This window comes from Mesoplodon mirus (genome assembly GCF_964341445.2).
Source record: "Mesoplodon mirus genome assembly, chromosome: 4".
In the NCBI taxonomy this organism is placed as follows: Eukaryota; Metazoa; Chordata; class Mammalia; order Artiodactyla; family Ziphiidae; genus Mesoplodon; species Mesoplodon mirus.
In genome coordinates this window covers 138,892,812-139,036,990 of record NC_138979.1, presented here as the reverse complement: position 1 = coordinate 139,036,990, position 144,179 = coordinate 138,892,812, and the positions used below count along the sequence as shown (strand labels likewise).

Sequence of the window (144,179 nt, the reverse complement as noted above, 5' to 3'; positions counted from 1 at the left end):
CTTTCTGCAAAAGGTAGCAGCCTCTTAATCTATTCAGGATGGAAGGCATTTTCCAAATTCCACCCATGGCAACATGATATTCTTTATGGCCCTAGTTTCTATGAAGCAAGAAGCAACTCAGATAAACTACATAAATGAACCAGAAGCAGGAAGAACTGGTGCTTAATACAAACCCACAGAGGCAGCCTAGTCCACATCAAAATGGGGATCCAATCTCTCCACTGAAGACAAAGGTACCAGGTGAGCACAAGGAGGTTGCACTTTGATGTATGTTTGTTTGAGCCCTGTATCAGAAATTATCTCACATCGGAGACTCTTTATGCAAACTTTCCATCATCCTGAATATAGGATTTCTATTGAACGCTATAAAATAAATCTAATGCACATTAATAAATAAATCATGTGGTTTCTCTGGAAGGGGGTATCCTTAGTAGGACTTATATTGCTAATATAATCATAAACACTCCCTCTAAGGATTAAATTTATCCCTTCAGCAAAGGCACAATGAATTAAAAAACAGAGAGAGAGAGACTATATAATGATGTCTTCCAAAATAAAAGACTTGTTGGAAACTCACCTGGGTTTTACAGCTCTCACTAACAAGCTAGAACATTGCTTTAATTCTGTACCGTTTATCGTCATGGGATCAAACCGACTGGTGGAGGGTTTCCACCATGTACTTGCAGAACAGAAAATTGTGTTGTGATGTTTAGATAAGACACGAGGGGGCAGCAGTGAGCTGATGAGGAGACATAGCAATGGTGATACTTTTGAACCACAAAATTTGACTCTAGACATTGAGATGCTGCCAAGCTCTATTTAAAATCATTTAAACCAAACAGAAACTTTTTAAAAAAAACTTTAAAATTAAATATTAGGGCTTCCCTGGTGGCGCAGTGGTTGAGAGGCCGCCTGCCGATGCAGGGGACACGGGTTCGTGCCCCGGTCTGGGAGGATCCCACATGCCGCGGAGTGGCTGGGCCCGTGAGCCATGGCCGCTGGGCCTGCGCGTCCGGAGCCTGCGCGTCCGGAGGCTGCGTGTCTGGAGCCTGTGCTCCGCAACGGGAGAGACCGCAGCAGTGAGAGGCCCGCGTACCACAAAAAAAAAAAAAAAAAAAAATTAAATATTAGAAGAATTTACTCTCCTGGCATATGTTTTCTGCTTCCCACGAGTGCTTAATATTTGTCCTTACTTCCCAAACGTTTTTGCTTTTTCAATTGACAATGATCTTTTTCAATCCATTTAGGAGTTTGATCATTTTAAAGCTGAGAAACTTCCTCCTGACCAGTCCAAGTTGAAGCCCGGGGGGCGGAGCAAGGTATCCCAACGTCGGGGCCACAGAAAGCAAGCCCTGGGTGGTGCGGAAGGTCACGAGGCCCCCCTGCGTGGAGAGCCCACCGTGGCCTGGCGCTGACGTCGCAGAGCAAGCCGGTGGCAAGGGCTCCTTTTTAAGTAGGGGGACGCGGCGGCACTTCCTCTTCTCCAAGGACAGGTTCATTTCATCCCCGCCTATCTGAAACCAGAAGAACATGGATCAGTACCGGGTTCGCTTTCACTGCTGGAAGGAGATTTTGTAAACAAAGGTACCCCAGCCAATCCACCATCACACCCCAAAACGGGGTGGCAGTGAGACAGGCCTATAAGCAAAGCCGGAGATTGCAAGGGTGTTTACTGAAGGCAGGCTGGTCCTCCCGAAGGCGGAGTTGGGGAATGGTGGGGGGAGGGGGTGGAGGGAGGAGGGTCTGGGCTCTTCCCCACGTGGCCCCAGAACAGCCTGGCCAGGAGCCGCCAGGACAGCCCCTCTCGCTGTGCCCGACAGGAGGCCTTTGGCAGGCTGTCAGGCCGGGTTTTATTTTTAGGCTCAGCCTGGGCTGCCCTCCTGCTCCGGGGCTTCCCCCTCGCACAGCTGTTGCTTCTGCTTTCCAAAGCCCAAGCCTACAGGTGTTGTGCTTCCCCTTGCCTTTGGCCGTCACAAGTTGGAAGAGTGATGGTAGCTTTAAAGGGGGGGCGGGGGAAGAGGTTGCAGGGGGCCGAGATTCCTGCTCCCCAGCCCGGCCTTGCAGCAGTCAGCCCTCCACCCTCCCCTGAGGATCTCCAATCCAGGCATTTCTAAACCAAACCATGGGGACTTCCCTAGTGGTCCCGTGGTAAAGAATCTGCCTTGCAATGCAGGGAGGGGATGCCAGTCCGATCCCTGGTCAGGGAACTAAGATCCCACATGCCTGCAGGGCAACTAAGATGGCGGGCCACAACTACTGAGCCCACATGCACTGGAGCCTGCTTGCCACAACTACAGAAGAGAAAACCTGCAAGCCACAACTAGAGAGAAGCCCATGCCACAATGAAAGATTCCCACATACTGCAACTAAGACCCAACGCAGCCAAAAATAAATAAAATAGTAATAATAAAATAAATAATAAACCAAACGATCTCAGGCCCAGGCAAGGCGGCCTCATTTTCTTGAGCATCCTGAGATGCCAGGCCCTTCTCACTACTCTGAGTATGGGGCATTTCACCTGGTTCTCACCTGCTGAGAAGCCAACAGGAAGAGCAGAACCTGGACTCAAACCCCAAAGCCTGCTTCCCCTCTGCTCCCACACCACAAGCCGCCTCAGATAAAAAGGGTTCCTTGTATGTGTTCTATTTTCAATAGTTTCTTTCTTCCACTATTAGAAGGGGGGGGGAAGCATGTTTATTGCAGTATTTCCATCCAGTATCTCTCTGGGCAAATCTAGACCTATTTTATGATTCTGCTTTTTAGAGCATGGTTGCAGCCCTAGAGGCATGTGACTGCCTGTGACCCTGTGTGTATTTTAAAATCTGCACGGAAGCAGAGGTTACCTATGGGGAGTAGGACTGGGGGATGAGGCTGTTTTGCGTTCTTATTTTCTACCCTTCTGTATTGTCTAATCTTTTCCCAAGAAGTGAATTATTTTGTAATGCTCAAAAAGAAAAGAATGAGGACAGCTCTAACTACAGTCAGGGCTGCTGCCTTGTTGGCCATGCCCTCAGGCAGGACTCCACCCAGTAGGGTTTTCTCTTCTGTTCTTAAAAATATGCTTAAATTCTTGCTCCTCCTGTTGAAGTCCCCTTTGTTAAGAGTGTTAAAGGGCTCTGGTGTCCCTAGACACCCATTTCCTGAGAGCAGGCTGAGGGCTTCCTTCCTCCACCCAGCATTCCACACACCCCTCCCACCCATACACTACTTTTTCCCTTTCTTTTTCAGAAACTCGATGCTATCAGGCCCAAGAATTGGCCAGGAAAGGTCTCAACACAGACAGGATCACTCAGAAAAACAGTAAGTCTGTGTGTTGTACAATACTTTGAAAAGCAAATTGTCAGGAGAGAGGAAGAGAGCCAGCTCTTCTTTAACTCTTTGTCCTTTGATTAGTATTTGCTCTTTAATCTATTCAGCCTCCAAATGCTTGCTAAACAGCTGCCCTGTGCCTGGCTCTAGACAGTTCCTGGGTTAGAAGGGAAGGAGCCACAGTCCCTGCAGGGAGGACCACACATTCTCAAGCAGAACAAAGGCAAGTGGTGAGTTTTGGTGAGACATGCAGGTGGGGGGCGGGGGGCGCCATAGAGCCCAGGGCCCAGCACTGCCCAGCTCTGGTCGTGAAACTTTCCAGGACCAGGAAATGGTCGGGAAATGCCCGAGCTGAGTGTTAAAGGACCAGCAGGAGAAGCAGAGAACAGGAGGAAGGATGTTCCCCATGAAGGAAAAGTGAAATAATAACAAGGTCCCTCTGCTATTGAGCTTTTAGGTACACCGTGGCCCTGCTCTGAACCTTTCACATGTATATCACTTAGGTCTCACAACCCTGTGGGGCAAGTACTCCTGTGGCTCCATTTTAAAGCTGAGCTCCCTGAGACACAGAAGGGTGGAGGGATTTTTCAAAAGCCATGCTGTGAGGGGGGGTGGAGCCAGGATTTGAACTGAGGCTCCAGAGCCCTCGCCTCTAAACCTTGGTAACCTTGGGTAACTCAAGAAATGAGGCGGATGAAAGAATGCTCAACATCATTAATCATTAGAGAAATGTAAATCAAAACTACAATGAGATATCATCTCACACCAGTCAGAATGGCCATCATCAAAAAATCTAGAAACAATAAATGCTGGAGAGGGTGTGGAGAAAAGGGAACACTCTTGCACTGCTGGTGGGAATGTGAATTGGTACAGCCACTATGGAGAACAGTATGGAGGTTCCTTAAAAAACTAAAAATAGAACTACCATATGACCCAGCAATCCCACTACTGGGCATATACCCTGAGAAAACCATAATTCAAAAAGAGACTCGTACCAAAATGTTCATTGCAGCTCTATTTACAATAGCCAGGACATGGAAGCAACCTAAGTGTCCATCGACAGATGAATGGATAAAGAAGATGTGTCACATATATACAATGGAATATCACTCAGCCATTAAAAGGAACGAAACAGTTATTTGTAGTGAGGTGGATGGACCTAGAGTCTGTCATACAGAGTGAAGTAAGTCAGAAAGAGAAAAAGAAATACCGTATGCTAACACATATATATGGAATCTAAAAAAAAAATTGTTCTGATGAACCTAGGGGCAGGATAGGAATAAAGACACAGACATAGAGAATGGGCTTGAAGACCTGGGGAGGGGGAAGGGTAAGCTGGGACCATGTAAGAGAGAGGCATTGACATATATACACTACCAAATGTAAAATAGATAGCTAGTGGGAAGCAGCTGCATAGCACAGAGAGATCAGCCTGGTGCTTTGGACCATCTAGAGGGGTGGGATAATGAGTGTGGGAGGGAGACACAAGAGGGAGGGAATATGGGGATATACAAATGCATATGGATGATTCACTTTGGTATACAGCAGAAACTAACAACACTGTGAAGCAATTATACTTCAATAAAGATGTTAAGAAGAAAATAAAAAAGAGAAGCGAGGTGGGGCTGGAAGACAGAGTTGCAGGAGCTGTGTTGGCAAGATGGGCTGAAGTTTCACAATGCTAAGGATCAGATCAGATTTGGGTTCTAGATAGATCTATGCTCCTGGAAGAAGGATTGAGGAGGCCAGGCTCTGTTTGCAGTGAGGTGGCTGTTGTATTAATCTGAAGGAGGAAGGAGAATGTCGAGGCTGGTAGACAGGGCAGCCAAGCTGAGCTCTACTGAGGAGATGATGCCAGGTCCACGATGGAGTGTGGAGGGGGGAGCCGTGATGCTGGGCACCCAGCTTAGGTGGCTGGGTGGAGGCGGGCTCTTCTTGAGTATGCAGCGCACATGGCAGGAAGAACAGACTTGGAAGGGGAGGAGTCAGGTCGGGTGCCTGTGGGGTTCCATGTGGACACAGTTGGGTCAGTGGTAGGAGGAATGGAAAAGAGGAGGCTAGAGCCAGACATCATTTTTTTTTTTTTTTTTTTTTTTTTGTGGTACATGGGCCTCTCACTGTTGTGGACTCTCCTGTTGCGGAGCACAGGCTCTGGACGCGCAGGCTCAGCGGCCATGGCTCACGGGCCCAGCCACTCCGCGGCATGTGGGATCTTCCCGGACCGCGGCACGAACCTGGGTCCCCTGCATCGGCAGGCAGACTCTTAATCACTGCGCCACCAGGGAAGCCTCAGACATCATTTTAAAGCAGGTGTTCATCAACCAGGGTGGAACTCAGGGGTCTGTAACCTTTTATGGGAAAAACATTACATCTTTATTTTCACTTTTCTCTTACTAAAATTTATCATATTATTCAATTATTTTTTGTGTGTGTGGTTTTGTTTTGTTTTGTTTTGTTTTTGCGGTATGCGGACCTCTCACTGTTGTGGCCTCTCCCGTTGCGGAGCACAGGCTCCGGACACGCAGGCTCAGCGGCCATGGCTCACGGTCCCAGCCGCTCCGCGGCATGTGGGATCTTCCCAGACCAGGGCACAAACCTGTGTCCCCTGCATCGGCAGGTGGACTCTCAACCACTGTGCCACCAGGGAAGCCCTCTTCAATTTTTAATGTGAGAAAATTGCTCTGGTAACGTTAGCATAATCTATGGCTTTGTCCCCAGTAGAAATCACAGATTTTTGCATCACATTTCAGTTATTACAGATTTCTCCAAGTATTAAATCTATGACTACTTTAAAATGATGGTAATTAGACCTGACACTGGAATGAATAGTTAATACTATATTAGTCTTATTACATATATTATTATATCAAAACTTTTTATAATTTTGGAAACTGTATTTCAAATACATGATGTCCTTTGCATTAAAATATTTTTTTCAGGGGCTTCCCTGGTGGCGCAGTGGTTGAGAGTCTGTCTGCCGATGCAGGGGACACGGATTCATGCCCCGGTCCGGGAGGATCCCACATGCCGCAGAGCGGCTGGGCCCATGAGCCATGGCTGCTGAGCCTGCGCATCCGGAGCCTGTGCTCTGCAACGGGAGAGGCCACAGTGGTGAGAGGCCCGCTACCGCAAAAAAAAAAAAATATATATATATATATATTTTTTCAGTTTATTTTCCATTATAGGTTATTATAAGATATTGAATATAATTACCTGTGCTATACAGTAAATCCTTGTTGCTTATCTATTTCATGCATAGTAGTTGGTATCTGTTAATTCCATACTCCTAATTTATCCCTCCCCTCTCCCTTTCCCCTTTGGTAATGATAAGTTTGTTTTCGATGTCTGTGCGTCTGTTTTGGTTTTGTATATAGATTCATTTGTATTGTTTTTTAGATTCCACATTTAAGTGATATCATATAATATGTGTCTTTGACTTACTTCACTAAGTATAATATTCTCTATGTCCATGCATGTTGCTGCAAATGGCAAAACTTCACCCTTGTAAGGGTGGAATAATATTCCACTGTGTATATATACCATATTTTCTTAAGTCAGTTGTCCATTGATGGGCACTTGAGTTGTTTCTATGTCTTGGCTATTGTAAATAGTGCTGCTATGAATATCGGGATGCAGGTATCTTTTTGAATTAGAGTTTTCATCTTTTCTGGATATGTACCCAGTAGTGGGATTGCTGGATCATATGGTAGTTCTATTTTTAGCTTCTTAAGGAACCTCTATACTATTTTCCATAGTGGTTGCACCAGTTTACATTCTACCAACAGCGCAGGAGGGTTCCCTTTTGTCCACACCCTCTCCAGCATTTATTGTTTGTAGATTTTTTGATGATAGCCATTCTGACCTGTGTGAGGTGATGCCTCATTGTAGTTTTGATTTGCATTTCTCTAATAATTAGTGATGTTGAGTATCTTTCATGTGCCTCTTAGCCATCTGTATGTCTTCTTTGGAAAGATGTCTATTTAGGTCTTCTGCCCATTTTTTGATTGGGTTGTGTTTTCAATATTGAGTTGTATGAGCTGTTTGTATATTTTGGATATTAACCCCTTGTCAGTCACATCATTTGTAAGTATTTCTCATAGGTTGTCTTTTCATTTTGTTTCTGATTTCCTTTGCTGTGCAAAAGCAATTAAGTGTGAATAGGTCCCATTTGTCTATTTTTGCTTTTATTTCTTCTGATAAAAGAATAGTAAGAGAGACTGATCTAAGAAAATATTGCTGTGATTATATCAGGGAACGTTTTGCCCATGTTCTCTTCTAGGAGTTTTATGGTGTCATGTCTTATATTTAGATCTTTAAACCATTTGGAGTTTATTTTTGTATATGGTGTGAGGGAGTGTTCTAATTCCATTGAGTTACATGTAGTTGTCTAGCATCCCCAAAACCACTTACTGAAGAAACTATCTTTTCTCCATTGTATATTCTTGCCTCCTTTGCCATAGATTAATTGATGGTAGATACATGGGTTTATTTCTGGGTTCTCTATTCTCTTCCACTAATCTATATGTCTGTTTTTGTGCCAATACCACACTGTTTTGATTACTGTAACTTTGTACTATAGCCTGAAGTCTGGAAGGGTTATACCTCCAGCTTTGTTTTTTTCCTCACTTTGCATTTTGGTTATGCATTAAAAGCATTACTCTGAGGAGCAATCCAAAGTCTTTACCATATTGCCAAGAGGTTTAATGATGAAAAAGTTTTAAGAACACCTGACTTAAAGCTAAAATAAATAATGCTTGCTAATAATCAGAGAGGAGGAGTGAGGGGGAAGGAGGAAAACAAGGAGACTCCAAGAATACCTGGCTTGGGCTTCCCTGGTGGCGCAGTGGTTGAGAGTCTGCCTGCCGATGCAGGGGACATGGGTTCATGCCCCGGTCCGGGAAGATCCCACATGCCACGGAGCAGCTGGGCCGGTGAGCCATGGCCGCTGAGCCTGTGCGTCCGGAGCCTGTGCTCCAGAACGGGAGAGGCCACAACAGTGAGAGGCCCACGTACCACACACACAAAAAAAGAATACCTGGCTGAGTGACTGCGTGATTGACGGTGACACCTCCCACCACAAAGAACAAGGAGGGAGGAGACGTTTGGAGAGGATGATGATGAAAGTTTTCATTTGTGAAGATGCTGGGTATGAGAAGCCCATAGTACAAGCAGTTGGAGCTGTCAGGTGGAGAGTGAGAAATATGGCTACAGAGTTCAGGAGTAACCATGGGAACAGACTCATTTCAGAGTCAATGGCATAGACTCATTACAAAATAAGCAAGCATATCCCTCTCAACTACTATGACTGAGTAGCCAAAAGAAGAGAAAGAACTCAACATAAAAAAAAAGAAAAGAATAAACAAGCATATCCAGGCAGAATATGTGTAAGATGGTATCTAAGGGAACTGAGGAGGGAGAGAGGGTGGCAAAAGAGAACAAGATCAAGTGGTCAGAATGGAGGGAGGAGAACTGACTTGGGGAGCCAGGGCAGAAAGGATGCAGGAGAGAGTGGTGTCAACATTGTCAGACGCAGCAAGAGGCCAAATCGCACTCAGACTATTCAGAGGCCACAGAGTCAGGCAGTGGTGACTCTATGGGACAGTACCCAAAAGCTGCGAGGAACCAGATCTCAGAGAATTGAGGAATGAGGATGTAGGAGCCATATATATGGGCTTCTCTTTCAAGACATTTAGTGGGGGGTGGGGAATAGGGGGAGGAGTTGGGAAGCCTCTGAGAAAGAGGTAGGCAGGGAGTGGTGTGGCCAGAATCAAGGGATGACATTTTTGAGCATGTCTGTGGTCTGACAGGGAAGACCCAGTGGAGAGGAAGAGCTTGGCCATCCAAGGGTGGGGAGGTCAGTGGAGAGACAGAATCCCAAGGTGGGTGGGTGGGGTGGGGGAGGAGACCAGGGGCCACGAGGGCACAGGTGGATGGAAGGAGTAGGGCCATCTGTTCCTCTTCCATGAGAGGAGGTATTGACTATAACAGAACGTACAGCTGAGTCTGGATGAGATGAGAAGAAACAAAGGCATTCCCTCATTCCTGTTTCCTCCAGACAGAAGTGGATCCACGGCTTGTGGACCTGAAATGTGTGCAGTTTGTGGGGAGGGCCTGTTTACGAAGAAGAACACAAAATTCACCAAATCAAAAGTAGGGACAAAGTAAACATTTATTTAGAATGAGAAAAGAAATCACACAAATTGTACATTTTTTAAAAACAGACAAATACCACAAACCCTATAAAATTCAGAAAACAATATGGTTTATAGTTATCAACTGGCACACTTCTGCAATACTTTTTTCCCCTATATAGTTGGCTATAAACTCTGATCATCTCTATGACAATACTTGTGTAATATTTCCTAAAGAGAGAGTAGAAGGATAGTTCAATATTTCTTCTAATGTGGTTGGTTGAATTTGTTTTTTTAATATTGACGGGTGGGATACGTAAAGCTTGCATCTTCACACACAGACTTACCTGCTGTTTGTAGTACTGCTACAGGATTCTGCTCTGCAAATTCAGGAATTATAATTCTATCTAACCGAATTCCCATTAAAAAAGAAAAAAAAAACACCTGCATAATGTATGTTTTAGCTGACTCAGGCTACTATAACAAAATACCATAGACCTAGTGGCTTAAAGAATAGATGTTTATTTCTCACAGTTCTGGAGGCTGGGAATTCTGAGATCAGGGTACTAGCATAGTTGAGTTCTGGTGAGAGGCCTCTCCCTGGTTTGCAGATAACTGCCTACTTGCTGTGTCCTCACATGGCTGAGAGAAAGAAAGCAAGCTCCCTGGTATCTTCTTATAAGGTCACTAATTCCATCATGAGGACCCCATCCTCATGACCTCATCTAGATCTAACGACCTCCCAGAGGCCCCATCTCCAAATATGATCACATTGTGGGTTAGGGCTTCAGCATATGAATTGAGGGGGGACAAGTATTCAGTTCATAACAGTGCATTACTAATTAATTAATGCCACATTATCTAGTATGTTCCCGACAGGGAAAAACTTCTGTTTTGACTATGTCCTGAGAACCAAATCCTCTACTTATTTTATATATAAGAGGATTACAAGAACTTTCCACAGACTAACTTCTGGCTTTCTACATTTCAAACCCTGTTTCCCCCTCTATCCCCACACCCCTGCTGCCAGCCTCTAATGGGACACATTCCTATCACCATGTCCTGCTTGCACGGATGGCACAGCGGGTGGTAGGAATCCTGGGAGCTTCTTCTACACCAGGATGACCAGCAATAACTGAGATCAATATGGAAGCGACCAAATCATATAGATGTTCCCCACTAAACCCAAACTAATGTCTTCAACTTCCTCTCCACTGGATTCCCAAATGCCGACAGCTGCTTCCAGGCTACCTGACACAAGGGGAACATATGGAAACAGACAGCATCTTAACCAATTGCTACTAAAATATCTTACTTTTGCAAACTTGACAAAAGCACCACATGAACACATTGCTAGGGCCTCTCTCAGGGCTCAGGAAGTGACGGGCTTTCCCTTCATGGTGAACCTATTTCCGCCTCTAGTGCACGGGCTGTGAATGTGAGGGTAGGGGCAGTGGTGAGACAACTATATAACATAAAATCATTGACAATTATGTAGTGCTTACCAGGGGAAATGCTATGTGTGTATTAAGTCCTTTAATCCTCATAACAACCCTATGATGTTCGCACTATGAAATTCTTCATTTTATGGGCTGGGAAACTTGAGTCACAGAGAGGTTAGGTAACTTGCCCTGGGTCACACATGTAGTGAGTGCCAGACCTCGGATTTGAAGCCAGGCAGTCTGGCTCATGCTTGCACCTCGTGCACAGAGCAGCCTCTCCGCAGCGCACCTCCCAGCCTGCACAACCACTCCAGGACTCTGCAGTTCCACCTGTCACTTTCTGACATAGTATAATTTTACTGATTTGCTTATTTTCTGTCCCTTGCTACTAAAATATAGACTCTATGAGGACAGAGTTGTTTATTTTGTTCACTGCTGCATCCCCAGCACCTAAAAAACACTGTTTGGCACACAGTAGCTCTGTAGTAAATATTTTGTGATCATCTTAAACTCTTTAATACTCCTCTAAACTCTTTAATCACTCCAAGAGGTGATTTGTAAAATGCAAAAGAAAACAAAAATAAGAGGAAACACAAACAAATGGGGAAATTTTGGCTCACATGAAATCCATGGGGAGAAAATGAACTTTATATATTTTGAATAAGAAGTTGGCACCATTCTAAGTGTCTGTAATTCATGTTATCCAGTCCTACACGTCTCAGATCAGGTAGATTATACAGGGAACCACCTAGGAATGATCAAAGAACTCCAGATGGTCTTGTGCACTCAGTTGAGGTTTGAAATCGAAATTTGTGTTAGCACCTGACTGCATAATTATGCATCATGTGATCTTCTCTTGTAATGCTCACGGGCCAAAGAAAACAGACGGATGGGTGGATGCAAGACTGAGTATTTGTTGATTGGCTGTGCCAGCACATCAGAGGAGTAGAGGGATTGTGTCTGATGAAGAGAGTACCCTTAAAGTGTCCTTAAATCCAAGAGGGCTGGGGGCTGTTATACAGGCAGATTGAAGGCCGATGCCTTGGTAAGACTGAAGATGGGGGGCATGAAGGTGGAGGGGAAGGAAGGGTATAGGGTTGAGGTCAGAGTGGAATTTCAAAGTTCAAGATTTCAGAGGTGAAGCAGTTCTAAGTGATGACAAGGTCTTGTAACAGGATAGGAGATATTGATGGCAACTGAGTAGAGCTCTCAGATGAGTCATAGGACATGAGAAAATTTGATATTATGTGGGTTAGGCACTGATGCATACATTTCTCATCGTGGGCGATGATTTGGAAACTGCAAAGCCAGCTTTAAATATCACATGATGTTTAAGTATCACTTTCTCCAATAGTCACCTTTTGCTTGAAAATACTTTACTTATAATAACTCTAAAATAACAATCCTCCCCAGATTAACAAACCAGGATTTTAGCATCATTCAAATTCATTAGGTTCATAATGTTGGGGGCTGTGAGTTTTGCTTGCAGAAGGTTTGATTCTCTTTTTTCCTTAATATTTATTTATTTGTTTGTTTATCTATCTATTTATTTATTTATTTGGCTGCGCTGGGTCTTAGTTGCGGCACACAGAATCTCCTTTGCGGCATGAGGGCTCTTTAGCTGCAGCGTGTGGGATCTAGTTCCTTGACCTGGGATGGAACCCGGGCCCCCTGCATTGGGAGGGCGGAGTCTTAACCACTGTGCCATCAGGGAAGTCCCTGAAGGTTTGATTCTGTTCAAAGAATAATTTGCAGATAAACACACACCAAAGGAGTGCCACTTTATAGCTCCAGATTAAAGTCCGTTTTGAGATGATACTGAAGAATCCATATTTTATTTGGTGCTACACACATCATAAAAGATCTTGAGTCTCCAGAAATCCACATTCTAAGGCTACAAGACACTCAGCAAACACATAAATATCATGTTAAACAATGGTAGGATGGATAAAAGCACTTAGATCTCCCAGACACCCAATCCATGAAGTGCTCCAATTACAAATATAACAGGCTGACCTTCAGAGAAACAAAATCTTATACTAAGTATTCTCTAATAGCTTTTAAAAAAGATAATAGAAACTTGAAATTGGATGTAATGTCCAGTGAGGAGTAAGATTTCAGCTTCTTTCACTGTCAGGTGCAGCTGGGGATAGGCAAAGAAACGTTCTGTTTTGTTTTGTTTTCCAAAGTTTTTCATCCAGTACTAAGCCTGAAACATTAAAGAAAGATATCAGAAATCCCAGATCAACTGTAGCCAACAAGTAAATTGATTATATTCTTTTTTAAGGATATTCATAATAAAAGAATCAATCCACATGTTTAATTGAATTCACCTAAAATGGTAAGAAATCTTACTGAAGTTGTATGAAGTAGAGGTTGTGCAAAAGGCATTCAACCTTGCAAACTTTCTAACCAGGGAGTAACTAAACAATTTCTCCTTTCCTCGCTTGGGAAGGTTGAGTGCCAGGCACCTGGGTAGTGTGGGAAAGTTCTAACTGAAGGAATCCATGCTCTAGATTTTACATGTGAAGTCATTTTTAGACATTTTGTAGAGCTAGGGAAACAGTTTTGCCCTTTCCATTTTTCCCCTACCAAGTTTTCCATATCTTCAAGACAGATGGAGCACATGTAACAAAACCAACCCGATGCAGAGGATGCAATCTGGGATATTAAAAATAAAATCTTTTCCAAATCTTCACAAGCTCCTTTAAAAACACTTCCAACCAAGTGTTAAAGCAGCTAACAGAGGTGTCTAAAAATGGAAAAAAGAAGAGGTGCTCCAAAGGGTTCTTTTTTCAAAACCAGTCAGCATTAATATTTACTTCTCAGAAAGAGCTCTTTACACAATCAGCAGATATGACCAAATTTAGTCATATGTGAATTGAAAATGATTATATCCCAGAGGGCTCTCCATTGACAGTCTTTAAATATAAAAATGTTGAATCAAATCCAGAAATAAGACAAATAGTCAAATGCAATTAATACACAAGATAATGTTAATATTATATTTTACTTTATTTATTTTTGGCTGTGTTGGGTCTTCATTGCTATGCGTGGGCTTTCTCTATTTGCTGTGATCAGGGGCTACTCTTCGTTGAAGTACGCGCGCTTCTCATTGCAGTGGCTCCTCTTGTTGTGGAGCACGGGCTCTAGGTACGTGGGCTTCAGTAGTTGTGGCACGCAGGCTCAGTAGTTGTGGCTCATGGGCTCAGTAGTTGTGGCTCACAGGCTCTAGAGCGCAGGCTCAGTAGTTGTGGCATATGGGCTTAGTTGCTCTGCGGCATCTGGGGTCTTCCTGGACTAGGGATTGAACCCGTGTCCCCTGCATTGGCAGGCGAATTCTTAACCACTGAGCCACCAGGGAAGTCCCAATATTATATTTTAACAGACTCCAAATAAACATTCAGCACCACTGCATTATTCAAAGAAATCAGTAAAGAAAATATGGTTAGGTAGATTTTGACATTGTATTCTTACCCTTACTAACTCTAAGCCCTTTATTATAGAAACATTGTAGCTTATATTTTACATTTTCGTAATATTTAAATTTTATATTTTCATAATATTTAAAAATAGGAACCCTCAATCGTGGCTCCTGGATTTTTAATTTTCTATGTAAAACTAATTTATTCTGAGCCATATGTAATTTCAGATTTTCTAGCAAGAGATTATCCCCACAAAATTGTGTTCAAATGTTACTATCCCATTGCCATCGTCCAAAGAATGCATCAATATTCAATTAAATGTAAATAAAATTAATCTTTCTTCTTTTTTCCACCGGGACATATAAGTAAATTGTTTGAAATGTATTACTGATGGAAATTAAATGTAAATTACTTCTTAATTTATGGAGCCTCAGTGCACTGGGAACTGATCTAGGTGCTGAGAATACAGCCATGAATGAGGCAAACAAGGCCAATTCAGGCTAATAGGGGAGACTGGCAACAGCCCTATAAACAAGCAAAAGCACAAACAAGACCATTTTGGATAGTGATGAGTTTTGTGAAGGAGAGGGAATCTGCCAGTGGCATGGAGGGTGGCTGAGAGAGCATGAGGGCCAGGGAACAGGGCAGTCGGGAAATCAGAGAAGGCGATGTTTCGATCAAGACCAGAGCAGCCGAAGGAGCCAGCTGTGCAAAGAACAGGGGGGAAAGCATTGCAGGCAAAGCGAACAGCTAATGCAGGAAGGAGCTTGGTGTGTTTGTATATCAGAAATGCGGCCAGTGGGGGTGGACTGGGGCGCTGGAGGTGGTGGTGAGAGATGAAGTCCAGGTGTTAGGCAGGGCCAGATTATGGAGTCAAGATTTGGGGTTTATTCTGAGAGTGAAAAGAAGCCACAGTAATTGATTGCATTTTTAAAAAGATCACTCTGTCTCCTGTGAGGTCTCCATTCAGGGACCGGAATGGAGGCAGGGAGCCCAGGTAGACTGCCAGGAGTCTGGGGGAGGCACAACTAGAGGCCCTTACCAGGCTGCTGGCAGTGGCCACAGTGGGGATGGTGAGAAGTGCTCAAATTTGCAATATATTTTAGAGATACAACCTAAGGGACTTTCTGGTAGTGACTTGCAACTCCTCAAACTAAGTTCTCTCTCTTGAGCTACATTTCCAAAGCTTTTCTGATACAATTTTAGATCCCAGCCCCTTGTCCTCACTTCCCTACTCCTCTGCACATCTGTGCGCCCCTTTCAGACCTCAGAAAAATACCCCCTCAAACCTCTTAAATCACAGTTGGTCCCAATGGCTTATCCAGCCACCCATTCCAGTGCGATGGGTACATCTCAGCTGCTGTTGGGCCTGCAGATCCCAGAAATGACTCTCCAGACAGCCTTTCCCAGGTCCTATCACTTTACAATCCATACCTTCCAAAGGACTCCTAGAGAAATCCCCAAACAGTCATTTCCCATTCTTACGTGACTCCCCAGATACACAAGACTTCTGCGCCCTCTGGGGATCTGTCCTAGAATGTTACAGCAGCCCTAATCACATTCAGCGGGTGGTTTTGCAGGCAAGCTCAATACTAGGGTCTTTGCATGCCTCAGTTACCTTGCAGGGGACAGAGCTACCAGCAGCGCCTTCTTACAGTTGAGGAAACCAGGATGTAGATGTGTTTTGCAAATTGCAAAACAACACCCCGCTAGGATTTAAGTCAGGTGAGGCTCAGCTAGGCTCTTTACCTCGTGCTTCTCTAAGAACTGCTTCCCCCAAAACAACACCCCTCCCCACCCACTCTTGGTGAAGCATCATGGTTAGAACACTTTTAGGAGTGTTAGGAGCCAGATTGCCTGGACTAGAACCCGAGTGTCATTACTTTTTAGTTGCATGACCTTGGATAAGACACTTAACTTCTCTGTGCCTGTTTCCTGCTCTGTAAAGGAGCGATAACGATAATACCTACCTCATAAGGTGAGGATTAAGTGAGTTACTATATATAAAGTGCTTAGAATGACATCTGGTTTAGAACAAGTGCTACATAAGTATGAATTATCATTGTCATCATTCTCCTGTCCCCCACTGACACGTCACCTTCACTTCATATTTGTGCCACAGAACTTCAGCTACATGATTATCAAGCTATTACCAAAAGACTCCTAGGTAGGTGTCTAGGTAAGGAGGTGGTTAGTGGAGTGCACAGTGAGGTCATTAGAAAAAAAAAAACTTGATGGGCAAAGTGATAGGCAAGTGTCAGGGAGGCTAAAGAGACACTTAATAAGTTGTGATTAATTTACTCTGAATAATGCATTGAAATGAGACATTTTTAAAGCATTATTTAGATTAAATGACTTACCATTCTGAGGCTCATCTCACTAACAAGGAAGTGTGTGGAGCGGGCAGCGGGGAGCCTGTTCTTTCCAGTCTTGAATTACCTGGGGTTAAGGGCCTGCATCTCAAGCTCTTGCTTCCACTTTATTGTTTTTAGTCGCTACAATGTTTAGGATGTTTACCAGTCTAAGTAGACTGGGTTTATCTGTGGGAACAACAATAACAACACATTTCATCAGCTCAGTGATAAGGTTTATTTCTTGTTCATGCCACAAGTCTGTCACAGAAGGCCTACTTATTGTAGTCATTGAGGAACTAGGCTGGCAGAGGCTCCATCTCAACATGCTTCCCTGATTATGGGGGCAGGGGAAAGGGAGCATGGCAAGCCACACACATGGCTCTTGAAGCTTCTGCCCAGAAATGCCCCATCATGCTGCTCATATTAACTCCACAAGGAGTTAACTGAAAGTGAACACAAAACCCATCTAAAAGTAGCTGGAACAATTAAAAGGGGGGGAGGGTATTTTCTCACCCAACAAGAAGTCTGGAGGTGGATCAAGGCCCAAGTCTGTAAATCCAGCAATGCAAGGAGGGCTTCAGGGGCCCACTTTATTTCCATATTTCTACTTTGCCATCCTTAGGGTGTCAACAATATCCCCCATCAAGGTCACAAAATGGCTGCAGCAATACCAGCCATCACATGCATACCAACAACGTCTGCAGAAGAATAGTGATGCTTCCTCCCATTAGCCTCATATTATTGAGAAAATGTTTCCCAGAACCCCCAGCTTCCTTGGGTCCCATTGGCCAGAATTAAATCATATGGCCGTGTCTTAGCCAGTCACTGGCGAAAAGAATTAGACCACTTCCTGGTGTGAGAAAAGGCCTACTTTCCCTTTGCCCAAACAACTCTGACTTCTATAAGAAATATGCCACTGAACATAAGAAATCAGGAAAACGTAACCTAGTTTCACCAACTATGGTAAGCTCCTTTATTCAGAGTGTAAATAAAGAGGGACCACGATGACCCCTCATGAAAAGCCTTCATTTGTGCTTACGTAATTATCCACAGTGGAATAACTATGGGCAAATAAAGCAAGCAAAACAGGCATTTAATAGGGAGGGATCATTTACCTAAGGGTCAGGGAAATAAGAAACTACTTTGGGTTGATATTACATCTGTCTCAAAAGACTTGACCAAAAGAATTCCCCACTCCCTTCTTTGTGATCTCCCACCATAGCCTAAACATACCTTCTTCATCATTTCACTCACTACACGTTATTGCCTTTATCTGTGTACCTGTCTGTCTCCACCTGCAAGACTGTAAGCTCTTTGAAAGATATGGTCTGTTTCATCTATTTTTTTCCTGTGTGTGCTAAAAACAACAATGGGTAACATCAGTGGATTGCTCCCTGTGTATCAGAGCCCATTCTAAGTTCTAAATGAATTAATTCTTGTAATGTTCACAACTGTCTTGTGAGGTCTGTGCTGTTATTATCTATATTTTATAGATGAAGAAGAGACAGAGGTTAAAAAGGTTAAGTCACTTGACCAAATGTACACAACTATTAAGTGAGAGAGTTGAATTTCAAATGGAGGCAGCCTAGCTGGGTCATGCCTCACAAATGGGTCAACCTAATGTGCTTGAATATGCAATGTGAAGGTGAGAGAGAACAGGAGTGAAGAGCAAGTGAAGTTATCTTTTATTGACATGTGGAATCTGAAATCAAGTATGATAGACCTAAATTCCCTAAGGGTAGAGATCATGTATGTATGTTTCCCCTGACTTCTAGTAGTCCTGGCACACAGTAGGTCCTCAAGTATTCCTGGAAGTGGGGGAGGGAGGAAGGGAGGGACTGAGCCAGGGAGGAAGAGAGGGAGGGAGGAAGAGAGATTAAATGAATAAACACAACTAATGTCCTCCTTCCTCTATATTTTCTACCTTCTCTTCCTCTTACTTCCATGGGTAACTTGGCTTCTGTTCCCTAACATCCTACCTAGGAGAGGAGGAAGTATTGTTTCTAAGTGTTGTGTTCTCAAAGAGAAGAGTTTAAGTGTAACATTGTTACAGAGTACTGAGGCCTCTCTGCTGCCCTAAAATTCATTTGGGTTTTGAAACAATGTATCTTGTATAGAGTAGACTTTTCCTCAAACTGAAACATTTTTAAAGAATTTGGACTTGTGCTTTTTTTCTAATTGTGTGCTGCTTGAAATGTCAGTGCAAGGCAGGGATGCCAGTTTCCACGTGGACACATTGATTTATTTTTAAAAAGTCAATGCAAGTCCATAAGCAAATGAACAGCAATAATTAAGGGCCAGGAAATGGCCACTCTCCGTTGATGGAACTAGTACTCCAGCAGTCCCTGCACCAGCAATGTGTCACATTAGGTAATAGGCTGCGAATGCTAAAGGCACTGTTTTTCTTCTTTCAGCACCATTGTCATAGGACTCTGTTTTCATGGTCCATAGAATTTCACAGTCCATAGAAACAACCATACAAATGTAACATATCAGATCTAATCTTTAAATCATATATACTCCCCATTCTAGTTTTAATCGTCAAAGTAAAATCATACTGAAACTGAAGCATTGCACTATTGTCGCAAGTGAATTTTAAGTGTTCTTATTCCTAAAGGGTGTCCAAGTTTCTGTTGTTGATTTTCTTGTTTTGATTCTTATCCAGAGAGCTAATTTTTAAAAGTGTCTCTTTGGTCTAACCTTGAACTGGAATTTCATGAGTCTTTGAATATCCCCAAATTTGATTGTTCTTTATTCTCAGGTTACTTTCCAATTTCATTCAAATGTCTTTGAGTTATTAGGGATTTTTTCTGGTGTCTCCTTCAATTTCAACACATCCAAAAATGAGCTCATTGATTTCTTCCCCATCTGGCTTTTTCCTCTGTGTTCTGTCTCTTGGCTGATGGCACCGTCCTTCACCCTCTGATCTAACCCAATTCTTTGGCCACTTTTGATCACTCTGATTTTCCCACCTAGAGCCAGTTAGTTGACAAGTCCATTCGTCTAGTCTCTAGATCCATCCTTTCCTTTTCATTCTCACACCCACTGCCCTAAGTCAGTCCCTCATCATTGTCACGTGGAATACTGACCCCCCAAAGTGGTTTCCATTGTTTATCTCTTATCCCTCCAACCCATCCTTTATATTTGCATTCAATTCTTTTCTAAAAGAGAAGTGTATCATTTCTCCCCTGCTTGGAAATCTAAAATGGCTCACCCTTACCAATTTTTAAAAAGCCCAAACTCTTTAATGGCATTGAAGGCTCTTCTTCAGTTACTCCCAGACTGCTTTGTCAGCCTCATCACCTTTCACTCCCCACCATTACTTTCATTATCCCTGCATGTGGGTGTATTTTCCCCAGATTTACCATGACATTCCTCAATTCCATCTGCCTGGCAAAATCCAAATAACCCTTCAAGGCCTAGTTCAAATACCCCTCCTTTTATGGAAAGGTCCTTGATCACCAGGCAGAATGAATCCCTCCTTCCTGCTCTCATAGCATTTTGTTTAGATCATTATGCCCTTTGTCTGAGGTCAGGTTCCCAGAAGAAGATCCTGAGGGGAGCATTGGTAGGGAGGGGTTTTACTAAGGTGATGTTCCCGGAAGAGACTGGCAAGGGTATGAGGGAAGTAGGACAGGGAAGGAAAAGAGACAGAGCAAATGTAAGACCAGGCCAAGTCCTGGGAGTAGTAGCTCAGCCTGATCTGGTAGGGAAAGCCTGGACATGAACTTAAGTCCTGCTCTGAGGCAAAGGGAGCTGGGCTTTTTTTTATTCCCACGTTGAGCAGTCCCTGCTAGGAATGAAGCTCCCCAGCACTTGCTGCTCTCTACATTGGTACATAGTACCCTGGGGCAGCCACTGAAGAAGAGCCACTGGTTCAGCCCAGTGGAAGCAAAAGCACATCAGCTGATGGAGGGGCACAGAACTGGTAACAGGGATCCCCGAACATCCGGGAGGAGGCAGACAGTATCGGCTCTGCTCCGTAGTATAGGCTGACTTGGTTCCGTCTAAGCATCCCCAGCCCCTGGATCCCCAGCCAGTTGGGAGCAGAGACCCCTTCTTAGTCATCCTTACGTCCCCACAGCATGGAGGGTATCACTTTGCACCTCGAAAGTGCTTAAATAACATGTGTTGGTTCAAATTGAATACTCCTTTCCTAGGTCTTGTGCAACATTTTGCCGCTACTAATCATACTGCTGAGATGGGTTTTTCTCCCCCCTAGCTGGTTTTAGCTCAATAATAGAAGATAGGGCTTCTGGGGTTTCAAAACCTATGGTTCAACTTTTCACATTGCGCTTTTCTTCCTGGGGCAACAACTTGCTGAGCACATCTCTTCCTAAATTCCAAGACAGGCTGCTTGCTCTGCTCAGTCAAGACTGCCAACTCAAGAAACATTTTTGAAAGATCACAGTCAGCATCACTGCCAAGAGAAGAAGTTCTTGGCACAGAAAGGACCTGGTTCAATATGAGATGCCAGATGGTGATTTCAACTTCAGCTAAATTCCTGCTGAAAAAAAGTGTTTGAGCTGCAGATGAGAAAAGCTTCTATGACAAATTTCCAAGTGTTAGAAGCTTCAGAAGGAAATGGCAAGTGTTGATATACTCCCCTCCCAACCACATGCACACACACCATAGAACTACTACCTGCATCTGGTAGCTAAGATTCCTACAAAGACGCCTTTGCTTTTTAAGAAGACTTTCAGCCCTGATATGATTTTTACTAATATGAAAGTATATTATCCAAATCCATTAAAATAAAATACTATTTGTTTTTGTGCAGTGTTTTTTCAAAGTATGTGTCCCTTTAGCACCTACTGTGAGCTTTTTTTGTTTTGTTTTGCGGTACGCGGGCCTCTCACTGTTGTGGCCTCTCCCGCTGCGGAGCACAGGCTCCGGACGCGCAGGCTCAGCGGCCATGGCTCACGGGCCCAGCCGCTCCGCGGCATGTGGGATCTTCCTGGACCCGGGCATGAACCTGTGTCCCTTGCATCGGCAGGCGGTCTCTCAACCACTGCAGCACCAGGTAAGCCCTGCTGTGAGCTTTTTTGGTATCTGGAGGCAATGCTTTCCTCCCCACCAATAACTCCATTATTAAGCCAATTAATAAACAGTGTGTCTCCCCTCTCTAAATACTTTCATGTTACAAGGGATGTACATGAAGTATACATTGATGGTGCTCTGCCTGGATGCCCTTGGGTCCCTGACTTACTGGTGCAGGAAATAGAAAGCCCAGCTCCTCTAACTCAAGTCAGGGCAAACTCTGAGGTGCAATTTATGCTCCAGAGCTCCACTCAAGATTAGGCTGAGGTTGGGACTTTGCCTGAAGTTTTGCCCTTGGCCGGCTTCTGCTCTTCTGCTCTCTGTGTCTTCCCCCTCCCCCCCCCACCACCACCCTCCCCTATGGGTTTCTGCTGGAGCATTTCTTTAATAAAACTCATGCACACAAATCCTCATCTCAGGGTCTAGTTTTGGGGAACCAACCTAAAATTTTGGACAATAGAAAAACTAAAGGCATTTTATGCTAACAGAGAGAAGACAGTTTTTTCTGGAGCAAGGAATGTATGCATACCTCCTTTATCAACCAAGGTCTCAGAAGGAAACAGTGGATAAGCTCAAATTAGGTATTTGGAGAATAGTTAATAAAGGGACTACTTACAAAAGGGTAGGTCGGGTGCAAAGAGACAAGGATAGTGCCTGCCTGGGAGCTGATAACAGGGGGTGCCATTACCAAGCCCAGGCCTGACTGGCGGAACTGATAACTGAGAGTTGTGTAGCAAAGGCTGTGCCACAGAAGCTGTGATCTTAAGGGATGCAGCCGGCCTACAGAGACCCTACAGGGGGCAGCTGGCTGAATAAATACCCCAACCTCATGCTCTTTCCACCTTCCAATCTTTTGCCAGTGACCCTGTCAGCCGAACCTAACGGGATGAGAGGTGCAAAGGAGTCCCTTAATGCAATACATTTTGGTGGCCTCTTAGGGAATTGAGCAGTAGAGAAGGGTAGAGGGGGCATCTGGAAGGACAAACAAGCACACCTACCTATTTTCACACACACACACACGTTTGGCCCATTCTTGACTTTGCTTTGTGACCAGATTCACAGAAGTAGCCACTCATTTTTCTCTCTGCTGATTTCCCCCCTTCCCCTTTTATCTTATTTGTACTTCAGGGGATCCAGAAATAGCCTGCATGATGTTGGTGAAGAGACCTCAATAATAAAAAAAATCAGACAAAATGCTTTTTCTGTTAAAGTCTGAGCATGGCATCTGGGCATCTCAGCATAGCCCCCTAACCTCATCTCCAAGATGGCTTTTTTTTTTTTTTTTTTTTGCAGATTGAAATATGACTCACAGAGCTCACTGCCATAAGATTTATCATCACTTTGACCTCAGTATTTTGGTGCAAAGAGGTCTAGATTATATCCTTAGAGAACCATGCCCATTCTGTCCAAATTGAAAACAAAATGCAAATCAAAGATGTATGTCGCTCTTGGTAATGAAGGATCTAATTGCTTTCTCATCAATCCAGATGCAAAGATGCCCTCATTATTCAGTTTACCCCCAAATGTCCTCATTATTGGAAACGATTGTCTCTTCTTATTAGTTTCATTTTCTGTTTTTGAAATGGTCATTTCCCCTGCATTCACCTTTGGCTTGGTTCCGAATATAAAACACTGCAAAATGTGCAGAGTGGAAGACAAAAGGTCACCCAGTTATTTCAAGGCCTTTGAGATTAATCATGGAAAACAACACAGCTCCTTAGGATGCCAGCAGTAACTGATGTGGGCGGGACAAAGGATAGAGGACGGAGCAACACCCCTCCCACTCATCCCTAGAGGACAGGCACACACAGCAGTGACTGCCTTCTGGGCCGCCAGCCCTCCCTCTCTGGGTCCCCTGCAGGTGCAGATACAGCTGAGCAGAAACCAGGTAGGCTGTGGGACAGGTATTAACAAATGGCCTGCAGGGTTGTCATGTCTAAGTATTAAAATAGGGTACACTGGGCTATTGTCTCCTGAAATTTTATTTTTTTAAATACTTCTGGGGGGTCCAAAGGTTTTAGAGGGTGGTGGCTTTTAAGAATATTTAAAAACTCTGTGTTTCATTCCAAGAAGCCTGTTTGCATCACCCATGAACCTGCATGGGAGGCGAGTGCAGGCGTAGATGAGCCCAGCCCAGGGGACTGATATGTGATCTTGAGCAAAGCACCAGACCCTCCTGAACCCAGGCTCATTGTCACAACAAGGAATTGGGTGGGATGAAGTAACAACCCTCTTCTTGTTCTAACATTACACTCCCTGAAACATGAGCCAGCAGCCATAGGCAGCTAGTCTGAGGCGAGATGAGCTGCAAAATACACACCCGATTTCAGACTTAGTACAACCACTCATGTAAATCATATCATTAATAATTTTTATATTGATTACATGTTGAAGTGATAATATTTGGGGTATATTGAGTTAAATAAAATATAAACATTTTACTTGTTTGCTTTTACTTTTAAAAATGTGACTACTAGAAATTTTTGAATTGCACATGTAGCTCACTTTATATTTCTTTCAGACAGAACTGTTTATTTATTTATAGGACTATTTTAAAATATGTTTCTGGGTTCCTATTTTACGTGTGCATCAAATTCTAGAAAACTTAAAGTAGTCTTGCTTGGGGAAAAATGTTGCGTCATTTTCCATTCAAAAGTCTTTTTTCTTTTTTTAATGTAAAGATTTCATGTCATGTTGGCTAAGTGTTTAAGAGAGTGCGAGGTGAAGGAATACCAATGCTTCTTAAACTAGAATTTTATTTTCTTCTACTTTGAAGTAAGGTATAAGTGTCAGTCTTTAGGCAATTAAGTCTTCAGAACAGTAGAACATTTCCAGATTCCAGACACATGAAAAAGGGTATTTCCAAAAGTGAAGACCAGCCTCCCTGTGCTGCCGTGCACACACATGCGACATCTCTTCTCCATGTAAGGGCCAAATATTTGGAAAGCACCTCAATGCTCAATCCGTGAGCTCCAAAAGGCTCATGTTCAGTAACCACTTCCTGCTGTGCAATAACTGCTGGGTCAAATAAAGAGCAGTGGACAGAGACAGGGCATCGGATATACCTTCAGACTGATGATCTGGGCAGAAAGAGCAGCAGAGGGAAGCTGCAGAGGCAGTTATGAGCACAGTGGAGGGAGGGTAGGTTGTCTGCAGACAGTGAGGATACATATATCTGCACGGATCAAGAAGGGTCTTGAATGTCAAGAAGGAGATCTAGGACCTGATATGAAAGGCAATGGGCTGAATGACTTGATAAAAGCCATGTTTTCAGGAAATCACACCTCTCTTCTCTGTCATGCTATGTATGCGTGTGTCTCCCAACTGGAGGACCTGACTAGAATCCAATGCCACCTCACAGTGTTCCCTCACTCTCTCATGTGTGCATATTTTTGCTTCCCCAAAGGAGAGTAACACATTCCTCAAGGGCAAGGACCCAGGTTGATGTTTCTTTTGAACATCTCATGACTCCCAGGATAGTAATGGGCACAGAGTAGGTGTTTAATGCTTATGTTAAAAAAAAAAAAAAGTGCTGAATCCCTGTTTCTTCTTCATTCATATATTTCACGAGGGAAGATGGAGAATCCTAATTCCTAATAGAGGTCCTTCAGGGCAAAAGTGTAAATCTGTTTGCTTTCTATCTCTTTCCCATCCCTCTTCTGTGTTTTTCTCATTTCCTGCTGGCATCTTCTTGGGTTCTTACCATAAATATTTTGTCACTGAAACTCCTAGTCTTTGACTTGCATGTCTGGAACCCAGATTTCCCCCTTCCTCCTTTCACCGTTTCCTTAGGGCCTTGGGGAGACTGTGATGTCCTTTTCACCCAGACAGTCCCTGGGTTGGATTATTCCTGATAATCTGCTTTATCTACTTTGTCCTCCCTGATACAGCTCTACAGCTCACATGAACACTGTTCTGATTAGTTCAAATCACCAGAGAAATAAGAAAGACACTTATTAAAGAAGTGTAGAAGGAGCTGGGAGTTACTACATAGTGATAGAAGAATTTTTTTTGACTATTCTGTGATTAAGAAATAATGTATACCCAACTTTGAGGGAGAGTACACTGAGTTTGGTTAGAGGTCTAGCCTTTCTTTAACCAGAAAAAGATAACTGCAGATCCCAGGAAATTCAGGAAGCCTGAATTTCCCTCTCTCTCCTCACCCCCCACCCTTTAAAAAAAAATAAGTTTATTTATTTATTTTTGGCTGCGTTGGGTCTTCGTTGCTGTGTGTGGACTTTCTCTAGGTGCGGTGAGCAGGGGCTACTCTTTGTTGTGGTGCGCGGGCATCTCATTGCGGTGGCTTCTCTTGTTGGGGAGCACTGGCTCTAGGCGCACGGGCTTCAGTAGTCGTGGCTCGCGGGCTCAGTAGTTGTGGAACACAGGCTTAGTTGCTCTGCGGCATGTGGGATCTTCCCAGACCAGGGATCGAACCCGTGTCCCCTGCATTGGCAGGCGGATTCTTAACCACTGTGCTACCAGGGAAACAAAGAATAACTTTCTTTTCCCTGGATGATGATGATGATGATTATTATTTGTTAACTTTTTACAGCTTTTTACCAATCTAAGAAAGCCAATCCAGTACTGAAAAATGTAGCAGAAAGCCATTCAAAAATTTCGGCTATAAACACCGTAAGGATACTGGGTCCCTGAACAAGTCTGTTTTTAAAGTGAGAGCTGATATCAGAGGCAGATAAACTGCAACAGATAAGAAATGTGGCTTCTAAAGGGTATTAACTCTGGGTATTTACATTTCTTTTCATTTTTTTCTTATATTGCATATAATGTAGTATTGGAGCTTGGTTACTATTTCTGCTGTCATCTTTACTTTTTGTTTAACAGAGAAAAGCTCAATTGATAGCTTCTGAGGTAAATTCCTGCTTTCTTCCAGTGGCTCAGTCTGGACTAAGACAAACCTTTCACCCTGTGCAACCTAAATTGCAGGCACACTGTGTCAAATTATCTGAGCTGGCAGGATTGTTCTTGCAAAGCTACGCTGTGAAGTAGCCATGCTGCACACTTTCCCCTCCTTTGTAGGGAAGCTGGAAGTTATGTGTAATTTCCAGCATTAACTCCACCCCATTAACTTCCCTCATGAAAGAGTATCTTGTGTTTTTGAAATTACACAATCCCCACCAATTCTGATCTTTCTCTATAGGGAATATCTCCTGGCCCCCTGCTTGAAACTAATGACAGCCTCATCCTTAAGGATTCTTGCAGGTTAAAAAGGGATGCTTGGAGAGAGAACTTGTAGGATGAGGCTCCCATGGCAGAGACTAGCTGAAACAAGAAAAAAATCTATAGCATATATAAATCTAAATATATATATTCTTTTTCATGTTCTTTTCCATTATGGTTTATTACAGGATATTGAATATAGTTCCCTGTGCTATACAGTAGGATCTTGTTATTTATCCATCCTATATACACTAGTTTGCATCTGCTAATCCCAAACTTCCAATCCTTCCCTTCCCTACCCCCCTCGCCCTTGGCAACCACACGTCTGTTCTCTATGTCTGTGAGCCTGTTTCCGTTTCATATATATGTTCGTTTGTGTTGTATTTTAGATTCTACATATAAGTGATATCATATGGTATTTGTTTTTCTCTTTCTGACTTCACTTAGTATGATAATCTCTAGGTCCATCCATGCTGCTGCAAATGGCATTATTTCATTCTGAAAAAAACCCTCTTCATTCTTACCTTCTAAGACTGTTGGCTGTTTTAGTCCCCAATGAACATATTCTCTTATTTATAAGATGACACCTATGTAAGGATTCTGGTAACAGGTTAGCTATTCCCATAACAAAGAGTGTGTATGTGTGTTGTGTAATTATTACTAGACCGAACAACCACGCATAAAGTACATGAGTGTGTGTGTGTGTGTGCATGCTTGCCCAAGATTGTTAAAAAGCGGGAGAGAAGAGCATGAATCTCTCTTTTCTTATTCTCCAGGTGCATTGTGTTGAAGGAATAGAATTTGGGTTCTAAAAGAAGACTGACCTGCTTGGGGCTTCCCTGGTGGTGCAGTGGTTGAGAATCCACCTGCCAATGCAGGGGACACGGGTTCCAGGGAAGATCCCACATGCCGCAGAGCAACTAAGCCTGTGCACCACAACTACTGAGCCTGTGCTCTAGAGCCCGTGAGCCACAATTATGAGCCCACATGCTGCAACTACTGAAGCCCGCATGCCTAGAGCCCGTGCTCTGCAACGAGAAGCCACCACATGAGAAGCCCACGCATCACAACGAAGAGTAGCCCCCGCTTGCCGCAATTAGAGAAAGCCCCTGTGCAGCAACAACCAAGACCCGACACAGCCAAAAATAAATTTATTTAAAAAAAAATAAAATAAGACTGATCTGCTTGAAAAAAAAAAGAGCAAACAAACCCCCCCCAAACTGAGTTAACTGTAGATTCACACTGTTATAATAATACAAAGAGATCCCTTATAGACCTTTTACCCAATTTTTCCCAATGATAACATTTTGCATAATTGTAGTACAATATCACAACCAGGAAATTGATGTCAATACAATCTTAGGGCTTTATTCAAATGACACCAGTTTTATGCTCACTCATTTTTGTGACTGTATATTTTGTTCTATGCAGTTTTGTCACATATGTCATCTGGTTTTGAATCTCAGCTCTGCCAACTAGCTGTGTGGTCCTGAGGAAGCTCCTTAACTTCTCTAAGGCCCTCATTTGCAAAATGGGTATAATAAAGTCTGCCTCCCAAAGGTGGTGTGAGGATTAGGTAAGATTATTCCTGTCAAGTTTCCAGCACACTGGATTCTCAATAAATGCTAGTTTCCTTCCCGTCTATCCCTTGTTCTTTCAGTAGCAAGGGAGAGTTCTCCAGGTTCCTGCTGAAATAACCAGACTTGTGTAGAAATGTAGAGATGGGGGAGTGAGAAGCGGAGACTCTGGGGGAGCCCGTGGAGTAGGGGTGGGGGGGAGGAGGCGGTAAACACCGAGCAATCATTGGCCTGAGCGGTACCGACTCCAAGGAGTATCCGTCCCGCGTGGCTAGTGAAGGAGGGTTGGATGCACCCACAGAAGCCTGGATGGGGGTGGGAGCCTAAAAAGACATGGTGGGCAGGTGCGGAAGTCAGTCTAGACCTGGTAGGAGGGACGCACTTGCTCCATAGGGTTCAGAGTCAAGTCTGGAGCTCTTCAGCCTCCTGGACCCCTCTTCTAATGACCGCCAATGGGCGCTCGAGGGCTGAGAAATCCAAGGCCGCCTGGGGGAAAAAGAGGCACCTGGATTCCCCACCTTCAGTCCCACGGGCTGGAGGCGGGGACTTTTCCCCGACCCGGAGACGTTGCCGGCGGGTGTCCTAGGCACAGAGGGGTTTGTGCAGGTGCCTTTGGAAGGAAGGAGAAGCTATCCGGCAGGGGGTCGACCTCTGTTGACCTCCTCCAGCTGCGCCCCGTCAAGCCCCGGAGCTTCCAAGTTCAAATCTCCGAGGCGACCGCCCCAGGGTCACAGCCAAGCCGGGACCGGACTTCTCCGTGCTCCGGCCAACAGAGGCGCAGTCCCCGTGGAAGGGGTGGAGTGGGGGGAGAGGGACCCCACGAGGGCCCGGGCGGCGCCCAGCGCTCCTCCCTCAGCGGCCCCAGCTGCGCGGGCCGCGGAGGAGGAGCCGCGCCCGGGCCGGCGTCGCCCTGGCTCCTCCTCCCCGCGCGGGCCTGGCCCTTCCTCCCCTGCGTCCAAAGCTTCGGGTGGCCGCGGCCGAGCCGGGAGCCGAGCGCGCTGGGCGCGGCCGTCCCGCTGCCACTGCCGCCGCCGCCGCCGCCGCCTCCGAGCCCCGAGTGCGCCCGCGGCCATGGCACCCGCGGCAGCGCCAGGCGCCTGAGCCCCGGGACGCGGTAAGCACGGAGCCCGCTCCCGCGGACCCCCGCCCCGCGGCCTGGGGGTGCGCGGAGGCCTCTCGCTGCCCCCGCGCTGTGGGCGAGGCCCTGCGCGCCCTGGCGGCCCAGGCACCGGAACAGGCTGGGGCTTCCCCTGCCGGGCTGGGGCCGGGCGGTGGTTGTCCCCGTGGGCCGGGAGCAGGGTGCGGCAGCGAGGAAGCGGGTAGCCCGGAGGCCAGCTCGGGCCGGGGCGCTCCAGGCTTACCAGGAGGGGAGGGGGCGGTGTGGGAGGCGGAGGAGGGGTCGGTCCGGGAGAGCGGGCCAGCGGGCGGGGAGGATGCGCGCTGCAGCCCCCAGGAGCCGCGCTTTTGTGAGCGCTGGCCCCTTACAAATGGAAATGACGCTCGCGCGGGTCCCCATTCGCGTCCTTTTGAAGGACGCCCGCCCTGAACCCCGGCGCTGACTGCGAAGTATTGTCCCGCTTCTGGAGCCCTAACAAAGCGTCCTCCCCCGCTTTGCAGAGCATTGGAGGCAGGCGACCGGCTGTTCGGGCGCAACGGAGAGGCCGACAGAAGGTAAGCGAGGACGGCGGGGGCCGAGAGAGCTGCTGCCCGGGGACACAATGGGGTGTCTGGAGTTTCCGGGGGTGGCGATGGGCGGGCGGGTCGGGGGCGCATCTGCATCACGCGTTGCCGGGCACCTGGGCGGCGCACCCGCGCTCCGGCCGCACCTCGCCTCCCGGCTTTGCAGCGCAGCCGGGTCTGGGCACCTCCGCCACCCGCGTTGTCCCCGCCCGCACTGCCAGCTGAAGGCGGCTACTGTGTGCTGGTCCAGGAGAGGACTTGAGTCCCGGGGTGGTGGTGGGGGAGCAGAAAGGGTGGTTGTTCTGTTGCCTTGTGCCACCCAGGCACCCCTGTGACTGGGAAACTGAAGAGAAACCTGTCTGGGGAAACCCGAGGTGTTAGTCTGGGCTGTGTAAGTAGCGGAGAGCTGTTTGGACCCATTGTAGAAGGTGTCAAGGATCAAGGCACAGAGAAAGACTTTACCCAGGTGCGACTACTAAGAAAGGAGAAAAATGACGCTCGGCTATTGCCTGAAACCCTTGACCGCCAGACCCACGGAATGGAAGTGTGGAGTGTCGCGGCAGAAGCTTCCAGGGTTCCAGGGGCTGGGCTTCTGCAGCTACCAAACCGGTCTCTGACAAAAGGACAAAGCTGATGGAAACAGTTTACTGCTGAAAGCTCTTTCTGTGAAGCTGAAAGAGATAGAGATAGGAAGAGGCGATTTCCCAGCCTCAGCCCTGACAAACCGGGGCTAAGTTGGTGCAAGTAAAATGGGAGCTGGAAAGATTGCCCTACCATGCACCTTGTTTCTAGACAACTTAGCTCTTATGAGATCTTCTGCTTTCTTTACTTGACTGGGGCAGATCCCCTCCTGGTGTTGAGGAGTTCCTGAGATGAGCTTGCCATAGAACTTAACTCCTGAATTTGTGAAATCAAAACGGATCGCATGATTGTCTTTTGTGACTGAGGTGGAAGCATTTTTTAGGATTAGAATCCTAATAAAGTCAACCGAGGCACATGGGCTAAGCTTCTGAGACCATGGAAGGTTCTCAATCCCGCTCCCTTAAATACATTAACATAAATTTATATCTGTTTACTTGTTTCCTGAGGATTGACAATCTGCAAGGATATGTATTTTTTTTCTGTGTCAGCTTAATTCTGAGTCTTCCCTAGTGGCTAACGTATTGGTAGCTGACCTGAAATATTGGCAGGTCTTGCTGTGGAGTTGAAGAGGGATGTGGAAATTCTCAGACTGTGTGTAACAGTGACATGATAAAACAGTTTGCTGTGGTCTCATCAGCTGTTGTCAGTGTCCTTAGAGTGGTGAAGTGAACCGCTGGGGAGTTTCTTTGCAGATGTGTTTATTTTCCCCTGGTCTCTGGTGATTCCTTAGAGGAAAGCATTCTGAACTGCAGTATAGATAAAATGTAGGACTTAACGGATGTTCCAAATGGGTTGGACATCAGCAAAGATATTGCCAAGGCAGGAAAAGGCTTTACAGGGGGCAATGGAAAGGCAGCCATCGCAGGCACGGTCTTTGCAGTAAAATGTCAAGGATCAGTCATCTTAATAGACACTTACTCAGAGTGGCATGGGTGTCTTTTTTCTTGTTCTTTTTTCATTTAGATATGTGGTGACCCTTAATATCAAAAGATGTTAACTGTCAGAGGGGGAGAATAGGGCTCCAGGGAATTTTGAACAGCCAATCTTAATAGACAACGTTCTTATCATAAGTCAAATGTTGTTCAAATAAATTGTTTTAAGTGTCACTGCAAATGACTTTGTACACTACCATTTCACCAATCTTGGTGCTTCTATTTTATGTTGATAATGAAAATATATTTTATCAGTCTTACATTGATAAAGGGTTGGCACATTTAGCCAGATCATTTTAGAGGGATTCAAACATCCTAAAGCTTTTTCAGGAGGTTTATTTTTATAGGTGCCAATTCATTTGTAAGCCAATAAATTATGTGGTTTGAATTCTGGCTATTGAACTTACATCTGTTGGGCAGGGTCTTGAGAGATTTACTGAAGCTTGCAAAAAGATATTTTTATCCTATTCACAAATAAAATAGAATTTTTAAAAGATTATGGGAATATGCAAGTGAGCAACTTTATTTGAAATCAGGACACTTTATTGCAATTTATATCAGCAATTAACCATTTATTCAAGCTTTTAGATGCAAAAATGACAAACTATTTATGATCTAATCCTCCCTTAAAAAGCAAAGTTGGGAAAATACTGTTTATAGATATGAGAAGTGCTTCATTTTTATACCCCAGGGAACGGTAGTCAGAGCTGCAGGCATTCTAAATTAATTTGAGTAAATATGGCTCAAGAAGTGAAAGTTGTTACAAGCTGTCTCTTTTAAGAAAGTAGCAAAAATACAGCTGTTTTCTGCTTCCCTGATTTTACTTAGTAACTGATTACAGGTTATTGAATCTACCATGTGCTAACCTAATGATTTTATTCCTCCAGCCATCCTGAGTTAATGACTTGATTGGGTAATCCACCTAGCTATTAGGTTTAACAAAAGCTTGGGTTTGCTACATCATTCAGGATAGTAAAATACTAAAGCTTATTTATGTTTTAGAATAAATGCTAGTGGGATACCCTTAGTTAAGTTAATTTTTTTTGTAGTTAGCAAAGGTTGTTATTTTCTTTCAAATTTAATATGATTGTTTTCCGGTGTGGTGACATTTAAGCTTTTGTGTTATATTTTTACACTCTGATTTTATTCTTGCTGATACTCTTGTGCTTTTAGTATCCAGCTAGAAGTGAGGTGCTATCTGAGCAGAGAGGAGGCTATCTGACAGTAATCGGTTTGATGAGCAGCAGCTTTTGGCAGAAATATTCTATTATCAACACATAAATGGGGACAATTGCTTTTTCTATTAAGCTTTTGCTAAACTTGAATTTATTCTCGTCACTATTTCACTTTGTGCTGAAGTTAGTCCAAAATGGTAAGCCTGGAAATCTTCGCAGCAAATTAAAGTGTTTGCAAAAAAGAGAAGAACAAGAAACATTTTATTTTGACCATTAGCATTATGAGGCTCTGACTTGCCAAACAGTGAAAGCTAAAGCCGTGAATGAAAAGCTTTGCCAAAGCAGAGTTTGTCCATGTTCATCTCTTTAGTTATAAAGTAAATTAGTCACTTGGTGGTCACTGCCTGGACTGTGGACCCTCAACAGCTATGTCTGAACACAGATCCAAAAGCATCTATTATGATACCCAGGGAAAGCTGCTGAGCCAAGAGGGGCATCCAGACATTCCTTGTAGCTGTTCAGCTGCTAGACCATCTGGAGGGGAAATAAAAGGCCTGGGCTAGGGCTCTGGCATTGTGCTCATTTATTACTTGGTTTTTCCTTACCAGACTTTGTCCCCTTTTCACTCCCTTTGGCCCAGAGCAGACATCCCCTTTGGCTGGTCTGCCATTCTTACAAGCTCCTTTCTATACCTTGGATGCTGGAAAGTTCACAAGTTCATGGATCCACTTCATGTGGACCTTATGTTGGGGACTTCATTATCCCAGCAGCACCTCCACCTTGCTCTTTTCTGATCCCAGTTGGCACTGTGATTTCATCAGCCAGGGCTGCCAGAGGGAGCACAGTGACACCAGTCTCTGATGGACTTCCCTGTCAGGGTCTGCACATTCTGGCAGCCTTGTTTTGAGTTATTTGGAAGGAAAATACTCTGAATAGTTCTTATTATGGGCGGTTGTTGGGTAGTAATTGTTATGATTAATGGCTCTTTGCATCTGCCTCTTATTTAACCATCCCTTGTTAGAACTCCAAAATATTGCCCACACTGGCCCTTTTATTCCAAAGGAGTCATGAAGGCTTCTGGCAGTTTGATTGGGAAGGTAGATGGTGATGAGAGGCCCAGGTTTGTGGCAGGCTTTATAAAACTGGAATTGTCCTTGGCAATTTGAAGGATGATTTATCATTCAAAACCCAACTTCCTTCATCTCTAAGGAAGATTCCTGTCACTGGTGAGTGTCAGCTAGGCTCTGACTCTGGAAAGCATTGAATTGCACAGATTAGACACGCTTAAGTATTTGTGGGGGGAAGTACTTTAACAATTATCAGTTTCTGGACTATGCCCATTATCGAAGACACAGGACTCTTCATGATCATATTTAGGTAAAAATTCATGTCTTCTTTGCCTTTAAATACCAAAGCTACTTTAGAAAAAAGAGAATGCTTATTCTGTGTATCCCTAGTGTTTCATAGGCTATAATTAGTCAATAAATGAATCAAGGCACGTAGGGAGGAAGGAACCCCACCCCTCCTCCTTCCATTTTGGAGGAGTTTATGGCCACCAAGTGTTCCATGGTCATTTCTAGTTCTTGTTACCGTTCAGCTGGTTAACACATAAAAGTGGAGATAAGTGATTTGTCAATGGTACCATTCCAGTGGTCCCATTCACGTGTTCTGTGTGCATGTGTAGGACTGAGAGATAGTATAGAGTCAGACCAGAGTTCAAATCGCGGGTCCATGACCATTATTAGCATTGTATCATTGGACAAGTAGCTTAACTTTGCCAAGCTCCAGTTTCTACATATTAAATGGGAATATGAGATCTACTTTAAAGAATTAGGAGGATTAAATGAAATCATTTATGCTAAGTACTCAGCATAGGCCAGACTTAGAGTAAATGCTCAGAAGTTTAAAAAAAAAAGTGTCTTCTGAACTTCCAACTACATTTCAGCCTTTCTGCTTTAGTTTGACATTAAATTTATCAATAATCTGCCTTTGAAGATTGAGGAAGCACTGAACATTACCTACTACTGTTAACATTTAGTAATATGATATTGTTTATATTTATAATATGTCCCTCGCCCATTCTTGCTTTCTGGGATATGGCATTCCACAGCTCCTGTTTTGCTTCTTGGAAGTCAGATCTATGACCTGTTGATGTATGTAAGTTAACCCCTCTTCAGTTTACCCCTCCTTTGCAAATCGCAGGTATTTTCTTAGTTGTTTTCTCAATTCCCCTCTTGTATCAACTTTCTCTGGGATTAGCTACTCTTGCTTGCCATATTTAACCCTCAGAACAACCTTCCAGATGGGTATTATTATTCTCATTCTATAAACAAGGGGACTTTGGAAAGTATTTTAATACAGATTCTCCTCCAAAGTCATATCCCATAACAACAACAACCAAAATGCAGCTGAAAATTGAATCCACTGGCTTAATTACTAAATCATAGAATCAAACTTCAGATGGCTCTGCGTGGTACAGTTTGGCAGTGGGTGCTCACTTTCTACTTATGCTTGGACATGTCTAAGACTGAAAATGCCTTTGAAAAAGGGGTTGGATGGGGAAAGTAGAGGTATGCTTGTGTTTCAAAGTCTTCATATGCTCATTTCTGTAGCGTTCATTCAGGGTAAGTTTCCTTGTAAGGAATCTCCATATCCTAAGTCAGTCCATGATGTTTACTGAGTCCCTGGTGTGAAGAACAGACTGTACTATGCATTTGGGGGAAGCTATAAAAGAAATTGAAATTGTGAACCTTGCCCTTAAAGAAATTTCTGCCAAGTGGGGAGAAAAATAATTCTTGCACATGAAATTACTGGTGAACGTTTGGGGAATAATATCAGCCAGTAAAAATGCCTTCTGTGCTAGAAGAGTACTGACAACTTGTCACCATATGTAACATCTTTTGGATGTTTCCATATGATCATTTCTTCTCCAGGGGTGGGGCTGTTTTCCCTGTTAAGTCAAAAGAATGTTTTACTAAGCACAGTTCTTGAGAAGCAGGGAGATGAAATAAAGAGATAAAAAAGGAAAGTTGCTGTGAAATGAAAGAGGTTTGATTTAGTGAAAATCCAATGACCTCCCAAAGAGCAGGGCATGATAGCGTATCAGATTCAAAGCTGTGGATAAGATTGGGACTTCTCAGTACGTTGTGAGACTTTTTTTTTTTTTTTTTTTTGGTACGCGGGCCACTCACTGTTGTGGCCTCTCCCGTTGCGGAGCACAGGCTCCGGACGCGCAGGCTCAGCGGCCATGGCTCACGGGCCCAGCCGCTCCATGGCATGTGGGATCTTCCCAGACCGGGGCACGAACCCGTGTCCCCTGTATCGGCAGGCGGACTCTCAACCACTGCGCCACCAGGGAAGCCCGAGACTTTTTTTTTTTATATTGAATTATAAATGAACTTATTTACAGAACAGAAATAGACTCACAGACATAGAAAACAAACTTATGGTTACAGTTACCAATGGGCAGATAAATTAGGAAGATGGGATTAACAGATACACATTACCATTGTGAGTTTTATGGTCTTCTTTCATTGGTTTAGATGGACAAATCCCCACCCCAAGTGTTAGAATTCTTTCACTTTTGAGGTTTTTTCTTTCTTTCTTTCTTTTTTTTAAATGTAAAGTCAAGCAGAAGCAGAATAGTCTTACTTTTATGACGTTGGTCAGATTCCAGCCCAGGGGACTGTAGAACTCAGAGAGTGAGTCTGAGAGCTGTGGCAGCCCTGAAAATCCCAGAGCATCTTGGGGATTCTCAGCAGATCTTAGCTGATGATGAACTGGGTGGATGTTAAGTGAATCTCATTAGCTAAGCCTTGGCCCTGTCTAAATTCCTAACTTTTGAGGCTTTGCTTAACACCTTGGCTATTCATTTCTGATGCTTTGATGTTTATTTAGCACTCTCAGATCATTTTGTAAACATTTACATGGTGATTAGTTAACCCAACAGACCAACCCTGGGAAGGCAGCCAGAGCTAGCAGCACCGTAATAGAAAAACTGATAATTAGGAGAAGAGACCTTTGAGACCAGGAGCCCGGACCAGAACATCACCTCTTTGCTTTAATGAGTGGCCCAGCTGTTTGGATCCATCTTCTGACTTCACCTCGTTCTGCAGAAACCCTTGGGATAGTCGTTGGCTCTGTTTTAGCTTGTCATGTTTTGAACAGTTGTCGCTGAAAAGAAAGCAACCCAGCTTAGAGCAACACTGATGTGTTACAAAAGGCTCGCTTATTTTCAGGTCTGGCTGCGTTCAGCATCTTAACGTGTGTGGTTCCCATGTCGTAATGATCTTCCCTATAACATCACCTCTAGGTTAGAGTTTTCTGACCCAGGACTTGGTTTAGTTAAAGGTGTGCTTTTAAAAGTAGAATGTTGGTTGCCAGGGACTAGGGGAGGGGAAATGGGAGTTGTTGGGCAGTGGGTATAGAGTTTCAGTCATGCAAGATGGGAAAGTTCTAGAGATCTGCTGTACAGCAGTGCGTGTGTAGTGAACAGATGCGGTACTGCATACTTAAACTGTTGTTAATAGGCTGGATTCCATGTTATGTGTTTTTTATCACAATAAAAAATTATATTGGCAAGATAAATACTTTTTTAAAAAGGTGCTGCTTTTTATAGTCAAGGGGCTGGTTCTGCGAGCCTTGTTTGAGATGGCTGAGGTCACCCTCTCAAGGGTATATGTTCTGTTTGGCTTCCATTGCATCATTGTGAAGGTACCTTCCCATGCGAAGGTTTCAGGCTTCCATTGGAAAACCCAACACATTAAAAGTGAATTATTATGCAAGCAGAAAACCAGATTTCATTCGTCAAGTATTGAGGGACCTAGAATTTTATGATATATATTTTTAGCAAAAAAGATTCTGAGAGATATTGATGACTCTGTGTTTTCACAAATCCCATGAAATGTGGAAAAATGGAAAGTCTGGGGTTAGGGTGGATCAGAGAGATGGAAGACCTATTAACCAGGAGTACAGAGGGGAGACTGTCTAGGTAGTGGAGGGTCCTGAGATTCTGTGTGATTCACATGTGGTCTGTGGCTCCTTCGAACCTCATTGTCTGAAAGACTGGAGTTGTGTTTTCCCTTTTCTCTAGGCAACTAAGCATTACCTAAAACTCCCTGGGGCTGAAGCGAGCTTCAGGGAATACTCTTCCTGTCACACCTCATGTAATTGCAGTGAAGTTAATTGAGTTGCTTTTTGAGGAACTCGTGTAAGAAGTGTTTGGTCTTATGTAAACAGGGAGTGGTTTTGTATCAGACGTGTTCATGCAGTGCCTCTTTGCTGCAGCCCTCCAGTCTGACTACAGTGGGGGGCAGTAGGCTGAAGGAAGAGAAAGGAAACGGCTTGGCAAGTTGCAACATCTGGCAGGTCCTCTGGAGCCCGCTGAGTTGCGTGGAAGCTCTGGCCCTGCAGTCTGTTGTGGCTAACAGTCACTTCATTTGGAAAGACTGGATGTCAGAAGTGGCTTTTCACCTTCTCTGAGTCCTGAGAGGTCTCTTAAGACGGCTTTCAGTCTTGAGTTTGACAGACTGGCTGCCTGCCTGAGCGCCGGCCAGGAGAGTAGGGCACCTTTCTGCCCATGGGACTCCCTCGTTCTGGTAACATTACCCCACCAGGACCCGACCCTGTGGATGTGCACCTGGTGTGAGTGCGTGTGGGAGCTCCCCTGGCCTGGACCAGGTTCTGGAGGGACCTGTGGTCTCGCTGGGAGGTGTACAGTGTTACCTCCCCTGCTGACCCTCACAAGGTCCCGATGGACCAGCATGAGGGGACCGGGACAAGCAGAGTGTTCTTCCCAAGGGGCTGGCAGGGGTAGGGGCGGCTAGTGGAGGGGCGGTGGCAGGACTCCAGCGCTGCCACCACCCATCCCCCTCTCTGTCCCGCACAGGTGAGCGCTGTGGGCGATGGGATGGATGAGGCGGAGCAGGACCAGCATGAGGCCCGACTCAAGGAGCTGTTTGACAGTTTTGACACGACGGGCACCGGGTCCCTGGGGCTGGAGGAACTCACCGACCTTTGCCACATGTTGAGCTTGGAAGAGGTGGCCCCGGTGCTGCAAGAGACGCTGCTTCAGGACAACCTCCTGGGCAGGGTAAGGCCTGGGAAGAGGCGGGGTGGGGTGGGGTGGGAAGTGGGTGCGGTTTCTGCCCGGGCGCTGGGGGTGGAGCAAATCGCAGGTGTTGCGACTTGTTTCCAACATCCTGGACGTGTGTGCTCTTAGCTGTTAACCTGATAAACAGAAAAAAGAAAAAGAAAAACAAGTACTGGGTGTGACTTAGCAGTGCAGTTTGCTCCGGCGATGAGGGCCTGGAAGGAAGGTGTACTCTGAGCCTCTTAGAGGAAAAGAGAAAAAGGTAACAAGAGGATGTTCTCCAGTGCTTTCCTTGTTCTTTGTGGATCATTTCATGGACTCCACACTCATCACGAGAGGGGGCTGAGATTTCCATGGAAGTGAAGGAAAGTGCAGTAAGAAAACTACCATTGCCAGGAAGAGCAGCTTGCTGTTACGACTTTTACTCCCCATAAAGCTATTTCTCGTGAGGATTGTGCCTAGGGTAAAGTATTAATTAAACCTTTCACCCAGGAAATAAGACAGGAGGGTAAGTGCAGTTTCACTTAAAACCCAGCACGACTTGCTTCCAACAGGGGTGTGCGTGTGTGCTGATATTAGCTTTTACATACGAAAACAAATAGTCATGTTCTCCCCGTAGATCAAGTCACAGGTGAGTAAGAGGTGAGAAGGGGTCCTTTTTTCCCTCTTGCTGTTAGTGGGAAGGATGTCTTGACCTGACAGTGTCTTCAGTTCTCATCATTAAAATTGAGAGCATCACTTGTATGGCTTTGAGTTGAATCTTGCTGCTGGTTTTTTGCATGATGAGAAGGAAAAATGGGCAGTACTTTTTGAGCTCTGTTGCTGCCATTGCTGACACTTTGTAGACGTTCGTTTTTATCACGTGGTATAAATTGAGGAAGCAGCTGTGAAACTCAACTTTATTCCAGTGACCAAACTTCCTTTTCTTCGTTTCATTTTCACTGTCTCTTAGCTGAAGCTTTGGGCAGGTGACCTCAGATACAGTGCAGTGTATTGGCTCTCTGTGACGTGAGCTGGATGGGAGTGGCGATCATCCTGAAGTTAATGTACAGGGGATGATGTTCTTGGGGGCCTGGCACCGTGGAGGTGGCATTTAACAGGGCTCACACTTAAAGAAAGTGTGAGTTTTTGTAAAATTAGAACCATTTTTGGTAACTGTGGGGGGATTAGCTGCTTGTGGATACATGTGATCCCTAAAAAAATGCTAAAAATCTTGCTTTGAAAGCAATAGAAATGGGAGCGTTGAGACTTAAACTACTTGCTCCTCATCATGTAAGGCACTCAAGTGTTTTCTAGCCCTGCCTCGATCTCAGAGACTTCAGGGAGCCGACAGAGTAGCGTTTCTCACTGTCGTCCTTGCGGATCTCAGTCCTTTGGGTATCTGAGGACTAGTATCAAAGTGGGGATCTGTTTTCACACCTATTAAAACCGGAGAAGACATAATACAACTTCAGGTTTCCTTGAGAGCCAGTGTAAATATGGAACCCTCTGCTGTAAACAGATTGCTCCCCGGCAGCAGATTGACAGCTTGCTCTCCAGATGCTACACATCTTTGCCCTCGTTTGGCAAACTAAAACAGGGGACCAGTTATCGATTGATTCGTTAATGACTTGACACTACCAGCCCGCCTTTACGTTTGCTCTTCGCCTGCAAATAATGAATACCTAAGTGGTCTGTAGCCTGATATTTACTTAGTGAGCCAGTGATAAAAGTTAAATAGATGTATGCATATAGATTTCATGGGGGAGGTCCCTGGTGGTTGTCTTGAGAGCAGAGTTGGCATGAATTAATGCACTACTGTTCGATTTGCATTTTCTATGAAACTGAATTATTCTCCTCAGATGATCACATAAACTGGGCCATATGCTGTTAAGATACTCTATATGGTCTACAATTTTAAATTCTAAAGAAAATAAAATTCCTTAGACTTCACTGGAGAATTCTAAGTTCTACCATCTTGATATATGGAATAGGAATCATAAGTTGTAAAATTATAAAATTGTAAGCTGTTTCTAATACCAGCCGTCTTTCTTCTCTTTAGATGGTATTTATAGAAAAATACGTAAGAGTTAGCAGTTCGGTTTAATAAAAAAGGAGAAAGAAATAACAGCATGACAAACCTAAATATATTCATCTATTTGTTAATTCAAAAAATATGTATTGTGTATATCCGGGATGTCAGCATTTTAATGGTCTTATGGTATGAGTGCAACTTATGTTTATTGTAAACTAAAGTTTTCCATTAAATTGGCTTTTGGAACGCATTAGTACCCATCAACCTCCTGGATGCTTGTGGTTTTAATTTTGTCTTGTATATCATAACAAGTATGATTTTTAAATAAAAGAAAACATCTAAGTTTTACTTCCTTTGGTATTAAGCTGAATTAATCTTTTTTGTTGAAAAAGAAATAAGGTGAAAAGCATTTTCTCCCTCAACTAAGAATATGAATATAATCTGTTTATTTTTTATCTTAAGATCCATCTTTCATAACTTCTTGTCCTTTTTGTTTTTTTTTTAAGTCTAATGTTTCTTATGACGGTTGTCAAGGAAAGTAACTTAAATCGACTTGCCATTTTCATGCATTTTACTAATGGGCCATTTACCCTCAAATTAATCTGTCTGATCTTGCTTTATAACTTGAAACCATATTCCCCTGAGCATGGTGGTTACCCTATAAATGTTTGAAATGCCCAAAGATTGTGGATCACTGATTTAAAGGAAAGGGGACATTGCTGGTAGGTGTTTCCTACTAGGTTATCAAAAGAGCTCCATTCATATCTTTGTCATCAGTTAAGCACCTGTCAGGTGGGTCAGACCCCCAAGACAAGGGATTCCTTGAAACACTGAGGAACTTATAGTCTGGTCAGGTAACATTCCTGGCAGGTGAATAGTACTGGGAGTAAATACTACAAACATTTAAGAAAGGGAACCATGTTAGCTCACTTACTGAACGAAGTTTCCATCCAAGCAATTGATTCCAATTGTAGTTGCTTCCTGTTTATTGTGCCTTTTAAAGGAAGTGTTTCCACATGCCTCTCTATTTCCTTTATTAGAAATCAGAACCTAAAGATGATAATTTACCTTGGTTTTGCTGAAGCCTTTAGTTAGGTCCAGCTTTAGAAATACATTTTCCTTTCCTTATTGAATATACTAACTTTGAGACAAAGCTGCCCCCCCATCCCCTGAGCTTCCCTGCTCTACTCTTTAATATGAATCTAGATGCTGACATACTTCATGTTCTTGACACTCTTTAGAATCAAAACAAGCCTTGTGGTAGCAGAACTTACCATTGGCTTCCAAAGAGTCCCATAGGTGTGTGGACTTTGGTCATCAAAGGCACTTTGGAATTTTTTGTATTAAAATTTGATAACTGAACAAATATATAATTCCACTCGGCTTTTGCAGTTTTCATTTTCAAGTGCTTGTGTTCTTTTATAAACATCATGATTAATTGTATATGGTGATTTGCTGGTTTGTTTCCACATCATTCAGCTTTTTAAGACTTCTTTCACTTATATACATCTTAACTGTTTGAAAAGTGAATCAGAAGTAGAACAGTACTTTCTGGTGGTGATTATTTGTGCTTGTTCTCTATGTGCAAAATTACCCTTGATCATCAAACAGTGCTTATTTATAACCACCCCATGTTCATGCTCCTGTTTCATATTACTGATCTGGGCTTTTTGAATGAGTTGGAGGGAAAGGTGGGAACATTTCTCATTACATCTCTTAAATGTCTGAACCTTTGCCATCTATCTTACTGTTTAACCTGAAACAGTGAGGGATATTTTCTAATCCATTTTGGTCTTGTGACTCTGTGGGGTTGATTTGAACTCCTAAGGGTCTATAGTTCACATTTATAAACAAAAAGACCTTCTGATTAAGAGGCTGCAAGACTTGCTTCTTTTCTTTTTTTTTTTTTTTTTTTTTTTTTCCGTACGCGGGCCTCTCACTGTTGTGGCTTTTCCCGTTGCGGAGCACAGGCTCCGGATGCGCAGGCTCAGCGGCCATGGCTCACGGGCCCAGCCGCTCCGCGGCATATGGGATCCTCCCAGACCGGGGCACGAACCCGTATCCCCTGCATCGGCAGGCGGACTCTCAACCACTGCACCACCAGGGAGGCCCTTGCTTCTTTTCTTTATTAACACTTTCTTGTCAACCTCACTGCAAAATTGACTTTGGTGTTGTATACTGTGAACCTCGCAAGGTATTTAGTTTGACATAAAGCAAGGGCAAAGGGGGAGAGCTGGCCTTCCAGCAGCCTGTTGGGAAGGCCTTCTACTCTCAACAAGAGGTATGAGCAAGTGCTAAATGGCTGTTCTTCTCTACCTACTTTATTTCAGTAATGACTGTCACTCTCACCAGAGAAAGTATGATCAGGAATGCTCATTAGATTTCTGCAGTATTCCATTTTATACTTTTATGAGTAGCTTCTTGTTTGGATGGAGGGGACTTAAAGTTCTTCAGTGTCCAGCACAGATTTTAGACTTCAGTGTTCATCTGTATGACAGAGAAACCTAGAACCCAGAACTTGGAAAAAGATGGTGACTTGTCTGGGGTCAGGCAACTCATTTGAAGCACCATCAGGATGGGAACCCAGATTTCCCAGTCCCAGCCTCCTCAGACTCCACATATGCAAATATGGATCTCATTCTCCATGCCTTGCAACCCACCCCCATCCTCAAACTCCCTCCCCCACCACATGGATGCCATATGCTATGGGAACAGTCTTTGAATCAGACCTGGATTCAAGTACTGACTCCTGCCACTTTTTAGCCATGTATCTACATTATCTTAAATACTCTGAGCCTCAGTTTCTTCATCTCTATAATGGGAAAAATAATACCCTCCCTATAAGATTGGGATGAGGTTGACTTAGAGCATGTGTATCAAAGGCCCATCTAGGAGCCAGGAACACAGTTAACTATTGTGTCCTGTGTCTCCCTGTACACTGCCCCCCTCCATCTCTTACACACTGAGAGTGGGTTTTCGATAAATGGTGACTTCCCAGGAATGATTTTCTGAGAAAGCTCGTTAGAGTAGGGAATGGATTTGCTAGCAAGTCTCTTGTGTGGCGGTGGTTTGCATCTGTTTCTATCTGTAGGCAGGGCTCCTTGGATCCATCTTGGAGTACAACTGCACACAGTCGCTTTAGGTTTTACAAACCCACCTCTTAAAATGGCCTTTGCCTCTCTCCACATTGTCTGCAGTAAATGACTACTAAGCTGCAATAACCCAAATGCTGTATTTAGGAGAAAACATTTGGAACTGTATCTTTCATTATGAAACCATGTCTCTTTGTTCTTCTGTGTCATTTCTCTTTGCATAATGCTGTCAATGTTATTTTCTTCTACACTGACCTTCTGGTGAGTCCATATTTCTATACCCATTTTAGCTAACACTTAATGTTCTGAATGTCCTTTCTTTGATTTCCCTGTGTATTAATAGCTGCAAACCTCCTAAGTGTGTTGAGAGTTACGTGGGCCTTTGTCTGGTCTAATAAGCGTACTTTGTTGAACGCTGCCTTGAGCCCTCTCATCTCAGGTCTGTTTGAAGTGCTGCCTGCACACATGGGGAAACCGTATGCATCTGATCTCCATGATTGCACGAGATGATTTTATGCAACGTTAAGTTCCTCATTCTACTTCCTGTTACAGGGTCTTTTGTGTGTGGTTTGAAATAGAATTTGTTTCTTACGCTGCGCTTAAATTATTTTTTCAGAAAGGCAAATTATGTTTTCAAAAAGCATTCCTATGAAATTTGGAGAGGAAAAGTGATGAGGTAAATTTCTATTAAGCAGTGGTGACACATGACAAAAAATATCAGACTTAACTAGTCTTCCTGTTAATTTAGTTTAAATGTCATGTGTGTTTTTAGTCAGTCATGTAATTTTCCCATTGCTGCAAACTGCCCTTTGAGGCATACAAGGTATAGGAATGCTTGTAAAATGAATGGCGGCAATTATTATTCAAATGAGGGGCTACCAACCAAGGTATGCGTGGCTCTCGAAAGCTGGTTACCATGTGAGATTTAATCGCATTGTATATTTCTGAAGATTTCTAAATTTTAACAGAATACAATAGTAAAGCTCCCTTGGAGGAGAAAAAATGGTACTTAAAAATGACAGGGACTGAACTGAGTGAGCCCACTGATGTTCATTTCTTCACAGTAGAGGGCGTTTATTCACGTTTTGGTTCTGGGTTGTGCCCTGAGGGGCTTTTCTTCCCCATCTGTATTCATGAGCATTGATGGAAAATAGTGGTCACCTGCCTCTATTAGAGAACTCTCTTGAAAGATGTGGAATTTACTGCTATTGAAAGCAGAGGGTCCGGTGTCTCTGCCCTCCCAAGAAGGAAAATAAAGGTCAGTTTAAGACGTCAAGCTGCTCCAATTGTTTTTTGATCAGCTTGCCAGGTTTTTTGTTTTGGATTTTTAGATTCTTTTTGTGGGAGAAGAAGGGTGTCACCCAGATAGACATTGCTGGATTATGAAGAACCCCTGAGTTAATAATCATGTTCAGTTTTTTATAGACTTTTTTCCTTCTAAAATGTGGCTGATTTAATACATCCTAAGTCCATTTTGGAAACCTCTAAGCTCTGCCTGTGAATATCTTGGAGAAGTCGAATGTCACGAAACTGTCCCTCTTTTCCTCCCTGCTGGCCTACTAGGACATGCTCGTTTATCAGAGGCCCCTACCAGCTTTTTTTGTCTCTCTCAAAGTATTTGCCAGATTCTGCCTTGTATTATAGTTACTAATCTACTTTCTTCTCTTCTTCCCCATTCCACCCTCCCACACTCTAGAATCTTATATATATTCTCTTGCTCTTGTGCCCTCTGAGTCCCCAGTGTCCTACTTTGTACCTGGTGACATTGTGTAAAGTTGAGGATTTGACCTGGAGCAACAGAGGGATTTCCCTGAGAGGTCAGACCAGGAGTGAAGAGGGCCTGGGGCAGGCAGGGTGGCTGGACTTTGATGAGTCCATTCAGAAGGCCTCAGTTCTCCTGGTAACTATCACTTCAAGACAGGTGGCCTTGGGCAAGGCACATGCTTTCTCTGAGCCTCTCTCCCCTCAGTTCAAAGGAGGGATGCCTGCCTTGACCGTCTCTCATGGATGTTGTGAGATTCAACTGGCCAAATGTCTAGGAAAGAATGAGCCTACAATCATGCTCCCAGAACTCGCATTAATATAATTTTCTAATAACTGGATCTCTTACCCCATTTAGTGGCAAACTTTAAAAAAAATAAAAAAGGGGTTAACCATTGGGGATTGAGAAAATTTTATTAAAGTTTTATGCTACCAAATAGTATAATAAACATCATGAGGTTATTCTTGATCATTTAAAATCTTCTTGGTCTGTCAGTTATTCTTCCGTATTATAAGAACAATACCCTCAGGATTTATTTAGCAGCACGTAGATTCTTGCCTCAATACTAAATGCCCCCAGCCTATTAGGTTTTGAGTGTGTATGTCTTTTAAAAATTTTTAACTTTTTTTAAGTCTAAAAAACTATACTTTACTTTTGTTCGAGGGGGGATAGTTAATGTCTTCTCTCAATCCCAGTATGTCAGTAGCTACTTCTTGTACTTACCTTGAAGTGTCCCTGTCTTTTAGTTGCTGTATCTAATCTGTAGGGGGTTGGGAAGCAGGAAAATGAAGCTGATAATAAATCATGTAGAGCGAGAAGAAATAGCTTCTGAGTCGGTTGCAGGGCATATTCTACAAGAAGAGCGAGTGGGCTTTATGACACCTTCCTCAGCTTTGGACACCACTTGTTTGCTTCCCGATTGTCTGCCATGCTCTAGAGGACTGAGGCTGAGAGAGAAGCAACCTCTATGTCAGTGAGGTACATACTGTCTCAGAAGTGGGTGTGTTTGTATGAGGCCTAAGTGTCCCTTGAATCTGGTATAATAAAGTCTTAGAAGTTGGTTAGAATTAACTTCCAGGTTATTGACGTCTTTGTCATGTTTGGAGGTTGGGGGAAGTAAACTTGAGATACAGAAACCCCTGAGTTACCTGCATGGCTAATCCTCACCGAATTGAACTATGTTAGGACTAAATTCCGAGGGGCTCTTTCCAATGACCTCTATCAAAACTGACATGTTGAGGAGACCCAGCAGAGACCCACAGAGTCAGATATAAAGGATGTGAAAGTCTCAAGGCAACCACATCCCTTTTGAAATAGGAGCCTCCTTCTGTTCAACTCATTAACTGTGGCAGTGAGGGACTCTGGTCTCATTCGGGTCATGTCCACTGATACCCTATGGGAGAGGAGAATCTCGGAGTTGGGGTCCCTAAACACAGCAGACCGGATCCATTTCTCTGATGCTGGCCAGCTGCACAGGTCCTGGGGGGAGGCAGGTTCCTGGGCCTCCTGCTGTCACCCCCACCCTACCACTTGGCTGCTTGGGTCACTCTCATGGCCAGTTGCTTTGCTTGAAATATGGCCCTGTTTCTCTGTGAAAGTGGTGAGAACAGTCACCCCCATTACTTGTCCTATTGGTAGTGTTAACTACCACTTGCTGACTACCTAGCAAGTCCCAGGAAGTTCTAGACACTTTACATAACTCTCATTTTACCTCCCTAAAGCCACTATGAGGGAGTATAAATAACATAAAATACATGCAGTGCCCTTAGCAGTACCTGCCTGATTCCCTGTGACCGTTCCTGAGACTATGCGCTCCATGGTGGCTCTATCACCGGGGCCTAGGATAGGGCCTGGCCCATAGCAGTGGCCCAATAAATATCTGTTGAATGAATCATAACGATGAGTTGTTAGATATCCCATTTTTCAAGTGGAACAAACTAAAACTTGGAGAGGTTTGGTAATTGAGCCAACTTACAGTGGCTGAGCCAGAGTCAGGACCTAGACCCAGCTGCCCCAGCTTAGAGCTTTCACTCCTCCCCCTTCTCCTGCCCACCCTAAGAGGAAAGCATGATTCTGGTGGGAAATAGTAGATGCCAGGGTGGGAGATGCCCCTGAGTGGGAGAGGCTTGGGTATGTGCTCTTTGTGGGCTGGCTGGTTGGGAAGATGGCCTTGCCCCCAGTAACTGAAGCTGGATGCCACGGTGCCTGAAGCCCATCTCTGACTCTGGCAGAACCTAGTTCTCCTTCCTCCCCCAGGCTTTTCTGTAATTCGTCAGCTATGAAACCTAATTAGCACAGTTTATAATTCTGTAATCTTTTAGTCCTTCATTGATTGTACCACCCTGGCTCTTTAGCAGATGCCCTCCCTTCCTGAACAGACTTCTGCTCTAGCTGCACAAATATGCTGATTTTTAGTCTGTGTGATCTAAAGGAATATGATTTTAGAAAGCAATTTCAAGTAATCAAAATGAATGTGGTAGAGAAATCACATATTCTTTGGGAGAGAGTGGTAAATTGCAAGCATATGCTATTTTATGACATATGAATCTCAGTGGATTCCTCTCCTTTGTACTGATTTGCATGAATAAGACATATGATTGGTTTCCTTCGTTGTTTAGATAACTAACAAGGTTTGCTGCTTTTCCACATTTAATTCAGAAGTGGTTTTTATCTGTCACTATATTTAATCTCCTAGGCAACGTTTTGTAATGATGTCTGAAGAGACCCATAGCAGCACAAGTTATAAATTTACCAACTTTGTATTTACATACAGGGTTCTGTATAAATAGGCACCACGTTATTAAACTATAATTATGATGAGAAGAAATACCGTCTCTCCCTTCTCCCGCATGGTGAGATCATGTAAATTTAAGTTATAGAAGAATGTACTTGACCATAAAGAAAACTATTTTATCCCTTTAACCAAACTAATATCCCAATTCTGAGTCTTCACTTAAGTGAAACTCAGGTTCTTTCCTACTTCAGTCAAGGTAGTTGTATTTTTAAGAATTCGGGAGAATGCTTCCCAAGGTTCTTTTATTCTTTGTGTTTGCTATTGATTTCTATTTGCTTATAGAATTACAGGGGCCTTGGGAGATAAATATATAACATATTCCTGCCTCAATCAAGACTGTATTTCAAGTCATCTTCGAAAGGTAGTTTACCCTCTTCTACAATATTTTAAGAGATGAAAGCATCTTTGGGACATTGTTACAGAAGATCATTTACTTGGAAGGTTTTTTCTAGTAACTAACCTAACATCTTTCTCTTCCGGTCTTGTTTAGAAAAATTAAAGGAGCTAAGAATTCAAAACCTATCTTTTTCTGAGTTTATAAAGAGGGCTTTGCTGTGTAGTTTTCCCCCTCAGGGTTGAATAAATATTGATATTAGTGTTGGTGACACTGGCGTGTAAAATGATCGGCCTATTTTCCCTTTAGTGCTTTAGAGAAATGAAGAAAAAAGGGAACAAAAACAGGTTATATGACTCACTTTAAGGCTGTCAGATGCTAACAAATGGTTCTGGAACCTTGTAGATGGATTTGCTTCCTTAAGGCTGTGGAAACTATTTTGAATTTCTTTTGAATTGTTTATTTTTAGGTGCATTTTGACCAATTTAAAGAAGCATTAATACTTATCTTGTCTAGAACTCTATCAAATGAAGAACACTTTCAAGAACCAGGTAAGGACACTAACTTTTCCTCTCTTCCTTCTGCTTTAAAATTTGTCCAGGGAAGAATTTGGGGACCTTGAAGCATGTCTGTGAAAGCTTTGGGGCATCCGCCTCCCACAGATTGAGTGGTTATTTTGGTCTTTTGACATGGTCATAAAAGCCTTGCAGCTGTTGCACACTAAGATGAGCCTTCTCTACCACAGCAGCGAATTGTGGACAAAATCACTGGATTGTTCCTAGGAGATGTGTCAGATGGTGTGGCCAAAACTCATTCTAGGAATGAGCAGAGTGGGGCTGAATGGTACTTCCTCCCTCCTCATTTCCTGTGAATGAGGAACAGTATGAACTGCGGGGGAGTTTTGTCTGAAAGAAGAAGGTTGGCCAATGAAGAGATAATTTTATTCAGTCCTACTGAGTGGATAGCCCTCTGTTACAGACCTTATCACATTATATTATAATTGTTTTTCTATCTCCTCTCGAGTGATAGTTCCTTATGGTCCACGTTTGTTTGTTGTTGTATTTTTAGTGCCTAATAGGATGTTTAGCACATAGTAAGTATCCAATGAATGTTATGAAATGAAAAACTTAATATTATACTTCACTGATTTTTTTCAAGGCACCATAGATTATGACACATCATTATTTTATGTACCTCTAAAAAGAAAAATTATTCTCAATTATAATGGTAAAATGCCATTGTTTGTAAGACACATAATAATTTCAGAATATTCTAATCTAGGGGGGTATGTGGGGAGGTTATGTCTTAAAATCAATGAAATATGGTAAATATTTAAGGGGAAGTCTAAAACAGTGCTGAAATTTATATTATAATACAGTCTGGTTTTATAAAAAAAATCAGTAGTTATTAGGGGCTAGGATTAGAGGTTGACTATAAAGGGGCACAAGGGAATTTTGGGGGTGATGAAACTGTTTTATATCTTGATTGTGGTGGTGGCTACAGATTTTGTAACCCATAGAGTTGCTCACTAAAAAAGAGAACACTAAAAACATAGTCCAGTTCTGAGACTGAGGAGAAATCATTGACATTTTGTCACTATAAGGAGTCACTCAGTGTGACCTATTTAGAAGCAGCACAGGTGGGAACTCATGTCTTATCCTCACTGGTGATCTAGTTCTTCATCGTATCTTCTGAAATGCTCCAGATTTGTGTCATATGTATGAACTCTGCGTTTAGCAGTGTTTTGGATTCCAGATTGAGTCTCCCCCTTTTTGCTAAGGTTATTGCCAACTATGAGGCTTTCCAGAGCTCTCTGCAAGCCCCCAGTGGGCCTAGGAGGGAGGTTATTGCATTCTAGAGATTTTCCAGACAAAAAGTAGAATTTCTGTAGGTGACCACTGCTGGACCATGGACTTTTGTTCCTTTGGGGTCTCACATTTTATTGGCAGTTTTACTTTTTTAAAGTTGTCATCTTGGGAATTCCCTGGCAGTCCAGTGATTAGGACTTGGCGCTTTCACTGCTGGGGCCCAGGTTCAATCCCTGGTCAGGGAACTAAGATCCCGTGGCCAAAAATAAATAAATAAATAAAAATTTAAAATCAAGGTTGTCATCTTTTTTTTTTTAATTAACTTATTTAATTTATTTGTTTTTGGCTATGTTGGGTCTTCGTTGCTGTGCGCAGGCTTTTTCTAGTTGCAGCAAGCAGGGGCTACTCTTTGCTGTGGTGCGCAGGCTTCTCATTGCGGTGGCTTCTCTTGTTGTGGAACATGGGCTCTAGGCACACGGGCTTCAGTAGCTGTGGCACACGGGTTCAGTAGTTGTGGCTCGCGGGCTCTAGAGCGCAGGCTCAGTAGTTGCGGCGCATGGGCTTAGTTGCTCCGCGGCATGTGGGATCTTCCCGAACCAGGGCTCGAACCCACGTCCCCTGCATTGGCAGGCGGATTCTTAACCACTGCGCCACCAGGGAAGCCCCAAGGTTGTCATCTTGATGACAGTAGTGCAAGATCTAGGGACCCTGACTAGAGCTATGGTGACATTACCACATCTATTTTATTCCATATGAGCATAGGTAACATAAGCTTAAGTTCAGTGTTCTTCTGTATTCCCATAATATGGGTTTGGAATAGGCAGTGCTACCACTAGTCCACGTGGTCCTTTTGCTGCTCTTTCTTCAAAACCTCTCCTGTCACCTGCCAGAAAAGTGTCATAATAAATGTACAGATTGATGTGACCACAAATGTGAAGGGTGCCCCATAGAGGGCTCTGAATAATGGGGAGGTAGACAAATGGCTGGCTGAGCTTGGTAACAGCTCGGAAGTAAGGTTTATGAATTCAGCTCCAGGCGGTAGTTTCAGAGTTATGTATATGCCTCAGTGCTGTGCAGGCTGAGGCCATCATTTGGACAAATCTTCCAGGGGGACACGCAGAGGGACTTCTGTAGGTCACCGTGTGCTCCATCCTTTGGGTGGGCTGCAGCAAACCTTTGTTACAGAGCTGCCCCAAATCGGTGTAATGAAGCAGCAAAGTAATAATAGCATTTCATCCAGCGTGTATGCGACTTCCTAACGTTTGGCCTGGCAGCATAAGATCCAGGATTGAGCCTGTGCCTTAAGAGTGTTTTGTCTCTATGAGGCTGGGAGTCATTCCTTCTTTGTTCCTGAGAATCTCTGCTTTTTCTATCTTTTGCCCATCGCTCCCTGGCCCTTCCAGTTGTTTTGGGGGATCATGCATTGCTTTCCACTCAAATGTTCTCCCACTCACTTGAAAATGTGACTCCACCCCCATAGGCTGCCTGGCTTGGCTGGCAAGAGACAGAGAAAGAAGGATCAGGACTCAAATGCCGTATATCAGGAGGCCACTTAAGTTCTCCCCCTCCTTCCCCTTTATGAAAATAACTATCCCTTAAATCATAGACCATATAACTGTAGGGCTGGAGCAAATGCTGCCATTTTATCCATGAGCAAATTGAGGCTCAAAGAGGGATGTGGCTTAATTGAAGTCTCACAGATAGTAGCAGGGGAGGATGCTGACACTGTATCACCAAGGGATGGGACTCCAGGAGGCTTTGGCTTGAGGATGTCAACCCTCAGATGGATGAGCTGGGGGCAACAGTCCGCAGTCAGTGCAGCCTGGCCAGAAAGATTCTGACAAGCGGCCAGGGGCAGAAGGAAGGAGCAAATAAGAGCAAGTGTCACCTGATCATTAGTGACAGGGATGCCTGTGTCCTCAGCATTATTTGGCTGTTCAGGACTTAATTCATCTTCTACCGTAAGGGGCCAGGGCTGTTGTATTTTTGTCTTGCCTTTTCAAATCAGTGGACCTCCTGGACTTTGAGAGAAAAGGTTACCCTTAAACTATGGAAGGTGACTGCAAAAATAGGAGGGCCATCGTGCACAGCCTTAGACATTGAGTGAGTCATGAATTGATATTTTATAACATCCAAGATTTTTATAAGTTAAAAATATCAGATGTGGCACCTGACTATGATATAGAAAATCCAGCTTGATGAGGTAGAAAGACCCTTGAACCAGGAGTTACGAAATACTGGCCCTGCTCCTCTAATTGAGTGGCCTTATACGTCACAACCTCTGTGGTCTTCAGTTGCCTCATATGTGAAAGTAGTTGTACTGGAAAATACTTAAAATCCATTCAGCTCCAAGATTCAGTTGTGTTGTCTCCTAATATCTAAATGACATCTACATTTATGAGAAAGCTAGCTTTGTGTTTCTATAAAATTCCGCCCAACATAAATTGACACTATAAGGGTCTGCTTCCTAAGGACAAATGCCTGGTATAGTTCATGCTTTCATATTCTTCTAATAAAAGGCAGTTGTATATAAATAATACAAAAACAAAGCTATAATAGGATGTCAGAGGAGATGGAATTAAGTCATTATTTATGTAGTCTCGGGTTGTGCCATTTATAACGTCTCTGCGGTACAGTGTCTTTATTTTTAAAATTAGAGGGTATGAACTAGATGATTTCCAGCATCTTTTTAACGCTGATGTGTATGAGTCTAAGACTCCTAGGAGAGAGTTTTTTCCCTAAAACAACAACAGGAACAACAATAATACACAATGAAAATTACTGAAATTCAGAAAAGGTCAGAAAAATGGGTTGGGGATGTAGAGAGTCCTTTGTAAATTCCAAACTGATTAATGTCACCGATGGCATAGCTCCCTCATGTCTATGTGTACAATTTAATTTTGAAAGTATTTTCCTAGAATAAGAGAAGGACACCTTAATTATTAGTTACTTATTCAGCTTGCTGTGGCTTGGGATGATAGGATTTTTATAGTGGAAATGCTGGCACAGGCTGTAAGTTACATGGCACCAACATGCTGTCTGGATCTGTTCTCCAGAGATGTTGTCCTTGTTTGATGCATCTTACATTAGATTTGTGTTCTGTAGTAGATGTTAGCATAATGCAGGAAGCTCTTTCTTTCCCTCATGCAGTTAATGTAAAATATCTTTCCTTTGTTTATTTGGTGAGGGAAAACTCAGGTTTGGAAAAACCAAATCATTAGAAAAAAAGGCACGGCAGATGATTGTTTTTTTCTTTTTCTTTTTTTTTTTTTGGTAATAAACATTACTAATTCCAGAAACTGCCCTATTTTTAGTTATTTTACTTCTATTTTGGGAAGCTATAAATATAATAAACAAATATCTCTTCATTCACTCAGCAAGGCAGGTCTCATGGCCAGACAGTGGGCTAGATCCTGGTTTGCGGTGATTGAAGATTTGTGTTTGCAGCTGTATTCAGAGTTGAACTGAACTCTGGCTGAGGACCCTGTTTTTAGGAGATATACACAGGTGGCCCAACAGGCATGTTCTCTTGTCCTCTCTCTGGTTGAGTAAGGGCTTAGTCCTCGGTTCCTTTGGTATGTATGAGATGCTAACAGTGAGCACCAGAAAATTTCTTCAAAAATTAAAAGTAAGGTAAAATCACTACCACTAACCACCACCACTATCAGAAGAGGGTGTGAGGACCCATTTCCTAAGGTCAGAGGGAATTGGAAACATTCACGCCCACTGGTGGTCATGTTTTTTTTTTTTTTTTTTTTCTTTTTGCGGTATGCGGGCCTCTCACTGCTGTGGCCTCTCCCGTTGCGGAGCACAGGCTCCGGACGCGCAGGCCCAGCGGCCATGGCTCACGGGCCCAGCCGCTCCGCGGCATATGGGATCCTCCCAGACCGGGGCACGAACCCGTATCCCCTGCATCGGCAGGCGGACTCTCAACCACTGCGCCACCAGGGAGGCCCGGTGGTCATGTTAAATGATAAAACCTTCCTAGAATTATGTAAAACAATAAGTACCATAAAAATGCCTTTGGCCAGTCAATGCCACTCTCAGATTTTATGCTATGGAAATAATTATGGATGTGCATGAAGATGTGTGTGTAAGGATAGTCATTTAAAATAGTAAAAAAAAAAAACCCCAAAACTATATATATATATCTCAAGAATAAATATTTGACAGTGTATTTTGGTTAGGCAAATTATGATGTATCTGTGTAATCAAAGACTAAGCAACTATTCAACTGTCCTATAGAAGAATACTTATTGTTATGATTTTACAAGGAGTAAGAAGGCACTCTTTTAAAAATATGTGTATGTGCAAAAAAGATACTCCTGTTATTTAAAATTAAATAAATAGGGCTGGTGAGAATTTTGATAATGAAACAGTTTGCTTGGGAGTTGTGCTGATGTAAGTTTATTTCAATTCCAGTGTATGAGAAGGTTTCCAAACTGGGGACATGAAAATGGTAGTTTTCTACAGGGAGTCTTAGAGAATTAGTGTGTCCTCTCATGTCAGCCCATTGATGAAGGGAAAGGAGATGACAAGGAAGAGAAAATTAGGGCATGAATGAGATGGAGGCAGCTTCAGTTTCTGAGATGACAGACTGGATGTTGTCACTGTGTGTTCGCCAGTAATCTTACCCATGGCGACAAATGAGGTCAGGGAATCTACTGAGGGACTGGGGGCTGTGAGGCTCTCCCTGACTCTGCTCTGCTGGCTTTGAGCCACCGCTGACCCCCAGGAGTCTGGGTGGGAGGACACTATCCAGGGCAGGAGCTACCTGACAGAATAGTGACCTTGCCCCATGGAACTCCTGTTGTTTTCCCTTCCTCCAGATGAGGAGACCAAGCCTCAGGACTTGTTAGGTACTTGTTAGGTACTCCTCACCTGGATAAGGACAGAGGGATCCAGGTCTGTTTGAATTCAGAGCCCACAGGCTCTTTCCTTGAAGCACTGCTGCCCTGGAAAGCATTCAGTCCAGCTGGGTAGGTAATTCTAACATGTAATATGCTTTTAGAAAAATATGACCATGATCGTTATTAAATCGGGAGCTATCAACAGTATGGGTTGCACTAAATTCATAGAAAAAAACGTGCCATGAAACTTGTGCCAAGCAGTTACTTGAAAGAAATGAGTTTTGAGTTGAGCCTTGAACAATGGGGAGGACTCAGTTAGGTGATAAGTGAATCTCTGCCTTTATCCCCCAATTGGCTCAAGATGCAGGCAGGCTGATCCTCCTGGGAAGAAGGTTGGGGAACAATCACATCATCATTATCAACTCGCTCTAGGGCTTAGACAGACCATCTGATCAGACCAGTCAGCCCTGGGGGTTGCCAGACCACACCCATCCACCATCCTCAGCACCCTTGTGGGGTGCTAACCTTCCCCTCATGCTTCCTTCCAGGCAAGGCTAATCAGAGCCACTTATTACCTTTGTGCCCAGAAGCCCCTGTGTTCCTGCAGGAAACATCACTCAGATTGGTAAGAGCTGATGTGAAGACTGCTCCTAAAATTCTGTCATTGCATCCAGGGAGGACCTGAAAGCTCCAGTTGACATCTGCATCTCGTGTGAAGATTCTGGAAGAGAGCCGTGATTGGGGAGTGGGGTGCTAGTGGCTGGGAAGCAGCTGCCTTGGCAAGGGCTGTGTGCACACAAAGTGTTGGGGTGGGGAGCCTGCCTGCTGACGGTCCCTGCAGAGGCGGGGCACACTGGGAGGCAGAAGGAACCCGAAGGCTTTCCGGTGTCTTTTTTTATGTCGTTCATTCTCTCTTGGCTTCTCTTCTCCCCTCGCTTCCTTGGGACATCTCCCTCCCCATCCCTTCTTCTTTCCACTTCTCCAACTCGCCTCCACCCTCCTCTCCTCTCCTTCTTGGCCCCTCACTCCGTTCTTCTCCTACCTCTTGGTCCCCAATCCATCAGCTCCTCCTGCTTCCCCTCCCCCATCCCCACATAGGCCTCCAGCTCTCTGCCTGTCTTGTGTCCCTCACCCCCTCCCTTGCTATTGGTCTCAATCTCTCTGTCGCCTTCTGTGTTGGTCTCCCCTTTGATTCTTTTCTTCCCTTTTCTCTTATTTAGTATCAGGTGTGGGTTAAGCCCTGTGCAACGGTGCGTTCAGAGTAGGCGAGGAGGTGGGAGGTGCAGTGGGGCTGGTGGTGCTCATTTGCTGCGTGACTGCCTCTCGTGGGGAGCTTGTCCTGAGGTTTACACGTGCTTCACTTTTGACTCCTTATTTTCAGAGGGGTTTCAGGAATCCTGTGAGTTCGGCAGAAATGTAGTATAGAGGGCCTCAGATGATCCCCCTGTGCCCAGGTCCTTTGGAAGGGGGTGGGGTCTCTGGGAATGATTTCCCAGGTTAACGAAAAGGGGCAGGAAGGGAAGTAGCAAGCAAGGGGGTCTACATGAGCAATTCCAGAACAAGAAGATCAGCACCATAAAGGCAGGGCTTTCTTCTTCATCCTGGAAGTATCCTCAGGTCAGACAGGGAAGTTTGAATCAAAAAGTGATAAAATATCCATCTTATCCCTCAACAAGTACAATAGAATGCTTTGCCCATGGCAGGTGTCTGATAAATATAAGTTAAATGAATCCACCTAATACTGGAGTGCATCTTTGAAACTCTCCTTTAACTTCCCATGTATGTGCTGAGGATGGCACCTCATCCCATGTCCTAAGCCTTGTGTTTTTCAAGAAAAGCGTTGATGGAATAAATAGTGTTTAGGTTTTGGGGTAACGATTTCAGCTTCCTCTTGGGTCCTCATTGCTTTGCCTTTGGTCATTGGAAGAACTGAGTGTTCCAAGTGGCCATCCACATCACACACGTGGCTGGGGCAGTTCTGGGAGAGAGTACAGAGTGTGAACTGCCCTGCTCAGTTAGAGGGGGGGAGGGAGGGAGAGGCGGAGGGACAGGTGGGTGGCTGGTGGTTTTCCCTGCCTGCAGCTGGCCTGTTCCAAGTGGTCATTCTCGTTAACATTGAATTTCAATTTTTCTTTTATTATAAGTGCAAGACTGTGGTTCATCCTGATTCTGGAAAGTGAACATTATCACACCTCTGGACCTTCTCTTGGTGCATCTCATTGTGAGCTCTCCAGGGGCTCCAGGAGTCTAAGACTCCTCTGGGCAGGCTGGGCTTGTCTGCTTTCCTTCAAAGCTCATTTGTATTTTTATGTAGTGATGCCAAATAGGGAAAATGGAAGATAGGAAAGAAGGGGAAATGGCTCAGAAGCTTGACAATCCAGGTAGAATCATAAATATACAGTCAAGGAAATAAAATACTGAAAGTACAAGCAGTCCTTTATATTCCACTGGCATTTCATGTCCCTCCTTGGAGCTCATGATTGGTGCAGTTACTTACACTTACGTTAAAGGAAGCTGTATGTAAATAATTTCATTTCTTAATAAATTAAATAACCCTATATTATCTGGCATAGGTAAAATTGTTCCAGGATAAACCCCTGAAATACATACATCTGGATGTGCTCCTAAAGTAAAGAAACTTTGCCCCAGGGCTGTGGTTTGGCAAGTCTTTGCTGGGCATGGTAAGGGAGGGGTAAGGCATTCTTTAATTTGGGTGGGCAAGAGTGTCTTGAAATCCCCACTGAGGCCTCCTGTTTGGTGGACTGCTGCTGTGCACTTGTAAAGCCCTGCTTGAGATTCATAAGGAGAACGCTGGAGTTTTCAAAGGCTTAGCACAACAATGGCTGTTGACCGTGAATGATCTCCTTACTTTTAACGCCTTTCTTCCCCTTCTTATCTTGTAAATACAATGAGGCTGATGCTCTAAATAAAAGAAGGCTGTATGAGTGTGTTCAAGTCTAAAATATAACTATTTGTAGTTGGTGTGATTAGTGTAATTCTTTCTTGTATGGAAGTTTTGTGAAATTTCTTATGGGGAAACTTTAATGCCCCATTTTTCCTTTGTGCTAATATCTTTATTCAAAAAGATTCTACGTTTTAATAGATTTCTCTAGAAATTGACTTTGTGATGTATGTACATTCTGTGAAAGATATTAACTTCGAGTTTTAAGGATTAATTTAAAGTTCCTGGCAATGCAAAAATAAGCAAGTGTATAAATAAACCAAAACTCCACAGGATCCCTAATGTTTCACAGTCTATTATCTTTCATTGATTAGAAAAAGAGCTATTTCAAATCTACCACTGCTCCCTACATAGCATGAAACATTTAGTAGTAAATATTTCATCCACAGGTGGATTTTGGATTAAATCACAGTGGGTTGTGTTTTGTTTGTTTGTTTTAAGACTGTGGCTTTGCCCCGCTGCTTTTTTTCCTCTGAAAAAGTGCAGCATGCATTCAGAGTTCCTTTGCCACTTCCTTCCCCAGACCATGACTTATGTTCTCATACTGGGAAAATCCCACGTTCCATTTTCTGACGTTATACATTTTCCCTTTAATCTCTTCCAAACCCCCATCATCACTAATGGTGTACCTTGTTGTCTGCCACTAAAATTTAAGAATATGTAATAAATTAAGGATGGTTCTACATTGCCTTTTATCTGACTAGCATCTGTGGGTGTCAGCTGCCAACAAGTAGCTCGGGTGTCTGGGCCGCTCCTGAATGCTCACAAGCTGACACACTGTCTTCTGATAAAAGGTACCTTCAAATATGCATGCGACTTTCAATATAACTTTTGTATGCTTGCACACTTCCTGTAAGAGAATCGCTCGACCTAATAAAATGACTTGGCTGGGACTTTGAAAAAGCTGGATATAAATATTGCTAGAAATTATAGAGCAAGCATAAATACTTCACTCTGAGCTTTGCCGAGCATTTTCAGGATGTTTCTGACCACAATTGTGAAACCTAAGCTTATCCCAGAGGAAGGACATGGGAGGGGGGAGGACAGAGTTAGTCACGCAGGATCACCAGTCCTCCCAGGGAGACTACAAAGTAATAGCTGCCCCCTAACATGGTTTCAGTGGTGATAAAGGAAGGGTTTTGTTCTTGTAGTTCTTATCTAATCAGTTACCCTTGTTTTGAGGATCTGTGTACAGCCCTCATCTAAAAATCTACATATCTGAGTTCAGACATACCTTGTTAAGACTGTCATGTTCAAACAGAGCACATATTATGTTCTCCAGAGAGACAGTATGTCCATGTGGGTGATAAGAACTGAAGTCAAAGCATTGCCAGTCTTATATGTTAATGGAATATTTTGTTCTAATTCTGTTCAAGGTGCTAAAAAAGTGTGTCTCTAAGCTGACATTTCTAATGAGTGAAGTATTTATTTTATTGCTCTAAAGCTACCATTGTAGATAAAGGTTAGTATGTGGTGATGATGATGGTGGTGGTGGTTGTGGTGGTGATGGTGGTGGTGGTGGTGACGGTGGCGGTGGTGGTGATGGTGGGTGGTGATGGTGGTGGTGGTGGTGGTGATGGCGGTGGTGGTGATGGTGGTGGTGATGGTGGTGGTGGTGGTGGTGGTAGTGATGATGTTGGTGATGGTGGTGGTGGTGGTGGTGGTGATGGCGGTGGTGGTGGTGGTGGTGGTGATGGCGGTGGTGGTGATGGTGGTGGTGATGGTGGTGGTGATGGCGGTGGTGGTGGTGGTGGTGATGAGGATGGTGGTGGTGATGGTGGTGGTGGTGGTGATGGTGGTGCTGGTGATGGTGGTGGTGATGGTGATTGTGGTGGTGATGAGGATGGTGGTGCTGGTGCTGGTGATTGTGATGGTGGTGGTGCTGGTGATTGTGGTGGTGATGGTGGTGATGGTGGTGGTGATGGTAATGGTGGTGGTGGTGGTGATGGTGCTGGTGGTGGTGATGGTGGTGGTGGTGGTGGTGGTAGTGATGATGTTGGTGATGGTGGTGGTGGTGATGGCGGTGGTGGTGGTGGTGGTGATGGTGGTGGTGGTGGTGATGAGGATGGTGGTGGTGGTGGTGATGGTGGTGGTGGTGGTGATGGTGGTGCTGGTGATGGTGGTGGTGATGGTGATTGTGGTGGTGATGAGGATGGTGATGGTGGTGCTGGTGCTGGTGATTGTGATGGTGGTGGTGATAGTGGTGGTGATGGTGGTGCTGGTGCTGGTGATTGTGATGGTGGTGGTGCTGGTGATTGTGGTGGTGATGGTGGTGATGGTGGTGGTGATGGTAATGGTGGTGGTGGTGGTGATGGTGATGGTGGTGGTGATGGTGCTGGTGATTGTGGTGATGGTGATGGTAGTGGTGGCGGTGGTGGTGATGGTGATGGTAATGGTGGTGGTGGTGGTGATGGTGGTGGTGATGACGGTGATGGTGGTGGTGGTGGTGGTAGTGATGGTGATGGTGGTGGTGGTGGTAATGGTGGTGGTGGTGGTGATGGTGCTGGTGATTGTGGTGATGGTGATGGTAGTGGTGGCGGTGGTGGTGATGGTGATGGTAATGGTGGTGGTGGTGGTGATGGTGGTGGTGATGACGGTGATGGTGGTGGTGGTGGTGGTAGTGATGGTGATGGTGGTGGTGGTGGTAATGGTGGTGGTGGTGGTGATGGTGGTGGTGATTGTGGTGATGGTGATGGTAGTGGTGGCGGTGGTGGTGATGGTGATGACGGTGGTGGTGGTGGTGATGGTGGTGGTGGTGATGATGATGGTGGTGGTGGTGGTGAAGGCTGAACCTGAGACATGTTCTGCTGAATGCTGAAGTTCTTCAGGATCAAGAGATGACTTTCCCCTTATACACATTCCTTTTATTTTGTACAACACGAAGCTCATGAAGAGAAAAGAACATAATACGTTATTTTCTTAATGCAGTTTTGCATTTGCTATTTTATTCCACAGCTTTTAATTTTATAATGAGATCTTGATGACAAGTTTCATATGAACAGTGAGCTGTCATTAATTGATTAGGATCCACTGTGTCAGTTTCTTTGTTCTGTCTTCCTGCTTGTCTGATGGATCAGATAGTGGAATGGTTAACAAAGGACTCACTAAGGTACTAGAGGGGTGTGTTCCAGACTAATTGGTGTGAATGCTAACTTTACAGTGCTGATCAGGTGTTCTTTTTATCATAATTTTCCAACGTGTCTCTGGTAGTATGATCCCTCCCTCTCGTTCCCTCTGCAAAACAGAGCTTAATAAACACAAGAACAAATATGACCGCTTGCTTTGTCCTGATCTTAATTCCCTAGTTTTAAACAAATCCCTCACCGCTGGCTCCTCATCTCTCCCACCATATGCTGAGATATACTCAGGGTGCTATAAATCATTCGGAATTAGAAGCTGTGCTTTGCATCTGACTTACTGGCTCATATATCGCCCACGTCCACCGCAACTGGCAAACGGTGGTGGTTTATTTTGGGGCTGGTATAAGAGGCTGTGTCCAAAGGCAGTGTGTCAGATAGGGGCTGAGATTGTCATGTAATGTGGCCTCAACTCTTGTCTCCTTGCCCAGACTGCACTCTCGAAGCTCAGCCCAAATATGTTAGAGGTGGCAAGCGTTACGGACGAAGGTCCTTACCTGAGTTTCAAGGATCCGTGGAGGAATTTTCAGAGGTGACAGTGATTGAGCCACTTGATGAAGAAGCAAGGCCTTCACACGTCCCAGCCAGCGACCACAGTGAGGTAAGAAATTGGACAGGCACATCCTTCTGGATCACAGGTATGGATACCCATGGATAGCCACATCACAGCGGTGCAGAGACAGGAGAACTGAGGGGTTTATGGCTTTTCTCAGCCATTTTTTCAACTACTTGCTAATCTTATTACTTGCCTTTTGGATATATGTGACTACTTTTTCTATTGTTTATATGTTTCATCTCTGTTTCAACTTTTGGAGAGCTGACCTTTCTGTGCATGCTTTATGTTTATACATTTTTGAATTCAGTTATTTTTATACTATCTGAGGTCTGCCACTTCTAGCTCTTCTTGGGAATATCTCTCTCCTCCACAGCGCTGTTATTTTTAGTTATGTAAAAAGCTAACCAACTCCTTCCCCCCAGACTATAAGACAGCCACCGTGACAGGTAAGAAATGAAAGCAGTGTGTTTAGGTATTTCAAGAGCCAGCATCTTGTCTTTTGTGGTGGGGCAAAGCAGCTTTGCAACTTCATCCTTGTCCCAGCGCTCAGCAGTTACCAGGGTTCTTAGTGGTTCTGTCCCACCGGGCATGTCTGGCTCCCCAGCAGTCAGAGATTACCCTGCCTCCCTCATCTCCCTTCTTTCCATTTGACACGGTGCTATAATCTACCAATAAAGGAGAAGCAGTGACATTTTCTTGTTTCTTTATGGCTCATTTACCAGCATACCATTTATAGAACATGATTGAAAGTGCCATGCTGAGCAAGCTCTAAATATTTCTTGTAAATCCCAGCTTAGACTGGGGATGCAGATATTTCAGATGTTCATATAAGCTGGGAAGCAGACAAAGTGCCTCAAGTTTCTTAAAGTAGTCTGTAGATCATAGGTTGTTAGGGGAGAATGAGTGTTTGTTGCTGTCTCAAGTCCATGTTCAGCTTGCTGAAATCTACAAGAAGCTTGCTCCAATAATGTCCCCAACAGTCAGACATCTGGCATCTTCACAAACCCAAAGGTACCCACAAACCCCACAAACTCAAAGGTAACTGGAAAGAGCTCAAGTATTGAACAAAAATGAAAACAACCACAAGTACTGCAATTTAGAAGACACGACTGGTCTGCTGATCAGATCACCTCTTTTTAAAATCAAGTGATACCTATCCTCACAATAGAAGTGAAGGAGCACTGGCAGAAATGTGAGCGAGAAGAGAGGAAGAAAAGCAGCTAGAGGGGATAAGGGAGATAGAAACCACAAAAATGGTGTGAGTAGTGCGGGTGAGAAGTGACAGGTGAAAACAGAAGGACCATGAGAAGCAAGAAGGAAAACATTGCCTAGAACATCACAGCGCTGGGGACCAATGGGTCTGGGGCAGAGGCTACTTCCCATCTTGGTTCAGTCGGTTTTAGACCCTTTCTTGGGTCCCTTTGAGAATTTAGATAGGGCCCTTTCCCCAGTAAAACACATAGACTCACATGCACAAAAGCGTTATATGTACTATTTCAGGGAGGCAAGTAATTTGCATACTTCAGTTATTGCAGGGTTCATAATATCTCGCTATCAGGAAGGGTATCATTTTATAACATTAAATCTGTTTCATAGCCCTAAATCATGTGGAATGTATCTGAGACATTTCTCTGTGAAAAAATGGTTAAAATAGGTCTCAACACTTTACTGGGGGAAGCTTTTCTTATATAGAAAACACCTTGAAGTCTAGTATCTCCTTTCTCCAACTGTTTTCAATACCTGAGGCACTGTTACTTGGTGCTCACAAATTAAATGGTTGCTTGTTTTTTTGAGAAGAGAGTTTCTAGTTACCACCTGGGGATATTCAGAAATGTTCTTGAGCAGAGCTGATTTTGTTGCTGGCAGGATATTTCTTATATCCTTATTTAATCTTGTTTACTGATTTCCAGGGAGATTTACTGTTTAAAAAGTGAGGCTTTGGTTTTATGTGTACATAAAATGAAGGGTTGAGGCCTGAGTCTGGGCAAAATCTTGCTGCTTTTGTCTTAGTGAAAGGGTATGTTGGGAGAATCATTTCACCCCCAATGAACTTCAGCTTCCCTAACTCTTCCAGAAACCTCTTAGGTGTTACCTTTTGACACTATAGATAGAAGCTTTAATGTAACGACCCACCATCAATAGAGAGCAAATAGAGTGCTATGGAGAGTCATTTGTCTCTGTCTGCTCTCCCCAAGGACTCTGACTTGACTTTGAGAGTATGTTATATCCCAACCAGAAAGCCTATAGTAGAATCAGATAACACGTTTTTACCTCCCCCTTTTTTTAATTGCTGAAAGTGGACTCAAACCAAAGTTCATCCAGCTGCTTTCTTGCCTAAAAATGAAGTGTTTTGCTAGCTGAATGGAGCCTGTCAGTTTTCAAGTTGATTCATCACTTTACAAGGTTAATAGAATCATGTGTGATGTTTTTGATGTTCCTCTTGGCCCTAAGAAGGGCCAGCCCCAGCTTCATGCAGTAACCATGGCCATGGGTCACGTGCGCTGCCCTCACGGGCTGTGGCATAATTTCTTCAGCATCGGTCTTGTTGCATCCTGTTGTGTCAAGATAGCGCTCCTGTTTCCTGGCCAGTTTCTGCAATAGCCTCAGCAGTTGAGGGCCACTCAGTTGGCCAACACAGTTCAAGCTCTGGGCAGCATGGCCTTGCTCTAGAAACCCTCCTCCCTTCTACAGAAGCTGTCTAGGGCTCAGTGGAGTGCCAGGTCATCTTCCCTTTTCTAGAGTGGCCCTCAGGTCGGGAAGATGAGGAGAGCAAGATTCTCAATGAACTGTGGGATTTGTTTATTCTTAACTTACAAGGAGTTCAGAACCTGTCAGGAGTTCTTTATTGTACTTCTGGCTTTTTTTCTCCCTTTTGGTTGCTTCAGGCCCATTTCTCTCCTGCCCGTGGTGTTAAGAATTTTTTCCTTGGGTGTGTTTGTTATCAGGGACTCATACCTCATCTCAGTGCTGCTGGGCAGTATTGAAGGTGGGAGGGGGCTGGGTCTCCCGTGACATAAATATTTCATGAGGAGTAGTGAGATGGAGAGCTGGAGACAAGCCTTCTTGGTTTGACTGTGGGTTTCTTCTGACTCCTGGGTCCTGGCTTAGGGGTTCCTAGCTTGCCCTGAGACTGCAGTTTCTCCTGTCCTCAGACAGGCCTCATTTTTCCTGAAGACCAGAGGACCTGAATCTGTTGTCAGAAGTTCTATGGAGGAGAAGTCTGGCTGTTGCTACCCAACAGGAGACTGATTTCAGCCCTAAGATGAATCAAGTAATTATCTCATTTATCTGAGGACTTGGGAGGGGTGCAATGCAATGGAATGGTGTCACAAGCCACCTATAAAAGCTGTCCTCATGGTGGCTCGCTTCCTTCTAGGAACTCATCCTGTAGGGATATGTGAGCAGACAGTCATCTGAAGGGATAAAAGAGTAATCCCTTCCCTGCTTCCCTCTGGGGTTGTTCAAGAGTTGGGGAATTGCTAAGAGTGGACATTTCATTCCTAGGCTCCTGGACTAGTGGTTCACAATGTTCTTTATGCATCGTTGTTTGGAAGGCCTTCTCCCACATGTACAACAAATATTTATTTATTCATTCATTCATTCATTCATTCATTCATTTATTGGCTGTGTTGGGCCTTCGTTGCTGTGCGCGGGCTTTCTCTAGTTGTGGCGAGCAGGGGCTACTCTTCTTTACGGTGCACGGGCTTCTCATTGCAGTGGCTTCTCTTGTTGCAGAGCATGGGCTCTAGGCTCCCGGGCTTTAGTATTGTGGCACGTGGGCTCAGTAGTTGTGGCTCGTGAGCTCTAGAGCGCAGGCTCAGTAGTTGTGGTGCACGGGCTTAGTTGCTCCGCGGCATGTGGGATCTTCCCAGACCAGGGCTTGAACCCATGTCCCTGCATTGTCAGGCAGATTCTTAACCACTGTGCCACCAGGGAAGCCCATGTACAATAAATTTATACGTAATTCTCAGTAGTCATGATTCTCTGTAGTCTACTTGCAACTCCACCATTTCCCTCTCATCCAAGAAAACAGAAATGCAGGCAAGTAAGAGTGATGCTATTGTAGAGATTGCTTTCAAGCACCTAAATTTTTAACGTAAGTTCCACGTGAAGATCCAGGCTTCTTTAGTTACAGCAGTTTGGAACTCCCCCCATGACCATTCATGGTGCACCACTGTGATGGCTTGGGTGAGAACCCATGTTGTGACTGTGGGATCGCAAGTGCTTCACACTTTGGCCTCATCCGCTGAATAGAATATATAAGTCTTAACCTTGTTATGAGGTTGTGTTCGACTTTTGTTTCAGTCCGCATGTTAAAGCCCGAACATAAATTGTAAACATTTTAATCATCTCCACCCTCCCCTCCCCCCAGCTTTGTTCAGGCAGTTTCTTTCCTGATGAAACAGAAAATATCTAACCTAACTATTAAGTGTGTCTCCCCTACCAAGTTTACTTTACAAGGCCCTAAAGCCTTTGCACAGGGAAAGGCCACTGTAATCTTGCTAAATTTTCAGCACTAAAGTGTGTATTTCAGAATTTCATTTAGAAACCCTGAAGCAAAATGTGCTAGTTCACAAGTGACAGGTGGGTTCCACTGTCTGGCTGAAATGTGCATTCACCTTCCAATTTACTGTGTTTACCTGGCAAATGGATCCCTTGGGAGTCTGACCTCTCATCTGGGGTGGTATTGAAAGGAAAGTGGTGATTTTTCTTTGTTTGTGGGATCATTTTCACTCAAGGCAATTCAGTTGGACATTCTATTCTGAATTAATCCAGACTAACAAAGGGCACATTCTGGAATTTTAGATTCTGAAGAGTATATATTCCCACCCCACCCCCATATATGCATATATGCAGTGGCTACTGAACTGACCTTGAATTTTATAAGGGTTTCTTCTAAGGGTAGCTGGAAGTTGGGGAGAAAAACAAAACTAATTCTTGGTTTTATTCTGCATTACTCAGACATGGTAGGAAAGGTTGACAATTAATACAATTGGGGCAGGGCCACTTTGCTTTCTGCCCTTGTTCAAAACAGGGGACACCTTGTTAACTGTTTTCCTCCACAGGGAATAAACTGGGTCTAGTAAGATTCTTATCAAGAGCCAGAGGCTTTAAACAATGATTTCTTCAACTGTAGACAATAGTAGTGTAAGCCAAAACCGTGCAGTTTAAGTGAGGACCTGAGAGAAAAGTTAAAGCCCATTGCTTCATTCAGCGGAGAATGGACAAGCAAATCAAGCCCTTGTGTCGGACTGTGAGGGTAGGAGGATGAGTGGTCGTTATTTAAAAACAAAAACAGAAACACAAAGAACCCCCAAACTGATTTTACTACCCTCCATAAAATCAATCTTCTTCCAGAAGTGCAAAACTGACTTGTGTCCCCCTTTTGTTCATTTTCATATATGCATAACTTTGCGGTTGAACTTCATAAATTATTCATTTACATTGTATAGAGTAAATATTTAATTCTGGAGCAAACTTCTTAATGACTGAGAGAAGTTTTTCTAAGAGCTTTTGTAGTTGAAATGCACCTATTTTCCAGTTACTCGCCCGTTACATTTTTTGTTCTAGTCTTTGACAAAGTAAGCAATTTCATTACTGATGCCATTCGTTTCCATCAGATAATATGACATCATCAGGATAGGTTTTTGGGGTTTTTTCCCCTTTATATTTCTTGAGTATTATTAGATCATCTCCAGCTATTCTCAGAGATGAAACACTCATTCAAGATGCAACTATACATCACTTGAAAGTGATATAAAGAAGCCCCTTCAAAGCTAATAAGATGTTTTCATTCTAACAGATTCAGCTTTCAGACTTTCAGGCTTTGCTGTTCTGCTAAGTCCTCCTGACTTGATCCCAGAGGAAATTCCCTTGGAGTCTAGCCCTCATTCTCACCTCCTTGCAGGTCAACAATTTCTAATATTTATTTTCTAACTAGAAAATAAAATAGACAACACATCAAAAATTAACAAGTTAATTTTAATGCTAATAGTAACATTTTCCAACTATACCATTAAGTCTTTTTCAAATAGGAGAGCAGTATTCACTGTCTGTTGAGAACAACTCTGATAAGCAGGATACCACAAGCAGATGTATGAAAGAATCCCTTTCCTGTAAGGACTTTAAAATCCAGTGAAACAAAACCAGTCCCCAACCTTGGTAGAAGAGGCTTAAGGCTGGGATTCCTTTAGATTCAGCATTTCTTCACACTGGCAGTACTGAAGGCTGTTTGGCAGGACTCATCTAAATGTGTGTGCATTTAAAAATCATACACTGGGCCTCCCTGGTGGCGCAGTGGTTGAGAGTCCGCCTGCCGATGCAGGGGATACGGGTTCGTGCCCCGGTCTGGGAGGATCCCATATGCCGCGGAGCGGCTGGGCCCGTGAGCCATGGCCGCTGGGCCTGCGCAACTGGAGCCTGTGCTCCGCAACGGGAGAGGCCACAACAGTGAGAGGCCCGCATACAGCAAAAAAAAAGAAAAAAAAAAAAAAAATCATACACTAATTCTTGTTATCCGCAACACTTACTTGTAGCTTTTAACTGCTTTTAAAGATAAAGGAACTGATTTGCATTCTAGTCATGACAGCCCTGCAACTGAGCAGCTTGTCCCTGGGTTCAGAATAGAGAGATTGGGAGCGGGGCTGTCAGGCCCCCTTTCATCGCCCCTTTGCCTTCCTTCAGATGCGGGAGAGGTGGAGATGAAGTCCTAAGAAGCGTGTCCCTGCAGGAACAGTAGCCAGCCTTGCTGGGTGCACTTAGCTTCCAGTACCTGCCCAGAGCACGGGCTTTGTCAGTATTTAGGATTGTTAGTTAAATATGCTACAGATGCTGTGTTTTTAAAAGTCCTAAGGTTTCCATCATAAGTATCTCCTAAACTGATCCTGTTTTTCTGCAGAGACTTCCTGTGCTTAAGTGTGCTGCTCTTGTAAAATGGACACTATGGCTCAGTGTGCTGGGGGAGCTTTGTTGCTTTAATAAATTTCTTTTCTCTTCTCTCTGGGCTTGCAAGACTTTCCCTTTTACCAAAAAAAAAAAAAAAAAAAAAAATCTGCTTAAGGCTGCTGAGATCAGTTCAGCAACCTCTGCTGGGAAAGAATAGCCCCGTGTGTGCCCCCGGTAATCGCTTTAATTAGCCGAACATTCTGAGGGGCACAGAGGTCTGCGTCGGAGCAGATGGCTGGTGGGTCTGCGGCTGGGCTCCTGTGGGCAGGGGCTGCACCAGACCCACAGGCTGCAGATGCTGGCCCGGCCTCGGGGCTGGAAGCCCTGGGATCCAAGAGGCTCGGGCCATCTGTTCCGCCGTCCAGCGAAGCAGGTGTCCTTCCAAAGAAAGCATTCCTGAAAGCAGTGCAGCCCACAGGTGCAGGGCACCCTCATCCAGCTGTAGGACAGCCCGAGAGCTGACCACAGTGGCCAGCATGACTGAGACGCATAGCCCACGGCGGGGGTGTGTGGGACTCCCTTTGTCTGCCTACCTGGCGGTGCAGGGCACTTCTTTCTGCAGCAGCCATTTTAGGACCGGGCAACCTCTGACCGGCTCCCCTCTGTCTGCTCTCACGGGGCCTATTGGCCAGCACACATGGCATGGTGGGCCCTGCCAGATGTGGCCACCCAGGGAACACTGTCCACAGCACGGAGGGCCCCGGGGAGGCCCTGCTCCTACGTTGAATCAAAAGTTGATTGCTTCATCACAACTAACACACTTAAAGCTGGAGTTTCTACAGAGTTTCTTCTGGGTTTGTTCTTAAAGCTGACACTGGTCTGTCTGCTGTTTCTTTCCTCTGCCATTGTCCTAGTGTTGAACACCCAGGTAGTAGGAATAGTAATTATAAAATTTATTTACATAACAGACAGCACTTAATTTGCAGCAGGCACTGTTTCAAGTGCTTTCCAAAAACTAGCACACCCTCGTAGGTAGGTATTATTCACTTACCCCCGAGGAAACTGAGGCACACAGGGATTAAGTAACTTGCCCAAGCTTGCACAGCCAGTAAGTGAAGAGTCCAGCTCTGGAGTCTAAACCCTTAACCACTTCATTGTTCTGGCTGAAATAATAACAAGAGCTAACATTTCCTAAGAGCCAGGCATATGCCTCCATGTCCCTATCAGGTGGGTCACTCCCACTTCGCAGATGAAATAAGGTATCGAGGGGTCACACGATGTGGCAGGGCCAGACTTAACCCCGGCAATCTCCCCCGGCTACCATTTTGCCTCCAGAGTCAGGAATTGCTGAATGATTTTTTAAAATTTATTAATATCCATTCTTTCTCCAGTGAGAGGCTACATAAGATTTCAAAGGAACAAGTTGAAAATCCTTTTTTATGAATAGTATGGAGAACACATCCCAGCAATTGCCACCCCCTTCCTCTCCCACTTTTCCAGAGGTGTTTGCGATTACCTCCCTTCCAGTACTCATGGCTGATCTGTGTCTAGAGGCCATCTGCCAGGCTTTCACTGTGCTGGGTAAACCGTCAGCAATTAAAAGACCTTGTTCCAGAGTGATGCCTCCTTTTATTGGTGGCGTTCCAGTAGCCGAATGATCAAATCCCCCCCAACCTTCTAACCTGCCTTCCCTTCCCTCTCCCCCTGCTTTTTAATTGGAACTAGCTGGCCCCAGGCAGTGAGAATGAAAATAAAAGAGCCGTGAATGAATTGAATCTGCTCCCACCCACCCCCCACCCCACTGAAAATGCAATTTAATAACAAACATTCAGACACCCATGTGCTTACCCCTTCTTAAAGGAATAGGCCCTTGGGGGAGACAGGGAAGAAGCATAACAAAACATCTGGGTGGCAAACTCAATCTCCAGTTGAAGTGGTCTTGGAATGAAAATGTAGCCCTTAGCATAAGCTTGCTTCTCCTTCTAGCAGGGGTGGTCTTAGCTGGATCTAGGCTTCTTACACAGGGCCATGGAGAAATGCTTGGGAAATCGTTACCCTTGGAGATGTTAAAATAAGTTATCCCTTACCTTGCCAATACTTGCCCTAAGAGTTCGTGTGAAATCACTTAAACTGCTGTACCTGATGCCATTGGGTTAGGCTGTCTGAAGAATGCCTCTTTGGATGGCTGTGGTCACAGTCCCCAAGGCAGGTCTCAGACGAGTGTCCTTGATCTTCCCACACTCTGCTAAGTTTAGGAGGCATTGGCACAGAGCAGCTTTCACCCTCCTGAAAGCGCCTGGACCTCCCACCAAGCATGGTCTCTCCATCACAGGTCACAGTACAGGAGGACATGGCTGACTAGCAGAGTGGTACATACCAAGGCCACAGAAGTTTCCCTTTCTCCCCACCCCCAGGTCACAGGGAATTCATTTAGTGAGAATTCAGGGGCAGGTGGGCAAAAGAAATAGTGAAGTTGTACCTATTTATATGGTATAAACAACATTTATAACAGTAAGGGAAATAAAATGGTTTCCCATATTCCCTCAACCAAGTATATATATATATACTTACTGTCTCTGTTTCCTTCCAGTCTTTGTCTAATTGTATAAATGTTTTTTTTTCCAGTGGTAATCATAGTGTTGATGACATTTTTGTTGTGGTCTTTCATTTAACATTTCATGTTTTTCATGCTCCTACATGGTTTTATAATTATACTTCTATCGACTACATTATGATGTATCATTATACTTTATGCCCCATTGTTGAATATTTAAATTGTTTTCAGTACTTTACTTTTACAGAAAGTGCTAAATGTACATATTTACATATATACTTTTTTTCTTTCTTTGATTTTATTGCCATCAGGAATCATATGAAACTGGATCAAAGAGCATGAACATTTTCATGACTTTTGATACATAAAGCCATTTTCTTTACTAAAAGAGTAATATCGATTTATATTGTTACCAGTAACATAAACAGGCCTATTTTAAATCATAACCTTGTTGGTAATAGGAGTTATATTCTTAAATACTTTGCTAATTTAATGGGAACAAAAAGATTCCTTGGTTTTAATTTATACTTCTTTGATTGCTATTGAAATGAACCTTTCCCCACATCTGTTTAATTGTGTTGCCTCTTATGTGAATTGTCTGTTTGTATTCTTTGCATATCTGCTGGATACTTGGCACTTTTCTTACAAATTTATATAAATAACTGGTACTCCCCAGGGTCACTCAAATTAGTGCTTTAAGTTTGAACATGGTAATGAAAAAAACCTGCAAATATAAACCTAACATATACTACATAAACATGTGTCCAAGAAAAATAATATCAAATTTTATAGTGCTTATTAGGTGCCAGGCACAATTCTAAGCATTTTACCCAGCTCTGTGAAATATGTACTACTTTAGTCCCATTTTATAGATGGAGAAACTGAGGCAAAAGAGGTTAAGAAACTTATCCAAGGTTAACCCAGTAAGTAAGCCAGGATTCAGAGCCAGGCAGTCTGGCTTCCAACCTCGATTTCTTACTAGTTAGAGGTGAGACTCAGGGCAAGAGGGCAGCCGGGAAGAGTAGATCAGATAAGGCACCCAGTTGCATAGACTCATGAGATATTAGAAACTGTATATTGGAGCCTCTTGCTCCTTTGAACTAATTAATTGCTCACTGGTTTCAAATGGATCAAGAAGTAAGTGAGCAAATGTAAGAAATAAACTTTTCTGTAGCAAGATACATACCTTGTTGCTTTCTTACCAAGGATTTTTTGAAGGTATGTGTTTGCATTTTTCCAGCTGTGTATCCCAGCAGGGGCTTGTCCAGTGATACGTATTCTCCTGCCATTTCTCATGTCAGCTTGTGCTGTTAAAAATCATCCCTTACTAGTAATTTGGTAGGTTTTATTTTGATGGTTCTTAGATGATAGAGACCTATTTTTTTTTTGGCTTTTTAAAAATTTTAATATTTTTTTAATTGCAGTATAGTTGACTTACAATGCTGTGCCAGTCTCTGCTGTACAGCAAAGTGACTCAGTTGTACACATACATTTTTTTTAATATTCTTTTCCATTATGGTTTATCACAGGATATTAAATATAGTTCCCTGTGTTATACAGTAGGACCTTGTTGTTTATCCATCCTATATATAATAGTTTACATCTGCTAATCCCAAACTCCCAGTCCTTCCCTCCCCCTTTTTTATGGCTGAGTAGTATTCCATTGTATATATGTACCACATCTTCTTTATCCATTCATCTGTCAATGGACATTTTGGTTGTTTTCATGTTTTGGCTATTGTGAATAGTGCTGCTATGAACATAAGGGTTCATGTACCTTTTTGAATTATAGTTTTGTCTGGGTATATGCCCAGGAGTGGGATTGCTGGATCATAGAGTAATTCTATTTTTAGTTTTCTGAGGAACCTCCACACTGTTTTCCATAGTGGCTGCACCAGCTTACATTCCCACCAATAGTGTAGGAGTGTTCTCTTTTCTCCACACTCTCTCTAGCATTTGTTATGTGTAGACATTTTAATGATGGCCATTCTGACTGGTGTGAGGTGATACCTCACTGTACTTTTGATTTCCATTTCTCTAATAATTAGTGATGGTGTGCATCTTTTCATGTGTCTACTGGCCATCTGCATGTCTTCTTTGGAGAAACGTCTATTAAGGTCTTCAGCCCATTTTTCAATTGGGTTGTTTTTCTGTTGTTGAGTTGTATGAGCTGTTTGTATATCTTGGAGATTAAGCCCTTGTCTGTTGCATCACTTGCAGATATTTTCTCTCATTCCATAGGTTGTCTTTTCATTTTTGTTTTCGTTGTTGTTGTTGTTTTTATGGTTTCCTTTGCTGTGCAAAAGCCTGTATGTTTGATTAGGTCCCATTTGTTTATTTTTGTTTTCATTTCTGTTGCCCTGGGGACTGACCTAAGAAAACATTGGTACAATTTATGTCAGAGAATATTTTGCCTATGCTCTCTTCTAGGAGTTTTATGGTGTCATGTTTTATGTTTAACTCTTTAAGCCATTTTCAGTTTATTTTTTTGGATGGTTTGAGTGTGTTTTCTAATTTCATTGATTTACATGTAGCTGTCCAACTTTCCCAACACCACTATTTTATTTGTGTTAGGTGGACTGAATAGATTTCATTTTAGGGTGTTTCCAACTTATATACTGAATACTGAATTTTCACCATTTTGGGTGCCAAAGTAGTACGAGCATTTCAATCATTTGCTCTATTGGGTGAGGAAATAAATGTGGAGGGACAGACAGGCAGGATGCTTTTATTCGTGGGGCTTTATTGACTTAAAACTTTAAAAATAAAAACAGGAGGGGACCTTCAAGATGGTAGAGGAGTAAGACGTGGAGATCACCTTCCTTCCCACAAATACATCAAAAATACATCTACACATGGAGCAACTCCTACAAAACACCTACTGAATGCTGGCAGAAGACCTCAGACTTCCCCAAAGGCAGGAAACTCCCCACGTACCTGGCCAAGTGGCTGACAGGGTCTTGGTGCTCTGGCTGGGTGTCAGGCCTGAGCCTCTGAAGTGGGAGAGCTGAGTTCAGGACATTGGTCCACCAGAGACCTCCCGGCCCCACGTAATATCAAACAGCAAAAGCTCCCCCAGAGATCTCCATCTCAATGCTAAGACCCAGCTCCACACAACAACCAGGAAGCTACAGTGCTGGACACCCTATGTCAAACAATGGCAAGACAGGAACACAACCCCACCCATTAGCAGAGAGGCTCCCTAAAATCATAATAAATTCACAGTCACACCAAAACACACCACTGGCGGTGGTCCTGCCCACCAGAAATACAAGATCCAGTCTCATCCACCAGAACACAGTCATCAGTACCCTCACCAAGAAAGCCTACACAACCCACTGAACCAACCTTACCCACTGGGGGCAGACACCAAAAACAACAGGAGCTACGAACCTGCAGCCTGTGAAAAGCACACCCCAAACATAGGAAGTTAAGCAAAATGAGAAGACAGAGAAATACACACCAGATGAAGGAGCAGGGTAAGAACCCACCAGACCAAACAAATGAAGAGGAAATAGGTAGCCTACCTGAAAAAGTATTCAGAATAATGATAGTAAAGATGATCCAAAATCTTGGAAATAGAATGGACGAAATACAAGAAACGTTTAACGAGGACCTAGAAGAACTAAAGAGCAAACAAACAACGATGAACAACACAATAAATGAAATTTAAAATTCTCCAGGAGGAATTGATAGCAGAATAACTGAGGCAAAAGAATGGATAAGTGACCCAGAAGATAAAATAGTGGAAGTAACTACCACAGAGCAGAATAAAGAAAAAAGAATGAAGAGAATTGAGGACAGTCTCAGAGACCTCTGGGACAACCTTAAACACACCAACATTCGAATTATAGGGGTCCCAGAAGAAGAAGAGAAAAGAAAAGGGACTGAGAAAATATTTGAAGAGATTATAGTTGAAAACTTCCCTAATATGGGAAAGGAAATAGCCAATCAAGTCCAGGAAGCACAGAGACTCCCATACAGGATAAATCCAAGGATAAACAGGCCAAGACACATATTAATCAAACTATCAAGAATTAAATACAAAGGAAAAATATTAAAAGCAGCAAAGGAAAAGCAACAAATAACATACAAGGGAATCCTCATAAGGTTAACAGCTGATCTTTCAGTAGAAACTCTGCAAGCCAGAAAGGAGTAGCAGGACATATTTAAAGTGATGAAAGGGAAAAATCTACAACCAAGATTACTCTACCCAGCAAGGATCTCATTCAGATTCGACGGAGAAATTAAAACCTTTACAGACAAGCAAAAGCTAAGAGAACTCAGCACCATGAAACGAGCTTTAGAACAAATGCTAAAGGAACTTCTCTAGGCAGGAAACACAAGAGAAGGAAAAGACCTACAATAACAAACCCAAAACAATTAAGAAAATGGTAATAGGAACATACATATCAATAACTACCTTGAATGTAAATGGATAAATGCTCCAACCAAAAGACATAGACTGGCTGAATGGATACAAAAACAAGACCCATATATATGCTGTCTACAAGAAACCCACTTCAGACCTAGGGACACATACAGACTGAAAGTGAGGGGATGGAAAAAGATATACCATGCAAATGGAAATCAAGAGAAAGCTGGAGTAGCAATTCTCATATCAGACAAAATAGACTTTAAAACAAAGACTATTACAGGAGACAAAGAAGGACACTACATAATGACCAAGGGATCAATGCAAGAAGAAGATATAACAATTGTAAATATTTATGTACCCAACATAGGAGCACCGCAATTTATAAGGCAAATGCTAACAGCCATAAAAGGGGAAATCGACAATAACACAATCATAGTAGGGGACTTTAACACCCCACTTTCACCAATGGACAGATCATCCAAAATGAAAATAAATAAGGAAACACAAGCTTTAAATGATACATTAAACAAGATGGACTTAATTGATATTTGTAGGACATTCCATCCAAAAACAACAGAATACACTTTCTTCTCAAGTGCTCATGGAACATTCTTCAGGATAGACCATATCTTGGGTCACAAATCAAGCCTTGGTAAATTTAAGAAAATTGAAATCGTATCAAGTATCTTTTCCAACCACAACGCTATGAGACTAGATATCAATTACGGGAAAAAAACTGTAAAAAATACAAACACATGGAGGCTAAACAATATACTACTTAATAACCAAGTGATCACTGAAGAAATCAAAGAGGAAATCAAAAAATGCCTAGAAACAAATGACAATGGAGACACGACGATCCAAAACCTATGGGATGCAGCAAAAACAGTTCTAAGAGGGAAGTTTTTAGCAATACAATCCTACCTCAAGAAACAAGAAACGTCTCAAATAAACAACCTAACTTTAAACCTAAAGCAATTAGAGAAAGAAGAACAAAGGAAAACCCAGAGTTAGCAGAAGGAAAGAAATCATAAAGATCAGATCAGAAATAAATGAAAAAGAAACGAAAGAACAATAGCAAAGATCAATAAAACTAAAAGCTAGTTCTTTAAGAAGATAAACAAAATTGATAAACCATTAGTCAGACTCATAAAGAAAAAAAGGGTGAAGACTCAAACCAATAGAATTAGAAAGTAGAAGTAACACCTGACACTGCAGAAATACAAAGGATCATGAGAGATTACTACAAGCAACTGTATGCCAATAAAATGGGCAACCTGGAAGAAATGGACAAATTCTTAGAAAAGCACAAGCTTCCGAGATGAATCAGGAAGAAATAGAAAATATAAACAGACCAATCACAAGTGCTGAAATTGAAACTGTGATAAAAAATCTTCCAACAAACAAAAGCCCAGGGCCAGATGGCTTCACAGGCGAATTCTATCAAACATTTAGAGAAGAGCTAAAACCTGTCCTTCTCAAACTCTTCCAAAATATAGCAGAGGGAGGAACACTCCCAAACTCATTCTACGAGGCCACCATCACCCTGATACCAAAACCAGACAAGGATGTCACAAAGAAAGAAAACTACAGGCCAATATCACTGATGATCATAGATGCAAAAATCCTCAACAAAATACTAGCAAACAGAATCCAACAGCACATTAAAAGGATCATACACTATGATCAAGTGGGGTTTATCCCAGGAATGCAAGGATTCTTCAATATATGCAAATCGATCAATGTGATACACCATATTAACAAATTGAAGAATAAAAACCATATGATCATCTCAATAGATGCAGAAAAAGCTTTTGTCAAAATCCAACACCCATTTATGATTAAAAACCCTCCAGAAAGTAGGCATAGAGGGAACTTACCTCAGCATAATAAAGGCCATGTATGACAAACCCACAGCCAGCATCGTCCTCAATGGTGAAAAACTGAAACCATTTCCTCTAAGATCAGGAACAAGACAAGGTTGCCCACTCTCAGCACTATTATTCAACATAGTTTTGGAAGTTTTAGCCACAGCAATCAGAGAAGAAAAGGAAATAAAAGGAATACAAATTGGAAAAGAAGAAGTAAAGCTGTCACTGTTTGCAGATGACATGATACTATACATAGAGAATCCTAAAGATGCTACCAGAAAACTACTAGAGCTAATCAATGAGTCTGGTAGAGTTGCAGGACACAAAATTAATGCACAGAAATCTCTGGCATTCCTATACACTAGTGATGAAAAATCTGAAAGTGAAATTAAGGAAACACTCCCATTTACCATTGCAACAAACAGAATAAAATACCTAGGAATAAACCTACCTAAGGAGATAAAAGACCTGTATGCACAAAACTATAAGACACTGATGAAAGAAATTAAAGATGATACAAACAGTTGAAGACATATACCATGTTCTTGGATTGGAAGAATCAACATTGTGAAAATGACTATACTACCCAAAGTAATCAACAGGTTCAGTGCAATCCCTATCAAACTACCAATGGCATTTTTCACAGAACTAGAACAAAAAATTGCACAATTTGTATGGAAACACAAAAGACCCCGAATAGCTAAAGCAATCTTTTTTTTTTTTTTTTTGCGGTACACGGGCCTCTCACTACTGTGGCTTCTCCCGTTGCGGAGCACAGGTTCCGGATGCGCAGGCTCAGCGGCCATGGCTCACGGGCCCAGCCGCTCTGCGGCATGTGGGATCTTCCCGGACCGGGGCACGAACCCGTGTCCCCTGCATTGGCAGGTGGACTCTCAACCACTATGCCACCAGGGAAGCCCTAGCCAAAGCAATCTTAAAAAAGAAAAACAGAGCTGGAGAAGTCAGGCTCCCTGACTTCAGACTATACTACAAAGCTACAATAATCAAGACAGTATGGTACTGGCAAAAAACCCACAGAAATATAGATCAGTGGAACAGGATAGAAATCCCAGAGATAAACCCACACACGTATGGCCGCCTTATCTTTGATAAAGGAGGCAAGAATATACAATGGAGAAAAGACAGCCTCTTCAATAAGTGGTGCTGGGAAAACTGGACAGCTACATGTAAAAGAATGAAATTAGAACACTCCCTAACACTATACACAAAAAATAAACTCAAAATGGATTAAAGACCTAAATGTAAGGCCAAACACTATCAAACTCTTAAATAAAAACATAGGTAGAACATTCTTTGATATAAATCACAGCAAGATCCTCCTAGAGAAATGGGGATAAAACCAAAAATAAACAAATGGGACCTAATGAAACTTCAAAGCTTTTGCACAGCAAAGGAAACCATAAGCAAGACGAAAAGACAGTCCTCAGAATGGGAGAAAATATTTGCAAGTGAAGCAACTGACAAAGGATTAATCTCCCAAATATACAAGCAGCTCATGCAGCTCAATATCAAAAAAACAAACAGCCTAATCCGAAAATGGGCAGAAGCCCTAAACAGATATTTCTCCAAAGAAGATGTACAGATTGCCATCAAAGACATGAAAGGATGCTCAACGTCAGTAATCATTAGAGAAATGCAAATCAAAACTACAATGAGATATCACCTCACACCGTTCATAATGGCCATCATCAAAAAATCTACAAACAGTAAATGCTGGAGAGGGTGTGGAGAAAAGGGAACCCTCTTGCACTGTTGGTGGGAATGTAAATTGGTACAGCCACTATGGAGAACAGTATGGAGGTTCCTTAAGAAACTAAAAATAGAACTACCATATGACCCAGCAATCCCACTACTGGGCATATACCCTGAGAAAACCATAATTCAAAAAAGTCATGTACCACAATGTTCATTGCAGCTCTATTTACAATAGCCAGGATATGGAAGCAACCTAAGTGTCCATCGACAGATGAATGGATAAAGAAGATGTGGCACATATATACGATGGAATATTACTCAGCCATAAAAAGAAATGAAATTGAGTTATTTGTAGTGAGGTGGAAGGACCTAGAGTTTTTCATACAGAGTGAAGTGAGTCAGAAAGAGAAAAACAAATACTGTATGCTAACACGTATATATGGAATCTAAAAAATAAATGGTTCTGAAGCACCTAGGGGCAGGACAGGAATAAAGACGCAGATGTAGAGAATGGAGTTGAGGACACGGGGAGGGGGAAGGGTAAGCTGGGACGAAGTGAGAGAGTAGCATTGATATATATTCACTTCCAAACGTAAAACAGATAGCCAGTGGGAAGCAGCTGCACAGCACAGGGAGATCAGCTCTGTGCTTTGTGACCACCTAGAGGGGTGGGACAGGGAGGATGGGAGGGAGACGGAAGTGGGAAGATATATGGGGATATATGTATACGTATAGCTGATTCACTTTGTTATACAGCAGAAACTAACACACCATTGTAAAGCAATTATACTCCAATAAAGATGTTAAAAAATAAAAATAAAAAAAGTAAAAACAATTGAATTCTGCCCAGAAACAATAGTAAGAAAATCTAGAGTGCTGTTTCCTCCATTGCTCCCTCCCCACCCTCACACCTCATATCCATCCATCAGGGTTGAGATATTTCTTTATGTGGAAATGTAGCCTGATAAAATTGTAATCACAAACAAGTAAAAAATCACACTGTGCCCCAAATCACCTTCCATAGATATACCATGTATATTAGTGACTTTCAGTTGTACTCTGAATGAGTTGTAGTAGGATTATATGTTTTGAATTATAGCCTTTTTAATGTCTCTCTGTGGCAAGAATAATTTATCTCAGTGCTGTCAGTTTGGGGTTTCAGCTCAGTGTGGCAAATTTTGGTGAACTCTTTGAATTGGTGCTATCTTCAGTATCTTTCTGAGTGAAATATGGAACTGTGAAATCCTGGTAGATAGTTGTCCTTCAGTTAAGAGGAGAGCAACAAAATAGATGTGCCTAGGTTGCCTGAAAGAACTTCAACTCATATCAACTTGAACAAGCTACTGAAATATTTAACCTAAGAATTTTAGGTTGCACACTGTCTGCCATGAGGAATCTAGGCTCTGGAGATGGGAGTTAATTAGGCTTATTTTCCTGTTCAGTTCATTACAGGATCTAAGAAATCAGTTCACCTTGTACAGTCCAGCCACCATGGAGAGGAGGCTGGTTATTTGTTCTCAAAGGCAGCTTCATTCATAAAGTTGGATCTTTGCTGGGACAGCGGCAGGTTTTAAACGGGGGGGACACCTTTTCTCAACAGAGTTTCCTGCCTGAGATGGTTGTAGAACCTACCAACAGGAGTGATTAGGAAGCTTACTGATGAGGCCGGAGACCGCTGTGGACCTACTCGTTGCCAATGGTTGGAAGCAGATCTGTGCATGCTTGCCTGTGGAGCATGGGCTGGATTTTGGTTCTGACCTGTGCCCTGGGCTGGGTGCTTTTGTGCAGTACACAAACTACAACTGTGTACGCTGTGTCTTGGAAAAGACCCAGTAGTAACACAGCACGATAAGGGGACAAAATGATCTAGTTCAGATCAATTTCACTGCTTTTAATGTAGTAATTTACTGCTAACGTACATTTTATTTAACTTGAGCTTTCTAGCCTACCTGCTTTGGGTTGCATCTCTGTCTCCTCACTGTGCTAGAAACACACCAGTCTCACTCATCCTGGTCTCCACACGTCGGCAAATAGTAACTGCTCCTTTCTTTCCACCTGGCCGTCTCCAGCTTATCTCTCAGGTCTCAGTTAGACCTCGCTTCTTGCAGGAAGTCTACCCTGAACTCACAAGGCTGAAGGACACACCCTTCTTGAACTCCCCCATGATAGCACTTACTACACGACAATATTGTACTCTCTGTTTTCTTGTCTGCATGTCTTTGTCAGCATATAAACTTCTTGAGATAAGAAATATGCTTGTCCTGTTCATAGTTATATTCCAAAGATGTAGCATAATACCTCACACCCATTAAACATTTACTGAAGAACAAATTCATAAATGCATGCGTACAAACTCCTGTTAGTTGATGGATTCTGAATATTTGCTTCAACCTGATTTTATTGGTTGTGATAGGTTTTGCTGTTGAGTAAGTGATGTCACCTCACAAGTGTGAGAGGCAAATCCTTGGTGCGATGCTGCAGAAGGCTGTGGCGTGTTTCTTAGGAGTCTCCTGTTAATTGGCTTGTTGACTGAGGAGCGCCAACCTGGATGAATGCACTGAGGGGGCCCGAATCATGTGACTCACTCAGATGATGATTTCAGAGCCAGAGAGTGATCGGGTCTTGGAAGAACAGAATTAGTTCTAAAACACACTAATCTTCTCTTGCTTCCTCTAGAACTGGAAGACGCAGCGCAGCGAGGAGTATGAAGCAGAAGGTAGGAATTGAGTGTGCGTGGGGCCTGCCTGGGAAGGAGGGGCTGCCATTCACAGGGCACTCTCCACACCCCCTTCCTGCATCCCTTGCCTTCTTACTAACAGCCTTGCCTGCTGGAGGCCAACTAAGAAATAACCTGAAGAACAACACAGCAACAAAAAATTCATTCCCAGTTGATAGCTCATAGTTTTAAATCCTTGCATTTAGCATCACGCAAGATGTGACAGCTAAGATGTAGAATTTCACTTATGGGTTAATTACTCTCTTACATAGACTTTCACATTAATCTATGAACAATCCAAAACTAAATAGTTACCTATTAAAATGTATCCCTTGACAGGGCTTCCCTGGTGGCGCAGTGGTTAAGAATCCGCCTGCCAGTGCAGGGGACACGGGTTCGAGCCCTGGTCCGGGAAGATCCCACATGCCACGGAGCAACTAAGCCCGTGCGCCACGACTACTGAGCCTGCGCTCTAGAGCCCGTGCTCCGCAACAAGAGAAGCCACTGCAGTGAGAAACCTGCGCACCACAACCAAGAGTAGACCCCACTCGCCGCAACTAGAGAAAGCCTGCGCGCAGCAACGAAGACCCAACACAGCCAAAATAAATAAATAAATAAATTTATATTTTAAAAAAATGTATCCCTTGACAAGTTTCAGATGTATTTAAGATGGATCAAAACACATTGATCTTCTGGCCAGCAGATGGCACTGTGGTTCAGCTGACGGAACCTCAGCCCACTTCACAGCCTACCCTGGATTAACTGTACTTAAGTGTAATTACATGTTCTCTAGGTCTCCAACCTGTAAAGACACAGCGGTGATGGGCTTAATGTCTTTGATAAATAGTGGTAGCACTAAATGCTCTTCTCAACTCTCTAAGGTTCTTCCAGGCACACACAATCTTGTCAGTAATTAGCTCATGTTTAAGTAATGACTTTACAGAATCTCTAATATGAAAGTAAATTTTAACTAGAAGTGAGAACTTTTAATAGAGGATAAATAAATTTTTATTTTTAAATAAGTAGTTTGATCCTTAAATCTTCAAATAGAACTTATCCTTAATATACCAATAATTAATAACTTGCCCTGGCAAACATTTATTCTTTCAAGTTGGATTGCTTATAGGTCAGAATATTCGTTATGTGTAAAGATTTGGAAACAGGCTAATCTTGCCTTTTATAATCATCTTATGATATTTATCATGAAATTATTTCCTTCTCAGTAAAAGCAGAGCTTAGACTAGAAAGAAAGTGGAGATAATAAAGTCTGGTAGCTATAGCTGAGGTAGGGCATATAAAGCTCCTTAGAATGGCTCTCAACCAGCCTTCTCTTCCGATCACACCAAAGCCTAAGCCTGTGCATATTTTCCTTTGGAATAAAATAAGCCTAGAACCTTGGCATTATTGCACAGGAGATGGTATTTCTTACATAGTATGACTGCCAATGAACAAAAAAGTGTCTGTTGGCCCTAGTTGCAGCCTAAGAACCAATGGTTCCACTTCATCTGAACTTCAGGATCAAATCAACTCAACAACAAATCAACATCTGTAGTCTCTTTCTTATAGCATATATTTTCAAAAAGCACATTTTTCTTTGAGAATAGGCTCTCAGTTCCTTTAGGGACAGCACACTGTATGCTTTTATTTTAGGCCAGTTAAGATTTTGGAACCCAGACGATTTGAATGCCTCACAAAGTGGGCCTTCCCCTCCCCGAGACTGGATAGAAGAGAAACTGCAGGAGGTTTGTGAAGATTTGGGGATCACCCGTGATGGTCACCTAAACCGAAAGAAGCTCATCTCCATCTGTGAGCAGTATGGTTTGCAGAATGTTGATGGAGAGGTAAGCCTTGCATCAGATTTTTATTCAGGAATAGTAATCATGATAAAAGCTAAACTGGCCACAGGCTAGGAATAGCCATATTTTGGTTTCCTGCAGCATGCTACAGAGACTCCATTCTCTTTTTTTCCTGGGAAGTCAGCCATGAAGATCCTGTCTCTGAGGACCTCATGTTGTATTGTGGAAAAGAAAAACTGACAATAGCTGACACTTACTGAACCCGTACTGTGTGCCCCTCACTGTGCTAAGCACATTACCCCACATTACTATCAGACACCAGTTCAGTGTGGCATGATGTCAATCTATTTGTAGATGTGGCATTTGTAGAGCAAAATGTGGGAAAGGGGTAGAGGAAGGACGAAGAGGGGAGCTCAGGAGATTTGAGTTGGGGGCATATTTTGAAGGCCAGGCTGATAAGTTTAGTTTTTTGGAGAGGAGATCTCAATATCACCCCTGGGTTCTTAAGCAGATTAAGTAATAATACATAGGAAAAACTTACTTGCTGAGGGTGGTCTGAACTTCTTTTATGGGGTATAGTGGTGTAAAGAGAGCCTTAGATTAGGAGACCAGCCAGGAGCCATCACAATAATCTGGTCATGAGGAAAGGGAAAAGGGTAGGTTGGTGGTTTTGAAAATGTACAACAGAAGAGTCCTGAAGGAGCCCCCGAAAGACTCTTGCTCGGTAAAATTCTGAACTTTACGTTTTCTAAAAAATTAAGAGGGGTGGCAGGACTGGGTGCGTGAACAGCCATGAAACATAAGAATGTAATTAATTCCAAGATATGTCTTTCAAAGAGCTGAAAATAAGGACTGGAGGGACTTAGAAGTTAGGGCTACAGTTGTAGCTTTGGGAAACTTTTATTATAGTGATATTTGAAACCATGTTATCTGCTTGCTCAGAGGATAAGTGGTATTATTTTCCTAAACCAGAAAGAGGTTTATTATCAAAAGCTGCCAAGTAGTGTAGCCTGCAGAAAAGTTCTTTCCCCCCCTTCTCCCTTGTGTATGTGACCATTGCACACCCTCTGACTACATTTTAATGGCTCAGCCGTCATTTATTTTTCAGTGATGGCTGTTGAGTCATAAAATTAAATTCATCCTCCTAAATTACAAACCAGCGCAGTATGCAGAACCTTGGGTTGTTCTGCCAAGAAATATTTCACAAACTTGGATTATTTATCTAAGAACAAATCTTGGAATAAACTTAGCCGTCTGTGGGGAGTTGCATTTTCTTCTGTGGTGGAGATTCCAGAACCCAGGAAATGAAGCAGCACATTTATTTTCTTCTGATGTGAGGATGAGTAAAGGATTGCTAATTGAATGTAGCTTTTAGTGTTTTTCCTCCCCACCAAAATCATGAAACACTATAGTACTTTGTATTACTAGCTCTAGACCACAGCGGAGCTGAAAGTTCAAGATGATCTCATCAGCATACAACTTGGAATCCTAGAATTTTACAACTGAAAGCCATTTTAGATTTAGTCACCCCTCATTTTATAGATAAAGAAAGAGATCACTGCTGCCTGTTGCCATCATCATGAAGGGAAACTAGGTTCACTGTCTTAAGGCTAAAACTAGTGCCCTGCTTTCCAGAAGCAAGGATGACTGTAGGGCAGGGATGGCAAACTGTCACCCTAGCTGCCAAATATGACCCAAGGGCTACATCGCCTACCCAATGTTTAAAAGTTGAACTTTTTGCTATACTTTTTAAAATCAGGAGATTTTTCTAAAAATCAGAAGATTTGGCTCCATTTTGCTGGCAGTGAGAAGCAGCTAGCCCCTTTGGACAGGGCATGCACTCGCGTTCCGTTCGCTGGTTTAAAAGGCACTACTTCCTATGTCTCAAGACCATCCTGCCTCATTTATTTACATCACCTTCCTGGCCCCTCAGGGCATTTGTGATCCCTATTCTAGTGCATTATTTCCCAACTTTCACATTGGGAAATCAACCATCCAAAGACCTGGCTGGTGATGGGGAGTAAGAATGTCCTCAGGGTTCTAGATTCAGCTCCTGCACAGACTGCAGGGGGTGCCCTAATTGCCCAGCCCTGCCCATCCACCCTCTTCTGAATCCACATCCCTGTATTCACTACTTGTCCACTCCCCCAGTACAATAACTGGTAGGATTTACTTAATCCACCACTTCAAATGGATCAGGTAGGTGATGGGTGTTTAGGCACTCAGGAAGCTGTGCATTGATTTGGCCAAGGTCACAGGGCCAACCCATGTGGAGCTAAGGTTAGAGCCAGAATATGCTGATTCACTTCAGTCAGCACACTTGGATTTTACTGTGACTTCTGGTTTGACAGTCCTGAAAGCCTAGTCCTCTAAGAAAGTGTTCTTTTGGTTGATGAGAACGAGACGGAGAAGCTAAGGGAGCTTGGCAACCTCAGAATTTTGCCCCAAATACCTTTCCATCTGTTTCATCATATGCTTCTCTATTAGGAACTGTTGCTTCTTCCAAAGATTTCCACTCTTTAGAATGATTTTCTTGTTTCAGAGTCCTCTCCAGAGGAAGTGGTATAAAAACAAGAATAGAGACAGATGTTTCCTATTGGGTATGAACTGGAGAAAAAAGCATTGGATAAAAGAAATGCCTCAGGCACTTAGATGAAGGATAAAAATCAACAATTATGAGATGACAGGAGTCCTAGCAATAGTCCAGACTTAAGAAATGAATATTGAAAAATTAAGGATTTGTTACAAAGAGGCCTTTGTTAGAATGGAACCAGGTGTAGGCTCAAATGCAACAAGAGTAAGTTTGTTGCCTGTTCTGTTCCTTGCTACTCAGCAAACTGGGCATCACCTTGTTAGAAATGCAGAATCTTAGGCCCTACCCCCAGATTTAACTATATCAGAGTCTGCATTTTAACAGGATCCTCAGGTGATTTCTGTTTTGTACACTGGGGGCATGTCCTAGAGAAAAATTTTAGCCCCCCAAATAAAGAGGAAGCTGACTGTGAGGGTGGAGGTCTTTGCCTTCCCTCCCTGTTTTGCGGTATCCATGATTCATGCTGCTTATTCCTTTTTCCATTCCTCTGTTGAGCTAGGGAACAAACCATCTCCTAGGCAAGCCTCTAGAAGGGACTGTATGTGATGAGGACTACTTGATTACTGTCACAGGGTGCAAAGTAGTCAGGCAAAATTCGCTTCTCTTTACATCACTTGGAGGAACCCTTCTATTGCATACACATGAAATCCTTCCTATCCAGTCCTCATTTCTCCTGTGCTAAAGCATTAAAAGAAATAAAGACCCCAAACACGCAGTGCTGTTTTAAGTAATGTTCTAAATCCCAAGTCATGGGTTTCTAAATCCCAAGTCATGGGTTTATTAGATCATTGCCATCTGTCCCAGACCCAATTCTGCCGTGCTGACGTACCAATTTCCAAAATTCAATATAAGCAAAATATCATGTGGAGTCACCATAATATAACGGCTTAATGAATGTCTCACTATTTTCTGTTGTTACGACACTAGGAAGCTATATCTTTATGTTTTTAAGTAATTCTTTAATTTGCCAGAATAACGTGTAGTAACATTAACGATTACCCATTCTAACAGTATGAGCAAAAGAGAAAACAGTTAAATGCTAAATTGCATAAAATTATGAAGATGTTGAAAATGAATTTTATTTAGTTTATGTGAGGGGGAAGGACATATTACTAGAAAGGAAAAAAGACTCAGTCAAGTGAGAATAAAGGGACATGTTGTATTTCTGGAGTCCTGGGGTCAAGGGTGGTGCCAATTTCTGTTGGCTGGAAGTGTACTTTGGGCCTTGTGGGGTTTTTTGAGTGAAATAGTTAAAATATATGGTTACCCTTTTCTAGATGCTTGAAGAAGTCTTCCATAATCTTGATCCTGATGGTACGATGAGTGTAGAAGATTTTTTCTACGGCTTGTTCAAAAATGGAAAATCCCTTACCCCATCAGCATCTACCCCATACAGACAATTGAAAAGGCACCTCTCCATGCAGGTAAGAAATAAATAGGAAGTGGTTTCTTTGTGAGTAGAAGTTAAAATCCATTTGAATAATTTCTAATGAATTAATCTGCTGTCTGAAGAAAAATACTGAGGAGAAAGAGAGGCAAAAGAAGAGTAGTAAAGAAAGACTGAACCACTGGGGAAGGAAAAGTTGGGTTTGAGAAATGACCATAAATTACAGTAGGAAGACCACTAATTATGCCCCTTCTGTTAGCTGTAGGTCATAAGAAACCTGGTGTTAAGTAGAGACACACTTCATCTGTATGAAGGAACTCCTGGCCAGGTCAACTGTTGATAAGCTTTGCATTCTAGGCTGACTTAGGAAAGGGAGATCAAAGGGGCTGAGTGACTTTTTATCCTATCAGTATAAATTAGAGAGACATGCCTTCTTCTTGTGGTCAGGACTGACCAGTTTTGGTCTTGACCAACACCATGTTGCAATGCCTGAGCTTGCTCAAGTCTCTTTCTTCTTCCAGTCTTTCGATGAGAGTGGACGACGGACCACAACGCCGTCTGCAATGACAAGTACCATTGGCTTTCGGGTCTTCTCCTGCCTGGATGATGGGATGGGCTATGCATCAGTAGAAAGAATACTTGACACCTGGCATGAAGAGGGCATTGAGAACAGCCAAGAGATCCTGAAGGTGTGGCAGCTAAAATGAGAGAAAAATGACGAATTGGGGCAGGGTTGAAAAATTCCATTTTTTTGAAACTGTGATTTGATTCGATTTCTCCTTAATGATTCTTCTGTTCACAAGATCTCAGACGTAAGAGGTAACTTTTCCTACCCACTTCAGCCAGGATTATTGATAACTTCTTTCCATGTTTTTAACCCCTAAATTATTGATAAGAAATTTCTTAGCTGATCTCTGGTTGGTAAAGATTAGAGTTTTACCGTTGTGTTTATTTACAGTGCCAGATAGCATTTTTTTAAAACATGCAAATAATCACATTATGTTTTTCTTAGAGAGAGCTTAGTTATGCTGTGGATTGAATATTGTTCCTAAGCAATCCCTAAAGAAATGTAAGCTTCCAACCTGTAGACTGTAAATTCAGTTCTGTGAGTTTGTATAACCTTCACATTTTCTGCTTTCACAGGATAGAACTTGTGATTGTCTTGAACTTGTTCTGATTTCTAGGCCTTGGATTTCAGCCTTGATGGAAATGTTAATTTGACAGAACTGACGCTGGCTCTTGAAAATGAACTTTTGGTTACCAAGAACAGCATTCACCAGGCGGCTCTGGCCAGCTTTAAGGCTGAGATCCGGCATTTGCTGTGAGTTAAGCAGAAGGTTCACCTGCTCTATTCCCTTTCCTACTTGTTGAGCAAGTCATTCAGATGCCTGTGGCATACATTCTTCCATCCTGTACACAGATGTGGCTAATCGCCACATTTCACATTTCACATTCTGTGAAAATGAGGTAGAGCTTAGATTTGCATGTAGTCTTTTGAAGAGGGCTGTGGACTGTCTGTGTGCTTTTGAAGGGTTTTGGTTGTCTTGGTTTTGTTTTTGTATTGAAGCAAGCCACATGAGAGCTTTTTGGGGTCTATTTGTTGCTTAGAAACAGTTTCCCTCATACTTGGTTTCTTTCTGATTCTAGGGAGCAAGTTGATCAAGTGGTCAGAGAAAAAGAGAAGCTACGGTCAGATCTGGAAAAAGCTGAGAAGCTCAAGTCTCTAATGGCCTCAGAGGTGGACGATCACCACGCAGCCATAGAGCGGCGGAATGAGTACAACCTCAGGTACGACTGGCTGGGCCAGGACCCTCCTTTCCCACCACCCTGGCCCAGGGCAGTGGGGCTCAGCCTACCTGCCCGCTTGGCCACACCTGGCCGGAGTGACTTAGGTGTGGCCAAGCCTCAAGGAAAGCAGGATTCACTAGACACTTTCTCAAGGAGCTTCCCATCTCTGTGACTCTGTGTTTCCATTTTTGGTGGATCCACGTAGGGACCTCTGAGGGATTTGATGGCAGCTTGTCAGTCTTTCCTCCTCACAGGAAACTGGATGAAGAGTACAAGGAACGAATAGCAGCCTTAAAGAATGAGCTTCGAAAGGAGAGAGAACAGATCCTACAACAGGTGGGCAAGCAGCGTTTGGAACTTGAGCAGGAAATTGAAAAGGCAAAAACAGAAGAGAATTACACCCGGGACCGCCTTGCCCTCTCTTTAAAGGTAATTATCCTATTGGTTGTACAGTCTGTGTCTCTGCTGGGAATACACATGGAAAACCACAGCTCTGTAAGAGGACAGGTCTGCATGGGGCTCATAAGTCTGCCCAGCTGTGTCATGACCGGACATGGTAGAGCTCCCACTGGGAGCTAGATTTCAGGGGTGTCTAGGCTTCTTGTTTGCCAACAGCATATCTTGTTCTTACCCACTGAAGCTGCACTGGGTCCTCAGGGCTGTTTGGCTCCTGGTTGATGCTCTCTTCCTTCCTTGCACTCCCCCTTCCTCATTCTTAGCAGATGACTTTATTTCCTGCCACACAGAGGCCATCAGCTTTGTTTCTTTGCTTCCAAATGAACCTTTTCCCTTATACATCCTCCTCTCCTTCCCTGTGCCTCAGTAGAGGAAGTGATCCTTCTCTTTATTGGACTCTGACACCAGATAATATGGTACAGTGTTATCTAGAGATAAAGGGTGGGCAGGGTAGGGGGGGTCTGGCCTCAAGACTGCCTGGTTCCAATCTGGATACCACTACTTACAGGAAACCTTGATCAAGTTACTCAAACCTGTTTCCTAATGCACAAAAGAGGCACCATCGTAATACCTACCCCATAGCATTGATATGGAGATTAAATGAGTTGCTACATATACAGTATCTAGAAGGTAATAAGTACCTATGGAATATTCACTACTGTTGAAGTTATAAAAGGTTCCTGAAACTCCACACATCAAAAACTGAGCTAATTCTCACTTCCTAACCATCAAACTGCTTCCTCTCTGGAATTTTCTCCCTAATCTACATCACCACCTGTGCTGAAAGTCATAGAAGCTAGAGTCCTCAGTCATCCTCGATTATCAGTCTCTGAGTCCCGTTGATGCTCTGAAATGCTTCTTAGATTTATCCCATCTCTCCATTTCCACAGCCTCTGAATAGGTTCACAATTCCTCACGATTTCTCAGCTGACCTATGTGCATCCTTTTTTCCATCTATCCAACCTCCATATTGTCACCGGAGTTACCTTACTTAAGAACACTTAAAATCATGCTGTTCCCTCTGTAAAAGTGCAACATGGCAACACTGAAGGGCCCTGAAAGGGGGCTTGTCCTCATGCCTTTCTAACCTCAGATCCTGCCAGCAACCCCCAGGGCCATGCCCTCAACCCTGCTGCACCTGCCATCAGCTGTCTCAGTTCCTCAGTAAGCTTTTAGGCTCCTTCACTGCTTTTTCGAACACTGCAGGCCAAACTACTTTTTCATTCCCATTACACTTTTTTTTTTTTTTCTTGCCAGAAGATAGCATATTTTCTATCACATCATAGATAATTGTATTCATATATGCCTCCCCGGCCACGGGTCCCGATTGTGTGTTCCCTGTGGTCAGCAACAGAAGCTGATTTGTCAGTTTCCAGAGCACCAACACAGGCCCGATACACAGAAATTGCTCCTGATTGGTTTTTTTTTTTTTTTTTTTTGCGGTACACGGGCCTCTCACTGTTGTGGCCTCTCCTGTTGCGGAGCACAGGCCCCGGACGCGCAGGCTCAGCGGCCATGGCTCATGGGCCCAGCCGCTCTGCGGCATGTGGGATCTTCCCGGACCGGGGCACGAACCCGTGTCCCCTGCATCGGCAGGCGGACTCAAAACCACTGCACTACCAGGGAAGCCCTGCTCCTGATTGTTTTAACATCTAAATTTAGATACACTTTGGAAGATTAGAGTTGTAGAACTGGCATTTTGGGGGAAGGTAGTATTTTTTAAAAACACTTCAAGCACATTCTTTTTTTTTTTTTTTTTTTTTGGCGGTACGCAGGCCTCTCACTGTTGTGGCCTCTCCCGTTGTGGAGCACAGGCTCCGGACGCGCAGGCTCAGTGGCCATGGCTCACGGGCCCAGCCGCTCTGCCGCATGTGGGATCCTCCCGGACCGGGGCACGAACCCGTGTCCCCTGAATCGGCAGGCGGACTCTCAACCACTGCGCCACCAGGGAAGCCCCAAGCACATTCTTTTTCACTCCATGTTACTCTGTGAGGGTGTGAACAAGAATGTATTTAAAATATATTGGCTCTATATTCTTTTGGCAAAATATACTTTGAAAATAATGTTCTTCCAATTATCCTTTAGCATTGGGATAGAAAATATGTCAAATGGCATATCCATGTGGTTTTATTTTTTTGACAAATGTGGGTGGAAATCTTACAAGTGTTTTATATACAGAAAAACCCCACTTTTGTGGACTTTGGTTGATATTTTATTATAATAATTCAAAATACAAATTATGAAAAACCTGTATATATAGCTGTATGTATGTCAGATGAACAAGGTATTCTGCAACCAGTCTTTCATCTGACAGTTTATTGAGAATGTTTTTCACGTCATTAAATTTTCTACTGCAATGCTGTCAAATAGAAATACAATGCAAGCCATATATGTAATTTCAAATTTTCAAAAAGGCACATTAAAAGGTAAAAAGAAACAGATGAATTTAATTTTAAATCATTTTTATTTAATCTAATATCTCCAAAACAGTATCTTTTTGACTTGTAATTCATCTACAAAAATTATTACTGAGTTTTTTGTGTTTTTGTTCTAGCTCTTCAATATCCGCTGAATATTTTATATTCACAGCACATTTCAAGTGCTCAATAGTTACCTGTGACTGCTTGTGGCCACTGTTGGGCAGCATGGTTCTGTGGGATCAAAAAAAGCATGCCTCCAGGAGTCATGCTTTGAGGTTATAAGATAGATATCAGTTTTTTAATATTTACTTTTTCTGCTCTAATGTACTGAAACTTTCAAGATGAACACATTTTCTCAATCTAGAGCATTGATGTATGCATGCTATAAAATGGTACGACAGTTTATTTCTTAATCTGTGGCAACTTAATTTCCCCAAATTTCTTCAGGAAAACAGTCGTCTAGAAAATGAGCTTCTGGAAAATGCAGAGAAGTTGGCAGAGTATGAGAATCTGACAAACAAACTTCAGCGAAATTTGGAAAATGTTTTGGCAGAAAAGGTAAGTCTGTTTAAATTTGATTTCCTGATATGTAACCCCAAAGTGTCGTTCACTCAAAAGAGCAGAAGCTATGCCACCAAGAAAATTTCTATTATGGAATTATTTATGTGACTAAAGGAAGCTGTCATTTTTGCAGGGATTTAATTTATACGAGGGAAACATGGCGTGGCACTGAGAAACAATCTCTGCTTTGACTGAACACATCACTCTAGAATCTTCTCCCCATCATCTAATTGATGGTGTTCCTGCTTAAATGTCACATTCCTTTCGTACTCCAGACACTGGGTGAACACCAGAAACTTGGGCCTTTGGTACATTATAGTCAAAGAAGGACACTTGGAAAAAATGACAACTTTGCCCTTTTCATTTTCTAGTTTGGTGACCTTGATCCCAGCAGTGCTGAATTCTTTTTGCAAGAAGAAAGGCTGACACAGATAAGAAATGAATATGGGCAGCAGTGCAGGGTGAGTGACTGAAGAAAACTTAGCAGAGGAGTGCCTGGGTTCAAATACTGCTTCACCATTTACTAGCTGTGTGATCATGAGCACATCACTTAATCTGCGGGTGTTTCAATTCCTCACCTATGAGATAGAAAAAATAAGAACACCCACCAGATAAGGTTGTTGTGGAGAGTCAATGAGTAAACATATGTAAAGTGCTTAGAACAGAGCCTGAGACACAGAAAACACTTAACCTAAGTGCTAGTTGTTAATGTTATTGTTTAGTATCCTGAAATACGAGAGAATCATGCAAACTGCATTTGTCTGCTTTATCTGGGTCGGAAATTGCCAGTAATTAGAGGAAAATAAAGTTTTATTCTAAGAGAAGGAAAATGTGGTCATGTTGATGTGCTTATTCCAAAACTAGTCTTTCCTGAGCGATCAGCGCAGGCGGATATAATTTGCTTTTGTTCTGTGGGTTTTTTTCCTGAATACAGTCCTTATTTTATTTACAAAATGCAAATGGAGCAGAAACCACTCAAGTCTTTAAGTAGTAAGTCATTACAAATTCCTACCAAAGGACACAAAAACATCCTTATAAATAATAGGAATCTTTGATTATTTAAAAAAGTAACTCTCCTAAGCTCAGGAATTTGGGGGTGTTTTTTTTCCTTAAGCCACAGACACTTGTTTATTTTAACAAGGTAGGCATAACTGAGTTCTAACTGCTTTAGATGAACATTGTACTTGGGCAAAAATGAAGAAAATAATCACCTCCTTATGAGGTTGCTCATAGCCTGCCTTCTCAGGGAATATACATGCACACTTTGAGAAAAGAAATGAAACATTTATGCCACTCTTATAAATAAGTTATGGCTCTTGACTCTAATCAAGTAGAGGTGTTTTCTTCTATGCTTTTAGTTATTTCATCAGTAAAATCTGTCAGCTCTACCTCCAAAAATTCCCCAAATTTGTCCACTTATTTATTTTTTTAAACAGTTTTTCATAACCATACAATTCACCCATTTAAGGTGTATAATTCAGTCTCTTTTAGTATATTCACAGAATTGTGCAACCATTACCATAATAAATTTTAGAACATTTTCATCACCCAAAAGAAAACTACCACTCCACCTAGCTGTAATCTCTCCCATGACCCCCAGCCCTAGACAACTAATAATCTACTTGCTGTCTCTTTGGTTTTGCCTATTCTTTACATTTCCTATAAATGGAATTATACAATGTCATCCTTTGTGACTGGCTTCCTTCATTTGGCATACATTTTCAAGGTTCATCCATACTGTAGCATGTATCAGTACTTCATTTCTTTCCATTGCTGAATAATATTCCATTATATAGCTATACCACATTTTATTTAACCATTCATTAGTTGATGGACATTGGGTTATCTTGAATATTGTGAATAATGCTGCTGTGAACACTTGTGTGCAAGTTTGGTTTGGTTTTGGCTTTTTTTAAACAGAAACAGACTCACAGACTTAGAGAACAAACTTATGGTTACCAGCAGGGGAGGGTGGGAGGGAGGGATAGACTGAGAGTTTGGGATAGACATGTACACACTGGTTTATTTATTTATTTATTTTGGCTGCTTTGTTGCTGCGCGGGCTTTCTCTAGTTGTGGTGAGTGGAGGCTACTCTTCATTGCGGTGTGCGGGCTTCTCATTGCGGTGGCTTCTTTTGTTGTGGAACACAGGCTCCAGGCACACGGGCTTCACTGGCTGCAGCACACGGGCTCAGCAGTTGCGGCACACGGGCCCTAGAGCATGCGGGCTTCAGTAGTTGCAGTGCGTGGGCTCAGTATTTGCGGTGCGTGGGCTCAGTAGTTGCAGCGTGAGGGCTCTAGGGTGCACGGGCTTCAGTAGTTGTGGCATGTGGGCTCAGTAGTTGTGGCTCATGGGCTCTAGAGCACAGGCTCAGTAGTTGTGCACGGGGTTGGTTGCTCCATGGCATGTGGGATCTTCCCAGACCAGGGGTCAAACCTGTGTCCCCTGCATTGGCAGGTGAATTCTTAACCACTGTGCCACCAGAGAAGTCCTGTATGCAAGTTTTTGTGTGGACATACGCTTTCATTTCTCTTGGGTATGTACCTAGGAATGGAATTCATGGGTCATATGATCACTGTATGTTTAACCTTTTGAGGAAGTGCCAAATTTTTTCAAAGATGTTTGCACCATTTTACATTCCCACCAATGTGAGAGTTGCAATTTCTCCACATCCTTGCCAACAGTTGTTATTATATGTCTTTTTTAAAAAAAAATCTCTTTATTGGAGTATAATTGCTTTACAGTGTTGTGTTAGTTTCTACTGTACCACAAACAAAGTGAATCAGCTATATGTATACATATGCAATCCCACTACTGGGCGTATACCCTGAGAAAACCATAATTCAAAAAGAGTCATGGGGCTTCCCTGGTGGCGCAGTGGTTGAGAGTCCGCCTGCCGATGCAGGGGACACGGGTTCGTGCCCCGATCCCGGAAGATCCCACATGCCGCGGAGCGGCTGGGCCCGCGAGCCATGGCCGCGGAGCCTGTGTGTCCGGAGCCTGTGCTCCGCAACGGGAGAGGCCACAGCAGTGAGAGGCCCGCGTACAGCAAAAAAAAAAAAAAAAAAAAAAAAAAAGAGTCATGTACCACAGTGTTCATTGCAGCTGTATTTACAATAGCCAGGACATGGAAGCAACCTAAGTGTCCATTGACAGATGAATGGATAAAGAAGATGTGGCGCATATATACAATGGAATATTACTCAGCTGTAAAAAGAAACGAAACTGAGTTATTTGTAGTGAGGTGGATGGACCTAGAGTCTGTCATACAGAGTGAAGTAAGTCAGACAGAGAAAAACAAATATTGTATGCTAACACACATACATGGAATCTAAAAAAATGGCACTGATGAACCTAGTGGCAGGGCAGGAAAAAAGAAACAGATGTAGAAAACGGACTTGAGGACACGTGGGGGAGGGGAAGCTGGGCCGAAGTGAGAGAGTGGCATGCACATATATACACTACCAAATGTAAAATGATGGCTAGTGGGAAGCTGTTGCATAGCACAGGGAGATCAGCTCGATGCTTTGTGATGACCTAGAGGGAGGCTCAAGAAGGAGGGGATATGGGGATATATGTATGTCTTTTTTATTTTAGCCATCCTATTGGGTATTAAGTGGTATCTCATTGTGAGTTTGATTTGCATTTCCCTGATGGCTAATAACATTTAGTATCTTTTCGTTTGCTTATCTTCTTTGGAGAAATGTGTCTTTGGATCCTTTGCTGAATATTTAAATGTGTTATTTGTCTTTTTATTATTAAGTTGTAATAGTTCTTTATATATTCTACAATCAAGTCCCTTATCAGATATATAATTTACAAAAACTTTTATCCCATTCTGTGGGTTGTGTTTTTACTTTCTTGTTGGTATCCTTTGAAGCACAAAAGTTTTTAATTTTGATGATGTACAGTTTATTTATTTTTTCTTTTGTTACTTGTGTTTTTGACATCACATCTAAGACTTGTATTGGTTTTTAAACTCCAGCTATTACAAGACCAAGTAGATGAACTCCAGTCTGAGCTGGAAGAATATCGTGCACAAGGCAAAGTGTTAAGACTTCCCTCGAAGAACTCACCGTCAGAAGAACATGATATTAACAGTGGTTGCGTCGAGCCTGACCAGGGTAAGCCATTCAGACGCCATCTTTTCAGAGTCTCTGCCTTTGACTTTTGTTTTTAAAACCATGGTTGAATGTAGAATTGCAAAATGTTGGCAATCCCGCCCCATCCCCCCGCCAAAAAAAAAGACTTTGGCAGTGCTATTTTCTTGAGCTGTTTCACTTGTGGTCTGTTTTTTCATTTGTCCTTGAAGTCTTTATGAGAATATTTCCATCTGATTTTTATATGCATCAACAAAGAAATGGAAAAATCAAACCACAAGGATATTTGCTTCGTTTAAAAAAAAAAAAAAAAACTGGCCACAAGTCTGGGAATCCAGGCCTTGGGAGTGTTAGAATTCAGTCACTGAGTTATTGCTGAATCCTCCCTTTCTAAAAGAGTACCTAACTGGTATGACAGTGTTTTGGAAAGTGAGCCAGACAGAAACCACAAAATTTGATTTCCTTATGCTGGCTGTGCTAAATGTCTGCGAAACAACAAATAAGATAAATAAACCTTGGTTGCCTGTGCCTTTGAGGAGGATTTTGAGTAGCAAGGTTGGAAGGCAGAGTCATTTGGGAACCCCCCTACATTCATTATCAGCTCTTTTCCTCCCTCCTGGCATCCTGCCCCTTTCCTCCAGTGTGTTGAATTTCAGTTTCAGAAAGGGTTTATAATAAATTCTTCATCATAAATAGTTTTCCCCACTGCTCCTTGGAACAGGAGTACAGGTTCTTACAAGTGTTGTTTATTCTTCTCCTTACCTATTTATTCTAGAGTAAATAGGGGATTGGAGAGGGGACGGGGACAGGCTTGAACACCTTTCCTCTGATTCTAAGTCTGTACTCTGTAGCCTTACTGTGGTATAAGAATGGAGCCCAACTGATATGATGTATCTCAGAAGCTTTTCTGGGCTTCTCCATAGATGACCAAGGGCTGGGAGTTCTCCTCATGGGTACATGAGGCTGTGTCATCTTGGGATGATTTACACCCCAGGTATCACTTCTCAGTTGGGGATATGCCATGATAGATGAAGAGAAAGCCCAAAGCAAGACTGTCAATTCCAGATGCTAGACGTATGCTCTTTCTTGCATCTGTCTGTGTATCTCCACATGAAAAGCTTTTTTGAGTCCCCTGCCTTAAGAGATTTCTACGTAGTATTAGATGTAATCATTTTGTCCTTGTACTAGCTCAGCCCTCAGCTTATGCTTCACATTTCAGTGTCCTCAGTCATCATCATGGGCAGTTGCAGAGGTGAACTCATATGAATGAGTTGAGAATTTTCTATCGAATCTGCCTATATGCAGGCTCCTAACCTATGTCCTATTTAAAAAATTTTAGCTGATAATTTAAGGTAAGGCGCTATCTGCACTACAGGAAATTAATATTACAATACTGAATCTTTTGTAATGTTGAGGGGTGGGTTGGATATCTTGACCCGTGACGTTAACACCTCAAAGCATAGCAAGTATGCTGGCCATTCATTCTCCTGCCACATGGCCCCTCTGCTAATTTGTCACTCAGTATTCATTGGATGGAAAGAAGGCTGGTTGGTTTGACCTAACTACCTCACTCTGCAGGATTTTCATTAGGAGGAGGTCACCTTTAAGCAACAATTTCCACATCTACTCCCACCTGCTATTGGATTCTATTAAGGTTTGGTACATTGCCTGTACATGAAAGACTCTGTTCACCTTCATTTTTTCTTGTTTTCCCTAATACTTAAAAACAAGGGACTTCTCTTGTCTTCTGTTGTTTCCTAGTAGATCTCATCTGTAGTAATTTAAGCTAAAAATTATTCCTCAATTAAACTGGATATCCTTCCTTAGATGCCAGTTGTGTTATTGAAAGAACCTGCTGCAGGGTCAACAGATCCGATGTGTTTTCAGGGCTTGGTTCTGAAGAATGCAATCCATTGAATATGAGCATTGAGGCGGAGCTGGTCATCGAACAGTTGAAAGAACAACATCACAGGGACTTGTGTTGCCTGAGACTGGAGCTTGAAGATAAAGTAAGACCTTTTTATCAATCCTGTTCTCTGATTTCTTTGAGCTCTGACAAGCTTTTGCATGTAGGACATTCTCAATTCTTTTTTCTCAAAGAGCAGCACTTTCTATACATTTCCTCTTGTGTCCTGTTGGCTACCAGGAACGCACTACCTCAGCATGGTTTTACAGGCCAAGGGTGAGGCCTTTTCCTCATAGGAGACAGATTCTTAAAAATGTAGTATCTTCAGTCCTAGCAAGCATGGAACTTGCAGACAATTACATTATTTCCAACTCATTGAAAAACATCTTAATAAAACTAAAAAGCCCTTCGATATAGCATTACTTCCTAAATTAGGTACAAATTCTGAATCTTGGCCTTCAAAACCCTTTACCGTGTTGCTCTAGGTTATATTTCCAGTCTTCTCTTTTACCATTCCTTTGAGTTACCTTATCCTCCAGCCAAACTAGGTAGTTTGCTGCTCTTCATCAAACTGTCCTCTTTTGCTCATGCTATTACGTGCTGTGTTATTATTTCTTTCTACCTCTTGAAAGTCTACTTAACCTTCAGAGTTTATATCAAATGCTACCTCTTACATTGCTGAAGTCTCCCAACCAAATGTGATTTTTCCCTCCTTTGAATCCCAGGTTACATTGTAACTATTTTCCCTATACCTTTTATATGTTTTATTCTGACTTATAGTATACTTTTTTGTAGTTGTCATGAGCATGTCTAGAGTGGTTTTTCCTTAATGACAGGGGCTATGTCTTACCCAACTTTGTGTTCCCATGAGGCCTGCAGGGTACCTGACAGGTGTTAAACAAATACTTAAATTTAATTAACTATGTTAAGGCCCTAAGTTTGCAGTTGGAAAGGATGCCCGTGGAGACAGATGGTATCTCTGTGAAGGTCTAGTCAGTTTTAATAGAGTTGTTCAGAAACTAATAAAATTCAACCAAGTTGAAAAGGTAATCAAACCATGCCTGACTTAAAGATATCTTATTTAATGTGTTTTTGAATTGTTACTTTAAAACAAAAAATGGGAAAACTGAGGAATGTCTTGTAGGAGAAAAGTAATTACTGCCCCATCACCTTTCCATGGCCTTGAGTTGAATAACATTGTGGTGGTTTTACTTTCTGGCTTTAGGTGCATCATTATGAAAAGCAGCTAGATGAAACCAAGGTTGCCTGTAAAAAGGAGCAGGAGAACATGAAGCAAAAGTATGAGAATGAAGTGCACATCTTGGAAGAACAAATAAGTGACCTTAAAAATGAAATTGCAGAACTTCAGGGCCAGACAGTGGTACTCAAGGAGGTACAACACACGGCTATCTGCAGACATGAGGAGGAGAAAAAACAACTGGAAATGAAGTGGGATGAGGAAAAGGCTCACCTGCAGGAGGAGCTGAGGCTGGAGCATGAGATGGAGCTAAGGGCTAGGCTGGAGCAGGCAGAGGAAAGCTTTAATGGAGAGAGGGAAAAACTCATTCAAAATGGTGCCTGGACAGAAGAGAAGGTGAGAAGCTTGACTCAGGAACTAGAACAAGTTCACCAGGAGCAGCTGAAAAGCCTGGTGGAGAAGCATACTCTTGAGAAAGAGGAATTGCAAAAAGAGCTCTTGGAAAAACACCAAAGGGAACTACATGAGGGAAGGTAAGAAAATGGGGGAAATGGAGGAAACTGGGGCACCATTCCTCAGGGGCACCAGAAATCCCAGTCAGTTAAGGAGACTTTGAAAAATCAGAAGACATAATAGCCCACTGACGGACTAGATTCTTTTTTAGTTTTTCAACTTGTTTTGCCGTTGTTTAGATATAAGCCTACCTTGAGGTACTGAAACTTTTTTTTAGAAAGAGGAAAGTATTTTTTGTATCAGGAGTGTACTTTTTAAGGTTCCAGATGAGGATAAGATTATCACAAATGTGATTTCTTCCTAGTTCAGTCTTGCTGTTTTCTGAGGAAGGCCATTTATAAGCTAGATTCTGGGCAAAGTTACATTTCCTTCCAGAGTTATGAAACACCATTTCGTGCTTACTTTCCTCACGTGAAATCTCAGGTACTTTTCAGGGCTTTGGTGCTTCATACTCTAACCCGGTGCTACTTTATTAAATAAAAAGCAAAACATAATGAATTTGTTAATATGTGTGGTTTATATGACTATTATCCACCAATGTCTACTTAATTAAAATGGAAGAATTTTATGTATTTCCCAAATTTGGGTTTAGGCTAATATGCATTTGAACATTTAATGTGAAATATCAGCCTAAGGTTTTGGCTAAAAATCCATAAACAAATACATCTGGGAGTATACCAAAGAATTTGGTTTCTAAATTTTCCTTCTAAATGCAGAGAGAGGTAAGTAAGTCTTTTAAATTAATTATGGCTGCCAGCATTGGCTCTCAGAAATGAGATCCCTTCTCAGTATAAATGAATCACATAGGAATAAGTGAAGACCATTTTTAGAAAATATTTAAATTGTTTGCTTGGCTGCTTCTTCTATGCATGGGAAAATGTTTTTTGTTTGCTTCTGGAGTTGATGGCAGTTTCAGTAATGCTGTATGTTGACCACATTTAGGGAAAAAATGGAAACTGAGTGTAATAGAAGAACCTCTCAGATAGAAGCCCAGTTTCAGGCTGACTGTCAGAAAGTCGCTGAGAGATGTGAAAATGCTCTGCGAAGTCTGGAGGGGCACTACCGCCGAGAGCTGAAGGAGGTCCTGGAACAACAGCGCGAGGAGAGATCCCAGTGGGAGTTTGAGAAGGACGAGCTCACCCAGGAGTGTGCAGAAGCCCAGGAGCAGCTTAAAGAGACTCTCCAGAGAGAGAAAGCGACTTCTCTGGTCCTGACCCAGGAGAAAGAGATGCTGGAGAAAACATACAAAGAACATTTGAATAGCATGGTTGTTGAGAGAGAGCAGCTACTCAAAGACCTGGAAGATCTAAGAACTGTATCGGAAAGTCAGCAAAGTCTGCTGTCCAGCCAGATACTTGAGCTGAAGAGCAGTCATGAAAGAGAACTGAAGGACCGTGAGCAGGTCCTGTGCCAGGCAGGCGCCTCGGAGCAGCTGGCCAGCCAGAGGCTTGAAAGGCTAGAAAGGGAACGTGACCAGGAGAGGCAGGAAATGATGTCCAAGCTTCTGGCCATGGAGAGTGTCTACAAAGCGACCTGTGAGAAAGCAGATCAAGAGAGGGCTGAGATGAGCACAGAAATCTCCAGGCTTCAGAATAAAATTAAGGAAATGGAGCAGGTGGGATCTCCTCCCTCCAGGCTTCAGAATGGCTGCCAGGCAATGGGAAGGGAGGAGGTGGAAGGAAGTGGAGCCATGTCCCTGCTCCAGCAAGGAGAGCAGCTGTTGGAAGAGAACGGAGATGTCCTCTTAAGCCTGCAAAGAGCTCATGAACGAGCAGTGAAGGAAAATGTGAAGATGGCAACTGAAATTTCTAGGTTGCAACAGAGGCTGCAAAAATTAGAGCCAGAGTCAGTAATGTCTTCTTGTTTAGATGAGCCAACTACTGGGTTTTTTGGAAATTCCGTGGAACAAACAGAGCCATTTTTACTGCCAAACCGAATGAAACAAGTAGAAGGTGGAACCATGCAGCACGTCCTAAGTGACCTGCAAGGCGATGAGGTCCGGGATCTGGAAAGTACGGGGACGAGCTCTGGTCAGAGACAGGAGGTCAGAATAGAGGAGTCTGAAGCATCAATAGAGAGTTTTTCTGAGCTTGAAAATAGTGAGGAGACCAGGACTGAAACCTGGGACCTAAAGAATCAGATTGGCCAGCTTCAGGAACAACTAATGATCTTACGTGCAGACTGTGATCGAGCTTCTGAAAAGAAACAGGACTTACTTTTTGATGTTTCTGTGCTAAAAAAGAAATTAAAGATGCTTGAAAGAATCCCTGAGGCTTCCACCAAGTATAAATTGTTATATGAAGATGCTAGTAGAGAAAATGAGTGTCTTCATGAAGAGCTGAGAGTGATGGAGACGCGGTACGATGAAGCACTAGAAAATAACAAAGAACTCACTTCAGAAATGTTCCAATTACAGGATGAGCTAAAGAAAGTTGAAGAAGTGACTGAAACATTCCTTAGCCTGGAAAAGAGTTATGATGAGGTCAAAAGAGAAAATGAGGAACTGCATGTTCTGGTTTTGCGACTTCAAGGCAAGATCGAGAAGCTGCAAGAAAGAGCAGTGCTGCAGTATGACTGCTTCTCCTTATGGGAAGCCCATTTAGATAACCTGGAAGTCGGACCTGATGAAAAGGTCCTTGAACTAAATCAGACACTGGAAGAGTGTGTACCAAAGATTATGAATGTACACCATATTATAGAAGAACATTGTCAAGAAAACCAGTACCTAGAGCAGGAGAATACACAGCTCTTAGAAAAAGTAAAAGCACATGAAATTGCCTGGCTACATGGAACACTCCAGACACATCAAGAAAAGCCTGGAGTACAGAACCAAGTAATACTGGAGGAAAACACTGCTCTCCTCAGCCTTCAGGACAAACATTTTCAACGCCAGGCCACAATCACAGAGTTAGAACGGGAGAAAAAGAAGCTGCAGGAGCTGACTAGAAAGTTGAGGGAAAGAGTCACTGCTTTAGTTAAGCAAAAAGATGTACCTTCTCAAGGAGAAAAGGAGGAAGAGCTGAAGGCAATGATGCATGACTTGCAAATCACGTGCAGTGAGATGCAGCAAAAAGTTGAGCTTCTGAGGTAATGTATGTACCTTCTACACTTCACGGAATTCCACAGAGCACCTCACCAAATCTAACTTCGCTGCTTGCTGTGCCTAGAGAAACTAACCTGTTAGTCTTCAAGAAGAGAGCAGTACTTTAGACTTCCTTCTGCTTCTGTGTCGTATTAACAAGTAGAATAACCCTGCCTAGGAGGCACTGCTTCCTCTATAGGAAATAAATGTCATTCATTTAGGGTGTGAAAGTTCATGATGGAGAGTGTTAGTTGTTTAACCATGTGCATCATCCATGTGTGTCAAGTCTTTAACTCTTTTGTAGCACTTCATTTGGATGGATAGTTTTGGTGGGGGTTTTTTTTGGCTAAATGTTGGTTATTTTCCTCATTTTGATGAAACAAGTTATATGAGAATGAATGCCTTTCGTGTATCATTAACTCACTTGGTAGATAAGAACTCTCTTCTTACACTAATATAGAAAAAGTGTTGTGTCTCATGGCTTATAGTTTTTCACTTATATCACTTGAAGTGCAGGCTGATATTCTGTAAACATTGGAAATTTATCTTAGAACATATAATTTTTTGAGGAGCTATCAGATTCTAATAAATGTGCTTGAAGAACAAAGACAAAAATGATACTAATTTGAACCACTGCTCACTCAACTTTATAAAATATGATTGCAATAGCCTTCTAACAAATTTAGTTAAAAAAAACTTGTAAAATACTACATCATGTCTGAAATATCTTAATGATATGAAAAAACAAAATAATTCTGGGCGTAGTTTTTCCTCATTTTACTTCAGACCATATTTAGTTCTAAAAATCATAATGAGATGAAAGAAATCACAAAGTAAACATTAGTGTACATATTTTGACATGGCCCTTTCATTTATGTAGTGAATTTTCTTTCTCTAGGTACCCTGGGGTTTAAAACTGAAGCTCATACAGCTTAGTAATATGGCTTTTGTCTTTAGGAGCAGGCAGGACTTCAGACTGAAATAAATAATTTGCTCAAAGCATATGCTTGCCACTGAGAAAGTCAGCAACCAGGATGGGCATTGAGTCTCCTTTCTGTCTCCATGCTCAAGTGTTTCAGTCACACTTCCCTAATGTCTTTTAGTGAAATTCTTACTTCCCAAAAGAAATGAGTCAATATGTCATAGCTTGATTTCCAAGCACCAAGAGACTACTAATTTAGGCTTTTCTTTTTAACTGGCATGGAATACGTGTTTAATTGGAAGTTACTATAAAGTATTTTCCAAAGATGCCAGATGACTGCCTTGTTATAACTATTTTTTAAAAATCTCTGTACTTCAGATATGAATCTGAGAAGCTTCAAGAGGAAAATTCTATTTTGAGAAATGAAATTACTACTTTAAATGAAGAAGACAGCATTTCTAACCTGAAATTAGGGAAATTAAATGGATCTCAGGAAGAAATGTGGTAAGACATATATTTAAATGTTCTTAAGGCATTTTTGTGAGGACTAAAACTATTTTACTTCAACCGTTAAAGCCTAACTCTTAAGTTATATTTTCATTGTCCCTTTAGGCAAAAAATAGAAACCGTAAAACAGGAAAAAGCTGCAGTTCAGAAGATGGTTGAAAATTTAAAGAAACAGGTAAGGAGAGAATATTTCCCAATGTTTCCTGATTCTAAAATTTTCTTTTTTAAAATTTGAAATTTACAGCACATGCTACTGGAAATGTAGCTAATAATGGTAAGGTTGTAAATCCTGAGTTTCAAAATGGCAACTCACCTCATGCTAATTCTAAACTAGGTTTCTATTTTTTGTGAATATAATAATGTATATATTATTTCTAGACTCTGGTGCTGAATACTAGCTTTATAATCAGTGGGAGTGGGGAGGTGATAACCTCTAAAACCGAACCTGTGAAATACTAGCTCTGTGTTGCCTGTGGTTTTGTTTTGTTTTGAATTAGATTCAGCTGTGCTCTTTGTAGCAGATAGCTTTTTTTTTTTTTTTTGCGGTACGCGGGGCTCTCACTGTTGTGGCCTCTCCTGTTGCGGAGCACAGGCTCCGGACGCACAGGCTCAGCGGCCATGGCTCACGGGCCCAGCTGCTCCGTGGCATGTGGGATCCTCCCAGACCAGGGCATGAACCCATGTCCCCTGCATCGGCAGGCGGACTCTCAACCACTGCGCCACCAGGGAAGCCCTTTTTTAAAAAATATTTATTTATTTTGGCTGCGCCAGGTCTTAGTTGCAGCACATGGGATCTTCGTTGCAGCATGCGGACTCCTTAGTTGCAGCATGCATGCAGTATCTAGTTCCCCGACCAGGGATAGAACCAGGGCCCCCTGCATTGGGAGGGCACAGTCTTATCCGCTGGACCACCAGGGAGGTCCCCACATGTGGTTTTGATTCATGTTAGCTCCTTCCTCTTTCCTCACCACAATTAAAAGCAGAAAGTTAAGAACAGCATTTTACAGATATAGAATACTAGTTAATCCATGTATATTTTCACAGAATTATGATTTATTTAGATAGCTTGTGCCGTTCAATGCCCAATTTGTATAATCTCAACAATATGCAATTGTGTGGGGAAAAGCCATTTGAGAATCTATCTGAAACAGTCAAAAGACAAGGACATCCTGGGAAAAGACTATTTTCAGCACTTGAAATAGACAAGGTGTTAACGTCCAAAATATATTCTGTACTGTTACAAACAAATTGCAAAATGGAGTAGAAAAGTGAATAATTTATATGATTGGTCAAGTCAGAAAAAAAGAAGTGAACATATAAAAAGATGGTTAGCCTCATTAGTAATTAGGGAAGGGCAAATTAAATGAGTCTCTTTTTTTCACCTGTCAGATTAGCAAAAATTAAAGATTGATCTTGTCTAGTATTAAAAAGGGAATGAGGAGGGCCTCCCTGGTGGCGCAGTGGTTGGGAGTCCGCCTGCCGATGCAGGGGATACGGGTTCGTGCCCCGGTCTGGGAGGATCCCATATGCCGCGGAGCGGCTGGGCCCGTGAGCCATGGCCGCTGAGCATGTGCGTCCGGAGCCTGTGCTCCACAACGGGAGAGGCCACAACAGTGAGAGGCCCGCGTACAGCAAAAAAAAAAAAAAAAAAAAAAAAAGGGAATGAGGAAACAAATATACTCATACATTATAGGACTATAAGTTGGTAGTCTATGAGGAAGACATTGTGGGGATATCGATCAAAACAGTAATGTATATGCACACCTTCTAACCCAGCAGCCCTACTTCCAAAAATAAGATCCTAAATACAAAATGCTACCATGTGTAAATGAATTTTCCAAAAGATTGTTTTGTTTCTTCATAATTAAAAGAAAAATGATAAACCTATATGTCTATCAGTGTGGGAATGGATAAATACAGTATGGAATGTCTTGATACATGGAATACCCCATAGCAGGGGTCCCCAACCCCCGGGCCGTAGACCACTACTGGTCCGCAGCCTGTTGGGAACCGGGCGCACAGCAGGAGGTGAGCGGCGGTTGAGAGTGAAGCTTCATCTGCTGCCCCCCATCGCCCCCCCATCACTCGCGTTACCGCCTGAACCATCCCCCTCCCCCGACCCCCCCCCCCAGCCCAGGTCCGTGGAAAAATTGTCTTCCATGAAACTGGTCCCTGGTGCCAAAAAGGTTGGCGACCACTGCCCTATAGCCACTAAAAATATAGCATGTGGTGGTTTCTGAATGCACCGATTTGGAAAGAATAAGAGTCTGTAAGATATTATAAGTGGAAAAAGCAGACTATCCGAACATCTGAAATAATGCAAATTTTTGTTCTAAAGAAGGAAAAAACTACACGTATATAGGTCTGTATATGCATAGAAAATAATCTGTAGGGATACATACCCAGCTGTGAACAGTGGCTACCCCTGTGGAGTGGGATTGGACAGAGTGTCTGTCACTTCTTCATACACTTCTGAACTGACTGACTTTGTAATAATGAGTATGTATTTTTTCTGCTATTAAATGTGTGTGTGTGTGTAACTTTACATAGAGAAGGTAAAACAATTAGTCTCTAAATATATTTTTAGCAGAAGTAGGATAACTAGTTTTTAAGACTTATTTCAATTTTAATTAGATTTCAGAATTAAAAACCAAAAACCAACAGTTGGATTTGGAAAATATGGAGCTTAGCCAAAAGAATTCTCAAAATCAGAAAGAACTACAAGAAGTTAATCAACGTCTAGCAGAAATACTAAGTCAGAAGGATAAAGAGCCAGGACACGGTACATGTGAGGAATGGGAACAAGAGAAGTCTAATCTAAAAGAAGAACTGGAACACTGTAAAGTGCAGGTATGGTCTATAGCCACTCTACAGCCTTTCTGGAGGAAATCCCAGTAAATAAAAGAAATGCTTGTATTTAATTTCTTATACATAAAGTCCTAATTATTAAAACAGTGTGGTGTTCGCACATGAATAGACAGATAAGTGGAAGAGAAAGTCTAGAATTAGACCCAAATACATATGGAAACTTAGTATATAACAAAGGTAGCTTCTCAAATCACTGGGGTAAAGATGGACTTTTTAATAAGTGGTGCCTAGATCACTGGATAGACAACTGAAAATAAAATTAGATCTATATCTTACACCATACATAAGGGTAAATTCCAATTGGATTAGGAGTCTAAATATAAAAGGTAAAACATACAAGTACTAGTAGAAATTGGGCAAATTCATCTTTAGGCTTGGTGTAGAGAAAGGCTATGTAACTATGACTCATAAACTAGAGGCAAAAAATGACCTGATTAATTTTTTTTAATTTTTGCATGACCAAGAAAATACCATAAACAAAGTCAAAAGACAACTCACAAACTGGGAGAAAATATTTGCATCTTATACCATCAAGAGTGGAGCTAATATCCCTACTCTGTAAAGAGCTCTTAAAAGTCAAAGGGCTTAGGAGCAAAATCTGATAGCCAAATGGGAAAAAATACATGAACAAAAATTCACACACAAAAAAAAGATAAAAATGGCCCTCAAACCTTGAAAAAATGTTCAAAATTACTCAGAAATGCAAATAACACTGATATCTCATTTCTCACCTATGTGATTGGCAACAATTTAAAAATATAACAACATATTCTGTTGGCAAGGGTTTGGGAAAACAGGCACTTTCATACATTGCTGGTGGAATATAAACTGATATTGTATTTCTGCAAGGAAATTTGGCAAATCTAACAAAATTACATATGTACTTACCTTTTGTCCTAGCAATCTGACTTCTAGGAATTTACCCTAAAGATATTCCTCTAAAAATATGAAAATTCACCGTAAAGCGTTGGTTATTCATTGCAGCATTGTTTGTAACTGCAAAATACTGGAAACAACCTAGATGCCCATACATCGGAGAGTTGTTGGATAAATGTGATGGGTATAGCCACACATGGAGTAGTATTATACAGCTATAAAAAAAGAAAAAGAGAAAGAAAGGACAAATGAGAAAGATCTCTTGGTGTGAAATGATTTCCAGGACATACTGTTAGATGAAAAAAGAAGAGCTCAATAGAGTATCTAAGATAGTATGTCTCCGTCCGTGTAAGAAAGAAGGGGATATTAGACAATACACATGTATTTGTGTAAAAGAAATACAGAAATTTATGTAAAGGAAATATGGGAATGATAAACCAGATAACTAAAGAGATGGTTACCTATAGAGGGTGAGTGGGAAAGGGATGGAAGAGAGGAATGGGAATGTGATAGAAGGAATGAGGAAGGGAGTGACACTTCTGAGAACATTTTCACATAGCTCTGATGCTTAGAACCACAGTAATGTTTTACATACTCTTCGCATACCCCCTCAAATAAACACACAATTAAAACCAATCCAAAAAACAAAGATGGGGGGTACTAAAATGGAACACAAATGCTAACAAATGAACCTAACTGTATTGTAAATGGATAACATAGCTACAATGTGGAAGAAAACAAGTAATTTAGAAATTAGTATCTTGACTGTATACAGTAGGGTTAAGACAAAAAGAAGTGTACATAAAGGCAATAATAATCTAGTCAGTAAATGTGTTTCTCATGGGGGTGTATGTTAGTAATTCTGGAACTACTCTGTGTATACTAGAATTGAACAAATAAGTAAACGTATTGTAGATAATAAGAACTGCGTTTCTCATTTTTGGAAAAGGAAGTTGCAAGTGGGGAAACTGAGAAGGCTAAAATGAACCCTCTGATATTGGATTGGAATTTGAGGTATTAGTATAAACTCGTATTTCTTAATATATAGACAGATAGATAGATACAGAGATGTAGATGTGTGTATATGGATCGAGTACCCAGATCTTGGTTTCTAAACACTATTCTCGTGTAAGAGGAGCCCAGGCTACTTGGAAAAATGATTGCTCCCAAGGCTGGGGCAGGGTCAATTCAAGATGAGCCTGGAACATCTCATGGTATCAGAAAGAAAAAGGTGCCCCCCCAAAGATGGGGCATGTCAAAAAGACAGGGCACAACCTGAAGAAGCTCCTAATGGCCAAAGCTGGAATAATTTGATCAACAAAATAAAGCATAGCATAAAATAAGTATAATTATAAAATGCAAAATAAAATATCTATAGGTCCATACTGTTATCAAAAAAATTGAATACATAAATAACGGGGGGAGATAACAGCTCTTCCTTACAAGAGAATTCCAATTAATAAATGTAGGAAGAAAGAAGGAAATAGAAAGTCTTCATTAGGCAAACACCAGAGTAGTAATTGTTGTAGATAAAATCCATTGATAGACACTAAAATCAATAAGCAAAAGCTTAAGGAAAAACACTATTTGCATGGTCTCAAAGCATCTACCTCCAGAGAAAGATAGTGACTTTACAGTGAAGAAATCTTCAAAAACGAACTTAGAAATCATGTTCGTGCCATTTTAGTGGAAAGTCTATTAAAAGATAGTTTGGGTTAGTTCCATTCAGTATAAGGACAAATGATATTAAACAGTGTGTCATTGAATTTGTACTTGTGTTTGCCTTTTGTGAACTTACTAAGTTTCCCCAGGCTAAATGAATATGTGTATTATATGACTTTTTAAATTTTTTCTTAGTCTTCCACTTTAGTGTCTTCTCTGGAGGCAGAACTTTCTGAAGTTAAACTACAAATTCATATTGTGGAACAGGAAAACCTCCTTCTCAAAGATGAACTGGAGAAAATGAAACAAGTAAGATCGTGTGTTGCTTAGGTGGGGACAGGAGGTATGGGGGGGGGCTCATAGAATATTATGCACCTGATGGTCTGACTCTTCTAGCCACCAAATGTCCTTTTTACTGAGTCCTGTTAACTAGCTTATTACTTAGTAAAGTTGAGGGCTTGCAGTACAAGTCTATTTATAAGGGCTCCTATTGCTAATTCTCTAAATGTTTTTCTAGTTATGTAACTTACATGTTGTAGACTGACATTCTGTTACTATAAATGAACCATAACCACTTCAGTTTAAGAAATTTGGGCTTCCCTGATGGCGCAGTGGTTGAGAGTCCACCTGCCGATGCAGGGGACACGGGTTCATGCCCCGGTCTGGGAAGATCCCACATGCGGCGGAGCGGCTGGGCCCATGAGCCATGGCCGCTGAGCCTGCGCATCCAGAGCCTGTGCTCCGCAATGGGAGAGGCCACAACAGTGAGAGGTCCGCGTACAGCAAAAAAAAAAAAAAAAAAAAAATTTGTTGCTCTGCCTTCTCCCGGCCAGGTGTTAAATAATATAAATTTGTCTAAAAAGATGGTGACTTTCTTACTCATAACTTTAATAACTATTCACCCAGATTTGTGAGACACAGGTGAAGCTAGTCCCTCATCATCCCTTTTTCTCATAGTGAGTTTGAGGCATCTATCTTGGGCAGAAGAGTAGATTCTAGAACATTATCAGGGATGCAGTCTTACCTATGAATTTGGCTTTAAGAAGCACATTTCGAAGTTTCAAACAAAGACCTAATTTTAAGTATTAAAGAGGGTTCACCTTAATATATTCTGAACGTTATCCAATGTTATTCTTTATTCTGAATTTTTCAATGAGCACATGAATCCCTCAGTTTGAGCAATCCTGATTTATACTAGGAGAATTTAGTTTTTCCATTTTATTTATTTGCTTCACCAAAGGATTACTTTAATATTATGATATCCTTAGATTATAAAATTCTTATACCTATTCAGCCTATGAGCATAAAGTTGTCCCTCTCTGAATGCTGAGTGTGTACTACTGAGTGTGTTATGTTCATACTGATTCCTAATTGACACCTGTAAGTCTTGATTTCCTAATAGGATTATAAGACTCTCAGGGAATTTGTATCTCTTACAGTGCCTAATACAGTACTGGTACCCGATAGGTGCTTTATAAGAACCTTTTCAAGTCAGATGCTGCTATGCAAAGTTTATCTGTTCTGCCATAGCAGAAGCTGTCTGTCCATATAAACATTCCAGAAGTTAAAAGGCTTTTCTGTGGTATATAAGTATTCCAGAGCTGTTATTACTAAATTCATCCTAATTAACTTGGGCATACTTTTCTCCTTTATCATTTTTTGTCTCTTGTTCAACCTTTCAGATGATAATGGTGGATTCCAAATCCATAGCATGGGAAATGTATGCTTTGTGATTTTGCCAAGCTAGGGATCAGAAGAAAAGGAGCCGAGTTGGGAGTAAAATAGTATGATGAGGACATCATTTGGCACATTTTTTTTTTTTTGCGGTACGCAGGCCTCTCACTGCTGGGGCCTCTCCCGTTGTGGAGCACAGGCTCCGGACGCACAGGCTCAGCGGCCATGGCTCACGGGCCCAGCTACTCTGCGGCATGTGGGATCTTCCCGGACCGGGGCACGAACCGGTGTCCCCTGCATCGGCAGGCGGACTCTCAACCACTGTGCCACCAGGGAAGCCCCTGGCACATTTTTATTGCATATTTTTTGAAGCATTGATATAAGTAGTGAGATGGAAGAACAGTGAGCCCTTTTGCTTTTGGTGGGCAGTTGTTCAAGGTACCTGGACTCTTGGATCACAAGAGTTAAGATGGTGTCAGCCCATTGTTGCTTCCACACAGCTTGGACCTAGAAAGCCTGTGCTGCTCTGTATGACATAATAATTTCTTGTTCACAAAACATTTTTATTTGTATTATCTGTTGCACTGAAAAGAAACACGAATAGCATCAGCAGTAGTCACATACCAGTCTGTAGACACCCAAGATGATACCAGGCTTTGTGAGGGTCTGGGGATGGGGTAGTGAGCAAAGGAAAAAAGGCCTTTGTTAACCAATGCCCAGGTTCTTTACACTTTCCTTCATCCTTCTGACTTGTTTAGATTTGTAAATTGTGCTGGATTTGTTGCCAGTCGAAGATAAGATTCAATCCTTAAAGTCTATTTTGTCATACTATTCCTAAAGCTAAATGTAAAAGAACTTCAGGTAAAAAGTTGAAAGATGGCCGTAAAATCATAATGACAATAAATAATTGAAAGCCAAGTGAAGTAGAGGGAAATTGAAAACATATGAACTATGGGAAGGGTTAAGAAGTGTAAGAAACAATCAGTCTCCTTAAAGCAGTGGTTGTGGGGAGGTAGAAATTGCTCCCCCACCCCAAGACATTTAGCAATGTCTGGGGACATTTTGGGTTTTCACACCCAGTGTATGGGGAGGCAGGCTGTGCTACTGGAATCTAACAGGTGACATCAGAGATGCTGCTAACCATCCTACAGTGCATAGGACAGTCTCCCACAGCAAGGAATTACCTGCCCCAAAATGTCAGTAGTGCTAAGGCTGATGATGAAAAGGAATAAAAAGTTTTCGGTTTGTCTTGATGCCATAAAGTGCAGAGGAAGAAGCCAGTGTGTCCATACCAGCAACCTTTTTCTTAGCAAGTCAATTTAGGCATCTTCCAAAGGGAAGGGTTTGCAGAAAGAGCTGAAAAACACTGCTTGATTTATCTTTAAACTTGCCCTTGGGACTTCCCTGGTGGTCCAGCGATGAAAGACTTCATGCTCCCAATGCAGGGGGCCCGGGTTCGATCCCTGGTCAGGGAACTAGATCCTACATGCCGCAGCTAAGACCCGGCACAGCCAAATAAATAAATAAATATTTTTTAAAAAACAGAAAAAAAACCCTTCCCCTTTTGTTGGTTGATACATGGTACTTGGTTGATATCAATTCCATAGTCTTGGTTGAAAAAGATTTTTTTCTAGTTAAAAAAGCACGGGGGGGCTTCCCTGGTGGCGCAGTGGTTGGGAGTCCGCCTGCCGATGCAGGGGACGCGGGTTCGTGCCCCGATCCCGGAGGATCCCACGTGCCGCGGAGCGGCTGGGCCCGCGAGCCATGGCCGCGGAGCCTGTGCTCCGCAACGGGAGAGGCCGCAGCAGTGAGAGGCCCGCGTACAGCAAAAAAAAAGAAAAAAAAAAGCACGGGGAAAATGTTTTGTGCTATATGTACACAAGTTAAATTCATGACAGAATGGCACTATGTTATTTATTGTATCCTGAAGGTAAAACAGAAAGCTAGGACCATTACTTAATGTCTGGTTGATTTTGTCTAAGCAGACATTTCAGCAGTCAGTTGGAGAATAGAGAGAAACCAGCAGGGAACGTTTTGTTAAAGTTAATTATAGTCCCCTAGAGTTTATATGTCCTCGGAAATATCTACAGATAGGGAAACAGCAGCAGCCATGAAAATGTCCTGTTTATAAATACATCTTTTTAAATACAACCATGAGACGTGATGGGTGGGCTTGTTTATCTCTTACAGCTGCACAGATGTCCCAGTCTCTCTGACTTCCAGCAAAAAATTTCTAGTATTCTAAGCCACAATGAAAAACTGCTGAAAGAAAAGGAAGCTCTAAGTGAAGAATTAAATAGCTGTGTTGATAAGGTAGTAAAAATAAGACTTTTTTACCATCATTGGAGAGTGTGTACCATTATGAGCATTTCTCTAATGCCAGTGGCACGTGGGGGGCTACATGTTAGCCTAAAAGTCTCCTAGAGCAGCATTTTGTGACCTTAGAGCTCCCGAAACCATGATTTTTTTTTCTTTTATTGAAGTATAGTTAATTTACAATATTGTGTTAATTTCAGGTGCATAGCAAAGTGATTCGGTTATACGTCTATGTGTGTGTATGTACTTCTTTTTTTCCATTCTTTTCCATTATAGATAATTACAAGATATGGAATATAATTCCCTGTGCTATACAGTGAATCCTTGTTGTTTATTTTAGATATGGTAGCGTATATCTGTTAATCGCATACTCCTAATTTATCCCTCCCTCCTCCTCCTCTTTTGGTAACCATAAGTGTGTTTTCTATGTCTGTGAGTCTGTTTCTGTTTTGTAAATAGTTCATTTGTACCATTTGTTAGATTCCAGATATAAGTGATATCATGTAATATTTGTCTTTCTCTGTCTAACTGACTTCACTTAGTATGATAATCTAGGTCCACATTATTTCATTCTTTTTTATGGCTAATATTCCATTGTGTGTATGTATCTTCTTTATCCATTCATCTGTCAACGAACACTTAGGTTCCTTCCATGTCTTGGCTGTTGTAAATAGTGCCATTATTAACATTGGGTGCATATATCTTTTTTAATTAGAGTTTTTGTCTTTTCTGGATATATGCCCAGAAGTGGGATTGCAGGATCATATGGTAGCTCTATTTTTAGTTTTTTAAGGAACCTCCATACTGTTCTCCGTAGTGTCTGCACCAATTTACATTCTCACCACAATGAAGGAGGGTTCCCTTTTCTCCACACTCTCTCCAGCAGTTATTATTTGTAGACTTTTTGATGATGGCCATTCTGACTGGTATGAGGTGATACCTCACTGTAGTTTTGACTTGCATTTCTCTAATTATTAACAATATTGAGCATCTTTTCATGTGCCTGTTTGCCATCTGTATGTCTTCTTTGAAGAAGTGTCTGTTTAGGTTTTCTGCCCATTTTTTGATTTGGTTGTTTGGTGTTTTTGTTTTTTTGTTTTGATATTTAGTTGTATGAGTTTTTTGTATATTTTGAAAATTAATCCCTTGTTGGTCACATCGTTTCTGCATGTTTTCTCCCAGTCTTCAAGTTGTCCTTTTGTTTTGTTGATGGTTTCCCTTGCTGTGCAAAAGCTTTTAAGTTTAATTAGGTCCCATTTGTTTACTTTTGCTTTTATTTCTTTTGCCTTGGGAGACTGACCTAAGAAAATATTGCTACGATTTATGTCAGAGAATGTTTTGCCTATGTTCTCTTCTACGAGTTTTATGGTGTCATGTCTTATATATACGTCTTTAAGCCATTTGGAGTTTATTTTTGTGTATGGTGTGAGGGAGTATTCTAACTTCATTGTTTTACATGTAGCTGTCCAGCTTTCCCAATGCTGCTTATTGAAAGAGACTCTCTTTTCTCCATTATATATTCTTGCCTCCTTTGTCCAAGATTAAATGACTGTAGGTGTGTGGCTTTATTTCTGGACTCTCTATTCTGTTCCATTGATCCATATGTCTGTTTTTGTGCCATTACCATACTGTTTTCATTACTATAGCTTTGTAGTATTGTCTGAAGTCTGGAAGGGTTATGCCTCTAGCTTTGTTCATTTTTCTCAAGGTTGCTTTGGCAATTTCGGGTCTTTTGTGGTTCTATATAAATTTTAGGATTATTTGTTCCAGTTCTGTGAAAAATGTCATTTGATAGGGATCACATTAAATCTGTAGATTGCTGAGGCCATGATTTTAACAAGAGTCTAGATTAGTTGTTTAATAAATATTAAGTACGGTAAAATAAAGTTTGTCTTATTTTAATAAGTAACTATGCTACTTAATATATATTATTTAAATATATCACTATTCTACTTATATATAATATAATAATATATAATATATAATATAAATAATATAAATATTATGTATTTAATAATCTGAAATCCATTACATAGACACTTTTTTTTCTACTGTATTTTCCCTAGCAAATCCAAAAACGCTGCCTTTGTGCCACCTGCCTTAATAGGCATTCCATATTTTCCTATTATGGCACACTCTTGGGATTTCTAATTGCCTTCCAGCCCACCATGTCTCACCCAAAAACATGAGGCAATGAGAAGGAAAAATTGAAATCCCCAAAGAGAAGAGACTCCTCAAAATTAAAGGTACAAAGGGAGTCAAGGAAATGTCTCTCTTTTACTTTGTCTTGATCCCCTATGTAGAGAGATGGTACTTGATCTTTTCAGTATAAGTGAAGGCATGTGAAATGAGGCTAGACATGTTTGTAGAAATGCTGTTACCTCTTTTCTTTTCCTGAATCAGTTGGCAAAATCAAGTCTTTTAGAGCACAGAATTGCTACTATGAAGCAAGAACAGAAGTCTTGGGAACACCAGAGTGAAAGCTTAAAATCACAGCTAGTGGCTTCACAGGAAAAGGTATGTGGACAATTCTTATTTCATCTGCACAGTTAATATTTTCCTATATCTCCCAGCAGAACTCCAAGTGGAAAGAATGTTCCAGGTGGATGTGGTCTAAGAGGGCTCAGAATGATTCAATTTAACTAATATAGTAAAATAATTTGAACAATGTTTCTCCCAAAGTTCATTATTATGATATAATCATAAGATTATCTCATCATTATGAGATTACTTATTTATGAAAGCTTGAGAATAGTGTGTAAAAAATGACTGCTTGTTTCTAATTTAGAATTAGGATTTCTAAGGCAGGTTCATGCCCAATTATAGTTAAAGCTCTCTATTAACATTCTGTTTACCAATTTAAATTTTTTTTAATTGAAATATATATGAGCTGTTAGCATGGAGTAGGGTTCTACAGAGATATGTTTTTATTTTCATCTAAGAGGTCCTTTACAAACCAACATCACAGTCTAAAACATAATTTCTACAAAGTTCAGTAAAATCATCTGTCATGATGCCAGTTGGTATTCCTTGGTCCTGTAAGATATCACTTGATAATATACCAGATGACTATACCAGCAATACCTTGCTCTAGGCATAGTTCATTATTGTCCTAAATATAACTTAACATCCTGTAAAGATACATAATATCCTAGATTTGCACTGAGCAACTGAAAAGACCTGGATATAGTAAGTAGAAGCAGAAGGGACCTTGGAGTTCTTTTGTCTTAGCTCATTCATACATGGACATGCTATAAGTGAGACCATGAGGATTTGTCACAGTGTGACTGTTCTCATGATGCAGGTTCAGAATTTAGAAGATACCCTGCAGAATGTAAACCTGCAAATGTCCCGAATTAAATCTGATCTACAAGTGACTCAGCAGGAAAAGGAGGCTTTAAAACAAGAAGTGATGTCTCTACACAAGCAACTTCAGAACGCTGGTGACAAGGTAATTTCTTTCCTTCTTTATTGAGATATAACTTTATACAGTAAAGTGCATAAATTTTAAGTCTATAACTTGATTGTTTTTACACACATATATGTATGTATATGTAAATATACACAGTTAAAGGCAAAATATATATGTATGTTTGTATAACCACCACCTAGCTCAAAATAAAGAACATTTCCAGCACCCAGGAGGCTCTCTTGTGTCCCCTTCAGTTGATAACCCCAAGGGAACCACTTCTCTACCTTCTGCCACCATAGGTTAGGGATGCTTGTTTCTGAACCTCACATAAATGGAACTATAGTGACTAGGTAATTGTGCAAGTCAGAAGACCATGGCTGAGTTGTTTTGTAGTAATAAAACAAAAACATTCTGATGTTGTAGAAAGTAAGTCTCGTTTTAATATATCACAATGCTGTTTCATCTATGTGCAAATAAATTAAGAACAATGTATGTATGTCAGTCTTGGGTAGATGTTAAGACTGTCCTACCATAAAAGTAGGCACTAAATACAGCTACTTTATCTCTTGGTGATACTTTTTTTTAAAACTGTGTTTTTTTTAAAAAAAAATATAATAGTTGCTTCCATTTAAAAAAAATTACTTCTGGGCTGAAAATTTTTTCAAAATGAGATTGTACCTTTTTTTTTTTTTCCTTTTCATGTTTTGGCTTAAAAGGCAAAACATGAAAAAGAAAAAACCCTAACCCTAACCCTTTTTTTACCTTTAAAAAAATTTTTTTAAAGCATTTTTCAGGATCCAAAAAAATCACCATGGTAGCTTAAAGCATATTCCTGAGTTCAGGCCTCAATTATATGGATGATATGTGCTTTTGATTCTAAAAAAGGATATGATTGCATATGTGAAAATGAAAGTAGAGTTTAGCATGTGAAATCTTTCAAGTTAGCAGTGCATTTCAGAGTTCTCTGTGTTCTCTGTTAACCAAAAGAATAGTTATTTGGGTTCAAAGCATAACTCCATAAGAATGAGGTAATTTTTAAGGTCCCCAATCTCTATGCGCTTGGGTCCTATATGGAACTGGGACTTGCCCTACAATCATCTTTGCTATTAGATTTGACGGGACTATTTTGCCAAAGACCATTTTAAACAGAGAGCTTCCAAACCTTGTTTTTTAAAAATCAACACTCAAGAATATTGTTTTACTTATATCTAGATATACATGTGCTCACTCTCATTAGAAGATGCTCAAAAAAGAAATCAGCCTGTTTTTAAGGCTTAACTCTACAATTCTCTCTTAAGAACTGGGCCCCAGAGATAGGCACCCATCCATCAGGATTCCATAACCAACAGCAAAGGCTGTCCTGGGACAAGTTGGATCACCTGATGAATGAGGAACAACAGCTGCTTTGGCAAGAGAATGAGAGACTCCAAACCGTGGTACAGAACACCAAAGCGGAACTCATACACTCCCGGGAGAAGGTAACTTGAAAAGTTGTACATGGTGGCGTATGTTTGTAAATGAATGTTTGATACAACTGCAGTGATTCTAGGGTATGGATTTGAGTATTCTGGTGTGGCAGACTTATTTTAAGAATGTATAATTTATCATTTACTTGCAATATAATTTTATCATGCTATGTTTATATAATATTTTTCATTTTGTATAAGCAGTTCTATATTAAAATCTGTGATTTTATGAATGGAAATTATGTTAACCATATATTCCTCATTCAAATAGGCTAGCCGCCAAGACTGGTAGTACAAAAATGGCAAAACTAAACTCAGTTCTTGTTGGTCTAACTTCTTGTAAGAGAAAAGGTGCCCCTTTTTAAAGACTCAGCATTTCAAGGCTAGAATGGTCTTTAAAGATCATCTTTTTCATCACTAAGGTGATGTTTAAATTCTTTACCTCTGCTAAGTAGTTGACCAACTATGTTTAACCTATGCTTAAATACCTCTTTTGAGGAGGAACTCTCTTAGGAGTCAGATATTCATTTAGAACACTTACCGTGTGCCAGAAACTCTGCTATCACTGAAGTTGCAGTGTTGAACAGACTAAACATGGTCGCTGTCCTCGTGGAACTTAGTTGATGTAAATGCATTGTTTCAGGTGTGAACAGTCCAATACAAAGTCAATGCGACTGTCACCCCCTTCACTCCTAAAAGTTATGCTCATGTCAGAGCAAAGGTGCCTACAGACCATGCTTTTTTGGCAGCCACATCACACTGTTGACTCCCAGTTGTTTGGCTGAGCCAGAAGTCCCTTTGTCCTTCTCTGATCCTCAGTGTTGAATCAGACTAAAAATAGATTTACCTAGAAAGGATCTTTTGAAATCCAAAAAAGTAAGCTTCAAGAATTGGCAGACTTAAAAAAAAAAAAAGAAAGAATTGGCAGACTTGACTGGAAAAAGTTTTCTTAATACAACAAAACCCAAGCAACTGAATACAAACTTTCCTTATGTTCGCTTTTTGTTTTTCCTGGCTGGGTGGTTATATTAGCATTTCTTCCTCTTATACTGGTTCTTGTTAGGTCCGTCAACTGGAATCCAACCTTCTTCCTCCTAAGCTCCAAAAACATCTAAACTCATCAGGTACTGTGAAGCCCACAGAGCAGGAAAAGTTGAGCTTAAAGAGAGAGTGTGAACAGTTTCAAAAGGAACCATCTCCTACTAATAGGAAGGTGAGTTTTTGAGAGTTAATACCAAGTGGCTATGTTCTGACTATGATGCATCCCTAAGTGTATGTTTCTTCCCCTGCGTGCTTCCAGGAAATGATTACAATGGCATATTTTGGTTCTTCCTTAGATCTATGCTTTTGTAATCTTGTCAAAACAGTATCATAGTTCTTTTTGATTGAGTGACCGCTAAAAAGGAGCAATTTAAGTTTTTATAAAGAAGATGGTTAATTATCTTCATTAGTATCATAAGCTTCTATAAGTTAGTAAAACATATATAGCCTGAATATTAGGAACATCTTAATATGGTCAGTGTTAGTTAACTATTGCTGTGTAATAAATTAAAACAGCAAACATTTATTGTCTTAGTTTCTGTGGGTCAGGGATTTGGAAGCAACTTAACTGAGTGGTTTTGGCTTAGGGTCTTTCCTGAGACTGCAGTCCAGATATCAGCTGAGTTTATCTGAAGGCTTCACTGGTACTAGAGAATCCGTTCCAAATGTATTCATATAACTGTTAGGAGGAGGCTTCTGTTCTTTGCTAGCTGATTGCCAGAGGCTCAGCTCCTCACCACCTGGGCCTTTTCTCAGGATGTGGCAATGAATGATACAAGAGAGAGAGGTCCCAAAAGTCCAGGATGGAAGCTGTAGTATGTTTTATTTGCTAATCCCAGAAGTCACACATCATCATTTCTGCTGTATTCTATTGGTCACACAGACTAGTGGGGAGGGGACAGGGCAAGGGTTTGAATACCAGAAGACAGGGATCACCGGGCACCTCTTGGAGGCTGGCTACTATGTGGTTAAACTTCTGTAGCATGACTCAGTTTGTTTTCTATTCTTGGTTCCATGAAGTTAGGGTTCTAGGCCAGTGTTACTGTGAGAGTTCTTGTTGTTACTTGTTTTCCTTTCTTTTTCTAAACTAAACTCAGAGTTTTCACTACAGGCACACCTTGGAGATATTCTGGGTTCAGTTCCAGACCACCACAATAAAGTGAGTCACACGAATTTTTTGGTTTCCCAGTGCCTATAAAATTGTTTCCACTATACTGTAGTCTGTTAAGTGTGCAATAGCATTATGTCTAAAAAAACAATGTACATATTTTAATTTAAAAATATTTATTGCTAAAAATGCTAATAACCATCATCTTCAGCAAGTTGTAGTAGTAACATTGAAGATCACTAATCACAGGTGACCATAACAAATATAATAACAAAAATGTTTGAAATATTGTGAGAATTATGAAAATGTGACACAGAGACACAAAGTGAGCAAATGCTATTGGAAAAATGGCACCAATAGACTTGCTCAACACAGGGTTACCACAGAGCTTCAATTTGTAAAAAACTCCGTATCTGTGAAGCGCAATAAAAGTGAAGTGCAATAAAACAAGGTATGCCTGTATTACCTTCCTCTTCTGAAAATTATGGTTTGTTTAAAAATCTGGAAAGAATGATGAACAGTCATTTCCTTTTGTTATAAATATTTCAAAAAATTTGTTTTAAGTTTGTGAAAGTTATGACTATTGGCAGTAAAGAGACTGGTTGTGCTCTAAAGCTGAAATGTCATTTAAGTTTAGGTACATTCACGTAAACTTTTCAGAAAGACATTGGGTTTCATCTAGCTGCTTACCAAAGGAAAAGTCTAATGATAGGTTTTAAAATAACAGTGAATTTAAATGTACTTAGAAAGATTACACTTAATTCCATTTAACAATTCTTGCTAGCCTCCTCAGTTCTTTTGGATAGAAACAAAAATCAGCACTCTAGAATAGTGTCATATGTTTTCTACTTAGCAATATTCTGAATCCCAGTGTCCTCTAGCTCATTAGATTCTCATAAGATTCTGTAATAAAGAGAATTCCAAAAAAGGATACTCATAAAATCTTCAAATTTCTTCTTTAAAATTGAGAAAGGAGTTAAATCAGGTTCTATGTATTCTCAGTTTTAAACCTTTAAACTTTGCCTTAAGACATGTTTTTCCCTACTGCAGATCCATAGTAGAGGATCATGAAATCAATCTAGTTAAATACCAGCATTTTAAATTATTAAACTATACTAGAAAATATCAGAGTGCATGGCTCATGGTAAGGATAATTTCATGAAAGTTTTCTCTTAGTGATATATACTTATAACTGATTACACACACACACACACACACACACACACGTGGGTGTGGGTGTTTGTACTGGGTTGCAAGAGAAAATGTGCTTCTTACAGTGAGTGGCATTGAAGTTTGAAAGCTACCTGCCTTAGGAATCTGTTCTATGTGAGGAGTGGTGATTAAAACTAGACTACCTAAATATAATCAGTGCACTGAATTATATTGTTTGTTGTTTTCCCTTGATGAATGAACTCAGTTTTCTTCCAAGAGTTGAGATTTGTGACTAGCGTAAATTCGTCAAAATAAAGTAGAGCAACTCAAGTGTTTTGTTTTTGTTTTTTTAACAGGTTAGTCAGATGAATTCCCTTGAACGAGAATTAGAAACAATTCATTTGGAAAATGAAGGCCTGAAAAAGAAACAAGTAAAACTGGATGAGCAGCTAATGGAGGTAAGTTTTTAAGCAAATGGCCTTAGCTATGAAGAATATTTTAATCCATGAATGAGCCATTTGTTGAGAGAGACTAGCATAGCATTAAATTCCTATTATGGGGCCTCCCTGGTGGCGCAGTGGTTGAGAGTCCGCCTGCCGGTGCAGGGGATACGGGTTCGTGCCCCGGTCTGGGAGGATCCCATATGCCGCGGAGCGGCTGGGCCCGTGAGCCATGGCCGCTGGGCCTGTGCGTCCGGAGCCTGTGCTTCGCAACGGGAGAGGCCACAACAGTGAGAGGCCCGCGTACAGCAAAAAAAAAAAAAAAAAAAAAAAATTCCTATTATGAAAACAGTGAAAATCTAAGTACATTGCCAAGCTGGATTCTTTGGTCTGTCTTACCAAGTTTGATAGATATTTTTGCTAATTACACAGCCATAGGAATATATACTGCTTCATAGAGGAAGGAATAATGTTGACTATCCTAAAATGCAAGGACCTGTACCTCAACAAATTCAAGTGGCAGGGACTCTGTTCAGTACCGACCAAGAGGCTCAGAGCTCTCTCGCCATTGCTGTGGTTTTAACAGTCTCCTGATACCTCCCACAGTGTAGTGTTTTATAGATGTGATTGCTCTGTAACAACCTGTTCAGTTGGGAAGTGCATGCAGGGAATTTAAGAGCATTAGCATTTAGAGGTTTAATTTTCAAGTGTTGCTGTTGTTCATTACTATATTTGTAACTCAGCACTGCCTTGGGAGAGGTACATCTGATAAATATAAAAGTGGATTTGTAAAACCTGTCAGCTTGGACATTGAGTTTCCAGTCTAATAGATTGCTTTCTGAATACCAAGCACAATTATAGGATGTAAAACAACTTATGTAAAATCCTCCTTAATAAGTAAAAATTTCATTGAGATACTTTGCTTTGGGTAATGAAAATATTAATTAATCCAACATTTAATGACCTGTAAAATTTATATAAGGTATAGAGGCCTGGGTAGAAAATGTCTTTCTGTGCTCTTAAAAAGTACTATGTATACAAATATTTTTAAGCCAGAATTATAGGAAGGAAGAGAGATATGTAAATATTTTCTTTCATGAAGCTGGATACATGCAAAGGTAAGTTTCAATAGATGCTCGGTTTTTAGATATGAAATATGGGCAAACATATCACATTGACATTTAAATGACCGCTAAGGTTTCTGCCAATTTTATGTTCTCTGATTTATCCACTAATAGGGAGATCAGTGAAACTATAAAGAGTGAAATCCAAACCATTTTTTATTTCTCTGACAGTGTATAATAAACGTGTTTAAAACCTTGGGCTGCAGGCTGTGTTTAGATGTAAATATGCTTTTCTGATGAAATAATTATATACTCTAATGAATAAGATATCTGAAGCTAGGCGTGACATGTCTGGTACCTGATTGAAAAGGAACAGGGTATACTTAATCACTGTCAGATTCTCTCCAAATGCTCTGCCAACAGGCCAGTTCTTCTCCCACCGTTCTCTCTGGCCTCAGAAGCCCCCTTCTCTCCCAATCCTACTTTACATGATTAATCATCATAAGCAATTTCCCCTCATTACTCTTCTCCCTGATCTAGTAGTAAATATTTGCTAATGGACGAGGGAAATTGAGTGTTCTTGGCACTGGAGCTGGAAAAGAAAATGCATGAATTTTTAATTGGAACACTGAAAAGAACATCTCATACACTATTCTAATTAAAGTTTCATTAGAAATAAGACTGAGCTATGAATTCTGTACAGACATATAAATTCGATTCTTCAGCAGCTTTATTAAATGTAATTCACACACTATACAATTCATCCATTTAAAGTGTCTAATTCAGTGGTTTGGGTATATTACATTATTTTAAAAATTGTGCTAAGTAAATAGATAGATAGATATAAATGGTTAAAATGACAAATTTTGTTAAGTGGCATTCGGTGGCATTAATTATTTTCACAATGTTCTACAACCATCACCACTACTTCCAAAACTTTTTCATCACCCCAAACAGGAACTCTAACCATTCACCAATAACGCTCCATTCCACCTTCCCACCAGCCCTGTAAATTGGATTTTTATTTATGTTATGATATCTATAGATTAGGCCAAATTTGAGGATGAACAGTGCTTTTCACACCATTTTTTGTGCCCACCTGACCTGAGGGATAGGTACATGCCTCTCACTCTGGCATGGATTCTCATCGGGTTTGGGGGAGAGGCAGTAAGCAGGCAGGGAGATGTTCCTACATCAGAATCTTTGGGATCAAGGAATTTAGGGAAAGCTTTCTAGGTGATTCAGTCTGATGTATGCACCCCCTTGGGGGAAGGGGTTTCTCCTCATCCCTATATGCCAGTTTGAAAGTCACTGATGTAACATAATACATAGCCCTACCCCAGGGTAATTAAAGATCCCCAATCACTAGACAAGAAAATGGAAGAATCTGCCTCCCACTCCAGGGTTTTTTTCAACTGTATGAGGCAGGGTTCTATAAGCAATTCATTTTGATCACTCAAAAACAGGGTTATAGACTATTAGCAATTCTTAAAGTCTGTTGTGTACCTCTTAGCCAACAGTTCAGACACTTGAACAACAAAAATGTTTTATAGTTTATATTCTGCATCTCCACATGGCAAGGTATTTAACATCAGGTCCATTTCATAGTGGACTTGAAATCTTCTGAATTATTATATTGGGATGGGTGGAGATAAAGGTAGCAAGCTCGTAAACCAACCAAATTGCAATAGATGAGGAAGTGGCTGCAGAATTAGAGCTGTGAGACTTTTAATATCTGCAAAATTTATATACAGAGAAATGTAAATGTTGGTTCTTTATAAGTTCCTACTGACTAGAGCACGTGTGGTCAGGTATATAATATACCCAATTTGTACTGTTCTTTCTCTTTATAACTCATATTTTCTTCCTCTTTTTATAACTCCTTAATTCTCTTTTGTTTTTGTTTTATCTGTGGCTAACCTGTGCCTAGAACTCTGTGGTTGGAACTAGCAGAGAAGGGTGCAGTTCTCTGCCTGAGATAGTGTGTGAAGGTAGAACATTCTTTCAATGAATTTCATGGCATGGAGACATCTCATTAAACTCCTTGTTCATGTAATCATTTCTACTACTATGACAGTTAATAAATACTTAAGGTAAGAGCCAATATTCATTTTCATTTTGCTTTAATTTTGGAATATATCTGTTTACATTTACATCAGGATTTTCCTTAGTATTTAAAGACGTGTGTGAAGAAAATCATCCCACTGATATAAAATCAGGGGATCATAATTCTCCATATTCTTTATTCTTAAAAATAAAGTGGTGGGTTTTCTAAATCTATAACTAGAAATGTTTCAAAATGGGTAACACCCCACCTCAGAAATTTAGATTTAAGGAAATGGATAGTGGCTCTGAAGTTTCATGATAACATTTAATTACAGATGTGTCTTAGAGGGCCTTTTTCCCTTCTCACATGCCTGGGGGTGCTTCTTCTTGAGTTTAGTACTTGGTCATATTTATTGCATGTCTTCCATTGAGCTCTGTGTCTGCTGAATGTGTTGACAGATGTGAAGTGGCATGCTTCACTAGCCAAATGCAGTGCCTTCTCCTTTCCCTCGCCCCAACTTTTACTGGCATGCGATACACACACCATTTCCTCATTGTCTTGAATAAATACTTTCATTCCATGTACTTCAATTCCCAGATGTTCTGGGGGTATCACCTTATGCCCCAGAATTGCTTGTCTGATAAACTAAGATAGGTTAAAATAATTTGAGATGCAAGATGAGAGTCTTCAAAACAAATTGCTAACTTGGAAAAAATGTAGTCATTGAACATTCGCTCTTAAGAATCTTTATGAATGGTAAGTGGCAAAACTCTAAAGCATAACCTCTTTCTCCCCTTTGCCTATTCCAACCCTGTTTTTTTTTTAAAGAAGAGGGATAATTAAATGTTCTAGTGTAAGAAGAAAAAAGGAGAATTCAGACATATGTACATCATGTACCTCATGTCTTATAGTCACTTAAGAATGAGGAAGTACAGTTTAAGTCTAAAACTTTTAAGGCCTGCTTATTCATTAAATGTATTATCTCCTAAGCAAAATGATTCTTTATTCTTACTCAGGATCATGTGCTGCCTGTTTTCAAGTTACCAGTGAGTCTGAGAGGCCATTAATGAATTCATAGACTTCATTACTCTCTGCTTGCCACTTTCAAGGGCAACTCTCTGATTGAAGGCACTGCAGCTGACCAGGGCTTTGCCCTTATCCTCTAGATGCAGCACCTGAGGTCCACTGTGATGCTTAGCCCAGCCCCTCATGCTTGGGATCTGCAGCTGCTCCAGCAGCAAGCCTGTCCAATGGTTCCCAGGGAGCAGTTTCTGCAGCTTCAATATCAGCTGCTACAGCCAGAAAGGATAAACCAGTGCCTGCAGGAGGAACTTGAAAACAGGACTTCTGAAATCAACACACCACAGGTATGAGGATCTTTTTCTAATAGTAAACTCAGATCACCTAATTTAATTTTACCTGCTTATTTGAAAGTTATACCAGTTCACATGTGGGGATGAAGAACCTAAATCTTTTGTCAGACAGTTACACCTTACCTGAATTACAAATCCACAGAACTGCAGTGCTGTTTTGGTTTTGGTTTTTGCAGTGCTGCTTTTGAGCTCTCAGCTTCTAAGCTAGGTAATTAAGTGTTCTGGGTCTCCTTTGCACATTTGTAATCGATGATGAAGTCTCAGGATCACTTGAGCATATTGCACAATTGACCTAACATTCTTGTCTAATGCCAAAGATATTACGGAATTCAAGTGCAACTCTAGGATATGTATTACTAACAAAGCATCCTGGGTTTTCTTGTACCAGAGGAGTATAGCCTGCTGAGTTCCATGGAATTCACAAATGGGGACTTTTCTCAACTAATAAAGTAGAATGTGTCATCAGTGACTTTTTTAGTTGACATAGTTCACTTATTTTTTTAATGATCTAGCTTGAAAAACTCTATTTTTAAGAAAATAAAGATCCTCTTCCCCTTCCCTTTGAATTAGCATTATCCCAGCTCACTACCAGACACAATCTTATATTACCTAGGTTTTCAAATAGTTATTTCTCTTTAGTGCTTCATTCACGATTCTCCTCTTTCAGAAGTCTCTTGACTCTTTGGTCTTGTCCATTTATTCAGAATTAGGAATAAAATTAAAAATACTCCTTAGTTTGTAGAATTCTAAATTAGTTTGTTCTAGTTTGGATGCTCTTCTTCTGTTTTCAAATACCTTGCTTTTCAGTTGACGTTTGACAGGGAATTTCCCACCTCTCTTTCTGTAATCCCCTCACCGTGGCTTTGCAAAGTCACATTAGCACCATAATTATACACTGTAGCAACTTGGTTTTCTTCTCCTACTAGTATATATCTATGCTTTTGCATGATGTACTTCTGTCATCTATTCTTTCTAACAAAGGCTTAAAATCCATGTTCTTGGAAGCTTCCTACACTCAATTTACAAATACTAAAATTTAATTCCAGAATTAAAATTGTGATGGTGGGTGTTGGACAGATGCTTCAACTCTTCATTAAAAACTGAGTGACCTCAGTTTTTAATGGACATTTTAAACCAAATGATTAGACTAAGATCCTACTCATTGCTCTCTCATATACACTGTTTTCAAAATATGCTCTTCCCAACCCACCCACCAATGTTTAATCCTTTTACTTCAATTATTTGAGGATTAGATAGACAAAATTTGTTAAGACTTTTGTACTTAAAAAAAAAAGAAAGAAAGAAAGAAAGAATCCCTCCAGATGGCAGGGTGGACTGCTTATTGCTCTCACTAGAATGCCATGGCAGGCTCTCCTGTTTCTGGTAACTAAGCTGACACTAATTTTAAGATTACAGAATGCTGTTAGAATCTGCACGTTGTCTGTGTGTGTGGAGTGATGTGATTTCTTCTGCCTTGTGTTGCTTCGCTTGCATATGTAGTATTGATGTTTGCTTTTAAAAATTGTTTGTTTGCATTATAAATGTGTGAATTTAGACTCCCCCCAAAAACATAATCTTGACATCAGGGTGAAGTGTACCACTTGCCTTCTTTCTCTAGGCCTTGCTACCGGAGCAGCGAGCAGTGCATGCAGATTCCTACAGAAGGATTGGGCACCTGTGAACACTGGGCTGTTATTGATGGCATTTCTTACCATGGCAGATACTCAAATGCACACACCCACACACACCACACAAACAGAGACATAAGCTGAGAAATGTTTTGGAATCAAGTGCTCTTTTAAGTTTATTATTATTGTTGTTGTTGTTGTTAAGCCTTTGCAGTATTATGTTTCCTGTTTATGTAGAAATGACAGATTTTGTGAATCAAATTCACAAATTTCAGCTTGTTACACGTAATTATTTATACGATTTAAGGAGTGTGGACTTGAGATTCTTGAAAGGATGTATTCTATATATTTTCTCATTCCATATGTTGTAACTATTTTTAACAAAAGGTACTACTTTTATATGTGAAATTTGAAGAAAATCAGGGTTATTTATACTGTTTTATATAAGATGTATAATACTTTTTTGAGAGGAAAAAGGAAATTTTTTGATGAAATAAAATAAATTTTAAATATATGACTGCTTTTGTTTTTCCTCTTTCCCCACTCTTTTGCCATGCCCCATGTTCTTTGAATTAATTATCTGGGGGGTTTTTTGGTTTGTTTAGCTTTTTTTTTTTTTTTTTTTCTTTTAAGGCAAGTGGAAATCTGGCATTTTCCATTTATGTTTGAACTTTAAAAAGCCATTATAACTTTCAAAATATAAGATTTTAGATGTTCTTAAGACCTGGTTTCTTGAAATTTCTGGATTAGTCTTTTGCCTACTACAATTTTTCTCTTCAAATTAGTCTCATGGCCTAGTTGTTTCTTTTATGCTTGAATAAATGCTATTATTTAATATCCAAACAAATGTTGGCTTTCCACTCACATTTGGTCATTCTTTTTGTGCTTTTTAAAGGATACCTTTTTGGGAATATTTTTAAGGACAGGTTATGCCATCAGCCACTAATACCTGAGTCTTGCTTAAACATTTGAAGAACCTTTTAAAATCTGAAATTCTTTATGTGAACATTTTGGTGGACTGGGAGAAAGGGCCGTCAGTTGCACTCTAAATCTTGTTCCAGGTCACTCTGTGCTCCAAAACCCACACACTCCTTAATCCATCACTGTTGTATGAGGAGAGAAGGAGAAGCCAGGGTCCTTTTTCTGCCCTATTATTTTGTCTAGGAGTTTTTTTATGGGGAGATTTTCAGTTTTTAATCTGTTCTAATGATAAACCCATCCTCCAATTCAGATATGTGCTTCACATTGATAGGTTAAATTAGGAAACCAATAACCAGAATAACTAGCAGGAAGAGGCTATTAGAAACACTAACACCCTCACAGTAATCAGCCATTTCAAAGGAAAAACAGACACATATTGCAAGCTAATTGGAAATGTTAGGCAATCCTAAATAAACTCAGTTTTTGATTATTTTGTTGTTGAGAGGCCCACAGTATTGCAAAGCCCCAAATCACAGATGAAAGGTTGAGAACCATCTTTTAATTTACTTTGGATACCTATTTTACTATAAGTACACACAGATCTTAAATTATGGGTTTTAAGAATTTTGCTTTATCTCAGGGGAAGATGGTAACACAGGTAAGATTCTTCTTTTGTCTTTGATTCTTTCTCTAATAGGGTTACTTTTCTAACATGTGCAACCCATGCAGTGTTCAGAGCTCCCATGTCATCAGAAAACCACCCTTCCTGTTCAAAGGCAAACATTTGGCTGTCCTTTCTCTAGGCATTTTATGGGGAAAATTAACTATTAGTGCTTTTGTGTGGCATGATTTTCAAATGATAATACAATTTTTTTTCTTTCCTTCAGGGAAACCAGGAACACCTGGTAACTGTCATGGAGGAACGAATGATGGAAGTTGAACAAAAATTGAAACTGGTGAAAAGGCTTCTTCAGGAGAAAGTGAATCAGCTCAAAGAACAAGTGAGCCTCCCAGGTCATCTCTACCCACCCACCTCACATTCAACTTTAACTCCAGTTTTACATTCCTCTATTGCTATTAACTTGTTAAGTTTTGTTGTCTAATAAAAGCAAATTCTGTTATAAATGTTTAGAAGAATTTAGGAGTCACTCTTTCCCATACCACTTCAAAAATATGAATTCTGTATTCTACATTGTTTTTCTCCAAAGTTCTTTTGAGTCATATGTTTGTCTACAATTTTAAAAATGTATATTTGCTAGCAGTGACTCTCATGGACCTAAAGCATTTCTAATGAGGTTCAATTTAAATTGAATTTTTATAGATTTTTTTTCCCCAGAGAGGAAATATTCCTATTTAAATAAAAAGAAATTTTATATTGGTAAAAAATTGGGGGATAATAAGTGTAACTTTAGCTTTTCTGTTTGCAACAGCTATGACAGCCTCAAAAACAACCTTATGGCTATAGCCAGACCCCAAAAGGTTGTGTTTTGAATTAGAATCTGGACTCTTGAATTCAGGACCACTAAGTAGCCTGATCCTTTTTTCCTGCTGGTGGCAGGTGTGGCCTCAGTGCTTAGAAGTTATTTGTGCATCCACTGAAGAGACATACAAGAAGGACTACTTTCTAGGAAAGTTTTATAACTTCTCTGGAATCTGAGATTGAGACAAACTGTGGCGGGAGTGGGAAGGTGGAAATTGCCCAACCTGGTTTTTCAGATATATAAAATCCAAGAAGAATAATTCCAAGGGAAAGTCTTAATGCAGAGGTAGACAGGAACTTTCCTCAGCCCTATATCTTAATACACAGAATGGAGAGAAAGAGAAAGTCCTGTATTTACATTTATTGATTCAATCCTTTAATCATTTATTCAACACATAGTTACTACATGCCAGGTTCTGTTCTAAGCACTAGAAATACAGCAATGAACAAAACAAAATCCTGCCTATATGGAGTGTAGTTCACTTACTACAGCTACTAGTGTAGTTCACAGTACTAAGCATTTGGCCAGATAGCAGTTTCAAAAATAAAGAAAATGGGTAACATGGGGTGTGGTCATCTACAAACACTGGCATTAACCATTCATCCTGTCCTGGGAGAAGAAAAAGAAATGAGAGATAGGGAAGAGCAGACAGTAGAGGGTCTTAGTGATAAGCCACAGAGTTGGAATTTCATTCTGTAGTAGATAAGAGTCATCAAAGTGTTTTTTAATGGCAGGAAAGGAGGAAAGGTTGTATAAAAACAGCTCGATAGAAAGTATGTTAGTATTATGTTAAACTTGACAGTCACTTAGGTTCTGGGCTTCAGTGTGATAGTCTTTATCACTTCCCTTTGAAATGCTATTATGTAAATTAATTAGCCACTCCTTAGTTTTCTTTATTCCCTTAAACCTTTATACTTGTAGATGCCCTGCCTGAAACTGGGTGTAAAATGAGGAGTTAAAGGTATAATGAGGGAAAGGAGATTATAAGATATTAACAGGAGCAATAATAAAATTATCCTAATGCTGCTGACAAGTTTTCCCGCCCTAACCAAGACTGTATATTCTAACCATAAAGATTAGAATATCTCTTCTAGACAAGGTTTTATACAAAGAGGAAGAGTTAAGAAAAAGTAACTGCCAAATCTTCTCTCTTTATTTTAAAATTTGGCTCATGTATTGTAACAATCAGTAGGTTGTATGTGGTTATGAATGGGAAACTCAAGCATCTACTGTTAATAACAATTAAACACAGTTCACACCCTCAGAAATTTAAGTTATAAAAGTATTTTGATATTTTTAGAGAATGAATAAAGAAATAATACCTAATTTATTAGGTTGAAAAATACCTTCCTTTTTGAGCCCTCAAATATCAATTTGTTCTTTTTATTAGTGACTTCTACAAACATTATGCAGAGAAACAGCTTGCAATAAGTGGATTTGCTCTACTTGTATCCCTGGTGCCGGGTCTGATGTTAAAGCTGTATTGTAAAATGAAAGAATATAATTGGTAGAAGCCATTTGCCTTTATAAACAACTGTCCTATGTCAGACCTTAAATTTAAAAGAATTACAGAAATGGAGTCAAGATGTTTCTGGTTCTGTTTCTAGCTCTGCAAGAATACTAAAGCAGATGAGATGGTGAAGGATTTGTATGTGGAAAATGCCCAGTTGTTGAAAGCTCTGGAAATAACTGAACAGCGACAAAAAACAGCAGAGAAGAAAAATTACCTCCTAGAGGAGAAGATTGCCAGCCTCAGTAATATAGTCAGGAATCTGACACCAGCACCATTGACTTCTACACCTCCCTTAAGGTCATAGCCAAGCCAAAGGATAAACACTCATAGTTGTGCACTTTACTGAAATGGATGGAGCATTTCAGTATGTTCTCTCAACCATTGTTTTTTGTGGGGTTTTGGGGTTTTTTTTTTTAAACTTTAATGGCTTAAAGTTAAGCCTAATGTAAAACTTCCAGCAACAGAATTAAAATCTCCATTCATTGTAATTAGTTTTTCTAAATAGACTATAATGGAAGTTGCAAACAAATACATATTTCACTGTTTGAATTATTCCCAAGCTTTGAATTTTTAAAAATATTCTAATAGCCACCAAGAAGGTGATATGAAAACAACTCAAGAATCTTAAAACCCCAGTTTTGAATGAGTTTTTGAAAATTACTATTATGTGTAAGTTTATATGTAAATTGCAGATATTTAAAAGTTGAGAAATTATTAGCTGGCTGTTTTGATCTTTATTTTATAACCAAATGTACATCTTCTCATACATTTACATATGAAAAAGTCATTCCGTTTCTAGTAGTTCTGGTTTTTTAAATTAATTGTTAGACTTTCTGTTTGGTAAGAGAAGCTGGTCTTAATAACCACTGAGGTCAGAAATGCCAGAGTCCATAGAACTCTACCTTCTAACACCTCTGACAGTATTACCACTCTTTATGTATTACAGATCGAAAACTCATTTACTCAACTGCACTGTTAACTCATGTTAAAACTTTACCTTCTTTAAACAGTCTTTTCTTTGTTTTTTCCTTCTTAGAAGTTTCATTTGGGAGCTTGTCTTCTAAGAAATGGATAAAGCCACATTCTTAAAGCATTTGAACTATAGGGTAAGCACTGAACAAACTGCTTTGGAGTAAACAGCTACTCCTAGAAGAGAGAGAAGCAAACCATGTGGGTTTTTCTCTCTCTAAAATCTTGGATTTCATGAACTTATATTTGGGGTTGCCTCAAGAACTCAGGGAACAATACTTTAAGACGTCTTCCTGAAATACTGTAGGGCCTCGTTAAGAATTTGAAATGTATAAACCATGTGACCTTATTTATTTGTCATATATTTAGAGCCATAGTGGGATTTTTATTTCTACATTTTTAGTGAATTTAATTTTCTGGAAAAAGGCCTTGATTTTAGAGTTAAAAACCTCTTCTAACATATGGAAGAGTTATTGTTTGCTTGTTTGTTTAATATAGGTTAAAATTTCCATGCTTCCTATTCCTCTGCACCTCAAATCTGATCATAAGAATTTCTTACTGTGATAAGCATTCGCATGCCATCTGGGGTGTAAAGGAGTGCCAAATAGGATTTTTCCATTCAATCTCAAGACTAGAACATTATAGAGCAGTAAACATTTTGAATAACTTTTTTCCCCAGGTAAAATCTCTGCTTCTAGCCTACTTCAGCCAGGAGTTGGTTGGTAAAGAACTTACTATGTGGGACACAAACAGAGCTCATCACAGCCACCTGTTTGTTTTTGTGGAAGAGTAATTAGATCAGAAAAATTCACTTTGATATATTTCAGGAAAGCCAAGCCCATCAATTTATAAGAGGTATCACAGCAAAATCTAACATTGCCTTATGGGCAGGAACAAAAGATGAAGCAAACTGCTTAAGAAGCCACGTCAGAAACTCAATATCAACAAAATAATTTGCATTAAGGAACTTTAGAGTTCCTTGGGCCTAACCATATACTATTAGTCCTACCTGCCAACACAGGAGTCCTTGCTACAAGAGCCCTGACAAGGCAAGGTCATCTGTGGGACTGGGAGTTCACGCTTCAGAAGCAGACCTTTTCACTTTTGAACAGCTCTATTATCAGAAATTCCTGATTTTCCCCTGGAAAAGAATTAATTTTAATCCCTCCCTATAATTATACTTCAAAGCATTTGATATCTGCTGTCATGCCTCCCCTAATCATTTTTCTCCATTGCAAACATTACTAGTAAACTCAACTACTTGTATGGCATTGACTTTAACACTTAAAACTGTGGATAGGCCTAAGTTAAGGTCATAAATAAACTAAGCACCTGTGGTGTATTTATGTGAAATGCTTTAAGTTATTCAAGGTTTTTGCCATCAGAACTGAACACCAAGAATATTTCTCAAATAGATGGCTTACCATATGATCACATGTGTTGTATTTTTTATCTTTATTTTTTACATTATGAAAAGTATAGGTTAATTTGTTTCTTATAAATCTGTATGTGTATATAAAGTGTTGTACAATGAATGTAAATATGACTTCTGGAAAATTTTAGACTACATTTAGAATCCCCTTATCTAAAATCAAAATGCTGCTCAAATGAAAGTTAATTTAACTAACACCTCGGTGCTTACTTCTTGCTTCACTGCACTCATAAAATTGGAAAAAAGATCAATACAAGAAATATATAGTTACCTTAAATTATATATTTGTGCAGCAGATTATTTTTGTAGACTAGAGTGGGAATTTAACTGGCAATTTATAATATAGCTTACAGCTTTTAAAAGGCCTTTTAAAGAGATTAAATGTAAACTATTAAATGTTTAGATTTTGCTTTCAGACTTTATAATAGAACTCTTTACAGTCACCTTATATATCTTATAGGCATTTAACTCCTCATTTATTAAAAGTACTGGTTGTTAAATTCTCTTGATAAGAACAGTTATTTAAATTAGTCTTAGGAGATAGGATCTTCATTTCAAGGAAAGAGAATCAAGTTTGCCTTTGTGATAATGTTACCCTTAGAAAAGGAAAGTGTGGATAATAAAACCTACATTGTTCTATTTTGCTTTATTCTGCTTTTTAGAAGCCTGAGCTATTAAGTTCAAATTTGTGAAGGGAGAGAAGTAGAAGAGGAGGGGTAGAACAATCACAGTATTTATTTTTCTAAAACTTAATAAACCCAGATTTTTAAAAACTATTTTAAATGTGAATTCTTCCCGGAAGCTTCAAATGCATTGTTTATATATTTAACCTTAAACATAAGTAGATCACAGTCATAGGCTTTCAAGGTTTATGAGGAGTTCTTACAGGTCTAGTATTTCAATAATGTACCAATACCCAGGGCACGTATTATGATGAGGAACTTTTGTTTTTTTAAGAATGAATAAGACTTTATGGTGGACTTTAACATGTGTAAATGAATTTTTTATTTTTGTGATTTCTTTTTTCTGAGTAAAGGAAAAGAGAAATGTGTTGCTATTGTCAGCATCTTAAAGGTAGTCTCACTCAAGGCAAGGCTAAGTGCTTCGTGATAATATTAAGCAAGTCTTGTTTTGAACCGATTACCTAATGACTCACTAGAATGATATAAATTATACAAGTTATGCCAAAACTAAGTCAAAACCTAATAACCAAAGCATTCCTTATTTAAAACTTATTCACTATATCATGTTTGGACCTATTCGAACATCTCAGCCCTGTAAAACAGTTTTGGTTTTATGACATATGGATAGTGGTTTAATAATAAATCCAAGTTAGCTTTTTGTTTCTCAGCTTTTTTTGAATGATGTACATTAAATCTATTCTTATTGGAAGACATTATCACAGCATGATTGAAGGGAACATTGGTTTTATAAAGGAAAACCTGAGTTCATCGATAGCCATAACTAGGATTCTTTTCATATAAAGATTAATGCTTATGTGTTTATATCGACTTTGTATATTTCATCTTAGCCATTCTATCCTATAAAGATTTTACCATGAGCTTAAAATGTAAATAAATAATTTTTCAAATATGGCTCTTTTTTCTATATGCCTTGAACTTTTATAAACAGTTTCAGTATGTTTATCATTGGTTTTTAGAGTGAAAGCATCAAAACATTGCACTAAACATATTTCATAAATGCAAAATCTCTGGAGCATTCACTCCAGACCTACTGAATTAGAGTCTGCTTTAAAAAAAAAAAATCCCCAAGTTATTTGTATGTGATTTAGAGCACTGGGACTCCATTTCTGTCACAGAATTGATGACTTTCACACCAGCCAGTTTGAGATCCCTGTACCCTGTGGTGGTTCATAATTTACTTCTAAAATCCTGACAGACTCAGGTGAGGCCCTGCTTGGGATTTTGGGTGCTTCAGAGGTGGCTTTATTTCACTTTGCCGTATGTATGGGTGACTCAGACTATTTTAGTTGAGCTACTTGTAAATGATGGGATATATGCAACTATTGGTATAAAAGTTAACCTAAAAGCACATTAAGTTAATATGCTGAGTACTGAAATTTAGAATGGAAATATTGGCCAAACTAGACTTATCTCACAAGGCTTGTTTTATTTGCAAAGCTTTTATACCAATCTCACACTGCCTTTATGAGGCAATAACTATTATTAACCCCATTTTACAGATGAGAAAACTGAAACTTAGCAAAGTTATGACTTACTTAAGGCCACACAGCCAGCTAAGTAGGGGACTCAGGACTCACTAAGCAGGTTTGTCTGTATTAATATGTTGCAACAGGTATCCATTTCTCTTTCCGGCAAACAACATTTAATTGGTGCTATTGAATACTTAACCTTGTGCACTGCACTCTAAAGAAAAATATAAAAAATTCTTGGTTTTCTGTTTACAGACTTGGGTAGAGTAGTAAGATTTATGCCCAAGAAAAAATTAGAAAAGACTACATCGATACAGAAGACAATCAAGTTTTATTGATGGACTCAGTGCTATAGGCACTAAGATATGGAATATTAGTGCCCTCAGGTATTTTAATACAGGAAATGGGGAAAGTTCTTAACCTAGCATTAAGTATAATTCTGCACTCATTTGAGATTAGTGTAACCTGTTTGTTTTGTAGTCTCTTTTATTCATTTTGCATTGAAAAAGTCTTATTTTTCTAATATATACCTGATATACATTTTCCCATAATGGTCAAATTTTGTCCAAAAGATCAGAATTTTGACCTAATGCAAAATGTCTATAATCTGTAAAGTTAAATTTAATATAGTTAATATGTTATAAATCACAAAATTGTTTATTCTTTGTTTGGTTTTGCCTCATTTGCAATCAGGAAAAATGGCTAATTTTGACAAATGGACATGTTAAAATTTAAACTTCAAAAAAGGAACTATAAACTGAATCAGTGAAATGCTATAAATTAAAGAGTAGGCAACAATGTAAAAATAGAGCTGGAAACCCTTAGGTTAAAATAATATTTAATTCTGAGGAATGATTACATGAGATGTGCTTTACTAGTTAAGGCAAAGTAAACAACTCTGAACAGTCCTTACGGCCCAGATGAGCATTTACCAGTCATTTTTCTTTCCTGTTTTGAGTATCTGTCTTTAAGATCTTAAGCAGTAAATAAACATTAGAATATTGATGGTAGATTAGAAAACAGTATTGTATCAATGTTGATTTACTTAAGTCTATAAGTACTGTGTTTATGTAAGAATATATTCTAAGGAAATACACACTGAAGTATTTAGGGATATGTAACCATAATATATGCAAATTATTCTCAAATGATTCATAACAAAATTGCAGAAAGATATAAACAAATCAATGAAGCAAAATGTTTTAAAAATAGGTAATGGGTATGCAAGCATTATTTGCATTATTCTTGCAATCTTAAGAAATTATTTCTAAATAAAACATTTAAAATGTTATAGATAGAAATTAACTAAGTGTGGTACTAGGCACTTAACTTTACCTTCCTTACCCTCATAGCAATTCTGAAGAGTAGACGGTATTTCAATGGTACAGAAGAGGAAACTGACTAGAAACCATTTATGGCAGCCTATCTGTGTGCCTCTGGTCTACTATGAAAAGTTCAGCATAATCAGACATTTTTCCTATTTCCCTGGGCATGTAGAAAATGGGGAAACAGGGGAAACTGAGGCAGTTGGCAGAAGAGGTAAATGCCCAAAGGAAGTGTTAAGGGGGTGCATAAGGAACAGGAGGGGCTGTTAAGCAAATGAATCCCACACACACATGCAAATGACAGTCATGAAGCAACACCTAAAGGTCCAGTGGGGGCTCAGGATATCTCTAGTATACACTGCCCCCTCCTCTATCTCTATACCTGATAGCATACAAGTATTTTTCTTGAGGTAAAAGAGACACTTTATCCATGTCTTTTACTCTGTTGCTACCTTAGGAAGAATTTGACAAAGAAACAGAAACCTGTTCTGACTAGTCTATGTAAAAGGGGATTAACTATAAGGAATTATATTTGGTTCATGGAACCAAAGGGCAGGAAATACAGACTTCACAAGCATTAAAACAAAGACCTTTGGTGCTCTTCCCTACTCTCCCCCTCCTTCTCTATCCCTACTTCTCATCACTTGGTCTCTTGTTTTTCCTTCTCTGCACCTGTTTGTTGAGGCTGGCGGGGTGGGGGGTGGAGTTGTTTGTTTTTCCTGCTTTATCTCACTTTCTTAAGTGCCAAATGGAGTCCAACAATTATTTCCAAGTCACAATTCCAAATTCTCAAGGAATCTGATTGACCACGCATAGTCTTTCCATAATCCAATAAACTATGGCCAGCAAGGGTCATGGTCTTGGGGTACAAGCTGCAGAGGCCACCACATCACAGAATACTCTCACAAATAAGGGGTTGGAGCAGTTAGTGAGGGAAATTTGGACTCAAGGTGTGTAGACAGTAGATTAAAATGGCTTTAAAAGGTAGGATCTCCGGGGCTTCCCTGGTGGCGCAGTGGTTCAGAGTCTGCCTGCCGATGCAGGGGACGCGGGTTCGTGCCCCGGTCCGGGAAGATCCCACATGCCGCAGAGCGGCTGGGCCCGTGAGCCATGGCCGCTGAGCCTGCGCAGCCGGAGCCTGTGCTGCGCAACAGGAGAGGCCACAGCAGTGAGGGACCCGAAAAAAAAAAAAAAGGTAGGATCTTAAAGATTTTCCTGTTTACTCACATTTTTATGGAAGTATACTGGATTCAAAGAGAAACACCATTTTAAAATGCTGCCTGGTGACAAATGTCACTATTACTCCTGTTATCCTATCTTTTGTCCTTGTCCCCTGCCCATACTCCTTTGTCCTGATTCCTACATATTCTCTAGATATCACATATAGAGCTTCATCAAGGTGTCCATCCAAGTCACAGTGGGTATAATAAATGCCACTCATCATATCCTACTTAAGTGGCATAATCCTGCAGTAACTTATTTCAAATATTGCCAGAGAGGCAGAAATTAGAGGTCTTTTGAAAAATATAATTAAAGGAGATTTATATTTTGTATTAAGACCATGAATAAAAGAAATTCTATTGAACTTTTTCAAGATACCTTCCCTTACTCTTGAAGAATGGGGTAGGAGCCCCTCCTATGTGCTTGCATGAGCACCCTGCACATTCCCAGGTAAAGCAGATGCCACTCTGTGCAACTGTCTACTGACTTGTCTGATCTCCATTAGACTCATCTTTTAAGACAATGATTGCTGTCTTATCACCATGCTATTCCCAGTTCCCAACTCAATGCCAAAAACAAAACTGGTGGTCAATATTCATTATACAGATAGAAGAGTATGTACATTTCTATTTTGAGTTTGTCATCCTGTAGTGGCACTCACAGGAGAGTATGTATGCTAATTGTTTTATGCATATAATTTAATGTTCTCAGTTTTTATTATTTTTTAAAAGATCAAAAAATTTTAAATGTATTAGCAAGCAATTGATGAAATTTTTCCAAGTAATTTAAGGAAAAATCATCTTTCAGTGTGATAAAAATTAAGTGCTATATTCCAGCAGTTGAAAGAGTATATATCCCTTTTGGGCCCATAAATCACAATCTAATAACTCTGACAATAAGTAGTACAAGCTCATGATATTTACTCAGATTAGTGGTTTGTAACAACTGCAACAAATTAAATATGACATTTTCTAAGGAAAGAACAAAATTCTTGTGGCTTTTTTTTTGGTAGCAGTGCTTGGCTTATGTTATCTCATATAATATTGTGATGTTTAGTTTTTGCTATTCAATAAATTCCAACATTATCATTTTTTCTGATGGAAGCAAAAACTTGAAAGTTGGTTTATTTTCTGATTTCAGGAAGTGGGGTGAGCCTCTGCCTCTAGGTTTGTGCCTAGATGTGATTCAGATGTCTTCCTACAGCAAATTTTCACCCACCTGCTTAAATCTAATAATCCCATGGTACAAGAAGACTAAGTCACTTCCCATCTGCTCCTTATTTCTGTTCTCCTGCTCATTATACATGTAGTTAAATTGAAGATAAGGCAAGGACCAGAGCCACTTCAGAACAATCCATTAAAATTTTCTCCCAAAATGATAAGTAGCTTTGCATCTTCCTAAGTTCAAAGATGACACATATTTTGAAAGAATATTCAAGCATTTAAAAAGAGCACTATAAAAAAGGTAAAGATTACCCAAAATCCTACCACCCAGTGGTAGCTGCTATCAATATTTTGGTGAACTGCCTTCCAGACATAATTTTATGCTTACAGGCATACATGCACACATCCACACTTACACAATTTTATATAAATGATAGCATACACATATATGTGTATACATATTTACAGACATGTACATGTGGTTTCTTCCACAATGGTTTTCCTCCCCCTCCCTCTGTGTAAAGAATGCCACATTATTTCCCTTAACTAGTATAAATCTGGCTTCAAGCTCCTCATTCTGATATCAGTGATTGGTCATAATTGAATGGTCCTTCTCCTCTTTAAGACTGTACAGCAGTCCCATCTCCTGACCTGTAGGCTATCGCATTCCTTTACCTCCATTTATTGAAGAGTTTAGCACCTAGGTCACTGTCTTCTCAACAAATATTCCTATCATTATCTTTGGTGACTTCAATTTGCACATAAATGACAAGAGCAGAGGAAGTAAAGAGTTTAGACAGCAAATAAGTTGGGCTGTGAAAGGGAGGAGGGAGAGTAGGTGGTAGAGGGAGATATGGCCTAGAGAAAAGACTGTTGTTTTTCAGATAAGAGGTGCTTGAGTTTAAATGCTGTGAGAAGATGCCAGTGGAAAGGGAGGGAATAACAGAAACAATGGTCATGATAAAGAGAAAAGGACAAGAAAATTGGGGATGTGTCCAGGGTAGAGGTTTACTTCGGAGCATGGAATCTAAGCTAGGTAAAGAGGGCAGTGAGGACAGGAGTTGGATATGGGTAAGTGGTTGATATACAGAGGGCCAACTGTAAAGAAGGTGAGCATCTATAGATTTTGGTATCTGAGCAGGGGTGAGGGAGTGTCCTAGAACAAATATCCCATGGAAACCGAGAGATGACTGTATGCTGAGAGCCAGTGTTTTGGAGTAAAGACATTTTGAAGTGAGGGTGCTAAAGTAGATGAGTTTGAAAGGTAAAAAGTGATGTATAAAAGACTTCTGAGGTGGTCTACATAATGGTGGTAAAGTGGGTAGAGGAAAAGATCAGGAGAAATGAGATCAAGGATCTGAAAGGCCAAGATTTGGTACTGCTTTCTTGTCAGATGCCTGTCCCCATTATTTCACCAAATCTGCTTGCCAATGTCACCATGAATCTTAAAGTTACCCTACTCCAACCTGTACTCCACACAGTCTCAAAAAGTAGTCCTAAAATATAATTGCAGGTAACACTAATGTTTAAAATCTTTCAGTGGCTCCCCATGTCCTCAAGTTCAATCTCTGTTCTTTAGTATGACTTAGGGCAGATTGTCCAGACAGAAAATCAATAAGAAAACACAGGCCTTAAATGACACATTAGACCAGATGGACTTAATTGATATTTATAGAGCATTCCATCCAAAAGCATCAGAATACTATTTTTTGAAGGGCATATGGAACATTTTCCAGGACTGATCACACACTGGGCCAAAAAGTGAGCCTCAGTAAATTTTAAAAAATTGAAATCATATCAAGCATCCTTTCTGATCACAATGCTATGAGATTAGAAATCAAGTATAAAGAAAAAACTGTGAGACACACACACACACACACACGGAGGCTAAGCAATATACTACTATACAACCAATGGATCACTGAAGAAATAAAGTAAATTAAAAAAATACCTAGAGACATATGAAAACGAAAACACAACAATCCAAAACCTATGGGATGCAGCAAAAGCAGTTCTAAGAGGGAAGTTTATAGCAATACAAGCTTACCTTAGGAAATAAGAAAAATCTCAAACAACCCAACCTTACACCTAAAGCAACTAGAGAAAGAAGAACAAACAAAACCCAAAGTTAGTAGAAGGAAAGGAATAATAAAGATCAGAAATAAATGAAATAGAGATAAAGAAGAAAATAGAAAAGATCAATGAAACTAAAAGCTGGT

General features: G+C 41.2%; 1 protein-coding gene across 14 annotated transcripts; it reads left to right on the top strand.

Moving 5' to 3' along the window:
• Positions 1-29,460: 29,460 nt before the first annotated feature.
• On the top strand, positions 29,461-137,673 carry NIN (ninein). Of its 14 annotated transcripts, none has more exons than XR_014293747.1 (34): positions 29,461-29,570; positions 30,074-30,127; positions 38,773-38,976; positions 49,442-49,523; positions 59,297-59,386; positions 62,161-62,330; positions 82,366-82,405; positions 84,056-84,246; positions 88,072-88,218; positions 88,703-88,870; positions 89,366-89,502; positions 89,829-89,969; positions 90,224-90,398; positions 93,293-93,403; positions 93,778-93,867; positions 97,393-97,531; positions 99,335-99,516; positions 100,639-101,144; positions 102,067-104,211; positions 105,507-105,632; positions 105,741-105,810; positions 108,270-108,485; positions 111,237-111,350; positions 114,906-115,028; positions 117,435-117,548; positions 118,336-118,482; positions 119,742-119,921; positions 120,973-121,122; positions 122,062-122,109; positions 123,567-123,668; positions 127,928-128,128; positions 131,571-131,684; positions 133,772-134,041; positions 134,714-137,673. XR_014293747.1 is itself a non-coding variant. In XM_082617628.1 (34 exons), the coding sequence occupies exons 3-34, from the start codon at positions 38,794-38,796 to the stop codon at positions 134,739-134,741; spliced, it is 6,573 nt and encodes a 2,190-aa protein (XP_082473754.1). In that variant the 5' UTR covers positions 29,461-29,570; positions 30,074-30,127; positions 38,773-38,793; the 3' UTR covers positions 134,742-137,673. The 14 variants fall into 14 exon arrangements, 13 of the variants coding, with proteins under 13 accessions (XP_082473754.1, XP_082473747.1, XP_082473758.1 ...); XM_082617628.1 differs by having other exon boundaries at positions 99,395-99,516; positions 133,772-133,974; XM_082617621.1 differs by having other exon boundaries at positions 133,772-133,974.
• Positions 137,674-144,179: the final 6,506 nt, after the last annotated feature.

Coding starts and splice junctions, on each gene's coding strand:
- NIN (XM_082617621.1), top strand. CDS start 38,794: ATGGATGAGGCGGAGCAGGACCAGCATGAGGCCCGACTCAAGGAGCTG. Junction 82,406..84,055: donor CGAGGAGTATGAAGCAGAAG/GTAGGAATTGAG, acceptor CTTTTATTTTAG/GCCAGTTAAGATTTTGGAAC. Junction 122,110..123,566: donor TTCCAGACCACCACAATAAA/GTGAGTCACACG, acceptor TTTTTTTAACAG/GTTAGTCAGATGAATTCCCT.